Source organism: Lepidochelys olivacea (assembly GCF_965140295.1).
Source record: "Lepidochelys olivacea isolate rLepOli2 genome assembly, chromosome: 20".
NCBI classification, from domain to species: Eukaryota; Metazoa; Chordata; order Testudines; family Cheloniidae; genus Lepidochelys; species Lepidochelys olivacea.
Window position 1 is genome coordinate 6,058,871 of NC_140430.1, and position 130,546 is coordinate 6,189,416.

Below are 130,546 nucleotides of genomic sequence, written 5' to 3' on the forward strand. Positions count from 1 at the left end.
GGGGACATGTTGATTTTGACAAAATGTTCAATGGAAAAGCATTCAAATGAATTGTTTTGACTCTCGTTTCATGCTGGTAATGTTAAAAAGTTTCATTTGGACTTTACTGTTTTGTTTCATTTTGTTTGAACTTTTATGGTAGAATAATTTGAACTATATATTACAGTTTATATTTTACAGACACATATTTAATATTATACTATCATATTTTAACATTATCTGCACAAAACAATCTGATATCACCGGAAGACAACAGTTCAAAGTTTCAAATTAAAAGTTTTCAGAATTTCCACACTGAGAAAAATGTCAAAATGCCAACTTTCTGTTCTGATTCAGAGTGACAACAAATTTTGAAATGTCTGAATTTCCCCCGGAGGGGGAATTCCATTCTCCAACCAGCTCACACATTTTTTCATGCTTACACCAGGCATTGCCAACAAACATGGCCCAAATCTTAAGCCTGCACATGTGAGTGTGTTAGGGGCAAAAACCAGGAGATGGAGCATGTTTGCTGAGGAGATATATGGAACACCATGTGAGTCTAGTGGCTGGTGAACAAAGAATGTTTATGAGTTTTCTACTGCTCCAAACAAGTGCATTTGTTCCATTAGTTTAATCAGCAGAGGCTCATTCTTTAAGATGACCCCCTCCGCATTTTAGAGAGGTTTAAAATATAGATCATGTTGTGAAGCTAAATTTTGAAGTGAAAGCCAATTGCTGGCCTGGGCTGCAGCTCATGAAGATAGTGTCTGGGAAGATTTCCCTTTTTTCTAAACATCTACATTCCCATTTTGAAGCCAAAACTTCAAAGAATCAGCATGTCTTCTGCAGTTTCCACAGTATGCATCCGATGAAGTGAGCTGTAGCTCATGAAAGCTCATGCTCAAATAAATTGGTTAGTCTCTAAGGTACCACAAGTCCTCCTTTTCTTTTTGCGAATACAGACTAACACGGCTGTTACTCTGAAACCAAAAGAAGTGCAACTTGTAAAAAGCGTTACCCTATATTTCAGTAGAAAAGATAACTATGCTTCAAGAAAGGTCAATCTTAGAAACAGGCATTTGCAAATGGGAGCTCAGCCAAGAAATTCTTGCCTTCCTGCCTCTCCTATTCCATGAACAAGATCTAGCCCTGCTTCCCCTCCATCCCTACAGATACGAAGACGAAATCAACAGGCGCACAGCCGCAGAGAATGAGTTTGTGGTGCTCAAGAAGGTGAGCCGTGCTAAGATCAATTTCAATTTTCATAGTGTTTTCGGTATCGGAGGCTGAAATTTTCAAAGGTGCCTAAGAGAGCTTGGTGTTCAAATCCCATTGAAATGCCTCCTTGGCCCTACAAGGTTCAATTGTCCCACTAGGTCTTCCAAGGGGGCTGGAGGTAGCATCTTTTCCCCACTCCCACACCCCTGACACTACACTAGAGCTGGCCTGGACCTGACAGAAGGGTAAGGGAGAGATTGTGAGCAACCCCTATGTGAGCCCAGCTGGGTAAAAATGCACCCAAGGCTTTACACTCTCCCTATCTTTGGCCCAGAATGCTTCAGAGTTCTTCCCCTATAAGCTCTATGCACCCCTTAGGTGAGCTTTGCCCTTTAAAAGTCAGCAATGCAATGAAGTGTCTCTACCAACTTCCCCAGCCCACAAAGAGCCGGAAAAGCAGCTTGATCTTCACCCCTAGTCAATCCTTAGCTTCTTTTCTGCTCCAGCCAAGGCTGCTAGGCTGACGTTGTGACTCTGCTTGGTGTTTCTCAGGATGTCGACGCTGCCTATATGACCAAGATAGAGCTGGAGGCCAAGGTGGATGAGTTGATGGATGAGATCAACTTCCTCAGAATCCTCTACGATGCGGTATTGCTTCTTCTCTTGGCATCTTTGCTAGGAAATTAAATATGGCCTATGTTCATGAGCAGGCTTAATGTGGAAGGGAATCAAGACCACTACCACAGAAGGTGGTTTTGTCCATTGGATAGGGCATTGGTCTGGCAGTCGGTAGACCCTGGGTTCTGTTCCTAACTTTGCCACTTAGCCGTTGTGTGATCTTGGAGTCAAGTCATTTCATTGCTGTTTTGTCTACTTCTAGCATAAGGTCTTCAAGGCTAGGTCTATCTCATTCTGTGTTGATACGATGCCTGACCCAATGCAGCCCTTACCTCGGCTGAAGCCTCTATGTGCGACTGCAATATAAATAAAAACACATGCCTTTTTATCGTACGAGAGAATAATCTTTAGAATTTCTAAGTACATAACTACTGTATTACTTAGGGCTACTGCAGTGACTATGTACCACTCAGCTTTACCTTCTCAGACTGCTAGACTGTCAGACTTCACATCCCCTGATTGGTTTTGAATAATACCAATTCCCAGCGTGCTCCTGTCTCTGTGTTCGGCTTAAATAAAAACGCTAGAGTCCAGATTCTGATCTCAGCTACCCCTTTGTAAATCCAGAGTAACCTCATTGACTTCTGTGGAGTCACTCTGGATTGATACAGGTGTGGAGTCACTTTGGATTTACACAGATTTACACTGGAATCTGGACCTAAACTTCAAAAGATAGTGAACTCGTTTTTGATGTGCAACACCACTGTCAATCTAGAGCAGCTTCACTGGCCCAAATGGACTTTCTCCTGATTTGCACCTGTGTACATAGAAGGAGAATCACGTGCAGCATTTTCGGGACATTTCTGCTCTAAAGGTGACTCAGACGCTCATGTACTTCTGCAGGAACTGGCCCAGCTGAATGCCCAGGTGTCTGACACCTCCGTCATCCTGTCCATGGACAACAACCGAGACCTGGACCTCAGCAGCATCGTGAATGAAGTCAAAGCTCAGTACGAGGACATTGCTAACAGGAGCCGAGCTGAGGCTGAGTCATGGTATCAGAACAAGGTGAACGGATCTATAAACGGAGGACCCCGGATGCTTCTCTGGGTGTTCAGTTCTTTAAAAACAGTGCACAGAGCTATGCAGTTATTGCTGCCCCAATGGATGGCTGCTTCGGTAAAGTGCATGGCTGGGCATTAGGTTGTATATATGTGTATATATATATATATATTTTGCTCTTGTTTCGGAATATTAGTTCGAGGAGCTGCGAGCCACTGCTGGGAAACACGGCGATGACCTGCGGACCACAAAGGGAGAAATCTCAGAGCTCAACCGGCTGATCCAGAGGTTACGGGCTGAGACTGAGAATGCAAGGAGCCAGGTAGGAACGGCTACCACAGGGGTGGCCAATCCGAGCCAGAGAAGGAGCCAGAATTTACTAATGTACCTTGCCAAAGAGCCACAGTAACATGTCAGCAGCACATACACACCCCCCCCCCGCTCCCAGCGCCTCCTCCTAGCTCCCGACCCGCTGTTTCGTGGCGTGCAGGAGGCTCTGAGGGGGGGAGGCGCGAGGGCACGGCCGGCTCAGGGGAGGGCGTGGGAAGGGGTGGAGTGGGGGCAGGGCCCGTGGCAGAGCCAGGGGTGGAGCCGTGAGCACCCCCCGGCACACTGGAAAGTTGGCACTTGTAGCTCCAGCCCCGGAGTCGGGGCCTATATTAACCTCTGACGAGCCGCATGTGGCTCCGGAGCCACAGGTTGGCCACCCCTGGGCTATCACTGGAGACAGGAGAAGACAGAACTGCCTGCTCCTGTCGCCCAGTTTCCTGCCCTCCGCCCCACGCTATCAGCTGCAGTACAGTGTGCAGTACAGCCACACCAGCTGCACTCAGTAGAGGGCGACATGTCACACTTAAGTAGTTTCATTCCACCCAGCAGAGGGCAGTGGTGTGCATGCGTGCTCACCCATGTACATATCTGCCTTTTCTCCATAGAATCATAGAATCATAGAATATCAGGGTTGGAAGGGACCTCAGGAGGTCATCTAGTCCAACCCCCTGCTCAAAGCAGGACCAATCCCCAATTTATGCCACAAATCCCTAAATGGCCCCCGCAAGGATTGAACTCACAACCCTGGGTTTAGCAGGCCAATGCTCAAACCACTAAGCTATCCCTCCCCCCTTTCCCCCCATGGCACGAAATCATTCCTGCTAAGCCAGAGACTCACCCTTCACAATAGTTTGTACGCTGCAGAGATGGCCATAGCTCTAAACACTCCAACACAAGACTTATCAGCAGTACATATAAATCAGTCTCCACTCTCTGACTGTATCTTTTGCCTCAGTAGCATAGCCCAGATTAGTGGTGACGATGATGCAGCAAAGAGCTGCAATGAACATAAGAACATAAGAATGGCCCTACTAGGTCAGACCAAGGGTCCATCTAGCCCAGTATCCAGTCTACTGACAGTGGCCAATGCCAGGTGCCCCAGAGGGAATGAACAGAACATGTAATCACCAAGTGATCCATGCCCTGTCGCTCATTCCCAGCTTCTGGCAAACAGAGGCTACGGAAATGTACAGGCCAGTCACCCCGCCTGGTGCTAACAGCAGCAAAGGCAGATAGGAGTCAGCTCTCTGCCTGTGAATTCTGCACTGTTAAAGGAGAGAGGGAAAAAACAGAGAGAAATGACTGGTAATTAAAAGGAAGCCAACTCCCTTCCCCTGCAGTGCACCAATCTGCAGACGGCGATCGCAGACTCCGAGCAGCATGGTGAGCTGGCTCTTAAAGATGCCAGGATGAAGGTGGCTGATCTGGAGGATGCTCTCCAGAAGGCCAAGCAAGACATGACGCGCCAGCTGCGGGAGTACCAGGAGCTGATGAACGTCAAGCTGGCGCTGGATATCGAGATCGCCACCTACAGGAAGCTACTGGAGGGAGAGGAGAGCAGGTAGGTACAAGATCATGAGAGTGATCATAATGCTTCTGACTCACTGAGGTACAGCACTCTCCACTGACAGCTCTCAAAGCACTTTTCAATGGAGGGAGGGGAGTGTCTTTATTCCTATTCTACAGACAGGGAAACTGAGGCCCTGAGAGAGAATTGAGGTGTACACAGTGGTGAGTCTAATATAAATCCCTAGATAGATAGATAATAACGTATGCACATAGAGAGAGAGAGAAAGTTATATATGCAGATTGATATAGCAATTCAGGATAACAGATAGACAGATAGAGGAATGTGTATGGAGGATGGATGGATAGATAGATGTGTATGTATGGGGATAGCTAGATACTTCCTTTCCCAAGGTTACACAGCAAGCCAATGGCAGAGACAGAATAGAACCCAAGTCACTTTATTATTTGTATTGAAGTCGCACCCAGAGGTTCCAATCAGCGATCCAGAGCCCATTGGGCTAGGAGGTGGACAGTCCCTGCCCCCAAAGAGCTTACAAAGTCCTCACACAGGACAAGAGACAAGAGGTGGATACAACAAACATATGGAGGAGGGACCACAGGGAGCAGCATCTGCTGACTCTCAGTCCAGCCCACGGAGTGGCTAATCTTTTGCAAAATTACAATGACTCTGTTGGGGGCTGGTTTCCCTATTCAGGTAGGACGGATGGTACAGTGGTTAGTCTAGTCTACAATTTAGGAGAATCTGGTCTGGTTCCCTGCTTTACTGCACCCTTCTCCTGTGATGTTGAGCAATTCACTTCGGGCCAGATTTTTAAAGGCATTTAGGCTCCACGGACAGAAACAGACTAGCCTCCTAGGAAAACATGAAAACAGACTGTTTCGATGGACTAGATGAATATGACAGTCCATTCTGGCCTTTTAGTCAATGAGTCTTTGAAGATCTTAGCACTGCAAGGTGGCCGGAAAAAGCAGCTGTATTTACAGTATGTCGATCTTAAAAGCCGAACTCCTCCATGTGACTTTTACCTTCCTCTTGTCTGCCTTCCCCCGCAGGCTGAGCGGAGAGGGCGTCATCCCCGTCAGCTACTGTGAGTATCTCTCTCTTGTCCGGGGCAGTGTCTGGGCTTATGAAACCCGTGCTAGGCAAGTGCGGGTATTTGCTCCCTCTATGGCTGGCCCACATAAGCCATTAAAGGGTCTGCTCCTCTTGATAGTTACACGGTCTGGCCCCAGCTCATTTAGACAGGTACTGTCTCTTGATTTCAATGGAGTTTGGGTGCCTAGCTATCTCTGAGGCTCTGCAGTCTTTTATCTCCAGTGGTGGAGCCCACTCTTTTAGAGTCAGAGGTCCCAGGTTCAATACCCAATGCCGTCGGTAGGGTTGCCAACTTTGGTTGGATGAATTCCTGGAGGTTTCATCACATGATGTAGCCTTTAATTAGAGTGTCATCTTGAATTCTTGGAGACTCCGGGACAATCCTGGAGGCTTGGCAACCCTACCAGTAGGGCCAGTTAAGAGTCCATGTTTCACTAGAACCGAATATCTGATTCAACTGGGCATCTGACCAGGCTGTGGTTTTCTTGCAGCGGTGGTCAGCTCTAGTGCTGGAGTTGGTGGCGGAGCTGGTTTGGGAGGAGGATCTGGCGGCTTTAGCTCAGCAGGAGGCGGAGGAGGATTCAGCTATGGAGCTGGAAGTGGTCTCGGTGGCGGAGGGTTCAGCTTTGGAAGCGGAGTCAGCTTCGGAGGGGGCAGTGGCCTTGGCTACGGAGGTGGCAGCGGGCTGAGTGCCGGAGGAGGAAATTTCAGCACCGGAAGCGGGATAGGCGCTGGGGTGGGAACCAGCGTGGGCGTGAAAATTGTCTCCACAACCTCTTCCAGCAAAAAGACCATAAAAAGTTAAGCTTGAGGAATTCCCCACAACTCAAGTAATAGATATACACCCCCCCACACACATACCCTGCATAACTGCCTCTTGATACTAGCCCCTGCGGCAACAATCCATCACATTGCCAAGAAACCCCCGTAGCATCTTGAATTCCTTCAGCCACCCCTTTCATAATTCTAGTGTGAATGGCTGTTTCTTTGCCTCCTGGTATAGTAGTTCTTAAGCACTTGGGTCCTCATTCAGGAAAGCTGTTAAACGTGCTCAAGTTACGTGTGTGCTTGAGCATTTTCTAAAAGGGACCTAAACCTTTGTTTAAACGTTAAGTCTCTGCGTAAGTGAACAGGGACCTTTGTTGCATTCTGTGTGGCCTGAGAGGTTGTCAGCATTTTCAAACCTGGCACCCAAGCCTAAGAATCTAAGGGAGACATTTTCAAAAGAACCGAGTGGATTTAGGCACATGCGTCCAGTTGAAAGTCATTAGGACTCGTGCTGCTAAATCTCTTTAGTGCTTGAGAAGATCTCTCCCAAAATCTATATGTAGGTTCCTAAAATGAGTAGCCTACTCGTCACAGATGCTCGGCAGCTGCAACTGTTGTTGAAGTCAATGATGCTGTGAGCACTCGGCACTTCTGAAAATAAGGCCATATATTCAGACCCTGGATATTGATTAAGGAAGGGAATTAAAGTTGTGAAACTGACTTTAGATAACTGTGTTTGCAAATGTTGGCTACAGCCATGCGGATTAGATTTACAAATGGCTTATCAAATACTAATCCTCATGTTCTCTTATTGAAAGGAAAGTTTACCCCGTTGTGTTACATTTTCAAAACTAAACCAAAAGCAAACATGAGATTTACCATGCAGTTTACATGTAGTCTCACTAGGTGCCTAAAAACCTTTAAAAATCTGGCCCCAATTCGTACCTCCCATAAGTGCTTTTGAAAATTCCACCTGAGATCGCTGCACTGGAGTTTCCACAGTGTTGAAAGAGAAATACAAAGAGAAGGAGAGAAAGTGGATCTGTGTTTAAAAAAATACCTTTAAGAACAGTTAACTTTTCCAACAGGGCAATTTTAAGTCTGATTAATTTGATATTAAGAAAATTATAGTACAATTCCTAAAACACTTATGTGGAAAATTCAAGTAACATATACAGCAGATGAGAAGAATATCTTTGTCCAAGGGGGTTAGACTCTGATGTAAATTACATGGATGTAAATCTGGAAATATGTCCTTTGGTCTCGATAGAGTTATTCCGTATTTGTAATTGAAATTTGAATCTGGCCCAGAAGTACTCGATAATTTTATTTTATATTGCACTTCTTGTGAGTATAGTCATCAGTAGCAATGGTACCGCAAAAATCTCCAGAACTGTGTGTTTTAGCGAAAATTAATCTGAACAAACCACCTTCATGTGTACTATCCAGTTTATAAATACCAGGTTTGCCATGAAATTCCTTCATGTTATTTTTTGAGAATGCACCACTAAAAAAGGCTACAGATTTCTACACTTCTTCAATAATAATGACAAACAATAATTATACTCCCTTTTGACTGTTTGGTATGTGTCCAATAAAACTGGATTGTAATTTATGATGTGTTCCTGCCTATTTTTACCCAAGAGTTGAATTTATAGTACAGAATATTTCTGCACCATCTTTTACAGTAGAGGGATGTATTACTAAGAAGGAAAATGGGATTTTTTTCCCATGGCAAATGTTTAAGGTTTGTCAAAAACATGAACATTGAAAACCTGAAGATTGAGCTGACTTTCTTCTTCTTGTTGTTTTTAGCCAAATGTTTTCAGTTTTTGGCAACTGAAAGCCAAAACATTTCCTCCGAAAATGGAAACGTATTTGGCTGAAAACTGGAAAAACTTGGGTTTTGGGTTTCTGATCAAAAGTTGTCAAGGAAAGCAGATACTGTCTGTAAACGTTTTTATTTAGTTGAAAATGCATATTCCATCAAAATGTTTTGACCAGCTCTACTAACTAGCAAAAATAATTTTGCTGAAAGATTTCGGGGAAAGACTATTATGGCCTGATCACAGTGGTCTCTTCTGGCCTTAGAAACTATGGATCTACATTTCTATTTCTGCATTTCTTAAGGTGCAAGATCAGAAAGAGACATTCACTGCATTTTTTGGTAGCTTTGGGGGAAATAACTCGAATTCAAGTTGTGCGGCTGTGGGGTTCTTTTGCTGGAACAGAGCATAAAACACCTAGATGCATTGGTAGACGTGGAGGGTGGAATATTTTAGGGCAGTGGTTCTCCACCAGGGGTACACGTACCGCTGGAGGTACGCAGAGGTCCTCCAGGGGGTACATCCACTCATCTAGACGTTTGCCTAGTTTTACAACAGGCAACATAAAAAGCACTAGCAAAGTCCGTACAAACGACAATTGCATACAGAGAATGACTTGTTTATACTGCCCCATATACTATGCACTGAAATGTAATTACAATATATATATTCCAGTTGGTTTATTTTATAATTATATGATAAAAGTGAGAAAGGAAGCAATTTGTCAGTAACAGTGCTCTGTGACACTTCTGTATTTTTATGTCTGAATGTGGAAGCAAGTAGCTTTTAACTGAGGTGTAACGTGGGGGCACGTGAGACAAATCAGACTCGTGAAAGGGGAACAGTGGTCTGGAAAGGTTGAGAGACACTGTTCTAGGGAACCTAAAGCAAGCATTAATTCCCGATTTACGTAACTTCCGAATTTAGGGTTTTAAATGACAGCATTTTTAGAGTGCTTCATGTAGCAAGAAAACACATGATTGTAAAACTATTTTAGAAATGTTTCAGAGTAGCAGCCGTGTTAGTCTGTATTCGCAAAAAGAACAGGAGGACTTGTGGCACCTTAGAGACTAACAAATTTATTTGAGCATGAGCTTTCGTGAGCTACAGCTCACATCATGGGATGCATTCAGAAATGTTCACCTAGGATTTCTTCCTTGCACTTTTGTAATAACTGTTCACAGAGCGGATTGATGCTGTTGTGTTAGGCTTATCTTAAAGGAAGCTCAGGCCTTTATTTATTGATTTCCCCACCTAATTATAATTCTGACAATCACAGTTTCAATCCTAGTCCTTCTAAGTGGCGTAGCTTGAAGATGATGTGGATTAAGGATTGACTCGGTTTCGGTCTAACTTAAATCCAGTCATTACCAAAATCACAGGTGTCAGATGCTAATCTCAGTTACACCCATGGATATAAAATGTAACCCCATTATGATTTCACTAGTTGTTGTTGTTATTCCTACAACATGATATAGAGATCCTGGCTGAGCTCCAGGTTCCATTGTAACAGACCACACCCTAGAACCACATAATAAACAAGAAAGAGAGTAAACATAGGCACAAAGACAGAACACAAATGCCCAGGGTCACACAGCAGGTGAGTGGCAGAGTGAAGAATAAAACCTGTGTCTCCTGAATCCCAGTTTAATGCCCTAGTTATTAGCCCACAATACCTCTTAATGATCTGGTCCAGTGTCTCTCTGTCAATTGAGAAATGCCTTATATAGAGACATTGGGCCAAATTCATCCCTGATTTACACCAGTGCAAATACAGATTAACTCATTTGAAGTCAGGTTTCAGAGTAACAACCGTGTCAGTCTGTATTCGCAAAAAGAAAAGGAGTACTAGTGGCACCTTAGAGACTAACCAATTTATTTGAGCATAAGCTTTTGTGAGCTACTGCTCACTCCAGATTTAACTGATGGCAGAATCGGTCCAGTTTTCCGGTGAATACACAATGTTGCTAGAACGCATAAATGTTCAGAAACAGAAGACGACAAATTAACTCTGTGCACAGCCTCTTTGCAAAATAGGCTTCTTTGAGAATAAATCACCTTGACATACAACAACCGCGAAAGAAACCTGTATCCCAGCAGCACAAACAACCCCGCAGGGCTGGGAGACACTGGAATTCACTGTCTTTCCAGGAGAGCTTTCCTCTGAACACGAGAGCAAGATCTCAGACTGGGAGGAAATTCTACTGAACTAGAAACCTGATTTGGATGTTATAATGTTACAGAGAAAAAAACCCCAGTCATTTTGCTCAGCCCAGAAATCTGAAAAGTGTAAGAATCCCCGCTCAGCGTAGACAAAGTCTGAGATGTATTTGCATATAAAGGGGGTGCAGCATAAGACAAACAGGAAGGGAAAAGTTGCTGGGAGAAAGGCATGCCAGGATTCCAGTCTCAGCTGTCACTTCTTTGCCATATAGGACAGGGTAGGGCACAACTTTGATGGGCCTCAGTTTCTCCCACATGTAAAATGAAGATCACGATGGTGTACTTTGCAGAGGTGTTGCAAGGATTCATTGCAGTGGTTAACATGCCCCACCCTGGGAGGCGCAGTGCATTTTTATCTCCCTTTAAAGCTAACGGGAGCTGAGAACACATGGCCCCTTGCAGATTTGGGGGTAGATCCACCAGCTGGTGGCAATTGTCGTGACCAGCCGAGGAGCTGCCCTTGGGACTTTACATTTGCAAAGTGCTTTTGAGGGTTTAAAGTGCTATATAAATGCCAAGCAAATTCAATTTTCTTGCAAACTGAAATATAAACCCAGGGCTAAATTTTCATACCCAGGTGCCTGAAGTCAGTCCCCTAAAGCCAGATTTAGGCACCTAAATAAAACGACCTGATTTTCAGAGGTCTGACTTCAAGCTCCCATTGAAATCAGTGATTGGTGTCAGGCAGAGTGAGCTCTTGCATTTTTAAAAGGACCACCTAAGAAAACCTTACTTAGACTCTAAAATATTTTTGGACTGGAAGTATCTTTTTGTTCTATATATGTACAGAGCCTAGCACGCTGGGGTGCTGAGCCATGGATGTGCTGTTGGTACACAAACTATTAGTTTATTATTAATACTGGAATGCCATCAAACAATGACTAAAGCAAATAAACAAAAGGCATAAAACCAGCACAAGATATTTTCAAGTCTTTTTTTTTTTCCCTGCCAGAAGCCTAAAAGTATTAGGACCGATTCTTCTCTCCCTTAAAGAGGTGTCAGTGACTTCATTGACGTCAAACTAGACCTATTGCTCCTTGTTAGGATGTACCACACTTGATGTCTGATGCAAAAACAACACCACAGACAGAAATGGAAGTAGAAGCAACCAGCTGCCCTTCTGGATGACATCACTTCCTGCTGTGTGCCTCTGTTTCCCTAAATGTAAAAAGAGGATAATGATACTGCCCTCCTTTGTAAAGTGCTTTGTGAGCTATAAGCTTGGAAGGACTAGATTTTTATCAGTAAATGTCAGTAAAAGTCGACCTCACAGTACACACGCCAACCAACAAAATAATACTTTGATTGATAACCATCAGAATTCACAGACAGGCAGAGGAAGAAAAATGCAGCTTGAGAACTTATTAGAGTTTGATTTAATGATAGTTATGTTGCATATTTAACCATGATAACGTTTTAACTTTTTGAATCTCAATGTCATTAAAAAAATATTGTGTGTGTCCCCCCACACGCACTCTCTGACCTCCACACAACTTCCTGCAATTTCTAAAATGTAAATAGATAAAAATAAAAACATGCTTAAAATCCATAATTTTGTGCAACTGAACATTTAAAGTGAGAAACATTTTAAAAATGCCTAAAAATAGACATTGATATTGGTCAGATTTATATTAAAAAAATAGAAATCAAAGTCTGCCAAGCCTAGCTATAGAAAGGCCAGGTATTAATAGTATTATTATGAGGCAAACCGACACTTCTGATCTTTTAGTACCATGCCCTGGTAGCCTGATTTATGCAATCAGCCTCGCTCCTGATCATGCAGATGACAAAATGTGAGTAGAGGTTGACCCTCTGCAAAACAGCTGGACAATTCATGTTGGAAAGAAGGAGTGTACATTGCATTCTTTGCTCATGCAAACGTCCCACTGCTAGGTCAAACCCAACTCATGCTGGTGACTCAATTTACCTCAACAGGATTACTCAAGAGAGTAAAATGAGCAAGCTTTGGCCCTCAATCCATGGCAATATTGCCCAAGAGAGGACTTAGTAGACACTGCGCGACCTTTCCATGCCTTAGTGTCTCATGCCGCCAGTTGTTTTACATTTTGATACTCTTCGTAATGACCCAGTGAATGAACATTATTTGGTGGCAACATGCATACTTACACGTTCCAGTGTAGTCATTCATTCATTAAAATAAAAATGAACATTTTATACTTTTTAATTAAAACTTTTCATGAATACTCACACTGTGGTCCTGCTGGCATAACTTGGCATTGCTCCACTGGAATAAATGGGGCCAGATTCCCACCTGGTGTAAATGGAGGTAGCTCCATTGAAGTCAATAGATATACGCCAATTTACACTTGCTGAAAATGTGTCCCTTGCTGTTATGGGAAGGTATCTATTAATCTAAGACACTTTGGGCCTGATTCTCCTCTCCCTTTTACATCAGTATCGGTCCACTGAGGTCAGGAGACTCACAGCTTATGTCGATATCAATGAGAGGAGGATTGAAGTCTTGATATCGTCCATAAAGCCAATGCATGTTGGAATGGAATGCATGTTGCTATGGCAATGTCTGGACAGATCACATGGGAGCTGATGTCATTATCTTTGTCATAGATAACGTTACATTTATAAATGTAACCTCCAGATATGTAAGCAACCGAGCTCTTTCTAAACTCTACACTCCCGTGATTAGAGCACCCCCTTGCTACAACTCAGCCTTATCCCTACCATTGGAGGTTTAATTAAATGATTAATTTCCTGATTTCTTACCTGTTGAGCTTCAGTTGTTAATGACTCACATAACTGGCAATAAGTGGCAACAGGAATGCTGGGGGAACATACATTGTGCAAGCATCAGGTTTTCTGACTGCAATAAAAAAAATCTGTTTTAATTCAGATTCTTTCAAGTTCTCAGGCAAAGGAAACTAGTTTTGGAAAGTTACCAACAGAAAACAAGCTACGATACGATGACGATGCCCCTAAGCCTCTAATTCTGGATCCATTATCTGTGCTGGCTGCTCATGCACCTAACTCTGCAAAAATCCAGCTCAAGACAAGGTCTCAGCTGCCTGCTTTCGTTATGCAGAGCAGTATCCCATTGAAGTTAATGGAACTAACTGCATAGCGAAGTACCATTCAAGGCAGACATGGCTGGCAGAATCTGGTTTATGAGTAATTCCACTGGCCAAGATTTTCAAAAGATTTTCTTGTGATTTTCAGGGGTTTTCACAATTTGCGATACCTTCCAGGGGACCGCTTTTCAAGAAACTGCTCTCTGAGAATCAGAGCCCCCTTAAACTGGCTCAAGTAGGGCACCCAAAAGGCAAAGTGACCAAAATCACCAGAAACTTCTGAAAATCTTGACCAGTGCGGTAAGCGCAATGAGAGCATTAACCTGAGTGAGGAGGTGCAGCATTGGACCTAAAACCAGAACGCTGTGAATTCCACTAGCAAATGTCACTACTGTGCATTGATGACTGGAAACCTCCTGTTGAATATTGTAATGTTGCAGATCAGCAGGTGAAAAACAAGCACAACAAAAACACACCTTCACTCCTTTACTTTTAGGATTGACCCTGACTGAGAAGTCCAATAGAAATGAATAGGAAATGCTACCCTTTCTATACGTTTTTTTTAAAAAAAGATTCCTATAGAATTGAATAGATAATTCCATCCCTCCTGTATCATTTCATAGGGTGGCTCAAACAGACTGTAGACTTCTCCTTATGTACCAAATGCCATAAACCGTATCCTCCGCTGGTGTAGCTCCAATAACTTCAAGGCTGAAGAGTCTGTCTGACCCCATAAAAACAATGAGGAGTCCGGTGGTACCTTAAAGACCCTGTAGAATTTAAGTAATTTCTATAGACCCCTATTGATTTCATTCCAGTTCAAATCTACAGCGCTCTTCCTTAGGGAGCATTCGCATATGATAATGCTTCTTAATGTAGTATCAGGTTTCAGAGTAACAGCCGTGTTAGTCTGTATTCGCAAAAAGAAAAGGAGGACTTGTGGCACCTTAGAGAGTAACCAATTTATTTGAGCATGAGCTTTCGTGAGCTACAGCTCACTTCATCGGATGCATACTGTGGAAAGTGTAGAAAATCGTGTATAAAAAGATCTTCTACACTTTCCACAGTATGCATCCGATGAAGTGAGCTGTAGCTCACGAAAGCTCATGCTCAAATAAATTGGTTAGTCTCTTAGGTGCCACAAGTCCTCCTTTTCTTTTTCCTAATGTAGTATCGATTTTTTTTTTTTTTGGAATGAACGTGATGAACGTGGCTTCATCTTTGAAAGCCATTTCAACAGTCAATTGCAGCTCTGTTTGCCATAGCTAAAAAAAAAAAAAATGAATTAAAGCTAAAAAAGCTTAAAGCTAAGCCTTTCAAAATTGCCTCGAGGATTTGCACACCCAACTCCCACTACAATGATCAAGAGTTGGTCGTCTAAATTCCCAAGGAGCCTTTGAAAAATCTCTCTCTCACATACACACACATACACGCACACCAGTGCTGTAATAGCCGAAACTGGCATTATTGGTGTCTTTAGGTATGCAGATTTCTAAGCAGATTGTGTATCATGTCCTCTGCAATAAGAACATGCAGCCCCTTTGCAATGTAAGAACCATCCCCCAAGCCCTGCAAAGACTTTGAGCATGGAAGTAACTTTACCGGTTAAAGTCAATTGTATTGTTCACGTCAATAGAGCAGCTGGTGTGGTCGTTTACAGACGCTAGCTCTGTGATAGTGGATGATCCAGCGACTAGTCCTGACACACAGGAGTAGCCTCTTCATGCCAAATCTCATGAGTCAGAGTTTCAGAATCAGGCCTACAATCTTGTTTAATTAAAAAAACAACAACCCTGCTGTGCAAGGGCAAGTAAGTGCACTCCGTTACTTTCTTGCCCACAAACAATGCATTTTTCAGAGCCAGGCGGCTACCTAGGTGTGTTTGACAAGACAAGTCGCTGCAAGGTACGTCAAGCCCATGAATGCAGCGGCTCAGCTCTGCATCCCATGCCAAGTGCTCCGAGCGGATAAAAGAAGCGGCTCCCAGCTCTCACCTCAGAGGGGTTCCATCTCCTTCGCTCTCTGCTCTTCTCCCTGCAGCACAGCTTCTATTCCTGCACTTTGCTCCCCACTCGTTTCGTTCTCAATTGAACGAGCCACCATGAGTCGAATCTCCATGAGAAAATCAACGAGCGGGGGTGGAAGCAAGACCTTCAGCTCAGGTTCTGCTGGCTTAAGTGGAGGTTTTGGTGGCGGCGGTGGTGGTGGCAGAAGCAGCTTCAGCTCGGTCTCTGTCTCTCGGGTCGGAGGAGGAAGAGCTGGCAGCTTTGGAGGTGGTGGCGGTGGCGGTTTTGGAAGCAGAAGCCTATATAGCCTAGGTGGAAATAAAAGAGTTTCCTACAGTACCGTCAGCGGAGGTCTCCGGAGTGGATTTGGTGGTGGTGGATACAGTTTTGGTGGAGGAGCAGGCTCTGGCTTTGGTTTCGGTGTTGGAGCAGGCGGTGGTTTTGCTCTCGGTGGAGGTGGTGGGTATGGGTTGGGTGGTGCTGGCGGTGGCTATGGGTTGGGTGGCCCTGGGTTCGGTGGAAGGGGTGGCCCTGGGTTTCCCATTTGCCCACCCGCTGGCATCCACGAAGTGACCGTCAACCAGAGCCTCTTGGCGCCGCTCCACCTGGATATCGACCCGGAGGTCCAGAAAGTGAAAGTGCAGGAGAGGGAACAGATCAAGACCCTCAACAACAAATTTGCTGGCTTCATTGACAAGGTGAGCACCTGTCCTGAATCCACAGGCTGCAAAGTATCTTCTCTGGATTGTTCAGTGTCTTCAAGAAAAAAAATTGAATGCTATCCTTTTCCATGAGCATGCATTGCCTGGGCAATTTCTGTATTCACCATGGTTTATCCACAGGCAGTGGATTATTAGTATTAGGAGAAATCGCTGATTTAAAAACCAGGAATTTTTCTTAAATCTCCATTTCACGCTGCGGGGACAATAAACTGTTGTTTTTTAAAAATCCTTCTCAGCCTTTCACTTGATGATAAACTCTCCGCTAGTGTAATTCGGTGGAGCTCCATTGGATTCAATGGGGTTACATTGATTTGAAGTAGTTGTGAATCTGGGGCCAGATTTTCAAAGATATTTAGGCACCTAAAGATAGACCCCTAGTGGGCTTTACAAAAGTACCCAAGTAGGTAAGTGCCTAACCTGCTTAAGTTCTTTTGAAAATCCCGCTTGCATCTTTAGGTTCCTAAATGCCATTGGAAATCTGGCACCTGGTCCCAAAATGCCTATATGAAAAGTACCTGTCATATCCTCCCTACTCCCATCTCTCTCTCTCTCTTTCTCGCTCTCTGCCCTGAACTGAACAAATCAACTTTTTTCTCCTCAATGGTTTTGTGAATTGTTTGAATGGGTTTAAGCACCTGCCCGTGGGTTCTGTTTTTCCCCCAGGTCCGATTCTTGGAGCAACAGAACAAAGTATTGGAGACCAAATGGACTCTACTGCAGGAACAGGGCCAGACGACCATCAAACGGAGCCTGGAGCCTCTTTTTGACGCCTATATTAATAACCTCAGGAGGCAGCTAGATAACCTCTTGGGGGAGAGAGGAAGGCTGGATTCAGAACTGAGGAACATGCAAGACATGGTGGAGGATTTTAAGAACAAGTAAGAAAGTCTGCATTAAAATCTAGGCTATTGGCATGCATGAAAAACCAAGCCAGGCATTTCATACTGTACTGAGTATCAAAATGCCTTACATGGGCATCATGTGGCATTTGCTGCTACTCAAAGCAGATGCATACACTGAGCCAGATTCTGATCTCGGAGCATCTGGCTCTAGCTCCATTGAAGGTCAGTGGAATTACTCTAGCGTAACTGAGATCAGAATTTGACCCACTGATTTGTTAAAAATTAAACAGCAGAGGCTTTTAAAATTCATATTCACAAGTATAGTTGATGTGCAAAAATTTCAAAAGCACCGTAAGTGACTTAGAAGCTTAAGTCCCATTTTCAAAAAGTGACCTAGCACTTAGAACTAAGACCCATTGACTTCTGATTTTCAAAAGTGACAGGTACTTAGGTGCCTAAATCCTACTGGCTTTCAGTAGGACTTAGGCGCTTTTGAACATTTTACCCCATATCTAAAATGCCTTCTCTCCATCGCTGATATATACAAGACACTCTTAACCTTTGCATCCTATAAAGCATTAGGTAGCAAGACTGGCAAAGTGCCAATCTGAGAAAATTACACTTGAGGATCAGAAAAGTTTAAATAGATAGATGTGTTTTTAGGAATCTGCACATAATGTTGGCATGGTGGAATGGAATGAATTGGCTTCTAGTATTCATTTGTGTTTTTTGTATTTGTATCTTTCATTGGCTTTTTTAATGGTCCAAAATAATACAGTCTATTTTACTCATTATACTATGGTTTCTGGAGGATGGAAATACTGCATGGGAAATAGACTGTGTCTTATTTCAAATCCCTCTTCATTGCCTCTTTCATCTCATTCCCACGCCAAAATCGGATACAGAGTTGGCAAAAGCCTTCTGGAGACATCCAGATCACCTTTGCCGCAGCACGGTCAAGATAATGCTTCCTTTCTCCTATCTTTCCAAGATCCACCCTGCCTCTTTGATTTAGCCCTAAGCCATGAAGTTTCACAGAAGCATATTTTTAGCTTAACGAAGTGCTTTTGCAAAACTCCAGCTAAAAGATCTTGGAATAAATTGTACAGTTAGGTAGACAGGCTGATTTATGATGTATTTACAGGCATTTCCATGGCAGTTGCATCTAAAGCAATTAGTGACACTTGATAATGGGCCCTAATCCTGCAAAGATTTTAACCACATGCTTAACTTGATGCCTGGTGGGTAGCTCCACGGGTTTCAGCTGGGACTAATAAGAATGCAGAAAGTTAACCATGTGGGTAATTCTGTGCAGGTTTCAGGTGAGTAACCAACCAGTAGGTACCCTTACATCTGGGGCTAGATTTTAAGCAAGTGTGTCAGTTCTGATCTCTGTACTATTTTTCAAATGTAGACCCCTTCTTTCAGCAAGCCACAGCTAAAGAAAATTGGTGGTACTTATATGGCCCCAGGCTGCACAGCATCTGAGCAGCTCGCAGTTGTGAACGTATTTATCTTAACACCCCTTCACTAGCAGTGCTAGTGTCCTTCTTAAAGATGGGGAATGGAGGCATGGAGCCATGAAGGGTAACATTTTCCCAGTGCTTAAGTCACTTTAAAATGTATGATTCCATCAAAGTCCAAGGGAAGTTTGTAGCAGAGCAAGGATTTGAACTTAGGTTTCTGACCTCATGTGCCTGCACGCGACACACTGGACCATTTCCCTCTCAGGCAGTTGTAGGCGAAGTGCTACAATTAGCCACTTCACGATGTGGCTTCTGCTACCACCAGACCTGATACCACTAGCTAAGCTTGGAGACACAGTGGCGAGATTTTCATAGGCACAGGTTGCATCTAGGCACCCAACGCCCATTGATTTTCAGTGGGAGTTGGGCCCCTAACAGCTCTGGATTTAAAATCCTTCCCCCTCTCCCCATGGCCCCTATCGTTTGGAATAGGAGCGGCTTGCATCATAGAAATGTAGGACTGGAAGGGACCTTGAGAGATCTTCTAGTCCAGTCCCCTGCACTCAAGGCAGGGTCTGTGCCTTCTCCACTAGTCACTCAAGCTGATGGGTCCTGATCGAGCACTCTCTCTCAACAGATATGAAGATGAAATCAACCGGCGCACAGCTGCAGAGAATGACTTTGTAGTGCTCAAGAAGGTGAGTAGAGCAGCGTCGCTCATGGGCCTGAGTCCGAGAGGCGTGTGGTACCCGCAGAGTCCAACCAGCACCAGTGGGAGCTGTGGACCCCCCCCAGCCCCTGCTCGACTGGGACCTGTCTGGGAATTACAGCTCAAACTGGCATTGGAATGTTTAGCAATACATTGTGGACGAGGTCCTCAGCTGGAGTAAATTGGTATGGTGTCATTCACCTTGGAAATGAAACCCCTTCAGGGCTGAGAGGAAGAAAGCCTCTTCCCTACTGGCTGCATGCTCGTTACACGGAAAACAGTGGCTGGTGGCTATGCCTAGTGGTAAATCTAGTAGCCCCGCCCTTACCCTCTTGCACCCTAAACCTTTGCCACCCCCAAATCCAGGGTCTCCGGGGCTGAGAAGGGCTGGCACAAGGCACTTGGCACCAGCTACCCAGGAACTGCTCTAGGAACTGCAGTCAGAACTACCAGGATGTCCCTTTCCAGCCTGAGAGCTGGCTGCCCTACCCCCGTAACTCTCCTTGCTCACCCTCCTATCCCTCTGCCCACACCACACCCCTAACATCCCCGCACCGATTGGCACAACACTGCCCCTCCCGCACCAAGTGCTGCTCACCTAGGACCATCCCTGGCCACAAAAGAAGGGACCGGCCTTGCCCTTTAATCACACACTTTAAAAGCACTTGTACATCACGATAGAGTGACTTCTTAGGCAATAACACTCTGCTAAGGCTGATGACAGCGGACAGGTGGTTTTTTTGCTGTTGTCACCAGTGCCCTTTGGCTGACTCTGTAGCTCGTCAGGATGTCCGTGACCTTTGTCTTCTTTCCTTTAGGATGTAGATGGCTCCTACATGAACAAGGTCGAGTTGCAGGCGAAAGCAGACGCGCTGGCAGATGAAATTAATTTCCTGAGAGCTCTGTATGAAGCGGTAAGCAGCTGTCCCCCACTGTTTTAGAAACTTAGAGAGTTCCCCACCCTACTGCACCAGGCACTGATGCCAATCTATGGTATTTGTATGGTCCCCTTTAACATGGGACCTGGCACCTCATAGTCGTCAGTGTATTTATCAAAATTTTCAATGGTAAAATTTCCAAACATTTTTGTTGGTTTCATTCTGCTTTTCGAGTTCGGTTTTTGAAAAGCCCCAAAAAGGAATGTTGGTTTTAATTCAAATTAAATCAAAATGGAAAAAAAAAAACCCAAAAAACCTTGGTTTTATTAGAGGTTGAAATTGTCCACACCAAAAAAATCAAAACATTTTGAATGAAAAATTGTTGCTTAACATTGTTTATGACTACTTATTACCTGCATTATGGTAGCACCTAGGAGCCACAGTCACGGACCATGACCCCACTGCGCTAGGTGCAGTACAAATGCAGAACAAAAAGAGATCCCCTGCCCCAAAGAACTTGCAATCTAAGTATAAAACAAGAGGGGAAAGGCGGAGACTGACAGACAGACAGGGGAGCCCAAGGAAACAGAGAGACACAAGTAGTCAGCAGAATGGGCAGGGATCTCAGGGCACCAGCTGCCTCACGGGTGTCAGCTCTACAATGCAAATGACCCAGGCTTTGCATATCTTCTAGGAACTGAGCCAGATGCAGCAGCAGGTCTCCGACACCTCCGTCATCCTGTCTATGGACAACAACCGAAGCCTGGACCTGGACAGTATCATCAGGGAGGTCAAAGCGCAGTACGAGGAGATTGCCAACAGGAGCAGAGCTGAGGCGGAGTCTTGGTACCAGACCAAGGTGAGTAACCAGGATCATGAGTGGGACTGAAGGCCAATAATGTTCTGGGCTTTTTTTATTCCTCTTATTGCATTCAGTTCCTCACATAGCACCATGGTAGCCAATGGGAGCTTTATCCTTGACTCTGACGGGTACAGGATCACATTTTAGAATGATCAAGTTTGCCAGAAGCTGGGAGTAGAGGACAGGGGATGGATCACTCAATGATTGTCTGTTCTGTTCATTCCCTCTCAAGTACCTGCCATTGGCCACTGTCGGCAGACAGGATCCTGGGCTAGACAGACCTTTGGTCTGACCCAGTGCGGCCGTTCTTAAGTTACATCAGGAATGGATTTGGCTCATTGCACACAGTAATAACAATAGTAAATGACTCTGCAGAGATTTTCATCATTAGTTCTCAAAACACTTAACAGTGGTGGATAAGTATAGTTTTAAATATGGGGAAACTGAGGCAAGTACCGTTTAAGTGATTTGACACTGGTTGCCCAAAGAGTCAGTGGCAGAGCCAGCACTGGAAGCCAGGTCTCGTGACTCCCACATTACTGTTTTAACCACTAGGCCACAGTGTCTATAGTCCTTGGGGTGCAAGGCTGGGAATGCTTTCTTTATTGTAGTAATTACAAGTGTGTCTTTGCTCTAGACGCAACATTAAGAATAAGTGGAAACACATTTGGGTTCCAAGTCCTGTGATTACTAACGCTAGATGAACACACAAGGCCCAGCTGCATACATACACCTTTGCCCTGCTAGTGTCTGGAGGCTTCTGAAGTACAAGACATAGGGCTCCCAAGCTATTTAAATGGATACTATCCAGTTCCTCAAGCTGCAGTAAGTAATGGGTCGTGTTCTCCCTGCCCCGCACCCTTATGTCTGAATATTTAGTTTGAGGAGCTGCAGATCTCCGTCGGGCGGCACGGTGATGACCTGCGCAACACAAAGGTCGAAATTTCCGAGATCAACCGGGTGATCCACAGGCTGCGGAATGAAATCGACAATGTGAAGAAGCAGGTACGGTGGAGCATCTCGTGACCTGGGGCCAGCTAGTGGTTGGGCGTGAAGCACAGGCCGGGGGCAGGAGGGAGCGTGTGCGCTGAACAACGGTTCGGCTGATGGGTTCGGAGCAGGGAGGTGGTTGAGGGTCGTCTCGTTTTGTAAGAAATGGTGATGCCAGCCTGAAGGAAGTGTGCACGGGACGCTGTGCATTGCATACCAAGCACTCACACTTGCAAGGCCTCCATTACCGTGATAGCTCATGTCTCTCCCGAATCTCTAGCCACTGGCCCCTCCTTTCACTCAACTCTTCTAACTCTCAGTGGTAATTTTCTGGTGGTCCATGGAGCAGTTCTAGGCTAGTGCTCTAACCACTGGGCCATCCTTCCTCTTTCTTCCTCTATTAAAAACAGTAAAGCAGCTCTAGTTTACACCAGCTGAGGATCTGGCCACATCATGGCCAGGGGGACTCTACCCAAGATGCAATACACACTGCCGATAAGCTTGAGAACCACTGATATTGAGTACATATCTGTTTGCCCCGTACTTACACAAATTTGATTCACGTTAATGGAGGGGCTGCTGATTTACACCACTGTAAGTGAAAGGGGTCTCATGCCCATTCCATTCAGTGAAATTACTCCTGGTTTACTGTACTGTAAGCAAAAGAGGAATGACACCCAGTGGAGTTACTCCCAATTTACACTGGAGCATGCAAAAGAGAATCATACCCATTGACTTCAGTGCAGTGACTCCTGACTTACACTGTCACATGCGAAAGAGAATCGTATCCATTGACTTCAGTGGAGTGACTCCTGATTTGCATCTGTGCATGCGAAAGAGAATCATATCCATTGACTTCAGTGGAGTGACTCCTGATTTGCACAAAGGGGACTCATGCTAATGATTTCAGTGATCTGTTTATTACTCCAGGCTTACATGGGCTTACATGCCCAGAGTGAGCTTTCACTCTCACATTTGGTTACCCCATTAAATAATAACCACACTTCAATGTTCCCGGTTCACAGTGCGCCAACCTACAAGCGGCCATTACCGAGGCCGAGGAGCGCGGCGAACTGGCCCTCAAGGACGCCCGAGCAAAACTGGCTGAGCTGGAGGACGCCCTGCAGAAGGCCAAGTCAGACTTGGCCCGCCAGGTGCGGGAGTACCAGGAGCTGATGAACGTCAAGCTGGCCCTGGATATCGAGATCGCCACCTACAGGAAGCTGCTGGAAGGAGAAGAGAGCAGGTGGGTGCACGATGGAATGCCACCACAGCCCTGAGGCAAGTGAGCAGCCCAATTGCTCCCCTGAGCGCAGGATGCGAGATTGGAACCCTATAATTCCGGGTATGTCTACCCAGCAACGGCGACGTGTGACTGCAGAACCCGTGCTAGCCCTGACTGGGCAGTGACACAGGCTCCCCACGTGGGTACGCACCCAGGCTTGGACTCAAGCGGCTAGTCTGTACTGCTGTGGCTTTGCTGCTATTTTTAATGAGCTGGGCTGATCAAAGCTGCCTTGGGTATGTCTATCACACATGCAGCATTGACACCTCCCAACTGCAGCGTAGACATACACCCAACGAGGGACGGAACAAAGGCTAAATTTTCGTGTGAGCAAATAAGGTGCCTTCCTTCATGTTTGCCCAGCTCCTAGCACACTGCGAGTGGCACCGGAAATATGTCCCAGTAATTAGAAGAAGATAGGTAAAATGCCGCTGTAATTGGAGCAGAGATGGGATAAGGTGCTGCAAATGCAATCCCATGACTGTGAGTACTGTGAGCTAGATTAGATGAGACTGATGTGTGATGCTTGACTGATGTTCAGAGTTTAAAGATGGGAACCCTAGTGCTGGAAGCTTTCATAAGGCTGAAAATCTAGCTGACAAAACTATATGTGTGAGGTGGGCTGGTGACTAGTCCCTCCTTTTCCATTGTTTTCATCCGCACTCTAAATGTTTTACCTAAACATCTCATCCGGACATTGGGCAAATTTCAGCTGGCTCCAAAGCTGGCTGAACAACGGGAGAGGGAAAATTCACCAAAATTCAGAAAACTTCCAGTCTTCCCCCTTTCATTTTTCCATGGCCTTAGAAAAAGTTTTTCCCTGAAATTTCCAATCCGGTTGGCTCTAATAAGTAATGGAGCTGGAATTTTCAAAGGGAGTAGGTAAGGCCTTTTTGAAAATTCCAGCCTATGCTCCTAAATCAATTCAGACTCGAAATAAGGTGCAACTTACCTAGGGCCAGGGTAGATTCTCCACCGCTATAGGTCTTTAAGTCAAGACTGGGGGCCTTTCTAAAAGATATGTGCTGGCTCAACCAGGACTTATGGGTGCAGGAATCCCTACAGGAGATTCTCAGGCATGGGTTATCAGAGTAGATGAGCACAATGGTCCCTTCTGGCCTTAATGTCTGCAAATCTGTCTGTATCGGTCATTGGCTGCCTGTGAGTTGAGGGCGCCACTTACATCCTTTCCTTCCTGTCTCTCTCTTCCCTAACAGGCTGGCAGGAGAGGGAGTTGGACCCGTGAGCATCTGTAAGTGATTCGAACTCTGACCTATCATTGGCTTTTCCAAATGAAGGGGATGTCTGGGTTTGGTTTCCCTCTGGAAAGCACAGAGGTCTCAGCTGTTGTGCTTGTCGTTTTGCAGCGGTGGTCAGCTCCTCAACTGGATACAGCGCTGGAAGCAGCCTAGGAGGAGGATACGGAGGTGGGCTTTCCATGGGAGGTGCCGGAGGAGGTGGCAGCTACGGTCTCAGCATGGGAGGCGGAAGCGGATTCAGCATTGGCGGCGGTGGCGGTGGCGGATTTGGCTACGGAGGTGGGCTCGGCATCGGAGTGGGCAGCAGTTTCAGCTCTGGAAGCGGAAGAGGCCTGGGTGGAAGTCTGAGCTCCGGCGGGAAGAGCAGCTCCAGCGTGAAAATCGTATCCAAGACCACTTCCAGCAAAAAATCCATCAGATAAAGATGAGGCCCCCAGCGATCCCTGCATGAATGAAAACACGTTTCCTAACTACTGAAAGCAAGTGCAGCCCTTAGAAATCCATTGTGTAAATAGCTGAGCTAAGCCCCTCACTCATGTCCTTTCACCTTTTCCCCGTGGATTGGGTTCAGCCAGGATCTTACCATGGAAATCAGGAAGGTTGTTGGCCAAAGCATTGGTTGCAATCTGTTTCACATGTGGGGTTCTGACCAGCACAGAGGCCAGACCGTATTCCTGATTCGGCACGTGCTTTATCGTTAATTCCCATGGGAATCGTGAACTTAAAGATGAGCTGAAGCGCTTTGCTGAATCAGGACCTGTCTGATCACCACGCCCAGTTAAATCAATCACTCACAGCTGATGGGAAGGGGGATTTCCATTTTCATGCTGTGCAAACGTGCCTAGATATATGTTGCCTGAAATCCCTTTCCTGTTTGGGCGTGTTCATTTAATTCACAGTAAAAAGAAAATTTGTAGCGGCAGCCTCACGAAATTACAAACCGTCTGTTCTAGCCAAAGAAAATAGTTACACGACACTATAATACGGTAAGATCTGTGCCCCAACATGCGTTCTAAGATGCGGGTGTCCTCCTTGCAACCAAAAACTATCTTCAGCGCTGTCATTTTCATGTGTGATCCGGAGGAAAAGGTGATTGCTTTTTTGGTGTATAAACTGAAGCACTGATTTCTAATTCTTTGTCCTCATGGCTACCGCCCCTTGACTTTCGGGCGTATGGTACCGTATGTCCAATAAACAGCATGTGTCATTTTTAAACTGTCGTTTTCCTGTTTTTTCCTCCCCAAAATATTCTGAGGTGTATTATCATAGCATCAAGAGGACCCCAATTGAGAGCAGGTCTCCATAGTAGGAGCGTCGCCAGCAGATCGAGGGAAGTAATTATTCCCCTCTATTCGTCACTGGTGAGGCCACACTTGGAGTATTGCATCCAGTTTTGGTCCCCCCCCACTACAGAAAGGATGTGGACAATTTGGAGAGAGCCCAGCGGAGGGCAACGAAAATGATCAGGGGGCTGGGGCACATGACTTATGAGGAAAGGCTGAGGGAACTGGGCTTATTTAGTCTGCAGAAGAGAAGAGGGAGGCGGGATTTGATAGCAGCCTTCAATTACCTGAAGGGGGGTTCCAAAGAGGATGGAGCTTGGCTGTTCTCAGTGGTGGCAGATGACAGAACAAGAAGCAATGGTCTCAAATTGCAGTGGGGGAGGTCAAGGTTGAATATTAGGAAACACTATTTCACTAGGAGGGTGGTGAAGCACTGGAATGGGTTAGCTAGGGAGGTGGTGGAATCTCCATCCTTAGAGGTTTTTAAGGCCCGGCTTGACAAAGCCCTGGCTGGGATGATTTAGTGGGTGTTGGTCCTGCTTTGAGCAGGGGGTTGGACTAGATGACCTCCTGAGGTCTCTTCCAACCCTAATCTGCTATAATTCTATGAGCTCAGGCCTGCTGAATTTCAGGCCAGGACATTAACCAGAAAAAATCCTCCTTTTCCCCTGAAGCTGCACACATTTGAAGAAGTGGACAAAGAGGAGTGGGGCGGATAGCAGGCGCCAAATGTTTAGCAAGGTTTCATGCCTCAATGTTTATTGGCAGTGTCTAAACCATTATAACACCTCCCCCCCCCAAATCCTTATTTAATTGTGGAAATGCTGAAATACACCAATGAAACTCAGTGCGTTCAGAATAAGAATTTGTGGAATACAGTGGGAACAGGTGACATCCCCAAACTGGCCCTACCCTAGCAGACACATGCAATGGGTACTGTGGCTGGTCCTTCACAATGGGTACAACCCACCCCTTACCTTTCTGGAGTTTAACTTTATTTTTACTGAAGGCTGAGATTTTCAACTGGTCTTAGAGAAACTGGATTCCTACCCAGATCCCTCAGGTGGCTAGAAATCTCAGCTTAAAAACCTACAACATGGCTTCACAAATGTTTCTTTGTCCCCAAGCGCCCTCTAGTGGTGGCTTCTCAAGCTTTCGCTCTGCTCTTCCCTCTAGATCTCTCTTACCCCAGAAACACACTCCTCCTTTTAATGGTGCGAATGAGACCCACCCAGTCTGAGTACCAGGCTGAGCCAGTATAACAGCTCTGCAATCTGACTCCCAGTGACAACCAGAGAAGCAACAGAATTAGAAATGTTTGTTAGGAAGGAAACACTGTCCATATTTCATGAACATAACTGTATAAATGATCCATGGAGGGTAATTCAACCCTGTTGTCTGTGATCAGACACCATAGCCAACAACTTGGCTGTGGGACAGACCAAGGGGAAATTCCAACTCCACTAGGTATTGTTTACATTGCAATGGCAGGGTGCTTTCCAGCAGCATGGTTTCTAGGGCTTTGTTTTGTTAAGCGGAAGAAGAGAATTACCCTCCTTCCAGGAGAAATGAAGAGATGTTAGACTATTGATGAACTAAGTGTTGCAAGAGCATATGGTCTGCCTTAAGTTGGAACCAGATCTCTTAGTCCTGTCGGCACCCCTGATCAATTAAGGTGGGGAATTTCTAAAGGGGCCTCCAATGGAAGCTGGATGCTTAATAGCCTTTAGGTGTCTTTGGAAACCTCAGCTTACACACAGAACGATTCCCATGTAGCTTTTTGCTTCTTCAACCCACCGCTAAATAGCAGGGATACCAAAACTGAGGGGGGGGGGGCTCTTAGTGGAAATACCATGAAGGCTCCTTCCCCATGTAAACACATATGTGCTGGGATTGGGGGAGGTGACAATGGGACCCAGAGAGTCTGGAGCAGGTGCAATGGGGCCCAAAGGTGTTGGGTGTTGGGATGCAGGACCTGCCTGCCTCCCTCCTGCCCACTGAACCTCAGAATTTATCTTCACTCCCCTCCTATCCTCCCAAACCCTGGCCCCATTCACAGGGAGCTTTCACCCCGCCCCCAGCTAAATAGTCCTGTTCATAGAAAGGAGGCAACAGTACTCCACGATGTATTTAGATTCCTGCCTCTAGAGCCTTCAGTCCTATGCAGAGCTGGCTTAAGAGAACAAATCCACCTTAAACTGGATAGTGAAGACATCGGGTTTTGATGGCTCCTAATAGCCACAGAACATGGTTCTGGAGATGAATTAACAGTTCCCTAAACTCTACAGAGATGTTCTAGAGGAGCATTAACAAATGCTCCCACAAGAATCACCCCCTGTGACGCCCACTGGATCTGTGACGGACAGTCCACGGGCTCAGCTGTAATTGACACATTTGATCTCTTAAGGAAATACAGCCCCTTTTAAAAGTGGACCCAAGAGGAGTTTCCTTCCGGCTGAAATGCAGGTCAAACCCAGCCAAGAATCTCCTAGGGCTGAATTCTAGATGCTTAGGGCCTGATCCTTCATTGTCCTGCTCCTTGTGCAGTGATTTACAAAAGTGTGAAGTGAGTGTGATAACTGCAGTGAGACCCAGATTGCACACTTCCCTGCAGAGCCCCCTAGCCTGCAAACAAGACCAGGAAACCCCCGGAGGATTTAGAGAGCCGGGAACCAAGCTGGGAATCATTTCTAATTCTGTTATTTTTCTGGTTGTCACTGGGAGTCAGAAGCCGGGAATCAAGCCCATAGAGTCTAATACATTGTACACAGACTAGGATAATGGGAACACTCAGCTAATCACTATACTGGCTTCTAGATGCATAGATTCCAAGGCCAGAAGTCCCTGTGATCATCCAGTCTGACCTCCTGCATAACCCAAGCCAGAGAAATCCCCGCAAATAATTCTTAGAGCAGATCAACGGAGGTGGTTCAAAGGAGCCTCTGAAATATTACAATCTACAAAGGAGGAACTGAGACTGCAGATCTGCAGTATGGTGGCCATGAATAAAACCTGTGGTTCTGAAGAGGGGCAAAGAGACAGAGGCAAGTTACCCCACAGAAGGCTAAGTGCCAGCGAAGATTGCTGCCTCAGGAGAAGATGTCGTGGAGAGAGCAAGTCACACCTACACTTCAAAGCAATCTAAGAGCATGAGTGGCCTCCGGGTACCGCTGGCGGGCGGGGACATGCTAGCAAAGGAGTGGATCGCCCTGTTTCATGGTAACGCCCTGGTGGATTTCATCCCAGTTTGTTCCTTCAGGGAAGGAGGTTTTTTGGTCCTATGCCCCTCTGAGGTCATGTGCATCCTCCAGCTGCTCAGGAGCTTGTCACACAGCCCTCCCACGCCTAGGCAGTACCGATGGCTTGGAGACCTGGCCTCCTGCCATGATTGCCCCTGGCCAGGTCCCTACCACCTTTAAAGGGCTCTTCCCCAGTTAAAGGGAGCCCCCCAGGCTGTGTTCCCTTCTCTCTCTAATTGCTACAGGGAAAGCAGGAGGGGGCAATGTGTGTCTCGCTGCCCAAACCCAGCCCAACCCCTCTTCCATCTCCCTTCCAATCTATGCAGCCCTGACCCAACGGAGAACGCCCTTCAAGGCATGAGGCAGAGGGAGGTTGTACTGTGAAATTGTCTGACCTCCCTTTCCCTGCAGGAGGGGTAAGATCCATGCTTGGATGAACGGATTCGTACCTGGTTTTGGAGGCATGATCTGTCCTGGAGCAAGGGTGGCGTCTCACAGACAGACTTGATCGCTGAGCTTCTGTGATGCAAAGAAACAGAAGGCAAGACCGACACACACACTTGTATGGCAACTGTCAGTAGTTTAGCCATTGCCCCATCTCTGCTGTCGCTATGAAATTCCTAGGTGTGGCCTCTGACGGAGAGCTGCCTTAGACCAGTCATCTTTCCTTTGATCTTCTCTTGCATGTCTATTAAACTTTGCTTCATTTAAGACACTTTTGAAAGAAGCTGGGTTGGGAAATGACATTTTTCGAGAGGACATAAAAAAATAATTTTCCAGCCAAATCTGAAAAAAAAAAAAAGTTTAAATGAAGCAAAGCTTACTAGAAACGTTTTGTCATTTTCTTTGAAAACCCCCAAACTCCACATTGTTCGGCTTTGGAAATTTTTCTAGGAAAACTGAACTTCAAAAAGGAACTCGATAAGTTCATGGAGGATCGTTACATCAATGGCTATTAGCCAGGATGGGCAGGGATGGTGTCCCTAGCCTCTGTTTGCCAGAAGCTGGGAATGGGCGACAGGGGATGGATCACTTGATGATTACCTGGCATCAAGTGTTTTGTTCATTCCCTCTGGGGCACCTGGCACTGGCTACTGTTAGAAGACAGATACTGGGTTAGATGGACCATTGGTCTGACCCAGTATGGCCGTTCTTATGTTCTCATGAACTTGCTTTAGTAGAAATTTCCATTACATTGAAAAGGCATTTTCTATCCAAAAAATATTTAAATGGAACATTTTCAACCAGTTCTAATTCTTTCATCTTAGTCTGCTCCAGGGACAGTCACCCTGCTCTATTCTCAATGGCTAAGACAACAAATTTCTTCTCCGTGACAAAAAGGGGGAAGGACTCGAATAGTCCTTGATGCTAAGTAGTTGGTCCAAAATATTGCCCATCCCCAAAAGGTGCTTGCTCCAGCCAATGAGAAGCCATGAAAGACTAGTTGAATATTAGTGATGGGAATGGGGGCCCCAAGGTTACCAGTCAAAGTGGTCAGGGATTTTTTGACAAAACATATTTTATAGAAAAATGCTGATCTGGTGGAACCAAACCTTTTCACAGAAAAGCATTGGATTCAAATAATTAAAGATAGAATATGATACATTTATGAATGGGATTCGTGACAGGGTTTTCTACGATAGCAAGGGGCTGGGCTCAATGCTCCTGGAGGTCCTTTCCAGTCCTCCATTCTGCATTCCTCTGAATTTTCTCAGCTAAATTTTTTTTTGAAAAAACATTTCTACATCATCACAATGTTCCAGCTGGACATTTCTGAAATGGAAACTCAGCTGTTTGGTGGCATAGGAAGCTCCGGGAGGGACGTGGGAGGAGTGGGAACGTGGTGTGCTCAGGGGAGGAGGCGGGAAAGAGGCAGGGCTGCGGCAGGGATTTGGGGAAGGAGTCTGAATAGGGGCAGGGAGGGGACAGAGTTAGGGCGGGGACTTTGGGGAAGGCGTTGGAATGGGGGTCGGGGCAGGGGAGGAGTCTGGGTGGGGCCAGGGGCCGAGTGGGGGTCAAGCACACACCGGCGTGAGCAGAAGTCGGCACTTCTGCTCTGGTTTCACCCCTCCGCTGGGGCTGAGAGGCAGAAGTGGTGAAGAAACCAGCAGGCCAGCGCTGCTTCAACTTAGACTTCCCCCGTGTAAGAGGAATTCTCAGCCGGTGGGATCGGACCAGTCTCTGCTCCCTTTTCATGGATAGTTTGGGACTAAGGTTACATCTACACTTGGAGCTAGGGGTGAGATTCCCAGCTGGCACAGACATATTTGCTCTAGTTCTCATTGAGCTAGCAGGCTAAAAAAGTATGCTAGATGCCTGAGTATGTACCCAAGGGATCCAGGTGGGTTTGCTCTCAGGGCGGCTAGCCTGTGCGGCCGCTCCCTGCTACCGCAGCTACATTACTATCTTCGGCACACTAGCTCGATGAGAGCTGGCGTATGTGTACACAAGTGGGGAATCACACCCCTAGCTCCAAGTGTAGATGTAGCCACAGAGGTTGGAGCAGGCCAGGGGAGGGTGAGGAGAACCTCACCTCTAAGACCAGATGAGCTCACTGGCAAAACAGATATCTGCTTCTGAAAGGTGGATTCGTTCATGTGGTGTGCATAATAAATTTCTCCAGCCAGCTACTAAGAAACACAATGTTTCGACAACAGTCTAGGGTGGGGGCTGCATTGTCATGATCAGTCACCCCAAACCTGTGGCTGCGGCTCCTTGCACATTACTTTTGCCTTTTGTCTGTGGCTTCTTCTTGGAATTCCTTTCTGATGAGTGACAGCCACACCATCCCCGCCCTATGGTAAAAGCTGAATGGAAAGTTTCATTTATTTCCTTTTAAGTTGGTTAGAAGAGTTTTCTTTTGCAATAGACTCCACCCCAGCTAGTATGTTCTTTGGCTAGAAAGACATGTTGCAAAAGTAAAAGGGGGTAACCAGTGAGTTTTGAAGTGCAGCTTGGTATCGAGGGCTGTGATTTTCAAAGAAGTCTATGGGATTTCAGTAGGTGATTGACAGATGCATAGGTACAGGGGGACTGGATGCAGTCACAAACTACTTCGGGCTCCTTATTTTTCACTCATCAGGGGAGGAAACCATTTAAACCTGAGGTCTTGATTCTCCACTGTTGTGCTGTTTGTGTGGTCATTCACAGTTGTGCAAAGTGACTACAATGAGGGACCAATACGCTGTCAGCAGCATAAGTGAACAGAGAACTGATCTGGTATCATTCTATATCTATCAAGTGATGGGCGCTGTCTTTGCTGAAGCACTGGGGACCCTACAGAGCTAAAAGGATGAGCTGTTTCGCACACAAGCTGCTGTGATGATAGACTCATATCATAGAATCATAGAATCTCAGGGTTGGAAGAGACCTCAGGAGGTCAGCTGATCCAACTCCCAGCTCAAAGCAGGACCAACACCAACTTGATCCTGTGTGGATCAAGCAAAGAGGGGGATCTGTAACATGCTCACCAGTGGGTTACATCTGCACAGGTGCAACAGATGCCCCTCAGTGCAAGTCAGATGAGAATCCGGCCCAGAATATTGTCTGCAAATCAAATATCCTTTGGGCTTGATCCTGCATTCTCTTACTTATGGGACTATCCCTTACTCATGGTTTCTGGGACTATGAATAAGTCTACTCAGATGAGTAAAGGTTTGCAGGACTGGGCCTCAGAGCTGCAACGCCCGATTGAGCCACCTGCATTGCTATCCTGGCATACTCATTGGCGATATTAGTGCAAAGGCAAGTCTATGAGATAACCAACCAATATGAGGGCTTGTCTGCATGGAGACTCAGTGCACGGCAAATTAGGGTGTCAAACTACAGCGCACTAGCTTGCCATGCACTAACTGGCCGCATGGACCCTGCTACAGTGCACTAAAGTTCTGTTGTGTGCTTTGATCTACAGCTGCTTTCGGGATCTGGGCTAAAGGAATAACAGCTCTGGGGCCATGTCCTGCAATCGTCCTGGAACTCAAGGAGCCTGCTTCTCCTCTCACACCAGTTTTACATGGCTGTAACTCCACTGACTGCAACTGACTGGTACAAAGAGGCTGGAACAGGCCAGGGGAATGGGAGGGGAGACCCTATCTTAAAACGAGATTCACTCAATATCAAACAGGCATCTCCCTCTGAAAGGCGCACTTGTTCACATGCCCAGAAGCGCATCATGTGTAAATGTAAAAAGAATCAGGCGCCAGTGGGCTGCTCACATGAGTAAAGGTTGCAGAATCTGTCCCTTGCTTAACTTAAAAGTCCACTTTTATAGTATAAGAGGTGCAAAAAACGGACCTCATCCAGTGCACCAAACGCCCCAACGACAATGTGGGTGGAACGAGACAGTCGCTACACTCTCGAATGAACTCACACAGTAAAATGATAAAAGACAAAAACACCCTGTCACTGGTGGGTGACGACTTTTCACAAAGCGATCACTCCATATCTGACCTCTCAGTCCTCGTCCTCAAAGGAAGCCCGCCCAATACCTTCAAAAGACAAGCCTGGGAGCTGAAATTCAGGGTTCAAAAAAGAACTAGATAAGTTCATGGAGGATCGGTCCATCAATGGCTATTAGCCAGAATGGGCAAGGATGCTGTCCCTAGCCTCTGTTTGCCAGCAGCTGGGAATGGCGACAGGGGATGGATCACTTGATGATCACCTGTTCTGTTCATTCCCTCTGGGGCACCTGGCACTGGCCACTGTTGGAAGACAGGATACTGGGCTGGTGGACCATTGGTCTGACCCAGTGTGGATGTTCTTATGTTCATAATTCTGGTAAACACCAAAAATGATGGACTCAGTAGAAACCCTGGTTTTATGTCTCATTACAACAATTTGTAACCCACAAAGGCTTTTGTCTAGCACTTTTGTCAGTAAAATTTTTGTCAGTCACAAGTGTGAAAAAAAACAGGCTCACGAGGGGCAGTTCAGTTATGCTGGAGGGAGAGCTCTGTAAGGTCTGGAGTGTAGCTCTAGCCTAAGGGTATGGCTACACTTGCAGCGTTTTTGCACTCTACGTTTCATCGATGACAGGAAACCGGTGAAAGAAAAGCGCTGGTTTGTGTACTCACTTAATTCCTCCGGCGTCAGAGCGTGTTTGCACCAGCAGCACTTCCATCGCCGATAAGAGCAGGGTTGTAGGGCAGCTACCCCACAGTGCAGCTCTCTCGCTAGGTCTTGTGGAAAGAAGGGGATGAGCGGAAGGCATTCTGGGTCCCTGCTCAATGCCCCGTGGTGCACTGCTTCCTAGCCCAGCCGCCCCATTACTTCCTTGTTTCTTTCGTGGCATTTTTAAAAAAGAAAACCCTGCTGTCTGGCTGCTTTCCCCGCCACATCTACCAGCAAAGGAAAAGGGAGTTTCAAACTTCCTGGGGCTTACAGGGGGAGGAGCGGACATCCCTTTACCTGGCGTCAGAGCAGCGGAGATGCTGGGCAGAGTGGTCACTTTTGGAACTGTGGGATATCCTCCGAAGGCCAAAAGGTGTTTACACAGGTAGAACGTATCTTCACTTTCACAACAGCGCAAAAAGAACAGCGGAAAGAGCTGTATGCCTCTCGTGAAGGTGGTTTTCTTTTTGTGGTGAAACTTCTGTGTTTCACCGCAAAAAAGTCGTTAACAAGTGTAGACGCTCCCATGGTTTTAGTGCAAAAAAGGGACTTTTTGCGCTTTAAATGGCAAGTGTAGACATTGCCTTACTCTTTGCCCTATGACTGCAGAGCTGTTAATTGCCCAGTTCGTTTTGAATGGTTTCTTGCAACATATGTTAACTCCTTATACTTAACAGTCTGCTCCACCTTGTATTTAGCTGTGATTACCTTTCCCAGACCCAAAGAAGAGCTCTGTATAGCTCAAAACCTTGTCTCTTCCACCAACAGAAACTGGTCCAATAAAAGATATTACCTCACCCGCCTTGTCTCTCATAAAAAAAAAATTAAACATTTAGCATTTCATTTCATTTTTCAAATAATATTTCACGCAATAGGTTTCAGATAAACAAAGATGAACATACATCAATATAGAACACAAACTCTTTCTGGGACTACAGGTGTCCCCCCACTGCAAGTTAGTGGGAGATCAGGGTGTTCACTACCATTCAGGACTCATCCCTAATTGTTGCACAATCCCATTATTACAGTCTGCAGATACTTAGCCATGTTAACAATAGGACTGGAGGTTTCCCAGGGGTATGTGCTTGTGAGATCACTCTGCCTGTATAAACAGATTTGGCATGAATCATATACTTCTTGAATTAGCTGGAATGCACATACTGTCTAAAAACACTGCCCCCCGCCCCCCATGAATGTCAGCATGAAACTGGACAAAACCCAGATTAATTATTTTTTCAATTTACCAGCTGAATCCACTGTGAATCCAAAAGCAAAGCAGGTGGCTTGCAGGAAGAGGAGCCTGGAGCAAAAAGCTGAGAAAGAGGTTTTCCATTGCTAAACCTCCTTATCATGTGCACTGAAAATCTAGATTAAAAGAGCCAAAGAGAACTGGTAACAATTGACTACACCCAAGTATAAAATATCAGCAGGTCGCATTCTAGCAGCTGCCATAAATAATGTTGCAAACCGATTTCAGTTCCAACCCCCTTGTCTTCACAAAGCATTCACCGCCTTCCAAAATGAGCCCCTTTTTCGCTTTCTGCTGCATGGTGATGCCCCAGCTACATCCCAGAAAATGCCAATTAAAGGTCTTCAGTTGTTTTTTGAGATTAAAAATATCCCAATTAGGCAAAGCTACAGCAAAACTGGCTGCAGTTTGAATGGCAAAATTAGGAAAGGCGTTTGTCCTAATTAAGGACTAGTGTCTTTGATTGATTGCGTGGCGGAGTAATGGTTTTAATTTAACAGGGACATGACTAGTTGAAAATGGCCTATTAAACACACTCAATAGACGATTTCCTTAATTTTACAGGTATGGCAATGCAATACAGGTGCACTTAACACATAGGCATAGCTCGTTATGGCCCAACCCTGTAAAACGCTGAGCAGCCACAACTCCCATTAAAGTCAATGGAAGAGGAAGGTGCTTAGTCAACGCCATGCAAGTTCAAGCATCGGGGTGGCCAACCTGGGGCTCTTCAGAAGTTAACATGCGGCTCCTTGTCTAGGCCCCGACTCCGGGACTGGAGCTGCAGGCGCCAACTTTCCAGTGTGCCGAGGGGTGCTCACTGCTCAACCCCTGGCTCTGCCTCCACTACACCCCTTCCCACCCCCTCCTCTGAGCCTGCCATGCCCTTGCTTCTCCCCGCTCCCCGCCAGAGCCTCCTGCACGCCAGGAAACAGCTGATCGGGAGGTGCGGGGAGGGAGTGGGGGGGGCACTGATCGGCAGGGCTGCCGGTGGGTGAGAGGCGCAGGGAGCTGATGCGGGGTTGCTGACGTGATACTGTGGCTCTTTGGCAATGTACATTGGTAAATTCTGGCTCCTTCTCAGGCTCAGGTTGGCCACCCCGATCTATGTGTGTAGCACCTGGTTTAAAGGGTTTACAAATTCTTCTGGAAAACCCATCAGAGTTTATACCCTGTGCAATGAGAATAGCAGCAGATAAGAGAGTTTTCTGAGTTCCACAGAGCCAGCAAAGTGTCAAAGCAGCGTCAATTGCCAGGCGAGTTTCTCCTTCTTTGTTCCCGCTAAAGAAACGAAGACTGTACTATTTCAAAGCAAGCTAGGGGACATGTGCACCCGGTTTCCATTGATTTTAATGGCAGCTGTGGAAAATCTCAGCCTAAATACATATAAAATATCCCGAATGGAGTAACCAAGCTGCGAGATCAAAATGCAGTGTAGTTGTAGCCGTATGGGTCCCAGGATATTAGCGAGGCAAGGTGGGTGAGGTCATACATTACTTCACCTGCCTTGTCACTCAAAACTCAGGGCATTCAAGGCTGTCTCAGCAACATTATCTCAACCATTCTCCACTTATGGGCCCAGATGGGCGGCTAGTGCAAATCACCGTAGCTCCACTGACTTCAGGGAAGCTGCGCCAATTTTCCCCCGCTGAAGTTGTGACCCACTGATTTCAGCGGGGGCTACACTGATTTACACCAGTGGAGGGGTGTGGCCCATTGATGCCAGTGGTGCAACACCAGTTTACATCAGCTGGGATTCTGGCATGTGTAGTATTTTCTATTCCTTTTATTTCTTTATTTTTTGCACATCAGAGAAATAACATAATGCAGCGGCTCGCAACCTGGGATGGGTGCGGGGGGGGTGGGGATGTTATGACTCCCAGGGAGATGGCGAACACTTGTGTCAACGATTGACACCATCCTACTATTCTCATCCTCCTAAAAGGGAGAGAGCTCCTGGTTCAATCTTTGCTATACGGGAGGAAGTTCTTGCACTGTGACCCCATGGAAAGCATTGAGACATAGAGCCCCTTCGTGTATTATTCGTCTCTGTTTTGAACGCATACTATAAAATACACTGTAATGCTGGGTTACCATTGCTGGAGTGGCATTACCTTCTGGAATTCCCTGACTTCTTTTCAGTTGCTTGATTTAGCACCCCGAACATTGCACCAATGTTATCTACCTGCCAGTAGGGCTGGGGGTTTTCAATCCCATACAGTTTTCCCAGCTTTTGAAACATTTTCTCTTCCCAAAGCGAAACCAAAAAGCCCAAGTCCCAACAATGTTTGTGAACTGGGGGGGGGGGGCATTGGGGGGCAGGTTATCCATTCAGGTCCATTCATTTCATTTGAAAATTTTGAATCTTTTTGTTTTGATTTTTGACATTTTGTCCTTTTCTTTTGAGTAGACTTTAAGTGAAATTTGAAAGGAAACCTCCCCCTCCAGAAAACATTTATTTTCCACACTGTCCAAAAGGGCCATTTCCACACGTTGACCCTTTTTTAAAAAAATCCATTATTATAATTTTGACAAGTCAACAATGTTGGGGCACAAACCCTTTCGGTGACAAATTCTCCACCAGCGGTACCTGCCACGTCTACCCTTCCACCATATCCCTCGGTTTTATGGTTTTTATATATGGACACATTTTCAAAAGAGCTCAGCATTATGGGTACTCAGTCTTTTTGGAACTCTGGCTTTTATTTAGGCCGTCCGTGGGAATGAGCGCATTTGAAAATCTAGTTCCATGGTGCCAAGCACCAGGGTAACATGTAAGTCTCATGTAAAATGACAGGATTAAAAAATCTAGAACAGAACGTTTTATTCTCTCTCTCTCTGCTGCAGTGAATGGAGGAAATCCATTTTGCATATGGAACATATTGTTTATCTTATAAATAAATTTAAATCTTATAAATTTATCTTATAAAATGCTAGCTTTGTGCCTTGAATAATACAGGTGAAAACACCTTGCTTTTAAGGTAGAGACGGGAGTGCAGGGTCTAGGCTTAGAAATGGCAAAGCATAAGGGCTGAACCAGTAGTATTAGAGCAAGGCATGTCAGCAGTTTGCTCTCTGGGCCCCAAATGACTAGCACATGCCGTGAACTCTTTGACACTGCCTTTCTTGTTGCCTATGCAGAGGCCAAAAGGCGACAGTTATTTCCAAACAACAGGAATGTTGCTCAGAAATGCAACTATTCCATTGCACAGGGGCGTGTCGGTGAAGTGAGCTCACTGTACAGAACGCTGCAGGGCACACCAAGCCCAATTAATCAGGAAGATCATTCACATCAGGAAGCCAATCCCAGTTCCTCAAGCACATAAAAGAGGTCACCTCAGCCCTTGAAGAACAGAGGTTCATCCTTCTCTTCTGTGTTCTGTTCTCTTCTCCAGAAACCTCACTCCTTCCTTCCTTCCACTACTTCCATTTTACCCAGGCCAGCTATAATGTCTCGCCAATCCACTGTAAGGTGCCAGAGTGGGAAACTGGGCTTTAGTGCCTCTTCTGCCATCATCCCAAACAGCTGCCGCACCAGCTACAGCTCACATTCTGTATCCCGGGCCGGAGGTTGCGGCTCTGGTGCTGGAAGGGTTGTTGGTGGTGGCAATTGCTTTGGCAGCAGAAGCCTCTACAACGTGGGTGGATCTAAAAGAATCTCCATGGCTGGCAGCAGTGGTGGCTTTCTGTGTGGCGCTCCAGGCCCAGTTGGTTTTGCTGGCGGCGCTGGCTACGGATTCGGTTTCGGTGGTGGAATAGGCAGGGGCTATGGGTTAGCTGGAGCTGGGTTTGGTGGAGGAAGAGTTGGCCTCGGGTTCCCTGTTTACCCACCCGGCGGGATCCAAGAAGTGACCATCAACCAGAGCCTTCTAACACCTCTCAACTTGGAAGTCGACCCCACCATCCAGAGGGTGCGTAAAGAGGAGAAGGAGCAAATCAAGACTCTCAACAACCAATTCGCCTCCTTCATTGACAAGGTGAGCTATAAGATTTCATAGATATCTTGTCCTGATTGTTCAGTGGGGAGGAAAAACAATTGCATTTCCTTATCGGCATTGTCTGTTCATCCACAAACAGAGCCGGGGCGCGAATCTGGCATAACCCCACTCATTTGGGGCAGATCTATCAGTCCACGGCAGTTGATATCAGCATCTGGCCTGTAGAGGCTGTTACTGACTATCATCTCGTGTTGTTAATCAATGAGCTGTCAAATGGCCAATCACTGCCCATTTAAGCTATCAGGGAACCAGACCTCCAGACTTGAATTTTCCTATTAAGTTGGAAAGGTAACATTGAAACAATGCAATTACATGTAGGTGGTTCTTTTAAAGTCAAGGTATTTTGGGGACTTACTTACCTGACAGCATCCTGTTCATCTCTTTGTTGATTGCATCAGATTTGCCAGAACAAGCAGAAGAGGGCTATAACAACAACCTTTACGTTTTTGTTGACCAATCAGCATGCATCTGTGGTCAAAGCAAATGTTAAACTGTCTTGGGGGCCTTTTTGTACTCAGCCCAGGGAAGGGAAATAATAAATATTTTAGATTTATTTTCCACTTAAGGCATTAATTTTCCCCTGCCTTGTCCCATGTGTCATCATTTGCACCTATGCAAAATATGTGCAAAATGCAACTCATCTCTCCTGAGAATATAAGATTTCATAGCTATCTTGTCCTGATTGTTCGGTAGGCAGGAATATGGTATAAGGAACAGGGGAATCGGCTTCTAATTAGATTGCAATATGGGCAAGATCCTTGAAGTCAAATTTGCTACACCCATTTACACCAGCTGAGGATCTGGCCCTGACTATCTTCCTTGCGACTGCCAGTCTTGCTCACTAGTTCGTAAGAGCTCAGTGAGAGCGGAGGGCACTCAGCATCTCTCAGTAAATGCTCAGTACCTTGCAGAATTGGACCCTAAACATGCATGGGAATTAACCTGGATTAGGGTTACCAGATGGCAACTGTGAAAAAACGGGACGGGGGTGGGGGGTAATAAGCGCCTATATAAGAAAAAGTGCCAAAAAAACAGGACTGTCCCTTTAAAAATGGGACATCTGGTCATCCTAATCTGGATGATCCATATTATTGTAATACTTTTATGGAACCATTTAAGCATCTTCTGGATCCTTGTGATTTTCAGGTCCAATTCCTCGAGCAGCAAAATAGGGTGCTGGAAACCAAATGGAGCCTGCTGCAGGAACAGGAACAAAAAACCGTGAAAAACAACATTGAACCCCTCTTTGAAAATTACATTGGTAATCTCAGGAGGCAGCTGAACAACCTGATGAATGAGAGAGGAAGACTTGAAGGGGACCTGAACAACATGCAGAATGTGGTGGAGGATTTCAAGAACAAGTAAGTCCATCTCTCTAGCTGCTCCCCATCACCACAGGGTCAGGGATGCTTAAAAAAAAAAGTACATTTGCACTGCAATATCAATCCGATAAGGAAGGGACAAGACTAACAAATCACCAACTGCAAGTTCACTAGAGAGATACATCTTATAATGTGTGGATGCTATCACTTTCCCATGGTTAAATTGACAGGTAAAAATCTCTCTACAGAGTGAAGGGACAAGAGGCCCAGGTAAAAAAAGAAAAGGAGGACTTGTGGCACACTTGTGCTACAGCTCACAAAAGCTTATGCTCAAATAAATTGGTTAGTCTCTAAGGTGCCACAAGTCCTCCTTTTCTTTTTGCAAATACAGACTAACACGGCTGTTACTCTGAAACCAGGTAAAAAAGTATTTTGTGGATGACACATTAGGTGCAGAATCTACAAAGATTTATGAATGCAATTATTGGTCTGAGTAAAATAACTCACGTGAATTAGACTTCGGGAGACTGCATCCTGAAACTGTAAGGGAAGAAGCAGTGAGAAGGACTGACTGCCAGGAAGAGAGAAAGAGAACAGAAGGTTTTATCGAGAGCAGTAGTTCTCAGCCAGGGGTACATGTACTCCTGGGGGCATGCAGAGGTCTTCCAGGGGGGACATCAATTCATCTAAATATGTGCCTAGTTTCACACCAGGCTACATAAAAAGCACTAGCGAAGTCGGAACAAGCTAAAATTTCATACAGACAATGATTTGTTTATACCACTCTACATACCATACACTGAAATGTAAGTACAATATTTATATTTCAATCGATTTGTTTTATAATTATATAGGAAAAATGAGACAGTCATCAATTTTTCAGTACTACTGCGCTGGGACTCTTTTGTGGGTTTATGTCTGATTTTGTAAGCAAGTGGTTTTTAAGTGAGGTGAAACTTGGGGGTTCGCAAGACAAATCAGACTCCCGAAAGGGCTACAGTCATCTGGAAAGGTTGAGAGCCACCGATCTAGAGTACTTTTCTATAGACATCAGTTTGCACGTTTTAACTGGTTTAGCATAGACATGCGGATCATTGCCTGAGTTATCCTGAAAACTAACATTCATGCTTAGCACGCACACAAAATGCTCTTGGGGAAGTGTATTCTATCAGGCTGCAATTATCTCCATCAGTTACTTGCCTACACAAACATTCCCTCTGCCCCATTCCATTAGGTATGAAGATGAAATCAACAGGCGCACAACTGCCGAGAATGACTTTGTGACACTCAAGAAGGTTAGTGGTGTTTGTATAATGCAAGCGTTATTATTGTTTGTCTTTCAGCAACACCTAGAGATCATTGTGCTAGACGCTGTACAGACACAGAGAGAGAGGCAGACCTTTCCCCCAGAGAGCTTGCAATAGAGAAGACAGAAAAAGGGTGGGAGAAAGGGAGGATTATTAGCCCTATGGAACTTAGTCAGATCTGAGGGACTTGCCCACCATTACATAGGGAATCTGTGGCACACCTGGGAACTGAGCCTAGCTCTTCAAAGCATCAGTCCAATGCTTTAACCACAAAACCTCTCAGGTCAGCCATTCAGCCACAACACTATTAACAGCCATTAGAAAATCCTTTACATTTTTTCTCCTCTAGAAAATGAGTTTGGAGCCAATCATGTTGCCGGCCTGCTAATGAAAGTGCTTCGCTCATTGCAATCCATTACTGTCTTTCAGGATGTGGACAGTGCCTACATGAACAAGGTGGAGCTGGATGCCAAGGTGGACTCCCTGACTGATGAGATCAATTTCCTGAGAGCCCTGTACGAAATGGTAAGTGCTAGCAACCTGAGGTCTCTTTCAGTGGGTTTCAAATTAGTTTTCCCAGCGATGTGCAAAATTCTGAAGCTTTTTTTTTTGGCAATGACATGGTCTGTCTTGACCGTTCCTGACAGTTGTTTGAGTGACAGCCCCTTACCATAGGCTGGAGCCTCTGCTTATGGTACACAGTGAAAAGTTCAGTTGTCTACTCATGAGGAAAAGTCTCTTTGACTGACAGTTCACCCGAATATTGGCATGAATTGCAGGAACTGGCTCAGATGCAGCAGCAGGTCTCCAACACCTCCGTCATTCTGTCTATGGACAACAACCGAGACCTGGACCTGGATGGCATCATTGCTGAAGTCAAAGCGCAGTACGAGGAGATTGCTAACAGGAGCCGAGCTGAGGCTGAATCTTGGTACCAAACTAAGGTGAGTCACCATACAACAACAGAGGGTTGAGTTCCAATTAGCTGCACATTCGGCTGTCTACCACTATTGTTGTGCTTCTTGACTTGTGTCGCTGAGCATTCAGGGGTACCAATCAGGGGTGAAGTGGCGACTGATTGTGCACACACGTAATAGCATGCAACGCCTGCCCCCAAAGAGCATGGACTTTAACGTGATTTGTGTGTCCCTTTGTATATGGCAGTATGAAGAGCTGCAGGTTACTGCTGGCAGACACGGGGATGACCTCCGCAACACCAAGCATGAAATCTCAGAGCTGAACCGAGTCATCCAGAGACTGAGGAATGAAATTGACAATGTGAAAAGACAGGTAGGGCACTGCGGAAAACACAGGAGGGTATTTTGTGTGCGGGTGCTTCATTATGGCAGTACCAAGCCTTAGGCCAACCTAACTCCTAAGATGGATGCAAATGCAACCCCATTAATTTCTGCTGTACCAGGACTGAATGTGGCCCCTTTGGTCTCAAAGTAAAAATGTCACTAGGATTTGACCAGACTTTTCTGCTCATAAATAAAATGAATCAATAATATAGGGTCAGAACCTCAGTGTCAATGAAGTTGATGCACTTTACACCAGCTGGCAATCTGGACTTCAAAGGGTTAAGCTGCATGATACTATCCCTAATGTTTCCCCTGGAAATGATTGCAAACATGTTAGATTGAAACACAGAGAGCCAAATTTTCAGAGGTGTCCATCAGCCACGTTCTGCTAAAGTTAATGGAGCTAGGAAGATTTACACCAGTTGATGATCTGTCCCAAACTGTAGAAAAGCTGATGGGAAGAGATGAGATGCTCATAGATTATTCCAGCTTGATCTGCACCCAGGCTGGATCAGGCAACTGCATACTAGGAAGGCAGAACAGTTTGATGTTTCCTATGGATCGCTGTTCTTCTCTACCGTAGTGCGCCAACCTGCAAGCGGCCATTGCTGAGGCGGAGGAGCGCGGTGAACTGGCCCTCAAGGATGCCAAGGGCAAACTGGCTGAGCTGGAGGATGCCCTGCAGAAGGCCAAGGGAGATTTGGCACTTCAGCTGCGGGAGTACCAGGAGCTGATGAACGTCAAGCTGGCCCTGGATATCGAGATCGCCACCTACAGGAAGTTGCTGGAAGGAGAGGAGAGCAGGTGGGTGAAATGCAGCACATTCATGTCCGGATTTTAACAGATGCTGAGCGCCCAATTGTCCAACTGAGGTCAATGGGAACTCCAGGTGCTCAGCATTTCTGAAAACTCCCCCCTGGAGCAACTTGTCTTTATGCTGGAATCAATTTAAATGTTAACGAAAAACTTGGTCAAAAAGTTTTGAAATCTGGATGAAATATATTTGCGATTTTTTGGGGGAATATTTTATGAAATTAGTTTTCTCTTTGTCAGCCAGTGTGTAGAGAGGTTTTGATTATTTTGAAATGTCAAAAAAAAATTTAAAAAACCCTGAAGGCTGGTCAAAAGGCTTCTGTCAAAACTTTTTTGTTTAGTTGGAAAACTGGGGGTTTTGGCTAACTGAAAATTTTCCTAGAAAGTGTCTGCTTTCCACACAAAAATTCAACTACTTGAGGAAAAATTTCATGGACATTTTTCTGCTTATTTCAAGACTGTCTCTTGTCAGTGGACATCACCTGAATTCTTACTTTCCTCTCTTCTCTTCCCCAACAGGCTGTGTGGAGAAGGTGTTGGTGCAATGAATATCTGTAAGTCACTTGAATGCATATATTGTACAAACTTCCTTGCTTTAGACTCTGTAACAGTGCGGGACTCACCCAGCGGTGCCTCCTGCTGGTCCCTCAGGCAATTAGCTCTCCAGCCATTGGAGCGCCCTCTGCTGGTCGCCATCCCGCTCACCCCCGTGTCCCTCCTGGACCCTGGTGCCGTTTTACCAGGGGTGTTGCCCCCTTGCAATACCCCCACACGCTTCCTGGGTCTCCCCTCCCTGGGGAACCCCCACCCTCTATCCCCACCTTGCCTCAGCCTATGGGCTACTTCCAGTCACCATCTAGCCCCCTTTCACTGAGACCAACTGCAGTCTGTACAAGCCAGTCATCATAGGCAAGGGAGGTTTGGACCTGCTGCCTTCCTCTGCAACCCAGTACCTCTGTGGGGCCTTGAACAAAGGCATGCAGCCTGGGGAGTTGCTGGTCTGGAGCTCCGCAGCCCCTCTGGCCTTTCCCCAGCCCTGCCTCACTCTAGGTACCCTTAGGCTTCCCTGGCAGCTAGGCCCATCTCCCTCCTCAGCTAGAGGGAGACTGCCTGAGCGCCTGGTTCACAGCCCCTTTATACAGGCCAGCTGTGGCCTGGTTGAGGCGTGCCCCAGCTGTAGCTGCCTCCCCAATCAGCCAGCTTACTAGCTCTCAGCCCCAGCCCTCCCCAAGGGCTGTCTTTTGACCCTTTCAGGGCCGGAGCGGCTGACCACCCCGCTACAGTCTCCATTTGCCACTCGGTGGCCACCATTCCGTGAGATCTAAACACACGGTGCTTTCTTTTTGCAGCTGTGGTCACCTCAACTGTTGGTGGTGGGTCTGGAAACAGAAGTGGTGTCTGCATTGGAGGTGGAAGCGGTCTCGGCATTGGAGGTGGAAGCGGTCTCGGCATTGGAGGTGGAAGCGGTGTCTGCATTGGAGGTGGAAGTGGTCTCAGCATTGGAGGTGGAAGTGGTGTCTGCATTGGAGATGGAAGCGGTCTTGGCATGGGAGGTGGGCTCAGTGTTGGAGGAGGCAGCTTCAGCTCTGGAAGCGGAAGAGGCATCGGCGGGTTGAGCCTTGGAGGCGGAAGTGGCTCTAGCGTGAAATTTGTCTCAACTACCTCTTCCACCAGAAGAAGCTACAAAAGCTAAAGCTCAGAATTCAAAGTCCTCACTCCGCGAATGAAATATCTCCATGGTTTCCTGATGCTGACACATTACTGACCTACGAATGGGACCACCATAATGAATAAGAGCAACGTTTTCTAACCTTCACTTTAGAAACCAAGCTTAAAAAATGTTGGCCTATATCTAAATTTTCCAAACGTTGCCTTGAATCAGTTCTTTTTTCAATCTTGCTATCTATTATCTCTCACGTAGAAACCTATCACCTCTATCCAACAAGAAGAGAAAGTACATATTTCTCCAAACAGCAGGACATGTGTGCTTTCCTCAAAAACTTTGAATTTTTGAAAGCTGAAAAGATGATGTTTTTGACAAACCCAAACATTTCTGTTAATTTTCACCCAAAAGTTTTCAGCCAAACATGCCAAAATCTCCCCCCAAAATGCGGAAAATTTGGTTTTCCTCCAAAAATGTTCAGTTTAGGGGCTACCTTTTTTCCTGTGAAATATTGAATTTTTCTGGATAAAAAGATGTCCCCATTTTCTGAACATCTCTGGTGATTACATAGCCTCGACAAGTCCTCGTGCAACTAATAAAACCACCTTCCCTTTCTCATGTATTTTTCTTTTTCTCCATACCAAGGAGTAGCTCATGGATTTGGATATTTTTTACGCCAAAGCTCAGTTGTGTAAGTTTTAGAATGGCAAGAGAACCGTTATGTTAAGCACTTTCTGAATAATGTTAGAACCAAGCACCTGATTATTATTGCTTGTCCAGATCTAATGTACATTTCAAAATGAGGTCTCTGAGTCCATTACAGGACACAATGGACATGGCTCTCTCTCGCCATAGCTTGGACACCTATTTATGTTACCCAGGTTATTTCATTATTCAGTTGTACAAACAGTTCCTTGTCTAGAAATTTACAACACAATGTGCTTTAGCTCATCCAAATTGTATTGAGTTCTGTGTGCAACGGGTGTTCCCAACTTGTTCGGCATTTGCCACATTTGTATTTCACATTGCACATAATTCCCACTGTTTTATTTCCAATGGACTTAGAATTGAAAGTTATCTGGCCTTATGTTGTATATAAAATGTGTCGCACTATTGTTTGTTCTTTGGGCTCAGGAGCTCGTATTGTTGGAAACTTCTCGTCACTTTCCAGTGTTTGTCTAATAAAATGCATATGTAACTTATTCTGCTGTCCAGACCTTTAATTAATGTTTAAGGCAAGGGTGGCCAACCTGAGCCAGAATTTACCAATGTACATTGCCAAAGAGCCACAGTAACACATCAGCAGCCCCCCATCAGCTCCATCCCCCCGCTCCCAGCGCCTCCCAACCACCAGCAGCCCAGCTGATCAGTGCCCCCCACCCGTGCCTCCTGATCAGCTGGTTCGTGGCATGCATGAGGCTCTGGGATGGAGGGGAGGAGCGAGGGCATGGCAGACTCAGGGGCAGGAAGGGGTGGAGTGGGGACAGGGCCTATGGCAGAGCCAGGGGTTGAGCAGCGAGCACCCCCCGGCACATTGGAAACTTGGCACCTGCAGCTCCAGCCCCCGAGTCGGGGCCTAGACAAGGAGCCGCATGTTAACTTCTGAAGAGCCGCATGTGGCTCTGGAGCCCCAGGTTGGCCCCCCCTGGTTTAAGGGAAATGGACACACATTTGTAAGGCAGTTTGCTGAGGGGCATACACATCAGGGCCAAATTTTGCTCTCCATTTACACTCTGTGAAATTCCATTGACGCCAATGTTTTGTGTATAGCAACAGAGTCGTCTCCTTTTAATTACCTTGGGAGTCCTCTAGTGGCACTCACTGTGTTCTATGGTTTTGAAGCCACCTGAAGCCCGTTAACAAAGGACACCCCCCCCTCCCGCCGCAGTGGAGCAGCATGAATGTAACGGAGGGTGATTTCGTTCAAACCGTTGGGTGTGGAGGAAAACTAAGAATTGGACAGGAAAAAGAACTTTGAGTTCCTTTGGTGTGAAAGTGAGTTCCCAGCCCTGGAGGGCTTTGCTTGGTTTAGGTAAGATACAAATCTCTTTCAGCATTGGAGCTATATTGAGTGATCTCCAAATCCGTCCAGATGCTGGGTAAAATCTTGGCCTCATTGAAGTCAAGGGAATTTTGCTACTGACTTCTATTTGTTCAGGATTCCTCTCATTGGGTATTAAGTAGTTTGAAGCTGAAAGGCTTGATTTGCCAGGGAAGGGCGAGGTGTCAGGGTGGTAAAGATTTCTAATCTTTCTCTTCATTTCATCTTCTGCCAATGGAGCTTCCCTCCCAATTGGTTCTCACGGGTCTGAAAAAACTTAAGACCAGATTTTCAAATAACCAACTGTTTTCCTGAGGAATTTCAACTCAGCATGTCCACGCTCCAGTCCAGTTTCATGTTTTGGGTTTTGTTTTGGTTTTTTTTAGTGAATCAGATTCAAAATGTTTATTCTCTAGTGTTTTGCAAGTTTGGGTGAAGAATCAGGGTGAAGAATTTGGGTGAAGAATCAGAGCTCCCTGCTCTATCTGATTTACATTCACCCTGGTGCAAAGGCCCAGCAAAAAGCCCACGAGCAATTTAAATCCCCTTCATAATAGGTCTCGTGCTCTTCCTCTGTCAACGAGAATGGTCAGACAAAGAGAATTACCATCCTGCGGGAAATTCTGGCATTTCCATATTTGTTTTCATGCCCCAACAGTCCAAATGTAGGAACTTTTCATGGAACTAAAAGTTCTGAAAACGTTTCAATTTGAAAACGTTTCCATTCAATATTTTCAATAAAAACATTTAGTTTCCGGTCAGGTCAACATTAATCTCTGTGTCCACTTGAACCATTGTGGTGCCTCATGGGAGTTGTGGTTCCAAACCACTCATGCCCCCTTTCTCCTATATGGGCCTTGCTTGCTGGCCAGACTATATCTCTCATGAGGCACTACAGTCTTTCCCTGATGCTGAGCCATTTTGAAATTTTTTGACCAACCCACATTCTACCCTCTGTGAGCCTGAATCCCTCCCCTTTGTTTGAGGAGAAGAGTAAGAAGAAGAGTCTCCAACAGACGTTTCCCTCTCCCATGGGTTTTTCCACAGGGAGAGACATGATCTAGCCCTGAGACAGAAATAAGTGTCAGCCAACACAGGTTGGAAGAGCGGCTAGGGATGAATGGGAGGAACTGGCAATGGGAAACTTCCTTTATAATTTGGTGAGGACACAAAATGAAATGAGAAACCTACTCAGTGAGAAAACTGACTGGCACATGCAGTGCAAGAGAAAGGAGGCCCATGTGCTGTTAATTGCCAAATTCCAAAAGCTTGACTCCCTTGGGATAATTAACTCTGCTTTTATTCATTATTTTTAAAGGATGGGGAAAGGGACCTCGTGTCAAAAATAGCTATCTTAGTAAGATAACAATAACAACACCTAGTCCTTATGCAGTGCTTTTTCATCAATACACTGCAAAGCACTATGCAAAGGAGGTCAGGATCACCATCCCTATTTTTCAGATGGGGAAACTGAGGCACAGAAAGGCAGACAGTTGCCAAAAAGTCACGCAGTGGGCCAGAAATAGAACGGAGGTCCTCTGAGTCCCTGTCCAGGGTGCTATCTACCAGGCCATGTTGCAAAGACAAGGTAGTATACTTCTGGAGCTAAATTTATATCTCCGAGTTTAAAGTACATTTTAGCCTTAGATGTTTGGAATAGAAGAGGCTGATATTTTCAATCAGCTGGAGAAACTATCTGTCTAGTGTTTTACACTGCAATATTGCAGCGTCTGTCAACATCTCAGCGGTACACCACGCTTCATTGCTTCAGTTTTCAAAATAGTATCACCTTTATAGATTTTATGCTATGAGTAACACAGGGATATAAATCTAGTTGCCTCGTGCAAACAGATTTTATGGTTCACCCTATCGTGTAGATACAATAGCTGCAGGGGTTAGTAAAAATGTAATTCACTAACCTCATAGTAATTAGAAATGGAAAAGACCTATTAAAACACCAAGTTCAGCCTCTTGCAAAGGAAGAAGAGACTCCCCTGATGGAGACTGTGTGAGATGTTCATAGAATCCAAGATTTTAAAACTCAAAGGGAGCATTCTGGTCACCTAGGCGGCTCTCCTGCATAACGCAGGCCAGAGAATTTCACCCAGAAATTCGCGCATCAAGCCCATATTAAAACCCATATTAAAAACGGATATTACATCAGGGACACCCTAGCAAATCATGCTGGTCATGGGGACTGTCCTGGTTAAGGCCCTGATTCATTCAAACACTTAAATATGCACTTAAGTCCCTCAATAGGGCTTAAGCATATGCTTAAAGCTAAGCGTGTTAAGTGTTTTGCAGAATTGGGGCCTAAGAGAAGACACCATTTAAAGAGGTATATTGAATCCCCCAAATTTAAATGAAAATTACATGCTGGCCTGAATTAAAGGGCAAGAACTGAAATAACACTCTTTACTTCTCAGTTGTATTTCTTCTTTGTTTGGCACTGGAGGGCCAAACTCTGTTGCGACTTGAAGTCAAGGCCCAAACTCCAAGATTCAGCCCTTAACAAAAACGCAGGAACTCAGAATTTCCCACTTATTTAAAACCTAGTTAAATACCAGTTATTGGCTGGCAGCAGGGCTCAGTAAATTACACATTCCGCTTGGAGTCAGATGATCTAGGTTCTGTTCCCCAGCTCTGGCTGCGAGATTTTGGACAAGTTGCAAACTCTCTGTCCTTCATCGGGCCCCTCTGAAAAATAAGCATAACATCAGTGCCTCTTATCATTTCCCTTTTAAATATATTGATGCAAAATGCCAAGTATGACCAATTATTATTAACACTATCTGAACAGCTCACCATTAAGCCGAATGTATGACCATTCCCTCCTGGCATATCCACAGTCGTCATTATTTAGGATTATGAAGCTTTATGGACACCTAAACGAGCTAAATTGGTTCTCTGGGAGATTTCCCCAAAATATAGACATTCCAATGAAGTGCACCATAATTAAGAGGAGTTCATGTTACTACTAAGGAGAATTGAAGTGTGTGTGGGAAGCCACTGTCCTTGCTTCTGAAAAGGCTTAAGATGCCCTTTCACCTCAATGCACTAGGATATTTACTGGCATATTTGCCTTTATTGTACAAGGTCGTGAAAAGCTGTGCCCTAATAGTAGTTGGGGAACGGTTGTACAATATCATACCAAGAGATCTTATGAACAAAATTGTTGAGTGAAGTTCTACGGCCTGTGTTATGCAAGATGTCAGCCTAGATTATCATGGAATCATAGAATCATAGGACTGGAAGGGACCTCGAGAGGTTATCTAGTCCAGTCCCCTGCACTCAGGGCAGGACTAAATATTATCTAGACCATCCCTGACCGGCGTTTGTCTAACCTGCTCTTAAAAATCCCCAGTGATGGAGATTCCACAACCTCCCTTGGTAATTTATTCCAGTTCTTAACCACCCTGACAGGAAGTTTTTCCTAATGTCCAACCTAAACCGCCCTTGCTACAATTTAAGCCCATTGCTTCGTGTCCTATCTTCAGAGGTTAAGAAGAACAATTTTTCTCCTTCCTCTTTGTAACAACCTTTTATGTACTTGAAAACTGCTATCATGTCCCCTCTCAGTCTTCTCTTCTCCAAACAAACCCAATTTTTTCAATCTTCCCTCATAGGTCATGTTTTCGAGACCTTTCATCATTTTTGTTGCTCTTCTCTGAACTTCCTCCAATTTGTCCACATCTTTCCTGAAATGTGGTGCCCACAACTGGACACAATACTCCAGCTGAGGCCTAATCAGCATGGAGTAGAGCGGAAGAATTACTTTTCGTACCTTGCTTACAAGACTCCTCCTAATACAGCCCAGAATGATGTTTGCTTTTTTTGCAACAGTATTACACTGTTGATTCATAGTTAGCTTGTGATCCACTACTGCAGTTGTCCCTTTGGCCCTTAAAATATCCGAAGCTACAAGCTGTTGAATTCACTGGAGTTGCTTCAGATTTATACCCAAGTGTAAACAGGGTCAGAATCTGAACATTATGAACAACTCGTCTTTCAAAACTTAAGAACACCATTCATCTGACCCTACTCAGGCACGACACATTTTGACTTCATGGTGGTAGCGATGCCTAAGGACTGGACAAGGACGGTGATCCCTGGAAGCAGAAGGGTGGCAAAGCCGGTCCGTTCTGAAGCAAAAAATGCTAATGGTGCTGTCTCAGCAGCTACAACTTTCCTACTTAATTCCCCTCAGCTTGGAAAATGAAAGGCTGTTTGTGCAAAGTTAAAAGCAAACCCTGAGGGAGCCTTTGGAAAAAAAAAATTAATAATCTCTGTGGTGAAAAGTACAGGTTGGAAAATTCTGGTTAGCTTATGAGTTTATAGGTTGCGAGGATATTATGTTCCAGGTCAGCCCAGTGATTAGCGGGTTGGGAAAGATGGGCCACTGCCAGGCATACCAAACTGATTCATTCAGCCAAATGATCTGAGATCTTCTGTGACCAAGCCCAGCTCTTCAAACAGATAAAAAGGGGGAACACTCCAGACCCGAGCGCAGAGCACAGAAGGATCTCTCTCCTCCTTTGCATCTCATCCCAACAGCTCCTCACGCCTTGCGATTGGAAGCCATGGCTCAGAAAACCGTCAGCATTAGGTCAGGTGGAGCCACTAGGAATTTTAGTGCCTCCTCTGCCGTTATCCCAGGTAGCCGAACCAGCTTCAGCTCCATTTCTGTTTCCCGGGGAGGTAGCGGAGGTCTGGGACGGGTCAGTGCTGGTGGTTTCGGCAGCAGGAGCTTCCATGGTCTAGGTGGAAGCAACAGAATTTCCGTTAGCGGAGGCTATCACGCTGTTAGATCTGGATATGGTTATGGATTAGGTTACGGTGGGGCTGGGTATAGGATTGGTGGAGCTGAATATGGGTTCGGTGGTGGATTCGCACCCGGAGCTGGTGGCATCCATGAAGTCACTGTCAACCAGAACCTCCTGGCGCCCCTCAACCTGGAGATCGACCCCACCATCCAGAAGGTGCGGAAGGAGGAGAAGGAGCAGATCAAGACCCTCAACAATAAATTTGCCTCCTTCATCGACAAGGTAAGGCATGATCAGCTTCATCCATGAAGCCTATCCCTGGCATGCATGCCACTGGCTAGTCAAGATGTGTTAAATGTTCTATGATTCATATTGTTCTCCATTATGAGTGACAAAATCTTCACAGTCAGTTCATATCTGGGTTTTCACTCTGCACCCTGGTCAGATCCAGGGCGTTAGTTCCATCTGCTACAATGATACAGTCCAGCCACGAAATATGGATTTCAATCCTTCATCATCCCGTCTCTCAGAGTTCTGTAACATTTGCATATGAAGTGCAAGATTCCTGATGTTTTTTACTTGCACAATTAGCTGGGGAAAAGACTTTTGTTCTTGAAAACAGACAAGTTAAAATAGCGTTACCCTCTTTGTGAAAGTAGGCAAGGAGATTTTGTGCCATGGCTGGTCAATTTCCATTATGCATTTGCATGAGCAGCTCTCTGAGCCTGTTTTCTTGCCAAAAAAAAAAAAATAGATTGTCTAACAATTTGCATAAGAGTATTGGTTGAACATGAAGTTTAAAACAAATTGTAGTGCCTCTCTTTTAAGTCCCACCTCAAATAACATCTGGTTATCACTTATTAAGCACCCAACAATGTGAATAAGATGTAAAGGAAGATATGGTCTCAGTCCCAAGAGCTTAAAATGTAAAATGTTTGCTGATGCTACAGTGTTGTTGTCGCTGTGTCGGTCCCAGGATATTACCTCACCCACCTTGTCTCTCTGCTGGCACCAGAATATACACGCGTTTATCTAGACAGATGGAAGCAATTGACTATTAGCCCCCGTTTTTCTGACTTGTGTGGTTGTGTATTAGATGTACATGCCCATTTAAAGCCATAATGCACGTAAGACAAAGTCCCGGACCAGGAGACCTTCACATCTAGTTCATAAGAAGTGCGGCTGAGGTGTTGTCTTTTTCCTGGTAAGTTGATGAGGCTACTTCAAATGCTTCAGTATTTTGTCTGATGGGATTTAGGTCCGGTTCCTGGAGCAGCAGAATAAGGTGCTGGAGACCAAATGGTGCCTGTTGCAGGAGCAAAAAACCACGAAAAGTAATATTGAACCCATGTTTGAGGCTTACATCAATAACTTGAGGAGGCAACTAGAAGCTCTTGGAGGTGAAAGGCTTCAGCTGGATGGAGAGCTGAAGAACATGCAGAACACAGTAGAAGATTTCAGGATCAGGTAAGCAAAACTGGAAGGAATTCTATTCTGCTACGCAATGCTCTGCTATTGTACTCAAATTCTTATGCCATACCCATCGGTGTAGTACTGGAAAACGAAGGCCAGGTCTGCACTACAAACTTACATCGGCATCAGTACGTCATTCAGGGGCGTGAAAATCCATCCCTGAGCGATGTAGTTATACCGACCTAATCCCCGGTGTGGACAGCGCTATGTCAACAGGAGAGCTTCTCCCGTCCACACAGCTACCACCTCTTGCAGAGGTGGATTATCCATGCAGACGGGAGAAGCCCGACACACCTGCCCTGGAGCAGCTACACTGCTGCAGTGCTGTACATGAAGACAAGCCAAGAGGAAATAAAATGACACAATGTGCAGAACTGCGTATTCATGCACCCTGACTGTTATACCCTCAGCAGGTCAGTGGCAAAACTCTCACCGATTTCAATGGGGCAGGGTTTTTTCCCTGACTTTCAGAAGTCCCCAAAATTCCAGTTTAGGGACCCAATGCAGAAAAGCACTTAAGAACATGCTTGAAGTTAAGCTCTCTTTCTGAATCATGATGCTTTTCTGAATCAGGGACTGAGAGCGTGTTGTTATGAAGTCTGCTGGGGTCAATGCAGGAATTCCTGTGTGAAATTCTATGGTTTGTGTGACTCAGAAAGTTTAACTTAATCATCACCATGATCCCTTCAAGCCTTGAAATCTATGACTCTTGGGATCTGTTTCCAGGGATGGACCGCACAGCCCCAAGGGTTCACTCTGGCCTCAAGCACGCTCAGTGCTTCTGCTGAACCCAGCTGCCCTCACGCCCCCCGTATCGGCAGGCACGGGTTGTCTCTGAGGAAAGCACGTGCATAAGTGCTCTGCTGAACAGGGATGAATTGGAGCCGCTGTCCTGAAATTATCCCCCAGAATCTCTAATTGGCTAATGGGAAAAGCCTGTGGCTTGTTTCATGGCTGTACATGGAGGCGGGGAGTTGAAAGGAGCATGGGAGATGCTTGCTCTCCTTGTCGATTTTATTTTAGTGGGTTTTGGGGGGGGCGTTGTTCCGTTGACTTTTTAAACAAATTTGTCCCACAACAAGAAATACATACTCAGTTTGGCTTTTACAGAAATAGGCACACGCTGAATGAATTTTCCCTCTGTAGCAGCTAAGATACATACAAACCTATGCAGGCTGCCACTTTGTTCCATCATAACGCCTCTAATGGCTGTTGTATTCCCGAGGCGGAGGTGTCTGAAATCTTTCCTTCCATGAAGAGTCAGGCCGGCCTGACTTGTTTTATTAGCTGCACAAAATCTCTCTTTAAATTGTAGCCCTTAATCTCCCCCTCAATGAATTAATTTATGATGGGCTGGGCAGCAGTCTGTGTTTAGTGTTAGCCTTTATACTCCCGCAAGTGCTCAGTGGTATCGCTATGTACTACCAAGCAGGAGAGTCAAATCCTGGACTCAGACTCTGGATTCTTCATGTACCAGAAACAAGCACTGGGCCAGAGTCTGCCCTCAGACCCCCTGCATTTGCGGCTCCACTGAAGTCAACAGGACGAAAGGCATCAGTGCAGAATCCAGCCCCTACTGACTAACGCAGGTGTGGCACGGATGAGCTCAACCAGGTCTCCTCCCACCCCTTCCAGCCTGAGAAAAGTTACAGGGATTACAAGACTTCTTTCATGCAGGATGGAAAATTAGAGGAGGATAAAACATGCCTTTAATGAAGGCTTGTAGGTTCTCTGATGACATCCTTCCATTGTCTGGCCCCGGGGTACCGTATTTGTAACTAGACTGGTCACATATGCCTGCCACAATACAGGCAGAAGATACACAACATCATCCTGCTGCTCCTTCTGATGTCCAAGGAGGCCTGTGCCCAGCTGGTAAATGGTCTATCAGAACAGGCTCTGTCAATTTCCTTGATAGCCACTGTAAATATCTTGGCCATTAGTAGCAACAGCCCAGGGTATGCAAGGAAAACCACATGGCAAGGGCTCGGAGAGTGCAGGTAATGGCTACTAAACAGTTATACTTACACCAGCCGTAACAAGGCTCCTGTCTACCCTTCTTCCTGCCCAGGTACGAAGATGAGATCAGCAAGCGCACGGCTGCAGAGAATGAGTTTGTGGTGCTCAAGAAGGCAAGTGATCTCGATAAAAAAGGAACAGGGGACTTAATTTTTAAAAAAAGAATTGTTTGTATTTGTTTTACACTTTCAAGCCTGAGAGATCAAAGGGCGCAGCTCTCCCCCCAATCCTCGCTGGAACCCTTCTTGTAGGTAGAGCTGGCGGACCGGTCTGCCTCTCCTTCTGCCATCCAGCCAGGATAATGATGGGCCTCTGGATCAGCCAGCAGCACCAGAACTTCCTCTCCTAGGGCCTGGCCCAAAGCCCAGGGGACCAGCTCCCAAGGGACACTGAGTCAGCCCCAGCTGTTAACCTCTACCCTGGCTGTTCTGCCACTTCTCAGGTTGACACTACTCTCATCTCTCCATGCATATTTAGAGCATTTACCCACTCCCATCCAGCCTGCCATGCGCTCCCCATCTTACACAGCCCCTGCCCAGCAATAGCTAGAAGTTAGCCCAGGAGCTGGGAGACCCAGCTTCAATTCCCTGCTCTGTTGCTTGGGTAAGTCCCCTAGGCCCAAATGTGCAAAAGGAGTAAGGTGTCTTAGGACCAGTTTGGGGACGACAAAACTCCCACCGAGCCCCGTAGGTGCCGAAACTCACTCTGCGCCGAAACGTTTGCCGTGAAAGTTAACAGATGTTCACTCCCGCTGGCCGCCTATCTCCCGCCTAAGACCCAGAGCAATTCACAGTTCATTACCAAATAGCTGGGAAGGGAGACCTCCCTCCTAGCTTTTAGCCCACTGGTTAAGGGATGTGGGAGATCCCCAGTTCAGGTCCTCTCTCATCTGAGGGGGAGAAGTGATTTGAAGAGGGAACTGCTGCCTCTGAGGTGAGTGCCATAACCACTGAGTTACAGGATATTCTGACCTAGGACTCCCTTACTCTCTCCTGGTGAAGCTCTTGCACACTGGATTAAATAATTAGAGTCATGGGAGCAGGGCAACTGGCTCCTGGGGCACTCACCTCCCAGGTGAGTCCTCTACCCAGCAGGCTAGAGTCATCTACCTTGCAATTTATACCTGTGCTGGGGGAGAGGGGGGCAGATGGGATGTGGCGTGTACGTACTCTAAGAGCCGCCAAAAGTAGGATGCAGTGTAAATACACCTTCAAAGAGTCAGCCGGGGCAGAGTCATCTGAGCACCACAATGGCTAACTCCTTTTGTGCCTTCAGGCCTTAGTGGCTCTGTGCCTCAATTTTCCAGCTGTGAAATGGGTATAGTGCTTCCCCATCTCATAGGGACACTGTGAGGATAACTCCATTCAAAGACTGCGAGGTGCTCCGTAACCTTGGTAACGGTGGCCATGTAAGTCCCTTAGGTCCTGAACAATCCAGGGGGCAATAGACAAAGGTGTGTAAGGAAGTTCAGTGCCCAGTGCCCATGGGATTTGGGTGTCTAACGCCCTCAGATTGCTTTGGAAATTCCATTCAATAGCTACAGGGATGATCATGGGGGAAAGAGACTGTTTAGAGCCACTCTACATTTTGTCCACCGAAAGCTTTTTCATCCAAAAACCACAGAGATCAGATAGCCCATACATCTGGGTTGTTCTCCGGCAGCTTGTGTTTGGCCATGCTGGCCCTCATAGGGGAACACAGCTGTGCAGTGTTTGGCTAGACAGTCTCTGTTCCTATGTTTTCAGGATGTGGACATTGCCTACATGAACAAGGTGGAGCTGGAGGCTAAAGTGGATGCCCTAACTGACGAGATCAACTTCCTGAGAGCTCTCTATGAAGCAGTAAGGACCATTCTAATTTTCCCAAGTCTCCTGGGGCAAACCTAATGCCATTTTTCACCCCACCCACCCCAGAAGCCAACTTTACATCAGAGAGAATCAAACCACTCAGAGATACATGCTCATAGCCATGCATGGAGTTTACAGGGCTGTGGTTCCCTTTATGTTGGTGTTTTACCATGCAACGTTTCTGTGAAGAAGGCTCAAAACAGGAGAGGAGGAGAGATCCAGATCCCAAAATGTCATTTTTCTTTGATTTCCAGGAATTAGCTCATTTGCAGTCACAAATCTCAGACACGTCTGTCGTCCTTTCAATGGACAACAGCCGAAATCTGAACCTGGACGGCATCATCGCAGAGGTCAAAGCTCAGTACGAGGATATTGCTAACAGGAGCCGAACTGAGGCGGAGTCTTGGTACCAAACCAAGGTGAGTGGCACTGGAGTTCTGAGAGTTTGAACTAGGATATTCATCACTAGGTTTGGTGGAGAGAAGTTCGTCAAACCAGTTTTCTGTGGAAAAGTGTCGTTCCAACCAAAGCGAAAATTTCCGCAGAATTGTTATCGATCCAGACAACATTTTAAAAAAAGAATTGGAGGGGAAAGTTTCAACATTATCAGAACACGTTTTGCTTTTGAAATGACTTGTTGTTTCAAATTTATTTCATTTTATTTCTTTAAAAATAATTTTAAAAGGGGTCAAAATGGAAACAAAACATTGAATTCATCGAAGCTGAACCGAAACACAATTTGCGGGGAGGGGGGAGAATTTCAGTTTATGAAAATTTTTGAAATTTTGACTCTTTGCCCCAATTCAGGACAATTTTGTTGTGGTTGTTTTTTATCTCAAAAGTTTTTGCAGGATGGAAAAGTACGCCCCAAGAACAGACCTAGAGTTTCACATGGGGTTGTACACATGAAGGCTATCCCATACTGCCTTTCATACCGTCACCGTTATACTGATATTTTCAGTATGCTAACTTGATCAGAGCTAGAGCAGGTATGTCTACCTGAGCTGGAAACTACACCCCCCGTGTAGATACACCCTTAGAAATGCATTTCACCTCCTTGCCATATGGACCTTGAATTTCTTACTGAGGCAGGGGAACAGTGAAATGCGTTATAGTTTCTAAGCAAGACTGAATTTTAGGATATGTCTACATTTGGGTCTGGGTTGTGATTCCCAGCTCATGTAGACATACTAACCCACCTCGAACCTGTTGGTCCATATTCGGGGCAGCTAGCCCGTGCCACCGTTGCCACTGCCCATGTGATCACAACTACACTCTTATTTTTAGCACACCAGCTCAAGGAGAGCTAGCGCAAGTATGTCTATGCAAGATGGGAATCACACCCCTAGCTCTAAGCATCAATGTAGCTACCCACAAAGGAAGAGGTGGAAGAAATCAGTTCCCTTTAATAGTTTCCCGTGGCTCACTGTGATCCCCTATGTTGCCCATTTCACCCTCCTCTCCATGTCTGACTGTGTCACCTCTATCCCACCCCTCCCTTCTATCACAGTATGAGGAGCTGCAGCTGACCGCTGGCAAACATGGGGTCGACCTGCACAACACCAAGATCGAGCTCTCTGAGATGAACCGCATGATTCAGAGGCTCCACTCTGAAATTGACAATGTGAAGAAGCAGGCAAGTTACATGCTGGGACGTGGGCGAAGGGGAAGGAGGGATCTCAGAATTTCAGGACTGGAAACCCCCTAGGAATTCAGGACTGCCTTAGCAGCAGCTCCATGCTACCAAAAGTATGAGAGGCAATGGCTGGAGCATGCTGTACTCCAGCAATAACGGGCAGTGTGGAGAGATGGGTTCAAATCCTGGCTCTGCCACTGGCCTGCGGATGACCTTGGGCAAGTCACGTCACCTTTCTGCTTCACTTTCCCCTTCTGTAAAACGGAGATAACTACACTGAGCTCCTGTTGTAAAGAACTTTGAGAACTACTGAGAAAAAGCACAATATAAGAGGTAGGGATTATTATGATGATGGTGCCGAGAGGGCTGAATAAGTTACACAGCCCTGAGGTTGTTTTAGGGGGCAGGGGCTGGAGGGGGTGTCAAGCTTAGAGATCTAGGGAGTGCAGAGGTGGCTTAAAGGCACCAAATGGAGATCTGGGCCAATCTCTATAACCCTGAGTTTCATATTGAGTCAAGAAATACATACAGACTCCCCCCCGACTTACACAATCGTTCCGTTCTGGAAAGCCTTGCATGACTCAAATTTTGCATAAGTCGGAAACCTATACCCGTACATTGTGCAAAAATTTACGCAACTCGAAAATCCTATTTCTGGCTTATAGAACTTTTTCCGTAAGTGCAAATTTGTGTAAGACAGGTCTTGCGTAACCCGGGGAGTGTCTGTACACACAGTTCAGTGATACGGGCCACAAGCTTGCAACCTTTCTGCTAGCATCCTTGCCACCCCTGATTGGTCCCACTGAAATGCTCAGTCTAGTAGATTGCAAATGCACATGCGCTCCCAATGGGATTCATTCATCATACTCATTTCCTGCCTTCGCAGTGCGCCAATCTGCAGACAGCCATTGCCGATGCTGAGCAGCGTGGCGAACTAGCCCTTAAAGATGCCCAGGCAAAACTAGCTGAGCTGGAGGAAGCCCTGCAGAAGGCCAAGGCAGACATGGCGCGCCAGCTGCGGGAGTACCAGGAGCTGATGAACGTCAAGCTGGCGCTGGATATCGAGATCGCCACCTACAGGAAGCTGCTGGAAGGAGAGGAGAGCAGGTGGGTGGGCTATACATTAGAGCTGGCTGAAAAAAATACCTTAAAACAGTTCTGGACAAAAAATGGCTTCTCGGTTTAAATTGTTGCAAAAAAAAAAAAATAAAAAATCAGTTTTTGTCAAAAAAACCCCCAAAGTCCAAAAATTTCAATTGCCGAAAAGGAAATATTTTCACATTCCCACTGAAAACTCCAAAAATATTCAGCCAGGGGGAGGGGTTGAGGGGAGGAAGATTGATCTGGGGGTGAAGTAAGCGAAAGCTTGAAGAGTTTCAAAGACATTTTTTAATAAAATGGGAAAAGGGTTCGTTTTAGTTGAATTTTGTGCAGTGAAAAAGAAATACACAGAAATTGGAGTTATTAAGGCCTGTGAATATGGGACACAATTCGATGCTCAGAGGATGAAATTGAATCCAGATCAGATGGCCAAAAATATTACATGTGCACCACTTAAGAGACTCAGGGTATGTCTACACAGCAACTAGGCACCTGTGGCTGGCCCATGCCAGTTGACTCAGGCTCATGGGGCTCGGGCTGTGGGACTGTTTTGTTGCTGTGTAGACATCTGGGTTCAGGCTGAAGCCCGGGCTTTAGGACCCTGCGAGGTGGGAGGCAATGAAACAGCCCCGCAGCCCAAGCCCCGTGAACCCAAGTCAGCTGGCCTGGGCTGGCCACAAGTTTTTCTTTGCTATGTAGACGTACCCTTAGGTGTTACATAGGTCTTTTGCACTGGCCTTCTGCCCAGTGGTGAATTTCAGGGACAGATCTTCCACTGATGTAAACGTTGGTATCACTCCACTGACATTGACAGGGCTAGGCTAGTGTAAATCAGCTGAGGTTCGGGTCCTAAAACTGTATTTCAAATTTCAAACATAGAACGTATTGATCTTCCTACAAGTTAATGGGTATTGTTTCAATTTCGCATCTGAACTTCACCAAGGAAGACTGGTCTTACTGTAGTGCTAAATGTTTTAGCCTTCTAAATTACTCAGTACCACAATCCTGGGCGGCAAATTGCTTATAACAATCATAACAACACCTTCCTTTTTTTCCCCCTCTAACAGGCTAGCTGGAGAAGGTGTTGGTGCAGTGAACATCTGTAAGTATTCTGGCTCCCAAATGCTAGATGCTCAATGAGATGACAACTCAAAGAGAGTCATTATTCCTAGGAAGAGCTAGGGTTTGCTGATACTGCAGAGCAACTGAAATACAAAGGGATAGCGATCAATTGTTCTCCATGTCCACTGAAAGTAGGACAAGAATTAACGGGCTTAATTTACAGCAAGAGAGATTGAGGTTAGACATTAGGAAAAACTTTCTGATTATAAGGGTAGTTAAGCTCTGGAATAGCTTTCCAAGGGAGGATGTGGAACCCCCGTCATTGGAAGTTTTGAAGAACAAGTTGGACAAACCCCTGTCAGGGATGGTCTGGGGTTTCTTTGGTCCTGCCTCAGCGCGGGGGGCTGGACTTGATAACCTCTCGAGGTCCCTTCCCGCCCTACATATTTATGATGCTATATGAGGCTGCAATAAATTATGGTAGTAGATATCAGAGGGGTAACCGTGTTAGAATTCACAAAAACAAATTGTTTTTGTGAATTCGTTGTTTTTGTGGATACCCCTCTGATACTTAGTACCATGCAAGGTAGCAGATATGTAATGCATTTGGGGTTTTGAAGCTCTGTATGGCACAGTTGAGACAGCAGTACCCCGAATATTTCTCTTAGGTCAGATCTTGAACATGAGAACGTCTCATCATGTATTTGGGATGCAAATCACCCTTGTGAAAAGGGGCAAGCACAAGGCATGTGAACCTCCTAAATCCCACAAAAGTGGCGCAGAGTCTCTGTGTGTCGGAGTCTGAACAATAGTGATTTCCACCCTTGGGCCTATGGAAGGCAGTGAGAATACTCGTGTGAGAAAGGGCTATTGTCAGTGGAATGGAATGCAAGGGTCTTGCCCCGAGAGCACCTTTTGTGACCAGAAAGACATCAACAAACCAACAAGAATCCAGAATTAAACCCAAGGTCTGGAGGGTAAAGATTGAAAGACCTAAATGGGTCCTATTCTGCTCTCAGTGACAGCGGGAGTAACGCCATTGAGGTTGGCAAAGTCATAAAATCAGTATAAATGGGAAGAATTGGGGCCGTACTACATAGTTTGGCCCAATAAATGATAAGGAGAAAAAGCATATGGGTCCATCTCTGAGAGACAGGTACTTGTAGACCAGGAAAGGAGAAGGGTTAAATTAAATGAGCAAAGGGGAAACTTTAAGGGAAGCCAAAATTAGGCAGCCTGATTTCAATGGGATTTAGTAACCTGCCCCCTGCAGGGGAAGAATAGAAACTCTGCATGAGTATTAGGCAACTGCATGGTGATGAAATATACTAGACAGCAGGAGGATCTCCAAGGGACCTGGTGGAAACCGTTTGAATCTCCAGGTTCAGCCATTTGAAACAAAAGGTTTGCCTTTCCTTCTGTGACTGGCAGGCTGCTGCTCCGTGCCATCTAAACCTCTGCTTTCTTCCGCTTCACAGCTGTGGTCAGCTCGGCCGGTGGAAGCAGCTATGGCGCTGGGGGTGGGCTGGGCCTGGGGGTCGGGCTGGGAAATGCGGCTGGACTCGGCTACGGCATTGGAGGAAGCAGCTTCAGCGCCAGCAGCGGGAGAGGTCTGATGGGAGGATTCGGAGCTGGAGGGGGAAGCAGCTCCAGCATGAAGATCGTCTCGAAAACCACCTCGACCAAAAAGAGCATCCGCAGCTAAAGCACCAACCAAGCCCGCAATTCACCCCAGCCTGAAGAGAAGAAATATGACACGGCCTCCTTGTGGCAGCACAGCCCAAACCATCTCCAAGGCACAGGCTTGCAGGGGAGGAAAAGCTCCCAGTAAATACCATTTAAAAGCTGCATGAATCACCTTCCCATTAGGTGAGGCATTTATTGGCTTAAGGAAGACAAGCCTTTTCTCCACCCCGCTTAACTCGCAGGCGTAGCGCATCAAACCCCAGCCGGCGCCTTAACGGCTTCATGCGAATCCTGAATGAATAATTGGCCCTGCTGGTTAACGAGTTCCGGGGCGGCAGAACTTGGCTCATCGAAATTAACAGATTTTGATCTTCTCGCTGCTCTTGCTTGGATCAGTGTAAATCCGGAGTAACGCCAAATCCAGATTTACACCAGCGTAACCGAGAGCTGAAGCTGGCCCTATGCATGGCTACATGTAAATGTTTTTTCTCTAAATAAACATCAGGCTTGCCTAGTGAGTCATGTTCCCATCTTTGTGTTCCACATTAGTCAACTAACAGAGGCCTCTCTCTCCCCCTAGTGCTTGGGAGGTGCAATATCTCTCACCAGCGGGTTTGGCGAACAGGTGTGTTACATCCAATAAGAGGCGGCCTTAATATTTCTGAATTCATCTTGGTCCTACCATATCCCCTTTCTCTCTGGGGTATTTTTCTCACACTACCTGCGTCATATAATATAGTCTTCGTTGCCACTGGTTCGTCTTCTATACTAGACTACCGCTTGCTTAATAGTCAGTGGATTCGCTACTCAGACCCTCGTAACTCACGCCTATATCCAATGGGGCATTAGCACCCACATAGCCACAGGTTTCTAGATCCTGTGCAAACCTTACAATTGAACCAAGCTCCTCTCTGTCAGCCAGGAGAGCACGAACATGAAGTAGAGATAACACAAGATCTATGGCTTATATGTGCACAGTAACAAATACACAGAAACGAAAGGGTGAACATTATGCTTTGGTGACCGTTACGAGCCGTATCACATGTAAAAAATGTCTGTATCTCATTGCCTGTGTTCTTCGCTTGTGTTTTTATCTGGGGGAGCCGAGGGGGGGGGAGGTTCCGAGCTTTTATGTACCACGATCCCCATTACCACAGTTCCTATTACTTTATGCTTGTGTTGAAGTATCCTGATTTCATGAAACTTCTTCAGTAAACTGCAATCAACCTATCTGTCTGCAATGTGGCCTTATGGTCTGTTATGCAATTTACTCAAAAGCCTAACTTTATAACACGTTTTATAAGACTGGCCCTATGCACAGATGGAATTATTCATTACTTCCCATATTTTCCTCCTAGTTATTGCAGTCTGAGAGACAGAGTTAAGTCGAAGGTAGCATTTAAAATATTTGGTGGGAATTTTCCCTCTCTGCATATGCTGCCTTGTCTACTTCTCAATTCAAGGCCACGCAGCTGTTTGCTTTTTTCTTTTCGATTTTTTTTTAACGTGCCATTAAATTCACATTGAGCACTTTTAGTGATGATCATCTTTGCTCCCTGGCTGTGTTCAGCTTCATGAATGTTCTGATCTGCATAAGAGTTAATTACCCAGAAGGACACCTTCAATAGTTTGCCTTCTAGCAGAAGAGGAAGGGGTCCTGCAGGAGTCCCTAAAATCCCAGCTGCAACAATGAAGGTCCTGATTCTGATCTCACATTAGTTTTACACCAGTCTATCTCCATTGACTTCAACAGAGTTATTCCTGAGGCAAATCAGTGTCATGTATCAGTGTCACTCCACTGACTTTCATGGAGTCACTCTTGGTTCACATACGTGTAAATGGGCTATGACTTCACTGGAGTTACTCCTGATTTACATTAGTGAGTTCAGTAGCAGGACTCGCTACCTGTACACAAATGCGAAACGTGGGTTGTGTGGTTAACACAGAGAGCAAAATCAAACGATGTTACAGTGTGGTCTGGGGACTATGGTGTGACAACACGATCCCTGCCTTGATATAAATGTCTATGTAGATGGTCCCTATTTGGGTTCACTCATTTGTGAAAGAGAGGAAATGAGAGCACACAAGAAAAATGGAAGGAAGCAGGAGCAATGTGGGAAAATGACAAATAAGAAAGAAATAGGGATGAAGCGAGAGAAAACAGTTGCAGAACCCCCAGCCCTCCCTGCCGCCCAGCCCCTGACTGGGGAAAAAGGGGGGGAATGAAAATATTGGGGGCCCATTTTAAACACTGTATAAGTGAGACAAAAGAAGCCTGATCTCTTGTTCCTATGTCCCACATGGACTGATCTGAAAATAATTAATTAGAGCTGAGCAGAGGATGGAAATTCCATTTCAGGGAGAATTTCGAGATTTCAAAATTTGTCTTTGATTCAATTAGGAATGAAACTGGAACATTTCTAAATTTGCCACTAAAGCAAAATTGTGGGGGAAAACCCTGGATCAATCAAAAGGTTTCCGCCTTTTAATTTTATATCATAATACAGAGTGCAAAAAGTTTTAAATTTCAAAATGCGAAAGTCACTTAAAAACTAAAAAATCAAAACATGTCCCTTTGTAAATGTCAAAATGGAACATTTCAATATTGTCTCCAGAGCCCAGGATCTGGAATATTTTATCACTTTGGAGAGATTCAATCTAGTTTCCAAACTTTACCACTGAACAGAGCAAATCGGAAAACCTCCCAACATTGGGAAAACATGACTCTAGATCTGACCCCTAAATCCCAGCTCTATAGCTTGTGTTGAGAGGTAAAGTCCACATAACATTTTCCTCTTTAAGGCTCAAATCCGGAGATCTGTACTCTGTGTCAGCCTGTGCTTTATCACTGCATGGGTACACCATGTGGAACAAGGAGGCTTCCACACCACCCATCGCACAGCTTCCAGACACAGCTCCTGTACCTGAGCACAGGGACTGCTCCCTGCTAACGCCCCCATAAGGGGTAGGCAAGGGGAGAACGGAGGTGGGACCAAATTTCTGTCCCTATCCTCACTAGCCAATGGAGCTTCAGGCCAAGATGGGCAAACTCATGCTGACGGGTGGCATCCTAGCGTGCCATCATGATGCCAAGTCTGCTAAGAACAGAGCTCACAAGTTTGTGTTGGTTCAGCAGACTTGAACAAGGCTGGTTCACACAAGCTGATTAGCCTGAGCTCTTTCCATGTCTACAGTTATAAACCTGAAAAAGAAAGAAAGAAAGAAAGAAAGAAAGAAAGAAAGAAAGAAAGAAAGAAAGAAAGAAAGAAAGAAAGAAAGAAAGTTAATTTCATGTCTTTAGTTTTACAGCAGATGCCAACAGACTAATACGTGTCTCAGATGTTTCTCAGTATCTTGGGTCCAAACCTGAGAGATGCTGAGCTCTCACGATTCCTGTTGGGCTAAATCACCAGAGATGTTAATCACATGTACCTCCCATTCAACCTCAGCCAGCAAAGGTGCTGAGTAGGAAGGTGTGGAACAGTTCCCTAGTTTGTGCACGTCAGTTTCAGGAGTCAAAACTGTGACCCTGCCTGCCAATAATTGAGACCTCCTGTGAATGTCAGAAGAATCAGGCCAGGGTTGAACCAGCAGCTGCAGATACATAAAAGCCTGAGACTTCCATGGCCAGATCCTCAGCAGGTGTGAATCACTGAAGTCAATGGAGATTTTTCACCTGCTGATAATCCAGCACAGTCGATACTGAAACAAAGACCCAACACAAAAAGATCTGTCCATTTTACTTGTGAAGACTTGACCAAACTTTCTTGTTCTCTCACGCTCTTAAATTCAGATCTCAGTGCAGACAAGCCATCCCAAGCACAAGGATGATTCAACATTAATGTTACAAAGGTTTGTTTAAAGAAATCCATGAGAAAGCAAATTATGGACCCAATTCTCCTCTCACACACCCCAGGTTTACCCTGGTGTATTCCCTCTGGGCCTGAATTTGCTCTCTTATACTAATGTAAACGGTGAACAGCTCCACAGATTCCAAGGGAGTTACAGCTGTATAAAACCAGCGCAAAGGAGAGGACAATCGGGCCTACTGGTGGAGTTACACCAGATTTACTCTCATCTAATTGAGATCAGAATCGGACCATATGATCAAATCACCAGAGTGTCCCCAAGCCTGTGCGGGCAACTTAATAAACAAGATACTTTTTTTCCCACAAGACAATTACTCCTTTCCTAATTCGCTGTATGCTAAGCCCATCAAAAGATGGTTTTTGCTTCTCTTTAATCCCTATTATAAAAAAAGGGAGTTTTACAAGCACAGTTTTTATAGAGCTGGGATTCCCTGCAATGAAACTAGACCGTCTCCTATAACTTATGATAGGTGTGTTTAAGTATAGCTCAAGTTGCTGCTCAGCAAAATGTGCAGTGGGGCTAACACCCCAAGCTCATAAACCTCATCATTATCCAGCCAAGGCCTGTTCTCCTAACAGATAAAAAGGTGAAAGCATCAGTTCTGATTTCAGAGGGATCCACGCTTGGCTACTTTTCACTCTGCTGCCCTGCTCAAGCATTTCTTAACTTCGCCATCTGCCTTCATTCCTCCTCTAATCAGCTACAATGTCTTGCCGATCCTATCACATTAGCTCTGGAGGCGGTGGTGTCCGGAATTTCAGTTCTTGCTCGGCTCTCATACCAAGAAGCATGAAGCAATACAGTTTCAGCACTGTCTCATCTCGGGGAGGCGGTGGCGTGGGCTATAGAGGGCTAGGATACTTTGGCAGCAGAAGTCTCAGCGGCGTAGCCTCTGGCAAACCCAGAATGGCTGTTGGTAGCTGTCATTCTGCAAGATATGGGTATGGGAATGCTGATCTTGCATATGGCTACGGCGGTGCTGGCTTTGGCTACAAAGTGGGTGGGATCGGTGGGCCTTGTCCACCCACTATCACAAATGTCCAAGTCAACCCGCTCCTGCTCCAACCTCTCAACCTGGAGATCGACCCCAATGTTCAGTCGGTGAAATACCAGGAGAAGGAGCAGATCAAGTGCCTCAACAACAAATTTGCTTCTTTCATTGACCAGGTGAGATGGGCGATCGCAATCTTCACTAGCGGTTCACCATGGGAATGTCAGACACAACTCGCACAGACACTTCAGAGATGAAGCCTGAGATTTTCTATAGTTTTTAGAGGTTCAAAATGTCTAAGGGATTTGGAGTTCCCAAATAGCCTAAAATTACAGTGAAGGTCTGATTCTCATTCACCCTAAGGCCACTTTATGGCACTCCAGCAGTGCAAAAGGGCCTTAATGGGGGGTATAAATACACTATCAGAGTGGGGTAAAGTGGTTTTAATGTAAATGAGAATCAGGCTCCAAGTTTCTAATGTTATATTCAGAGAGCTCCTTGTTTTCCTCCCACGCCAGCATAAGTGCTGATTTCAGTGGAGTTACTTCTGATTTACATGGGTGTGAGAGACTGTCTAGGATCTGCACTGTTTCAACCATAAATAGTATAAACCAGAGGAACGCTTCGCTTTCTCTGTAACTGATTGATCCATTTCTCATGTATACCAGTATGTTTCTGAATAACCTCATTATAAAGAGATGAGATCAGAATTTTACATTTCTGTTATCTCCATTCTTCTGAAAATACATGTATGACTTGTGTCTTTTGTTTCTAATTTTGCCGATTCTGGGGAATCCCTTCTGGCAGTAGAGATTTCATAGATTATAAAGCCAGAAGGGACCACTGTGATCATCTAGCCTGACCTCTGTACAATCCAAGCCATAGGACTTCCCTGAATTAATTCCTTGTTTGAACTATTGCTCCTATTTGTTACAAGTCTAATGCATTGATACGTTTTGAAAGCTTCAAAAGTGAACTTTCTTCCTCTTGGGATTCAGGTCCGATTCCTGGAGCAGGAGAACAAGGTGCTGGAGACCAAATGGAGCCTTTTGCGGGAACAAAAACTCTACCGGAATAACATGGAGCCCATGTTTGAAGCTTATATCAGTAACTTGAAGAGGCAGCTGGAGAACCTGGGATGTGACCGAGCTAATCTGGAGACAGAACTGAACAACATGCAGGACATTTTGGAGGATTACAAGAGAAAGTAAGTGTGAAAAGATGCAGTTTAATAATAGGTTGTTAAACAAAATGTCTCCAAACATGTACATAGCTGCATGCATTGTTGACTCACCACTATTCAAGAGGGTGGAGAAGCTTCTAATTATAGGTAGGCAGTTTCAGATATATCTTGACTAACTAAATAACTGCCCGGCTTTTCAAAGATGCTGAGTGCTCAAAAATCATAAGAACATCAGAATGGCCACACTTGGTCAAACCAATGGTCCATCTAGCCCAGTATCCTGTCTTCCAACAGTGGCTGGTACCAGATGCTTCAGAGGGAAAGAACAGACCAGGGTAATTATTGAGTGATCCATTCCATCATCCAGTGCCAGCTCCTGGCAGTCAGAGATTTAGGGACACTCAGAGCATGGCGTTGTGTCCCTGACCATCTTGGTTAATAGCCGTTGATGGACCTATCCTCCGTCAACTTAGCTAATTCTTTTTTGAACTCTGTTATACTTTTGGCGTTCACAACATCCCCTGGCAATGAGTTCCACAGGTTGACTGTGTGAGGAAGTACTTCCTTTTGTTTGTTTTTGTTTGCCTATTAATTTCACTGGGTGACCATAGGTTCTTGTGTTATGGGAAGGGGTAAATAACTCCTCCTTATTCACTTTCTCCTCACCATTCATGATTTTATACACCTCTTCATAACCCCACTTAGTAAGCTAAAAAGTCCCAGTCCTTTTAGTCCCTTCTCATATAGAAGCTGTTCCATACCCCTAATCATTTTTGTTGCTCTTCTCCATACTTTTTCCAATTTTAATATATCTTTTTTGAGACCTGGCAACCAGAACAGAACACAGTATTCAAGGTGTGGGAATACCATGGATTTATATATTGGCATTATGATATTCTCTGTTTTATTATCTATCCCTCATCACTACTGATCTTGGCCTTGGGTGCTACCTCTAGGCAGCCAAGTTTGTAAATGTGTTATTTATTCCACAAATATACTATAGCTACAGCATAGGGTTGCCAATTTTGGTTGGACATATTCCTGGAGGTTTCATCACATGACATAATCTTTAATTAAAGATTAATCTTCAATTCCTGAAGACTCCAGGACAATCCTGGGAGGTTGGCAACCCTACTACAGCTCCTGGTACAATGTAATCTTTCTCCATAGGCCTGCTGGGTGCTACTGGGATATAAGTAATAAATAATAATATACTAGGACATTATCACTTTGGGAGAGCTATACATTACACCAGTTATGGGTTTACACTATTCATTAAATAATCTGCTTGAAGAGAACTTTACAACATTTTAGTTAAGTAGAGCTCTTGGCAGATACTGTGAATGTGAATACGTACAACCAGGCTTGGAAGGATTCGATTTTTATCAGTAAACGTCAGTAAATGTCAATTTCACCATATACACACGAACAGATGAAAAAATATTCCCCTCGATTTACAGGTTGGCAAAGTAAGAGAAATGCTGCTTGAGACCTCATTAGAGGTTGATTTAATTATATTTATTTTGTGCCTTTTGACTTGTGATGGTGACAATTTCTTTCTAGTGATTATAAATCTTTACGGTTTTGAACCACAACATCTACTGTCATGAAATAATTTCTGTCTGACCCCCGCCCCATTCTCTGAGCCCCCCGCATAATTTCCTGCAACTGTGAAAATGTAAATAGATAACAATAAAAAAAACTGCTTAAAACCTATAATGGTGCACAATTGTGAATATTTAAGTCAATACAAATTTCAAAATATCCTCAAATAAATGTCAACATTCTCTGTTGAAATGACAAAAATATCAAATTCTGAAAACATATAGCTCATACAACATATGGTACATCAACTGACTGAGTGTACAGTTGTTCTGGAATTCCAAAATGCACCACAATTTTTGTTCCTTGGCAGGGGAGTGTGTGTGAGATCCATATTTTTTTCTCAGCTGAACAGTTAAACAAAAAATAATCCTCTATTCCCCATCAGGTATGAAGAGGAATGCAATCGTCGAACCTGTGCCGAGAACGAGTTTGTAGTACTTAAGAAGGTGAGCAACGCGCAGATAGGCTACAACCTTATCAAACACCTGCTGCCCAGATGTTAATAGAACGCTGATGGGATATAGTGATTTTAAACTCATCTGAAGGAAAAATAATGCAAAGTTCATACTTACATAAATAGAACAGGCTGAAATTATTTGAAATGCCAACCACTTTTTCCTGAAAAATGTAAAAAAAAAAATCACTTTATTTTGCCATTTTAACCACTTGAAATAATAATTTGTGAAATGATGGTTAGAGGTGAAAAAATTCCAACATACATATGTGACGTTAGAGACGAATATTTTTAAAGATATTTAGGCACTAATATTTAGGCAGTAATATTTTTAAAGATATTTGGGTATTGCTCCCATGAAACTCACCTAGATGCTTTTGAAAATCCCACTAGGCATCTATCTGTATCTCCAGGTATCTAAATACATTTGTAAATCTAGCCTTTGGTCTCACTGAAAGTCAGCAGGATTTAGATTTCTAAGTGCCTGAGTTACTTTTGAAAATGACGCATGTGCTTCTAAATCACTCAAGTGTTTTGAAAATATTATCCTGTGGTCTTTGTCCATTAGAGCTTTTGAGGATGCGTGCTTCCTGGAAACTCTAATTCCTCTTATCAGAGACATTTAGGGCCAGATTTTCCAAAGTACTCAGAACTAGACTTGTATGAATAACAGAATTGTTGATTCATTGGCAATTCTGAAAACTCCAATGGGAGTTAGATGCCCTTTGAGCCTTTTAAAATCTCCCAGTAGCCACCTAGCCTTACCCTGGTTTGGTCCTTCTGGCTGTTGATACAACAGACCATTAGGCTGGTCTATGGAGATGACCTATTTATCTTCCTTTCTCCTGTATATTAATTATTTTGCATGTGAAACTATAAAGATGGAAAGAATGAAATAATATGGAAAAATTAAACTGCTTAGAAGTGACAATCCAGGTGATGAAGTTATTAACCCAATTTTGTTCTAGCATTAACAGAAATGTCTTATAATCAATTAGAAGTGCTTTCACTGTATTTCTGATTCTCTGCAGGATGTGGACTGCGCTTACATGAACAAGGCAGAACTAGACGTCAAAGTGAAATCCCTCATAGATGAGATCACCTTCCTGAGACACGTGTATGAAGAGGTAATTACATTTCCTACTCCAGTCAGGCTTTTATGAGGAGAAGAATACAATGAATGCTGGTATTTTCCAAAGGGCTTTATGGGAGTTAACCTCCCCAACTCCCGCTGGCGAAATTCATGAGGTGTTTGGTGCCAGACTCCTTTAGTCTAAGAATCAGAGAGTTTGCAGCCAGAAGGGACCACCAGGTCATCTAGTGGGACCTCCTATGTAACACAGGCCACTAAACTCTACCCAGCTTCCCCTGTATTGAGCCCAATAATCTGGATAAGGCTAAAGTATTACAGACCTGAGGAGACTAAACTACTGTGTGCCACAAGCAGGGGACAGCAGGGACCAAGATGCACCAGTGCCTGAGACCCCTTCAATGGCAGAGAATTGAAATTTGGAAATCCCTTTTAAAACCCCTACCTGAAGCGAATAATAACGCCTGGTGGCAGATGATCTGTTAGAGGAAGGAAAGAGACAAAGGCCTGGTTGGTGTAAATGGGCACATTTGAATGTGCCCATTTACCTCAGAGGAGGATCTGGCCCTGTTAGTCAGATGAATCCATATCGAGCCGAAGGGACTAGTTCCATGGCGCGATCCTCGGTAAGACCCACAGGCCCAGATCCTCAAAGGTATTTTGGTGCCTAACTCTGATTGAAATCAATGGGAATTAGGTGCCTAGCTACCTTTGAAGATCAAGGCCTTAAGGCCTGATTTTCATTTACACTCTGGTCTTTCTTACACCTTTCTTACACCACTCTGGCAGTGTAAAGGGGCCTGACAGTAATTTACCGTGGGGCGACATTTGCACTTGGTTTAAGGCCTCTTTCCACTGCTAAGCCCTTAGGGCCAGTTTTTTCTTTCACTTGCTCTGTGCTGACACCAGCTTAGCTCTACTGATTTCAGAGGGCTCCTTCTTTGTGAAAGACGAAGATGTCTGCCTCAGGCCTGGTCTATGCTTTAAAATTTGGGTTGCCATAGCTACAGTGTTCAGGGATGTGAAAATCCAGACCCCTGCCACCACAGCCTGGTACAGAAGAAAACTTCCACCAACCTAGCTCCCATCACACCAGCCAGAGGAGTTCCCACAGTGACACACAGACTTACATTTTGGGCTTACAGGGACATAGCTACAGTGCTGTAGCGCCCACCATATAGACATGGCCTCAACCAACCTTGCTGGAAAAAGAGATTAATGGACACATTTAACTGAAAACCAGGTGCATTCCAATCAAAAATCCCTCTCCTCCATTTTGGATTAAATGTGAATCTGCAAAATATGTAGGAAGTATCTTGTTACCTGTGAACAGAGGACCAAAGCCAGGAAAGCACCTAGAAGCAAATGATTGATGAATGTAATGTCTCCTGCAGGAAATTGCTTACCTCCAAGCGTCCATTTTGGACACCTCCATTATTGTGCAAATGGACAACAGCCGAGGACTGAACATGGATGACATCATCGCTGATGTCAAAGCTCAGTACGAGGACATCGCCAACAGGAGCCGAGCTGAGGCAGAGTCCTGGTACCAGTGCAAGGTGAGAAAGAGATTATGGATGGCTCTGACACTGATCTCATCAAAGAAATAGTTCAATCCACATGAATGAGAGCGCATACAGACAGGACACTTTCCGTAATTCAAGAGATGCATGAAATGACAGACAGGCTATGTCTACACTACTGTGGTAAGTCGACCTACGCTACGCAACTCCAGCTACGTGAATAACATAGTTGGAGTCGACGTACCTTAGGTTGAGTTACCGCATAAGCTTTCGTGGGTGAATACCCACTTTGTGGGATGCATGTGACGATGCATGTGACATGCATGTTAATAATACCAACTTCTTCTATAGCATATCATTTTCTTTGATATATCTCAAAGTGTTTTACAAAAGGGGTCAGTAGCATTACCCCATTTGACAGATGGGGAAATAAAGGCACAGAGAAGGAAGGGACTTGCCCAAGGTCACCCAAAGCAGTGGCAGAGCCAAAAATTGAACCCTGTTTTTCTGAGGCCCAGCCCAGTGCCTGCTCCATAGGCCAGTCTTGGCTAGACAAGAATGCTATGAAACATGTTTTCACAATCTGTGTTGCACCTTCAGCCATTACCCACATAGAGGACAATAGTCTCCTACAGCTGACCTCTTAAGGAGCTCCTCTTTCAGCTTAAGTAGTAGAGATCTGTGCTTTAGTGCTCAAGATATAGCATTCAAACTCTGCCAGAGACCCATGAGTAGCTCCTCATAGTTACACTGCAGCTTTTGGTACTTTGTTATTGGTCTGTTTATTATAATTGCATCTTCTCTCTCACCTAAGTATGAGGAGCTGAAGGTAACCGCTAGCAAACACTGCGACAACCTGCACAGCACAAGGAATGAGATTATGGAGCTGAACCGGGTGATTCAGAGACTGCATGGAGAACTTGAAAATGTTAAAGCCCAGGTGAGTGTGACACACTGGCATAGTGTGTATAATGTATCAATAACAACACACAAATGCTATTTTTAGGATCCAGTGCTACGTGATAACTAAAAACTGTCCCATTATAACAGCTCAGCAGTAAAAAAAAATCTTAATTAAAAATTAGGTTGCACCCCTTGACCGTTCTGAAGAACTGCTGGTGCCTAGACTAGTGACCAAGCCATGAGAGGGTAATAGTTTACTACTGCTACCAGCTAACAGAGTTACTCCTTAACTCAAGCGGTAGAGGCCTGTATTGTGAAGGTGACACACTCAGCAGAAGTCTAAAGTTAAGCAAAAAGAGTTAACAGTTTTGGATGTATAACCAACTCGAAAGAAAGAAAAAGAAAGAAAGAAAGAAAGAAAGAAAGAAAGAAAGAAAGAAAGAAAGAAAGAAAGAAAGAAAGAAAGAAAGAAAGAAAGAAAGAAAGAAAGAAAGACACTAGCAGAATCAATGGTTGGGTTTTTCAAAGCCCATTCAAATTAGTGAGTTGTGCGCCTAAATCTTCTAGTCAGCTTTGAAACTCTCAACCAGTGGCCCTATCTCTGGTAAGCCGTTTATAAAGCAAAACAAGATAACTAGAATAGCTGGTCTGTCACCAGAGGCCCATATCATGGCAGCTAGTCTGTAAGATCTAAATCTAGGGACTCAGTGCCCCAGGCTGTGTGCTGGGTACCTCAATGGGAAGGCATCCTCCATCCCTCAGATGGCAAAGTGGTCGTGAATTGACTCCAAGGAGCATACCTCAGCCTGATCAGTTTTTCAGACCGAATCCAAAATGTGAGCATTCAATTTATAACAAATGAGAGGCTATCAGAAAAAGAGTCTCTTAAAGTGAGTCACACGGAGTGCATTTATCTCCTGCCTCTGCAGCGATGCAAACTGGAAGGAGCCATAGCAGAAGCCGAGGAACAGGGAGAGATGGCTCTCAAAGATGCCAAGTGTAAACTGGCCGACCTGGAGGCTGCACTAACAAAAGCCAAGCAGGACCTGGCTTGCCAGCTGCGGGAGTACCAGGAGCTGATGAACGTCAAGCTGGCCTTGGATATCGAGATCGCCACCTACAGGAAGCTGCTGGAAGGAGAGGAGAGCAGGTGGGTTCATAGCACAATCCTGCAAATCACTGCTCAGGGAAGAATAACGATTAATTTAAAATGCCCATCAAAACAGAGGGTCCAATCCTGCAACCCTTTCTTCAAGTTATAGTCCATGTACTTGCAAGTCAGCTCATTGCAAACAGTGGGGGAAATTATCAGAAGCACATAACTGATGTAGAAGTAAAGCTGAGTGAAATTCAGCTGAAACGTTTTTACAATGAAAAAATGCAGATGCAGGTCAATTGAAGCATTTTATGAATTCATGCTGAATTCACCCAATTATTGCTGAATTCACTGAATTATTACACTTAAAAACCCCCCATGGACCAAAAATAAAAAGTCTCATTTTGGTTCCTTTTAAACGAAAGGGTTTGATTTTTTTTTCCATCTGAAATGACTTTTCACTTCAAAATTTAGTTCACTTTCATTAAAACAAACTTTAAAAAAATTAGAACAGAACAAGACAAATGAAACTAAAGATGAATGAGACATTTTGTTCAACCTAAAAGGATTTTTTCCCCTGATATATATATATATTTTTTGGTACTCTGAAAAATTTTGTTTCAGGTAGACCCAAAATATTTTTGTTTCTTCAGTTCGGTCATTGTCTCAGAAAATCAGTTATTTGCACAGCTCTACTTACGATATTAAATCCCTTTTGAAGTCGATAGCACTTAGGGTGACCAGATGTCCCAATTTTATAGGCACTCTCCCGATATTTGTGGGTTTTTCTTATATAGGCACCTATTACCCATGATCCCCTGCCCTGATTTTTCACACTTGCTCTCTGGTCACCTTAATAGCACTTAGGAGCCCAATGCACCTATGCACTTTTGATAAATTTACCCAATAGGTCTACTGGAATGAGTAAGTACTGCCCATGTGCAGGATCGGGGCCTATCGGAAAAAAAATTAACAATGTTTGTGTGTATTGGACAGTCAAATCACATATTTCCAAACCACAGTCCGAGTCTGCTGCGAACATCACCTGATCTCAAGGCTTACAGCTAATTAATTATATAGGTAATGATAATAAGCAGGTAGCTAAAACATAAGAACATAAGAATGGCTAGACTGGGTCAGACCAAAGGTCCATCTAGCCCAGTATCCTGTCTTCTGACAGTGGCCAGTGTCACATGCTTCAGAGGGAATGAACAGAACAGGTCATCATCAAGTGATCCATCCCCTGTCGCCCAATTCCCAGCTTCTGGCAAACCCTGTTTCTTACATTTTAAACCTTTCTTCATTTTCCCCTTCTAATAGGTTGTGTGGAGAAGGTGTCTGCCCTGTCAATATTTGTAAGTACCAGGAGTGTTCTCCTTCTTAGAAGTCCTATGTGATTCATCTTTTACAGCAAAAGTCATAACCTGAGCTGCAATCACTTGCCTTTTTTATTTGCAGCTGTGTGCAGATCCCAAGGTGGGGTTGTGTGTGACGGCGACCCCTGTTTCGGAGGCAACTATTCTTCCAGCAGCAGAACGCTACTCAAAACGGGAGGTGTTCTTAGCAGCGGAGGTCTATGCGACGCTAGAAGTGGAAGAAGCATCGTCACAAACTTGGGAGACGTATGCGCACCGTGCAGTCCTACCGGCGGGTACAGCACTAGCAGCGGAAGGAGTTCTAATGTCAAATGCGTATCAACTACCAGCTCCTACAGAACAAAATATTAAAGGAGAACTTTAGAAAGTCCTCCCTTCACTGCCTAGTGACAGCAATACCTGCTACCAGCACTAACGTCATTAGGGGATTTTAAAAATTACAGCCCATTCTACATTGCTTGCTACATGAAGCATCTTTAATTTCTGGAGTAGCTACTGTTACGAGGCAGCTGCCTGACCTTTAGTTTTACAAAGCTGCTCTTCTGAAATTTTCCTTTTCCTCCTGGGTTACTGAGGTCTAGCTTGTCTGGCATTATAACACCATGTGATTAGGGTATATTGTTAGGGCGCTGTATGTACTAAGGAATCGAATCATTTGTGAAGATATGTGGCTCAAAAGGAGGTCTCAGTGATAGAGGGAAATTCAGAGTCTCACTGTTCAATGCCTTTCCTCAAACGAGTATGAACCAAATACGAAAATGAAGATCTATCATTTTGCAGCTCCTACAGTGTATTCCATATTATTAGCTAACTGCACCAGTTCACCACGACACGATGGTTTGCAAAGAGCAAACCACTGATGTGCAGATAGTATCTTGTTCATAATTTCCTGCCACCATGCCTGTTTTGTTCCATTTTTCTTTGTTTTATTCCATTTTTCCAATAAACTGACACAGCAGATCAACACTTGCAGTCGGGTGATTTCCAGTTTTGAAGTTTTAATTAGGCATTTAATTAGGCAACAAGGCACGTCTCCTTATCGAGACACTTAAAAAAAATTCAGTTCTAATGAGTGAATTGCTCCCAGACTCACTGGCCTTTGGAAAATGTATGGGTAATCTTCTAATAGCGGTAAGAAAAGATGGAAAACCCATCAGGTGCTGAGAAGCACATTGATAGCACCTTGAGAAGTGCCAGATAAATACAGAGAGATCCCTACAAAGATAGAGAGATAGATCGTGAACAATAAAATCAACCAGAGACAGCAAATGTGAAACTGGATCCAGTATACAGCAGTGAATAAAAATGATAAATACAGTTGTTCTAAGAGAGGGACTCTCAAATATTTCACCATCATCCCCCATTTTTATCCAAGCAAATGGCCTCTGGCAACCTCCATCCCATGTGCTGATCACATTCCTAGAGATCAGCAACTAATGAAATACGAGAATACTTGAAATACAGGCAGTTGTAGTAATTGACTTACTGTGACATGTCCCAGTGACCTTGTTTCTGCACACAGATGGCGTATCCAGTCAGGCAAAGGCTGAGCCAAATTGCAGTGCAGTGGCCTGCCAGTCCCCCAAGTGTGGCGGGGGTCCCCAAAGGCGAAGGGTGTTCAAGGGAGGAGGGGCACTCAAGACAAGGGAGGGGGGCAAGAGTTCCAGGGAGAGCAGGTTGAAGGGGCCTAGGGAAGTTGGCTGGGGAGAGTGGGACTCCCATCGGACTCCTGTTCCCCCAGTTCTGAAAGGGACAAGGGGAAGATGATGGGGAAATAAAATTAAGGGAACAGGCACTAAAGGGGAGGCAGGCCGGCAGGCAAAGGAGTCCCAGCGTCCCTCATTGCACCACCTCAGTCAGTCACCCCTGGAGCCCTCCATCCTGCCCCCTCGCGTCCCTGCCAGCAAGGTCTCAACGCCTGCAGCTCTGGCCGATACCTCTTCTGCTAGGAGTTCCCTACTGGCTAGGAATCAGCAGGGGGAGCACTGGAAATGCCCCAGTGCCAGATTCACAGCAATCCCCCCCCCCCACGCAGTGGTGGGAAAGAGTCACTGCAGGGCACACCATAGTCTGTCCACAGGTGATCTGGCAATTACAGGCCAGTGTGCCTAACTTCAGTACCAGGCAAATTGGTTGAAACGATAGCAAAGAACAGAACTGTCAGACACCTAGATGAACATGATATGTTGGGGCAGAGTCAAGACCGCTTTTGTCAAAGCTCGAGGTGGAGGGTCCCGGTCAGCCCCGGCGAGAAAGCTGGACTCAAGGAAGACCACAAGAGGCCCAAGGCAGCGAAGAGGCGGGGAGCCTGTTGGGGCTGCCATGAACCAGGCCACATTAAGAGGCACAGCCCTCTCACGGGAAGAGAGGGGCCGCAGAAGGAGGTGCCTGGGGGCCTGGAAGGGTCAAAAATGAACAGGGTCGATGCCGCAGTGATAATGGCACATTGGCCGTCAGGCCACCACCGGGAGGGGGTGGAGGCAGTGACGGGGACGGAGGGGACCCAGCGGGAGGTCGGGACCCAGACCATCACCGGGCAGGTCTCAGACAAGGGAACCGGAACAGAGTGGGCCCAGCAAGAGGCCGGGACCTGGGTGATCATGGAGCAGGCCACAAAATGGACCCAGACCCTAAAGGTGGAGGGTCTGGGGGATGCTGACCTGCGTGCGAAGCTGGAGGCAGTGGAGCAGGCCCACCGAAAGGCGGAGACAAACCCCCGGGAAATGGCCAAAGGATGGGAGGCGGCAGAAAAGAAGCAGGCTGCCCTGGAGGTACAGCTTCGGGGAGCCCAAGGGAGGAGTCCCCCCCTCCAGGGGTGGGGATTTTGAGGGGAGGGGTGTAGTGGGGCAGTTACCCCGCTCCTGGGGGAAAAGGTAGGCTGATTGGGGAAGCGGCCACAGCTGTGTCCACACCCAATCAGGCCACAGCTGGCCCTGATATAAGGGTTCAGGGAGGAACTGGGTCAGTCTCATTCCAGCTTTGGAGTGAGAAGGACCTGGCTGCCCGGGCGCTCAGGGTACCTGAAGCAGAGCGGTACTCAAAGTGTCACAGCTAAATACAAGGTGGAACTGATTATTCAGCATAAATAATTAACATATTCTAAGGGACTAGTCAAGGTGAAGTGGCCCATTAACACCTCCGCGATCACAGGACAAAAAAGGGGGGAAGGTGGTTAGTGGATTACAGATTGTTGTAATAAGATGTAAATGTCTGTATTAAGATCAGGTTTCAGAGTAACAGCCATGTTAGTCTGTACTCGCAAAAAGAAAAGGAGTACTTGTGGCACCTTAGAGACTAACCAGTTTATTTGAGCATAAGCTTTCGTGAGCTACAGCTCACTTCATCGGATGAAGTGAGCTGTTGCTCACGAAAGCTTATGCTCAAATAAATTGGTTAGTCTCTAAGGTGCCACAAGAACTCCTTTTCTTTTTGTATTAAGATCATGATTTTTCGTGTCTCGCAAAATTATGAATTTAAGCTCCCAAGTTCATCTTTTGAGGATGTTGTGCAGGTTTCCTTTGAGGACAAGGACTGAAAGGTTAGCTATGGAGTGATCAGTCTGTGAAAGTGTTTGCCCATACGTGACACAGTGTTCCTCTCTCTTAACATTTTCCTGCGTGAGTTCATGCAAGAGTGTGGTGACGGTCTGTTTCAGGCTGGAAAGGTCTGACCCCTAGTGGTTATAATGAATGGCTACAGTGCGTGCTGAAATGAACATGGGGAATGTAGGGTAGCAGGACTGAAGGCAGGGTTGGCAGCCTCCTTAGTAAAAGCTAATCAAATTAAATAGTATTACATTATTTCCAGCTGATATGTATATTATCTGTCCGGAGTCTACATGTGGCTACCAAGCTTTGAGATGCTCCTCCAGGGGCATTTGTTGCCCTGGGAGGTGTTGGGCATGACTGAAAAAGGGGGGATTGAGGAGGGTTGGGTGTGTTTGAGGAATATTGGGTGTCCTGGGGCAGGGCACGGGGTGGGGTGTGCCTGAGGAGAGTTATGAGTCCCCCATGGAGTGTGAGGTACACCGGACGGGGTATTGATTCCCTTAGGGAGTAGTGGCTGGCTGTGTTCAAAGGGGTGTTGAGTCTCCTGGGTGTTGGTTGGGGGGCTATTGGGGGAGAGTTGAGGGGGTGGAGTCCTCTGGGGGGTGTTGGCTGTGTCTGATAGGGTATTATGTCCCTGGGGTGGGTCTAGGGTGTCAGGTGTATGAGATGTCTAAGGGGGTGTTGTGTCCCCTGAGGAGAGCAGGTTGTGTCCCCTAGGAAGGGAGGGTACCCAAGGCGGTGTTGTGTCCCCTGGGGAGGGAGGGTTCCTGAGAGGGTGTTGTGTCCCCTAGGAAGGGAGGGTCTCTGAGGGGGGTGCTGATTTCCCTGGGGAGGGTGGTTGGCTGTGTCCCCTTGGGAATGTTCAAGACCCCTTCACGAGGCTGTATGAGCAGGAGTCTGGGCAGGGAGGGGATGGGACTGCTGGGTATGTGGGGTGGAGTCTGAGAAGCCTGTAGAAATCTAGGGAAGGAAGAGTCACCGTCTCCTCACCTCCTTCCCTGTAGCTCTGTTGCTCCTTCAAGCCAGCAAAGGGAGCAGCAAGAGGGGAAGCTGAGAGGCCTGGTCTCCACATTGGCTGCATGCAGCAGCCCACCTGGATGCTTGTAATTCCAGTGCCATTTTTGCTAAACAGGTGCCCTGAATGAGGCCTATTCCTCACATAAGCACCCTCGAGTTCCCAGCTGCTATTCTGGTCTAGGTTATACCTGGCAACAAAGCGGCGAATGAGCGGGACAGCAAGAACCAGGCACCTGGCTAAAAAAATAGATGTCCTTCAGAAAGGCAGTGGTGATCCAGTGGATAGAGTGCTAGATTTGGGTCTGGACCCCTGCGATCTGTTCCCAGCTCTGCCACTGGCCTGCTGTATGATCTTGGACACTTCACTTCTCTGTGTTTTTGCATCCCTTCCTTCACCTTGCCTGATTAGGCTATCAGTGCTACAGAGCAAGGCCCATAGCCTATTATGTGTTTCTACCAAGCCTACCAAAATACAGTCCTGATCCGGACAGGGGCCTTTAAATCAGCGTTGCTAGTTCTAAAGATTTGATTGTGAATCTTGGAATAGTTTGTTTTTTCTTAAAGCTCCCAACTCCTAGAATCAAATGATTATATGAGAATCTTGGCTTTTCCTTAAACAAAAACAAAGCAAAAATCAAGTTTCTAGCCCACGTGGTTGCTTGGAAAGCTTGACAATGTGACCTCAGTGCACCCTACTGTTGCAAACAACCCGGCAGGGAAACAAAAAGAACCCCACGTTTATTATTATTTTTAAACTCATGATTTTTAAGCCAATCAAATGGTTTTGGGGGAGCCAGACACCTTGAACATTTTGGGTTGGCAACACTGCATAATACAAATAATAATCTTGCGCCTGGCGATAAGTCACAAAAGGAAATATTTCTTCACACAACACACAGTCAACCCGTGGAACTCTTTGCCAGAGGAAGTTGTGAAGGCCAAGACTATAACAGGGTTCAAAAAAGAACTAGATAAGTTCATGGAGGACAGGTCCATCAATGGCTATTTGCCAGGATGGGCAGGGATGGTGTACCTAGCCTCTGTTTGCCATAAGCTGGGAATGGGTGACAGGGGATGGATCACTTGATGATGACCTGTTCTGTTCATTCCCTCTGGGGCACCTGGCATTGGCCACTGTTGGAAGACAGGATACTGGGCTAGATGGACCTTTGGTCTGACCCGGTATGACCATTCTTATGATCTTAAGTAGAGCTCAGGGAAAATTTTCAACCAAAACTTTTTTTCTGGTGAAAAACGCAGATTCAGCCACACCGGAAACGTTTTGCAAATTGCCCATTGTTTTGCATGTGATACACTTTTCTTCCAACCACGAACGGAATGGATGTTTGCTGCAATGATGGCACTTCATAAATTCAAATAGCAGCCTCACGTAGGCAAGGGTTCATCTATTCTTAACTTTTCTATTGGTAAATGATACCTGCCATTTGGCCAGGTCAACCAGAACCTGGAGGCTGATTTCGCACAATGAAGCCTTATTGTAAACACCGTGTGGGAGGAATCTTTCCTATGAATTCTCAGCCTCATTTAACTCTGCATTTTTCATGCTTTGTTGGTAGAGGTATAAAGAAGCAGGCCGGGTGCCACAGCGCTATAATAACATCGCCATGCCAAGCAGATTAAATACACCCCACCGTATCCAGCAATTATGAGGCTATAGAACAGTAAGGCCTTGGGGCCATGCTGTGTGTGGTAGAAGAGTCCCTGGATTATTTCCATGTGGCAGCTACAGAAACGGGACTTTGGGAAGGGTCACGTCTAAAGCTAGGTCTTTGTGCACCCAACATCTCTCTGAACCATAATCCACCAATAAGCCACCTGAGAACAGGCCCTTGCCAGTGTCAGGAATGTATCAGCCTTGCCCTGCTCCCGTGGCCTGCAAAGGGAGCAGTTTCTCATTTTCTGGGCTAGACTGAGTCTCTTATGCCACACCCCTGCCTACAGTCACACTGCCCCAGAAGAAGCACTGGGTGGCGGAGTGTATTTCAGGCATTGTCTCTCCTGGAATTGCCTCCTCCCCATGGGGAGTGAACAATCTTTAAGGATAAGTAGATTGCTCTCCAGGGTTGTCCAGCCGTGTGTGGATGGGTCTGGTCCCACCTCCTTTTTGGCCCCTTTCCAGCATCTTGCTCGCCACAGGAGGAAGCAGGAACGTACACGTACAGTGCACCCAGGAACGTACAGTGCACCCAGACACAGGAAGTTGCGCGACCGTCGTTGCGTACAACAAAGTTTTTTTCCATCTCTTGCAAAAAGTTTCGACAAAAACGTTTTCTCCGTTTTTGCCAACATTTTTCTACAAAACTTATTTCAGGAGTTTGTCAAAAAAACTAAAAACACCCAGTATGCAATTTTTGTTTTGGTTTTTGGTTGGCTGGTCGGTGTGTTTTCAGCAACTGAACGCCTACAACTTTCAGCCAGGCACACAAAAACAAGAACTCATCACCTCTCCGGATCAGGCCTATACTGAGTAGTTAACGTGCACATGGGAAAGCTGCTCTCTATTAGAGCTGGGGGAATGACCAATTTTTCAGTTCTGTGGCAATTCTGAAAAATTGGGGCAGGGGGGAAGCATTTTGAGTTGACCCAATAATAAATTTTTTCAAACCTTTTGGTGAATCAAAAAGTTGGGGAGAAACCCTGTGTGGGGTCTGTCTCAGTTGGCTGGAACCAAAATGTTTCATTTAGATTTCAAGCTTTTAAAAATATATCATTTACCATCCTTTATATCACTCTCAGGGCTATAGTTTAGTTTGAGAATAACCGTGCCTAGTTCTTATATAGCCGCTTTTATCTATCCATCTCAGAGTGCTTTACAAAAGCACTTTATCAAGATCCATAGTTTGCAGATGAAGAAACTGAGATTCGCTGAGGTGAAGTGACTTGCCAGCTGGCCAGTGTTAGAGCCAATAATAACACATGTGTCTCCTGAGTCCCAGTCTAGTGCTCCATCCACTATACAACACTGCCTCCCCTAGTCAGTGACTATGAATCCAGTGCTCTAATACTCCAGGGACAAGTGTTGTACCAATAAAATAAAAACCAGCAGGATCTTATTAAAGGGAAAAAGGCAAAATACCACATTTATTGTGAATACAGAAAGAATCATAGTAAGCAGTTAGTTATAGTTATAACATTCCATTCAATCTCAAATTTATTCTCACATTCATTCATACAAACATACACACACACACACACACAGGTTCTGCAAGGTTGTTATCATAGTTACCAGCCTTAGAGTTGCTCATGCCAAGCCACTGGCCAGGTGGTCTGGACATGAGGAGGGAGCAGGGCCTTGTCAGATGCTCATCTGATGCTCCTGGAAGTTGGTTTGCAGAATCAGACCCCAAAGTTCTCACTTTTTAGAGTCTATTTTTATAGGAATTTCTTCCTATGGCAGTCTATGGGAATTGCTTCATCATGCTGTTGCTGAATCAATCAGCAGATAGCACATTCCTGACGGCTCCAAGATGTTATCTTGTTCTTTGGTTCTCCCATTCTTGAGGCTGTTGGGTGGATTCCAGTCTGCCCTCCGGGGGGTCCTCTGGTTATTTCCACTTGACGCCTTCTTCAGCCGATGGACACTGGATTCTTAGGCTGGCACCTCCCTGATCATTCAGTTATTATCCACACCAAGCATCCATCCACATACATCCTCTATCTCTATTTTAATCACAATTGTTAATACAACAAAAGGGCGGGGAGTCTCTGGGTGCTGTTTCTGTTGTTCGAGTATTGCTTTGAGTCTCTTTCTCTGTGAATTGCTTTGAGAACAGACTCTGTCTAGGATGTACTAACACAATTAGCAGCTTGCAAGTTTCACACATAGAGGGAGAGAAACAGCACCAAAACCCAAGAGACCTCTTAATTAGTAATACCCTGGAATTTAAACTCTGGGGAATCAAACTCATTTGTGATTTTAATACAGAACTTCTTTAATATGATCCAACACAAGGATGCTATAAAGGGAGCCCAAATAGATAATAAGACATGCCATTTTTTAGAAGCTCCCAGGCTTTCCTGCCCCCAACCTCAGTATGCAGAATTCCACAGGCAAGAAAACCAACTGTGATTGCAAATGACTACAATGGGTTAACTTTATTAAAGGCATGATGCACACTCCCATATCACAAACTCAGGAAACTTCAACCGCAGCTACATTGCAGAGAAGATATGGTTGATAATGCAACACAAAATTCTTTGCAGGGATTTTTGTTTTGTCTCTCATACAGTCACAACAACAACAACAAATGTGAATGGGGTAATTAGTTATTTCCATGAGACATTTAAACCTAAAGACCTGTCTTGACTGGCATAGCCAGTTATTGTAATGAAATAAGAACACACCTAGCCCAGTATCCTGTCTGCAACAGTGATCAGTACCAGAGCTTCAGGGGGAGTGTACAGAACAGACGTGGACAGATCCACCTCTTTCTTTTTCCCCTCCCAGCTTCTGGCAGTCAGAGGTTTAGGATTGCCTCAAGCATGGAATTGCATCCCTGACCATCTTGGCTAAAAGCCATGGATGGACCTATCCTCCGTTAACTTCTTTAGCTCTTTGTTGAACCCAGTTACACTTTTGGCCATCACAACATCTCCTGGCAACAAGTTCCACAGGTTTCAGAGTAACAGCCGTGTTAGTCTGTATTCGCAAAAAGAAAAGGAGGACTTGTGGCACCTTAGAGACTAACCAATTTATTTGAGCATGAGCTTTCATGAGCTACAGCTCACTTCATCGGATGCATACCGTGGAAACTGCAGAAGACATTATATACACACAGAGACCATGAAACAATACCTCCTCCCACCCCACTGTCCTGCTGGTAATAGCTTATCTAAAGTGATCAAGTTGGGCCATTTCCAGCACAAATCCAGGTTTTCTCACCCTCCACCGCCCCACACACAAACTCACTCTCCTGCTGGTAATAGCCCATCCAAAGTGACCACTCTCTTCACAATGTGTATGATAATCAAGGTGGGCCATTTCCTGCACAAATCCAGGTTCTCTCACTCCCTCATCCCCCTCCAAAAACCACACACACAAACTCACTCTCCTGCTGGTAATAGCTTATCCAAAGTGACCACTCTCCCTACAATGTGCAGGATAATTGTGCATTGGGTGAAAAACTATTTGCTCTTGTTTGCGTTAAACCTTCTGCCAATTCATTTCACTGGGTGATCCTGAGTTTTTGTATTATGGGAAGGGGCAAAAAACACGCCCCTACTCACTTTTCCCGCACCATTCATGATTTTATAGTCTATCATATCCCCCCTCTTAAACAAGGGCAGAGCATGATCTTCCTTAGCTCTGGCAGAGACCTCAGAATCAAGGAAACAATTCTCACTCCTCGGGGCCAGTTTTTTAATACTTTCTAATGCTTTGGTGGAGGCATTGTGGTATTGTATTGGTGTCAATGAGATCAATACCAGCCCTATTACTATCTTAAGCATCTGAACCCAAAGATAGAATAAGTATAGCACTGATAGTAACCTAAAGATATCTGAGCAATTTCTAGCCGCACTCCGGCTTCTTTTATGGCAATCAGGGACAGTCAAGTAGGTCTCTGTTCTTCATTACAATTCCCAACCCATAAGCTTTTTATTCATTCTTTCTTACACTGCAGCCACAAAGCCCTCTGGGCCAAATGACATCACCCATATTGTAGCAAAACCACAAAAGAACTGGGAAGACAAGGCATTCGCTGTATAAACTACAGGGTAACAAAAGAGGAAGAGCGTGGGAAAAATCTGCATCGGAAAGCGACGACAACTAGACTTTTAGTGGCAGATCCTCAGCTGGAGTAAGTAGCACACCTCCTCTGAAGTTAATAAAGTGACATCGATTTATACCAGCTGATGGGTTGGGTGCTTGGATGAAAATGAATTCAGTCAGACTTAGGAAAATCAAGCGTATCTCTGCTGAAGTCAACAGACTAGCACTTTGTGTGTGAGAGGAATCTGAAGCCCTCCTTGGGCCAGAATTTCAGCCGGTATAAATGTGTATAACTCCACTGAAGCCAATGCTATGCTGATTTACACCAGAAGTGTATCTGGTCCATTGTCTGCTGCATGTGATATTAAAGGTGTATGGAGCAAGATCCCAGTGTTTGCGACTTATGTCATCATTTACAATTAAGCAAAGGAGTTGCAGAGTGTCAAACACCACCTGTCTGATTGACAGCACTTTGCACCCATATAAATGACAATACAAGCTTCAAGAGTCCCTAAATATTTCTACCATAGATAAACTCTTTGGGCTTGGTTCTCCTCTCACTTGCCTCACTTTTATGTCTATACAATTCCAGAGGCTTTTATGGAGTCGCTCCTGATTTGCACCAGTGTAAGTGAGAACAGAATGTAGTAACCATATTGCTTACATTTTGTGGTGAAACAAATTAATTCCCACTCTCTGCATGCTTTTAAAAGAAGATTGTCAATGCAGTTTGTACTGAAATAACAAAGTAAACTCTTATGGGCCATGGCACCATGTATTCTCTTGGAATGGTGGAAATAAACGGAAGCTATTTATTTTTGATCCAGCATACCAGATTGAAAAAAGAGTGGCCAGAAGAGAGGCCCAAGGCTGAAGAATGTACTGCAAAATTTAAAGTAATTTTTTGGCCATTTAGTTTTGGGCAATTTTATGCCCTTCAAACTTCACTGTGTGTGCGTGAATTTCTGCATTCTAAAAAGCCAAATTTAAATGTCTGCATTTTTTTCTGTAGAAAGAAAGAAAGAAAGAAAGAAAGAAAGAAAGAAAGAAAGAAAGAAAGAAAGAAGCCAACTTCTTTTTTTAACAAAACATTTTTGGATTCTTAACTAAGAGCTGGGGTTTTCAAAACAGCCTAGGGGGTTTAGGTGCCCAAATCCTATTCAGAGGGAGTTCAGCACCTTATTCGCTTGGGCTCATTTGAAAAATCCCAGCAGAAATTTAGAAAAACTTGATGTTCAAATGGTTTTGCCTTTGGGTGGGTGAAATTCACCTTCATGCAAAGAGCCAGACAAAGGGCTATAGTAGGACTTAAGTCACGTGTAGGCATTATCCTGCCCTCTGCACAGCGGTGAATTTCACCCTAGATCCTGCTCTTGGTGGCAAAGCTCAATGGGGCAAAGTCAAGCCCTGGGCTGTCTGCGGTGGGGTCATGCACTGTGATGTATCTTACTGGCATTTCATTCATCACTGCACAATTTTGCAACCAGTTTGGCTGTCAGGAGACAATAAAACCTTTGTCTTTCTATGCCATTTATTTATTTTTGTACTCATATTCCGGCAGTGATGAGCTTGGTGTTTGGAGCTTAGTTCCTGTCACTTCTTCTTCTGAAAGAGGTCGTCCTCAGAGAGTACGCTTTCATACCACCAGGGCTCCCTCCGGAGGAAAAGGAGAGTCCCCCGCTGCCCATTCCGCTTCCCAGGCCAGTTCCTCCTCCAAAGCCATACCCACTCGCGCTGCTGTATCCGCCTCCAGCACTAGAATTGACCACAGCTATGGTGCAAAAACAAAACCATCATAAATGCCTGGGTTTGCAGATCCACTCCAGTCAGGAGAGCACAATGCAATTGCAGCTGTGCCCAGCTGGTGCAGAGGGCCTGATTCTCCATCGCCCTGCACCTTGTGTCATGATTCACCCCAGTTCAAAGAGACTGCCAAGTGTACAAAGCAGCCATTTTGTGTGTACTTTGCACTGATTTTGCACTGGTGTAAATCACAACAAAGGGTGCAGAACAATGAAGAATCAGGCCAAGATGGTGTCATGGGAACAGGAGCATGACCTGGCAACGAGGCCCCAGTCCTGCATTAAGAAGCACTTCTGCCCACCCCTGTACCCATGCAGACTCCCATTCACAATGGGACTCCCACAAGGAAGCAGGAGTCTGCACTAGTGTATCTCATTGCAGGATCAGGGTCTAAGGGTGGCCAGTGCATGGCAAATGGTGCATTTTTGGTGCTAGCTAGAGCTGTGTGGCAACTGGATTTTTCCTTTTCACAGGAAATTCCATGCATCCAAAAAAACATTCTGTTCCAGAATAGAATGAAAAACAAATTTGAAATTTTAGTTGAAATAATTTTTAAAAACAACTGTTTCAGATTGATCGAAACGTTTCTTTTCAGTTTTGGTTTTTGAAAAAGAATTAACTTGCATATTATCAAATAAAAGAAATTAAGCGAAAAGTCTTTTTGAAATGTACAATTGGAACGCTCCATTCAGATTTTTTAAATGACATTTCATTGAAATCGACACATTTCTGCAAAACCCTTTGGTTTCAACAAAATGGCATTTTCCGATGGAGAAATGTTCAGTCAGAAAATTTCTGACCAGGTTTAGTGCTAACATCGCACAGACAGAACATCTGGTGGATGAGTATTTTTGACTTCAATGGGATTATTGATGTACTTAAATTTAAGCATGGGCTAAAGTGATTTGCTGGGGCTAGAATATTCAAAATAAATAAATACATGAATAACCATTATGGAAAAATCCTGTCAAATTTGATAGAAAGTTATCCGTTTTCATACACACTCTCATATTAAGCTGCTGTTTATAAAGGGTTCAATAAATGATCAATAGGTACTAGAAGCATGTCACATGCGGCAGCTCTGGCGCTGGGGTTCAGGAAGGTTTGTACGTGGGGCAGCTACCATGGCTGCGCTCGTGATTTTAAAGCCCTAACTCAAGTGAGCGTTGGCGTGAGTATGGCTACTCAAGCTGGGAATCACACCCCTAGCTCCTAGCCATGTCAATGAGAATCAGGCTCTGTAGGTTTGGAGGGCGCGTGAAAGGTCTATAGCAGGGGTGGGGATCCTACAGCTGGCGGGCCGGATCCGGCCTGCTGCTTCATTTCATACCGCCCGGGGCAAGTCTCTGTGCCGTGGGCCGGAAGCCCCGAGCCTCGGCACTCCCCGGCCCGTGGAGCTGGAGCTGTGAGCGCTGGCTCACCAGAAGTCCGGTCGGCTCTGCGCAGTGACCAGCAGCGACCGGCAGGTCCCTGCAGCCCCTAGGAGCAGGGGCAATCAGGGAAGCTCCACGCGCTGCCCCCGCCCCCTGTGCCGGCTTCGCAGCTCCCATTGGCCGGGGGAACCACAGCCAATGGGAGCTCCGGGAGCAGCGCCTGCAGGTACGGGCAGCACGCGCCGCGCAGAGCCTCCTGGCCCCTCTGCCTGGGGGCCGGACATGGCGGCCGCTTCTGGGAGCAGCGCAGAGCCAGGGCAGGCAGGAAGCCTGCCTTAGTCCCGCTGCGCAGCTGACTGGGAGCCACCTGAGGTAAGCGCCACTCAAACAGAGCCCACACCCTGAACCCCCTGCCCCAGGTCAGAACCCACTCCCCCACCCACACCCCTGCCCCAGCCCTGAGCCACCTCCCACACCCAAACTCCCTCCCAGAGCCCACACCCCAACCCTCCTCCCGCACCCCAACCCCCTGACCCAGCCCTGAGCCACCTCCCGCACTCCAAACCACTTGGCCCCAGCCCGGAGACCACTCCTGCACCCTAGACCCCTCATCCCCAGCCCCACACCCGCACCCCCAGCTGGAGCCCTCACCACCTCCTGCACCCCAAACCCCTGCCCCAGCTTGGAGCCCCCTCCTGCACCCTGAACCCCTCATTTATGGCCCCACCCCGGAGCCTAGGGAAGCCCTGAACCTTTCCCCCTCCTCTCCCCCGTGGGGCTTTGTGTGGCCCATGACTGATTTTTTCGGTGGGTCAGTGGCCCTTGATAGAAGAAAGGTTCCCCACCCCTGGTCTATAGGATACCATTGGGGTCTTCCTCATTCATTTTCTCTAGGGATCCAATAAAATAAAATCAATGGCCTGTGAACTCTGAAGCACGTTTTCTCCAACCTTTCTAGGGAAGGAATTAATTGTAAAGCCAACTCACAGATGCTGACACTGCCAACGTGGTCCCCAGCCAACCTGTGGAGGGAGGAAAACAAAGGCAAGAAAGAAGAAGTTTGGTTAGACTTCTCATCAGATATGGTACCCAGAGGCTTTTGGCTTTGAAGACCAGCACAATGGGAATGTATTATGATTGCTATTATAAATAATGAATATGAGACAGCTGTATCATCAGGTACTTTGTCCTTTACTAACAAACGTGCTTCATCCCTTCAAGACATGCATTGTTAATGGCACGTCCGACTCTGACAGGAGCTGATGGGGTAAATCTGGTTGGAAATTTTCCATCTACATGAGTTATTTTTAATAGAAAACCATTTTGTTGTTTTTTTTTTTGTTGACAAAATGGGTGTTTCCATGGAAAATGTCACTTTGGTCAAAACAATTTTGGAATTTGGGTTCAAAAAATGAAAATTTTCCCATGCCCAATAATCTGTTTCTACACTGAATTTTTTTTTGCCAGCAAGAGAAAACAGAACATGCTTTGAGCAGGGGGTGGGACTAGATGACCTCCTGAGGTCCCTTCCAACCCTGAGATTCTACGATTCTATGATTTATTTAAAAAAATGAAATGTTTCGAAGAAAAATCCCATCAAAACTAAAAAAAAAAAATTCATTTTCATTGAAATATTTCACCGGGGAAAAAATCAGCTCGAAACGGGATTTTTGCCATTGATGTCCATCAGAACGCAGCAGGGCACTGAAATCTGTTCTGGGCTCGCGTGGGACTGATGTGGTGCATTCGCTTTTCCCTGCCTCTGGGGTTAACTTTTCTCCCACCTCCACGAATATTCCCAATCAACAGACACACCGTTGCATTAATGCCCCAATTCAGAGAGGAGCTGAGAACTTGCCTCTCCCATTGATGATGACGGTCATTGAATCCCATCTCTCAGGATCAGGTCCTGTAAGTCATTTACCTTTATGGAGCAGTTTTAAAGCCCTGAATCCTGCTCCAGTTAAGACAGTGGTAAAACTCGTTGACATCAAAGGAAGTAGGACTGAGCCCCGGATACAGCAAATGATGTCTCATGGGAAACTGTGAACAACACTGGATCTGATTCCTCACTGCCTGGTGCCTGTCACCATTCACCCCCACGTGCAAAACCGGTGTAATGCCCCCGATCTGATGTGGGAGCATCACACCTCTTCTTTGCACAGGTGTAAATAACCATTCAAAGTGTAGGACAACGGAGAAATGGGTCCTTCTTTCTAGAAACGATTTTGCGTGCTGCGCACACCATGGGTCAGACCCTCTGGGGTAAATTGGCCTAGTTCTGATGAACTATGCCAATGATTTTAGGCCTGTATATTGCACCCACCTGCTCTCTTCTCCCTCCAGCAGCTTTCTGTAGGTGGCGATCTCGATATCCAGGGCCAGCTTGACGTTCATCAGATCTTGGTACTCCCGCAGCTGGCGGGCCATGTCCTGCTTGGCTTTATTCAGGGCAGCCTCCAGCTCCTCCTGTTTTGCCATGGCGTCTTTGATGGCCCTCTCGCCACGTTCCTCGGCCTCAGCAATGGCTGCCTCCAGCTTGGCACGCTACAAGTGCACAACACGGGACTTCAGTGTGTGTTTCAGCCCCTTGGTGTGGTATTTCTGTTCTACTATCTAGCTATGCCCTCTATGGTATCCATCCATCCCTCTATGCCATCTACGGTATTCATCCATGCATGACATCTATAGTAACCATCCATCCCTCTATGCCATCTATGGTATTCATCCATCCATCTTTGTACTGGATGGACAGACACACAAATAGCTAGACCTATCCATCTATCTATCCATCCATCTATCTGTTGATGACATCTTTGTATCAGAGAGAGATATACACAGAGAGAGATGGACTATCTATCTATTTATCTATGTATCTAATCTAGGCATTCCCAATGCACAATGAGTTAGTTGACTTCTTCTTAGAAGTCACTCCAGCTGGAGCTGCCATTCTAGATTGGACCTTGGGTCCATCTATGGTAGTTGGGCAATGAGCAAGACCTGACCTTCCAGAGGAGGACAAAAGACTCCCAGTGCAATCTGCCTGTCTACAGATGGATTGTATTTCTAGTGCACCCTTTACTGTAGGATCAACATTACATACATCTGTAGAATAATACAACTGTTGGGATGGAAGGCTTGGTTTTAAACTGCCATTCATTATTCAAAAGCAGCTTTACTGGCTCACACTATTTGCTTATGAATGTGTGTTCCAGCCACCCTGCCCTGAAACCAAATAAACACCGCTGAGTGATTTACAATAGCTTATCTCCCCACTTTTTGTGCACTCTGGTTATTCATTGCAAATATCCATGCCTTGCAGGCAGTGAGCCATCAACTTTGCAGGAGTTTTAAACATCCCTTTGATGCACTGATTAAAGCGGCAGGATAAAGTGAAGAAAAACCCCAGCCTGGCTGAATGAGCAGATTGTGTGCACATCTGGCTCTTCCCTGATACAGAAAGGGAGTGGAGAAGTTAGGTGGATGGATCATAGAAGTCAGAGATGGCAAAGAATTGAAGTGTCATGTCCCTCTCCGTAACCCATGCAGGATTGCTCCCTATTGCACTGAAATTAAAAACCCTGGATGGCTCGTGGCAGCTGACTTGGGCTTGTGGGTCTCAGGCTGTGGGGCTGTAAAACTGCATTGTAGACCTTGGGGTAGAGTGGCCATTTGTCCCGTTTTGGCTGGGACAGTCCCTTTGTGGCAAAGGTGGGCATTTGTCAAAAAAGTGGGGAGTGAAAGAACATGCGGGGGGTGAGTGGGGATGCCAGCCCCGTGCAGAGTGGGAGGCAGGGCTCAGGCAGGGGGCAGACAGGGCTTAAGCAAACAGCTACGCCAGCCCCAGCCTTGCGTGGGGGGCAGGCAGGGCTCGGGGGACCAGCGATGCCAGCCCTGCATGGGGGGGCTCGGGCGAGCAGCTCAGGACAACCCTGTGTGGGGGGAGGCAGGGGAAGGTCTCAGGCTAGCCCCACACAGTGTCTCTTTTTCCCTTTGGGAAATATGGTCACCCTACATTGAGGCTCAGGTTGGAGCCTGGGATCTGAGATCCTCCCCCATCGCGGAACCCACCTTGAATTGTCCCTTAGAGTACATACTAACTACCTATGCTAAACAATGTGTTCCACCTTGAATTTAGCTGTAACGCTCAAAGTTCTTTTCCCAGACCTGAAGAAGAGCTCTGTGTTGTTTCTCTCACCAACAGAAGTTGGTCCAATAAAAGATATTATCTCCCCTGCATTGTCTCGCTATTAACCTGTGTGTCAAGCGCATCTGCTGCAGTGCTTCATGGGAGTTGTAGTCCCATGTTCCTCATGGCCCCATTCTTTTTTATGGGCCCGGCTCGCCAGTCAGACTCCATCCTCCATGATGCACTGGAGTGCCTCGCTGTGGCTGAGCCATCATGACATAGAGCCAGGAATAGAAACCACGTTTCCCGACTCCTACAATAGTGCCCTATCCACTAGACCATGACTGTAATGGAAGTACTCCCAGAGTAAAGCACTGGCCAGTGGAAGTCATGGTGGCAGTACTGGGATCAATATAACAACGGACACCTGGACATGTTGCCTTCCCTCGCAAGATCTTCCTCTTCTGACATTATAACTGCAGCTTTCTCCAAGTGCTTTTAATAGGCACTGACCTTAAGACCTCTTACTGTATTTATGAACCTTCTTTCTATTAAACTCATGACTCAACACACTCTGGAAGAAGCAGCAGGAAAACCAGGCCAACGCCTCACCTGGCTTTTCACGTTGTCAATTTCAGCCTGCAGTCTGTGGATCATGCGGTTAATCTCCGTGATCTCGGTCTTGGTGTTGCGCAGTTCATCACCGTGTTTCCCCGCAGTGGCCTGCAGCGTCTCAAACTGTGGTACACAACAACAGCTCCGTAAAGGACAGTCATCATGGTAGCTCTCAATGGCCCCTCACAGACTAGCCTCTCCAGACACATATTAAATAGCAGAAACTCCGAGTTCCCCTATTTCCATCATCGCTCACCTTGGTTTGGTACCAGGACTCAGCTTCCATTCGGCTCTTGTTGGCCATTTCCTCGTACTGCGCTTTGACCTCAGCGATGATGCTGTCCATATCCAGGTTTCGGCTGTTGTCCATCGTGAGGACCACAGAGGTGTCAGAGACCTGTGCCTGCAGCTCACGAAGTTCCTGTGAATTACATTAAACACATTATAATCTCAATTGGCTAATTTTCTATCTCAGCTGAGCTTCAGGGTTGCCAACTTTCTATTTGCAGAAAATCGAATACCCTTGCCCCGCTCCCTGCCCCACTCCTTTTCCAAGGCCACGCGCCCCTGCTCACGCCATGTCCCTCCCTCTGTCGCTCGCTCTCCCCCACCCTCACTCACTCACTCATTTTCATCGGGCTGGGGGAGGTGTTTGGGGTGCGGGGGGTGGCGAGTGGTGGTGAGGGCTATGGGTATGGGCTCTAGGGTGGGGCTGGGGATGAGGGGTTTGAGGTGCAAGAGAGGGCGCTGGGCTGAGGCAGGGGGTTGGGGTATGGGAGGGGGTATGGGATCTAGGCTGGGGGGTGTGGGCTTTGGGGTGGGCCATAAATGAGGGGTTCAGAGTGCAGGAGGGGGATCCAGGATGGGGCAGGGGGTTGGGGTGTGGGGGGGTAAGGGCTCCAGCTGCAGGTACAGGCTCTGGGGTGGGACCAGGGGTTTGGGGTGCAGGAGAGGGCTCCAGGCTGAGGCAGGGGGTTGGGGTGTGGGAGGGGGTATGGCCTATGGTCTGGGGGGTGCAGGCTCTGGGGTGGGGCATAAATGAGGGGTTCAGGGTGCAGGAGAGAGATCCGGGCTGGAACAGGGGGTTGGGGTGTGGGGGGAGTGAAAGTTCTGGCTGGGGGTGTGGGCTCTGGGGTGGGGCCGGGGTTTGAGGTGCAAGAAGGGGCTCTGGGCTGGGGAAGGGGGCTGGGGAGCAGGATGGGATGCGGGCTCTGAGCGGTGCTTACCTCAGGGGGCTCCTGGGAAGCTGCCAGCATCTCCCTCCGGCTCCTAAGCGGAGGCACGACCACGTGTCTCTCTGCACTGCCTGCACCTGCAGGCACCGCCCCCTCAGCTCCCACTGTCCAGGGTTCCTGGCCAATGGAAGCAGCTGAGCTGGTGCTGGGGGCGGGGGCAGCGCACAGAGCCCCCGTGGCCATCCCTCTGCCTAGGAGCCAGAGGGAGATGCCGGCAGCTTTCCGGGAGTCACACAGGAGCTTGACTTTTAACGTCAGTGGTGCTGACCCGCAGCTGCCAGGGTCTCTGGGTTCCAAAACCAGACACCTGACAACCCTAGCTGAACTGTTTGATCTCTCTCTTCTGTTCTAAGGTGTTACTTGTAGAAACCAATTAAGATCAGAAAAGAGAAGCAAAGGAAAGGAAAGGAGATAAGAAGAAACTTGTCAAATAAATCATTAGCCAGGAAGGAATCCAACTAAGTGTCGCAATACAGTAGCTGCCAAAACAGATCATTCTGATGCTGCAAGGTGAAGAAAAAAAGCAGAGATGTACCTGACACCTGTATCCAAACTCACCCAAAGTTTAAGGGGGGTCAAGGAGCTTTGCCCCTCTGTAGAGAAAGGAGCCCAGCTGTGATGTGAAGGGCCAGATCCAAATTCATTCAAAGTTTGGATCCAGAGTTTTGGATCAGGCCCAACTTTACTACAAAGTTAGGGCCAGATTCTACCACTCTTAGCCAAGGATGTAAAGAGACTATCTCGCCATCTGAGCAAGCCAGGTTTAAAGTAAGAGGGCAGGGAGGGATAAATTAGAGATGGCTGCTCCTACTCTCCCTAGCAAAGGCAGGTGAGAGCTCCTGCAGTGGGGTGACCACCCCACACGGGACTGAAAGGGTTAAGGTGGCGAGGCAGGCCAATGAACTCCAGAGGCTGGAGGAAGAGCCAGGAGCAGGGAACTAATTGGAAGCAGGTTCAGCTGGGCAGGAACAGGTGGGGCCTGTAGAAAGCCAGGTAGCTGGCAAAAGTTGAGGAGTGCTGGGAAAGGCTGCAGGAAGGCAGGCAGCAGTCACTCCCTGGGAAGCAGGAGAAGGTTTGGAGCTGGTACACCCAGAGAGAGAAGGGGAACCAGGTGTGGTAGGAAGCAGTCTAGGGAAGGAGCAGTGAGGACGGAGACAGGAAAGCCCAGAATGGCTGAGCTGTGGGGGGTCCCTGGACTGGAACCTGGAATTGAGGGCAGGCCTGGATTCCCCTGCCAGCCACTGAGGGAGTGAATGGGAAGACTGCCTAGGACGGCTGGACAGGAAAGACTGGAAGGGGGAAAGTGCTGAGTGATCTAGCCGGAAGGAAGAAGACGCTGTGGTTCCTGGAGTGAGAGTGTGGCTGCAGACCAGAGGGAGAAGCGGAGCAATGGCATGCAAATTGCAGAAGGGGCGTCAACCTCAAGAGCTAATCCCCAGAGTGACCAGGAGGAGGCGCCAGACCAGAGGGGAGTGGTGCCCTCTGTGACAATTTGGTGGAGAACGCAGGCACATGGTTGCTCCTGCTACAAGGGGAGGTTGAGAGACTGTGGTGGACTGTGAAAGACTGTATAAGGCAGTTACCCTGATGCAAGGGGAGCAGGACAGACTATAATAGAGACACTTGAGGCAAAGTGGCAATGGAGCCGCAGTGCGCGGAAGCTTTCTTTGCAGAAGGCATTTAGACCCTCCCAGGAAGGACTCCAGAATCCCCCCACCCCCTGCAGAAGTTGGGGGGATGACAAACAGCAGGGATGGATCCAGGCCCTGCTGCAGCAGGTGCTGGAGAACCAGCAGAGACAGTGGGAGACACGTTGGTATGTGCAGAATTATTTGGCACAGCTGGCCAAACTGCAGCAGGCTCTAGTTATAAGCTCCTGCAGGAAGAAATTAGTAGAGGCCTCAGGGAGCAAGATAGGAAGGAAGATATCAGAGCTAGGAGGCTGGAGGCCTGGGCACCAGGAGTGTTACGCCTGTGAGTGAGGAGAACACCAGAAAAGGGAATGCCCCTGCTAGGATGGGGAAGAGAGGAAAGCCCCAAAGAGTGCGTCCTGTGGGGAGAACAGGAAAAGGAGGGGCATGTTTTGCCTGTGGTCAGTGGGAGCACCTTTGGAGGAGATGCCCATACATGAGCTGTGAGGTGAAGGCAAGCCCAGGGGAAGGGGCTGCGCAAGAGAAGGCCAAAAGGAAGCCTTGCTGACAAGGCAAAGAAAAGGGTTTGCTTTGGGTGCCATGAGGCTGGCCATGTAAAAAGGCATTGCCCACTTAAGAGAGGGTGTGGTAGCAAAGGGGAAGTATGGGTCCCAGTGAGGCAGGAAAAAAGGGGTTATGAGATAGAACAATTGGGACAGAGAGGGCCCAGGTGAACGTAGGAACGACCACAGAAGGGCAGCAGACTACGGTGGGGACTCAGACCCTGATGGAAAGGGTATTGGAGGCTTTCCAATCGGAACTGGAGGGAGACCCAAGGTGGAGTCTTCAGGCATCATGACCAGGACTCAGTGAACTTCTTTTGCCACCAGAAAATCAATATTAATTTTTTTTTAGCTTGCACCACTTGCATCTTCTGCAGTAAACTCGCTTCAGAAGGAAACCTGTGATCCCCTGGCTCCCGAGTCTGTTTAAATACAAAGCTCACATGGAACAAAGAGCCGGATTTGCTAAACGGTGATTTGAGTCGTCTATGCAAATTACGATCAACCAGGGGGCCTACACGTGTTGCCACAGGAAGAGCTCTATTGTCAACTGTCCAGGACCCAAAGGGAAAATTTCGAAGTGGGGTATAAATTAAGGCTAGTTGAAAATTTTCCACTGAAACTTAAAATTGGATTTTTGACTAAGCAAAATAAAATTTTGTGAGAAGTGTCTGCTTTCCAGGGCAAATTTCAATTTTTGGCCAGAAAATGGAAAGTCTGAAAACGAAAATATTTTGATGATTAAATGCCACGGTGGTGCCTCATGAGTAATTGAAGTGCCTTGTGCCCCCATTCTCCTGTATAGACCAGGGTCCCCAGTTGGACTTCATCTTCCATAGTGCACCACTGCTTTGTGAGTGCCGTACTACACTGCTTTCCCCTACCGTAAGGAAGGACTGTGGTGCATCATGGGAGACGTAGTCTGACTAGGGAGTCTGGTCTATAGAAGAGAATGAGGTCCTGGAAGTACAACTCACAGGAGGCACAAGGATGGCATTTCATAATCAAAATATGTGGAGTTTTTGCCAAAATATTTTGTCTAAAACACACACACACACATGCGTTTTCCAATCAGCTCTATTAGAAATGCAGTCACAAAATAAATTCACAACACTAGAGTTCTTCTTCAGCTCTTGTGTCTTTCATCACGGATGACAAGAAATCATTGCATGAGATCACAGGGACTGCAAACTTCATTTGATCTGTTTTACCCTCAAGCTGTTGCTTGGGTGGCCATGGGCTGTATTTTATGACACCGGGGGACTGGGACAAATATAGCACTTTAGGGCTTCATTTTTGAGCATCACTGAACAGATCCTCACAGTCTGAACCTCTTGCTCATATGCATAGGACCTGATTCTCCTCCTTACAAAAGTATAACTCTATAATCTTTCCGGAAGCTATTCCTGATTCTCACTTGTTTAAGTGAGAGAAAAATCAAGGTCTATCCATCCAACCATCCATAATATTTACATACCATAGCCACAAATCACGAAGCATCTCCTTGGAAACGTCAATCACTGATGGAGTTACACATCATCAGTCTGTCTATGATAGAGGGAAAGGGCACTTACTGCTTCGTAGAGAGACCTCAGGAAGTTGATCTCATCGGTCAAGGCATCTACCTTGGCCTCCAGCTCCACCTTGTTCATGTAGGAAGCATCGACATCCTGAAGAATAATCAAGACACCAAGTTTGGCTTCTGTGGAGGTCAGGGGTGCTCACTGTGTCTGAAAATCAGGGTGTTTATTCAGGTTCCCAGATAAGGATTCGGGTGTTGCCTACGTCCAGGGCTAGTCTATACTAGAAACATTACCGCGCCTCCGCCCCTTTGAAACTCAACTTCTGCGATTTCGTTCAAAGATCGTGCCACTCACCTTTTTGAGAACGACAAACTCATTCTCTGCTGTCGTGCGCTTGTTGATTTCATCTTCATACCTGATGGGAGGAAAGGAAGCGGCGTGCGTGAGAGTGAAAGCTGGTCAGGAGTTTTTAGACAAAACATTTTCTCGTCGTAAAACGCCCGTTTGTGGAAACGGACACTGTCGGTTTGGATAAATCTCCCGATTTGAGAAATGGGTTTTTTTTTTTCATTTTGAAATTGTACAAACAGGACTGTTTTACATTTTAGACACAAAGCTTCGTTTTTCGGTTCCAAGTGACTTTTTTGTTTTGAACTTTCACTTCATTTTCTTGACCTTAAAAATAGCCTTAAAAATGTTAAAACGTTGAAATTGAAACACAACATTTCAGTTGGGCCCAATCTGATCTTTTCCCAGATTATCAGTTTACACATATCTGGGGGATTTTGACTTTTTGTTTTGATATGGGGTGGGGAAAAAGTCAAATCTCAGAAACTCTCATGGAATGGGAAAGCACCCACCTCTAGCTAGACCCCAGCCAAAAATTCACAATGAATAACTTAGCTGATCAATTTAACCTCTTGATCCATTTGAGAATCATCTCCAGTCAGCGTATGATTTCCCACGATGTGTTTGTCATTTGAAATTGTTTGCTGCAGGTTCTGCAGAGTGCTATTTAAAGTGGGGGGGGGCACATAGATTTGCCCCCTCCCTCATCTTACCCTCCTTTTCCCTTCTTAGGGCTCCCCCGAGCCGCCTGAGCTCCCAGCCTATGAGCAGCCCCTACACTCACACCCTCCAAATTTAAGAAAATAATCCTTAGTCCTAGATCCTCAGCTGGTGTAAATCAGTAATGGTACTACTCCTATTTACATCAGCTGAGGGCCTGACCCTTGGTCTGCCCAAACAGCTCATTGCAAGTGTCTAATATTTGAAATTCATGCTGTGTTATTTGTCTTTGATTGGACACATAAGTCACATGCTATTGTTTAGGCTGCCTGTTTGGATGAGCGGTAACTCATGGAATCAGATTCCTGGTGCAAAGAGTCACAACTTCCTCCCCAGGATACCCACCAAAAGCGAATGCTGGTCCAAAAAGGGTGTGAACAGTTACAGCAAATTCATTCAAACATCTTCCAAACTTGTCTGGCAGTATTTCCTCCTCCTCGTTATCATTGCTATTGTTATGCATATCTTTATACCAGGATTTCAAAGCATTTTGCAGGCATTGATTAAGCCTCAATATACCAGTAGAAGGTAAGCAAGTCTAATTAGCCCCTTTCACAAATGGGGAAACTGAGTCACAGAGAGGCTATGGCTCAAATTTTCCAGTGCTCTCTAATTTGGGCTACATCAGTTTCTGGTTATCCATTTTTATCACGAGCTGTTTGTACTACAGTTGCATCTAGGAGCCCGGGTGACGGACCAGGACCCCATTATGCAACGCACTGTACAATCACAGAGCAAAAAGACCCATCTTTAGATGCAATGGGCTAGATCCTTTACATCCTTCCACAGTCTTAACTGGAGCCACACTAATTTACACCCCCAAGGATCTGGCTCATAAACCCTGATTTTTAAGAATGCTGAACATTCATAACTCCAGCTGAAATTAACAGGCACTATCGGAGCCCAGCGGCACCTCTGAAATGCAGGCCTGCACGTAAGTCACTTGCCCAAGTGAATCCACAGCAGAGTGGAAAATGCAACCTGGAACAACCTGAAACCCAGTACAACAGCCCCTGAAATCCCCAGCACAGCAACTCCGTGTTTTTCATTCTAGCTGAGCAGAGCTGTCTGTGAGATACTATTGTTGGGATCATAATAGCTGCTCTGTTTGCTTACACGGCTGCTGCACAGCTGGTACGAAACCTGTTGCTTTCCAAAGTGCTTTGAGGAACCTTGAGTTCAACAGGCACCCTATAGGCTGCAGTTCTGGTTTATGTTGCCTGCAGCAGAACGGTGCGTTGCATATACAGAGTCAGGTCTTCAGCTCGTAAAACTCAATGCGACGTTGCATATACAGAGACAGGTCTTCAGCTCGTAAAACTCAATGTGACTCCATTGAAATCAATGGAGCTGCACGAATTTATAGGAGCTGAGGATCTGGCATTCGTGAGCAAATTGCATACCCTGACATTGACACTGGCATGCTCTGCACACAGAACCTGTAGTATGGAGAGAAAGGGAATGAAATAAGTGAACAGATGTCAAAGGAGTTACCTGCCTCACCCCAAATAAGGGTATGTCTTCGGTGCACGTAGGTCTGAGCCCAAGCCCCTTCCATCCCCATACAAATCGTTCTGACTTGGGTCAGCAAGCATCCCGGTCCCAGAACCTTGCTTGGCCAGAGGGTCAGAGGCCGAGTCCCGCTCAGTGGATGGGTCCAAGCCCTGTCATTTTGCAGTGTGGATGCAGCTCAAGCACAGACCCGAGTCAGAAGGACTGAGTCGTACACTATGAATGTATTAGCACAGCTGGGAGACCCGGGTCCAGCAATTGTAAGCCCCAGTTTACAATGCAGTGTGGATGGTCAAGCGCAGACGTGGAAACACCAAGTCCACAAGTCTGGGTCCCACAGACCCGGGTTTACAATGCAGTCTTGGCATGCCCGTTATCGGTGTCAATCCAGGTACCAAATTCAGTATGACTCGCACCTGATCGGATGTAAAGTGGTGTAAATCAGGAGCAACTCCACTGATGTTACTAGTGTAAAACTGATATGAGTGAGAGAAGAATCACAACCATCTTGATTAGCTTCATGCTTCAAAATGCTTAGGGCCCGATTCTTATTTACACTTTGACCCTTTTTTACACTGCTCTGCCTTTGTAAAGGGGCCTTGCAGTGGGGGTTAATTACAGGCACACTCAATTTAAGACCCCTTCACCTTGCCAGAGCTTTGAAGTCCCTGTGCTTGATTCTCTACTGCCTTTGCACCTGGGCAGGCATTTACACCCACTTTGCTCGGCACCAGAGAAGCTACACTTACGCCAGCTGAGGATCCTGGGCTGAGGAATGGAAGCTTTTTAAACCCTCTTCGCACAGGTGTAAAGCACTGCTCCATAGGTGAGATATTAATAACCCAAGCAATGGGGGACATCCATTAGGCAGGAGATAATGCAGCCCCCAACAGTCTTTGTTTTGTTTCATCTACACGCCTCTCAGCTGCACCTGTGCAGGGATTACCGGTTATTGACTTTTCTCCTGACACTCCCTGGGGTTTATCTGCGCTATTTACAGTTCCTGTCTGCTCCAGTTTGCCAACTCAGATGGGCGCGGCCTGGGATGAAAGGAGTGAGGAGTGGTTTGAGTTGGACTTTCCCAAAGGAGTTGGTTAAGATTGAGAAGCCCCTTGTTAGATCACAAGTCATTTCCCCCCCCATTGTTTCCATGGGTCTATGTCAACGACAGGTAGGCAGCATTATGAATCATAGGGACCTACACTATAGGTAGCGTTGCCTACTGAATAGTTTTAGCACTGAAAGTGGCAGTGTGGACACAGCTTTGGGAGACCTGTCTCTGCCACTGGCCTGCTGAGTGACCTTAAGCAAGTCATTTCACTGCCCTGTGCCTCAGTTTCCCCACCGGTAAAAGCGTTGTAAAGTGCATTGAGACCTACTGACAAACTGTGCTGTATAAGAGCTAGGTGTTATTATCTTTAATAGCTGTGATATATGTAATTTAGCATTTTATACGATGATGTTGTGACATTACCAAAGCAGAACATGGTGATGTTTTCAGGAAGAACTATTTTGAAAGCGCCATTCCACACACAAAAAATTGAAAAAATTCCTTTTGTCTGTTACAATTCAGAACCAAAACACATTCTGAAATGTCAGCATTTCCCCCCGGGAGTGGAAATGCTGTTTCCCAGCCGTCTCTAGTACAAAGTCTCTGTTTGCAAACAAAGCTTTCTCCCTGGCTGCAATCGATCTGTCTTTCCTTCTGGAGAGGGTTTCCGTTCCCTCTTCCGATACTGTAACTGTAAGTCAGCCAAAGGTCAGCCACTGACTACAGGGTTGGAAATCTCTTCTGAATGAGCCATCTAAATTGCCTTAGCACATACAGATCACGTCCCTTAGAAGTTTAGATAGATTCTACAGAACTGTGTTGCTAGAAGCTGGCAGACCCTGGTCATCGGTGGGCGGGATCGAACCTGGGACCTCAGTGCATGAGCCTCTACTGCATGAACTAAAAGCTATTTGGGGACACACACAAACACACCCCCATATGGCCCTTAACTAAGGTTGTAGAGCAGACTCATTAATATAACACACACACACACACACACACACACACACGTCTCGGTGCAACCAGATGGGACAGAACACCACACCAAGCAATAGCAAGCAATTACTGTGCTGGCGTGTAAGCTATTTTCTGCAGGGGGTCATAGTCCCCTGCCTTAAAAAGGATCCCCCATTGAAGAGCCTGAGCCACCTTTGCAAGGATGTCAGACAGCTCTCCTGGGCTCAGCATACCGTTAGACAACTAGATGATACATTACTTGTTCCTGAAATCCTCCACAAGATCCTGCATGTTCTTCAACTCGCCCTCCAGGCGCCCTTTGTCATTCAGCCACCCGTCGAGCTGCCTCCGCAGGTTGTTGATGTAGGCCTCAAACATGGGAGCAATGTTGCTGCGGGTGGTCTTTTGGTCCTGCAGGAGGCTCCATTTGGTCTCCAGTATTTTGTTTTGCTGCTCCAGGAAGCGGACCTGCAAGCCAGGAGGGGAACCAGACCTTGTTAGCGAGCCAGCTATAACGGCACAAAGCTAGGAGAATAGTCTATCACTGCAAGGACATGCATGTTGTATGAGATGTGGGGGAAGGGAAAGGCATCTGAACTATTCAGGGAGAGAGTTTGAGATTCTGAAACGAGATAACACCCCAGATTTCTTACTACTGGTTCACTAGGCAAATGCAGCTTTTTCTTGTTAGAGAGGGACAGATTTGGCTTCCCCTGGGAATCTGCCTAATGACTTTGAGGGTAACTGGATCATAGAGCTGAACGCCCGTCACCCTTCGAGGGGATTTAAAAATTCCCAGCCTGGATTCCCATCCAAATTTTACAAATGGGTCAGTTGCCCAACTGGGGTAAAACAGCGGAGCTAAATGGGTGTCAATTAACTTCAGTAGAGCCACACCGATTTACAGCAAGCCTTGAGAACAGGTCAACTCAAAGCCCCAGATCCAAGCACTGCCTTGAATTTGGTGGCGTTGGATTGGCACCCAGATCTGACCTTTTGGGGCTTCTGAAATCTCTGGGATTTTTACAGCGTAGCCTAGGTTCCCTGAATGGCCCCAGCTTAATCAACAGGGAGCAAGCACCAAGGCCTTCACTGAAGCAAAAATTGTTGTGGAAGTCAACATGAGTAAGAATTCAATAAGGGCTACAGGATAATTTTACCATCCATCTTTAGAACTACGGGGCCTGATCCAAAGTCTAGGGAAAGTCCCCCGCTGGTTTCACTGGGGTTTGGATCATCTCCTGAGTTGCCACCCGTTCCTGCATCTCACCTTGTCGATGAAGGAGGCGAATTTGTTGTTGAGGGTCTTGATCTGCTCCTTCTCCTCTTTACGGACCATCTGGAGGGTGGGGTCGATCTGCACGTTGAGGGGCGTCAGGAGGCTCTGGTTGATGGTCACCTCTTGGATGCTGGCAGGTGTGAACCCACCACCGGCTCCTGCGCCAAACCCAGTGCCCAGCCCATATCCAGAGTGGACGCTGTAGGAGCTGCCTCCTCCAGCGCCCAGCGAAATCCTCTTGTTGGCAGAGCCTAGGCTATAGAGACTGGAGCTGCCAAAGCCACCTGCCCTTCCCAAGCTGGCACCCCCGCCCAAGGCACGGGTCGAGGAGACAGTGCTGACTCGGACCTGTCTAAAGCCCCCTGGGGGAGCAGCCGAGCGAGAACTGAAACTTACAGCCCTCGACATGGTTACTGGGCTGGGTTCTGTCCTTCCCCTCCCGAGAAAACTCAGGCAGGCTACAGGGGAGATCAGGAGAGATCAAGTGCGTCCCTCTGAGCCTCCCTCTCCTTTTATCCGTTAGAAGAGCAGGGCTTGGTTTGAGGGCAGAGAAAGGATCATTTTACGGAGGGGTGGGTGTGTCTGGCAGCTGTCCTACCTCTTTCAATCTGCTGAAGGCGGACCGTTGACATAGTATCTCTGCTCTCCTCTCACAGATGTTAGCAGAGGGTTCTTTTACTCCTGAACCTTCCTTTGTTTCCTTGCGGCTTAGAGAGAACTTTCACAGCCTCGAGACATTGGCATTATTTTGGATATTTCCTCTAGGTTCACACAAGCAAAAATAAAAGGCAGCCATCCCTTAGCAGTAATTTCAAACATAGGGGGACCTGATTCTCATTTACACAAAGCCCCTTTACACTGCTCTGGCTCTGCACAGGAGCCTTAAAAAGGAGCAAATGCACGTGACGTTGCCAGGGCTGTTCTCCATGACACAGCCAGAATGGGGGGAAGGGGCCTTTTGAGAATCAAGCCCAGACAATCTGACATAAATCAAGAAATCTATAACAACCACCTTACTTCCTCCACAAGAAACAATACAGTAGAACCTCAGAGTTACAAACACCTTGATAACGGAAGTTGTTCAGAACTCTGAAATATTCGTAACTCTGAACAAAACATTAGGGTGGTTCTTTCAAACGTTTACAGCTGAATATTGACTTAATACAGCTTTGAGACTTTATTATGCAGGAAAAAATGCCACTTTCCCTTGATATTTATTAGTTTACATTTAACACGGTACGGTCCCGTATTTGTGTTTGTTTTTGCTTGTTTTTCTCTGCTGCTGCCTGATTGTGCATTTCTGGTTCCAAATGCGGGGTGTGGTTGACTGGTCAGTTCCTAACTCTGGTGTTTGTAATGCTCAGGTTCTACTGTATATGGCAGATCCCAGTTAAACTTCACAGAGCAGGAGAAATAAGGAAAGGCTCTCAGTGAGCGCTCCTCTGAACGGAGCTGCAGCCTATATTATAGACGAGCCACGCAGTGTGCCTGGCATCTTTCCGTTTCTTCTGACTTGTTTCCCTTCTTGATCTAAAATAAAAGCCAGCTGAGCCTGGAAGTGCGTGTTTTGCACTCTGGGCAAGGAAATGTGCACCTGTGTAGCTCTGTGGTCAAAACAAGGAAGGTCAGCTCCTGGGGTAATCCATCTGACTCCCGCACAGAAGGATGCACAAAGTAAAAATATTTTTGAAAGCCTCTCCCACTTCTGAATGTCTGCAACAAGAAAGCGTATATCCCTGCTAGGCTCTTTAAGCCCTGCCCTGATATTTGAAAATCGTGCATGGATATTTAACCCCCTGTGCTCTTCTGCAGGGCAGAATGGGGTGGGGGGGGGGGCGAGGGGGAGGCAGAGAATGATGGTACAATGTTCTGGCTAAATCACTTTCAAAATATTTGCCCTCCCCTGCGTGGGCAAAGTGGCAGGCAGCTGGAGTGGATCTCAGCCGTTCCAAGCAGGATCCTCTATGTTAACCATGTAGGAGAAATAGCCATGAACTTTATTGACTGACAAACACATTGGATCTGCTGCTTTCTTTCTTTGCACCAGTGCTCAGGTTGGATTCAGTTAACACATGCTAGCAAAGCCCAGCCCCAGCATAACCTTTTGCCTAGCATACAACTGGCTCTTGGTTTTTAGCTGATTGAGCTTGACCGTTGACTTCTTTGTATTGTCATTTACATGAGTGCAAAATGGGGATAAAATGCAGCCAAGAAAATCTGGGTGTGTTTCACATTCAGTTTGCACAAAGAGAAAAGGACAACATAAATTGCAAGGCAGGAGGGAATCAGACCCATTAAAAGGTAACCTTGATCTCAGTTAAATCCATATAAATCCAGACTTACGCTAATGAAGCCAATGGTCCGCCCTAATTCAGATGGCACTTATACCAGTTCTAACCCACGGTAACTCTATTTATCACAGTGGACTTAGTCCTGATTTACATCAGCAAGAGAGAAGAATCAGGTCCATTAAAAACCAGTTTCTACTCTCATTTACACTCAAATAACTTCACTGATTTCAACCAAGTTAACTCCGGATTTAGACCAGGGAAAGTGAGAGCAGGGTTTGGCTCTGCATGTTTTCTCTGGCAGTCCCAGCAGATTAGAAGCAAAGTTTCTTTTTGTTGTTGTGGACACCATGGTAACTCTGCATAGTTTTGCACCTGGATGGACTAATGAATACTTACAAATCAATGTGAATGGCCCTTAGTGACTCTGCAACAAGACACAGTATGAACCTGTTAAACACCTTCCCTTTGGGAAGCAAAAGCGTTGGAGTTCTGGATAGAGCTGGGGCAACATCTCCCCAAAAAGTCAAAATGTTTCATTTCACCTTTTTTCAAAACAAAAAGTTTGGACTTTTTGATTCAAACTGAATTTTCGTTTTGAATTTGATTTAAATTTTGTTTTTAAAACATTTTTAAAGGTGGTGGTGGAGAACCTTCCAAATGAAACAATGTTGCATTTGACCGGAAACAAAAAACCCCCACCTTTTTCGGTTTGCTGAAATTTTCAAAAAATGTTCGTTTCAGATCGACGCAAAACTATTTCCCCTGATTTTATGGTTCAGCCATAAATGGTTCAGTTATTTGAACAGCCCAGGTTCAGGTTGTTTGTTTCCAAGCTTAATCTTTCTCTTTGTTGAGTCACGCCACCCATCCGATGCAAGTCTGAGAGCAGTCCCTTTTCTGCGTGCACACAGAGGAAGAAATGGAATGAGTCATAACAGAGAAAATACAAAGTAAATACGAAGTCCTTATATAAACACATGGGCATGCACAAGGAGGTGCGGCCTCATTTCTGCAGGTCCTTGCACAGCAAGAGCTAGCTGCTGCACTCTGGTGTCTAAACACAACCCTCTGCATTAAGCAGCAGTGAATCTAGCCCCGTGTGAACCTGAGTTGTTAATGTCGAGAGTGGGGGGCAGGAAAGAGAGGCTGCGTTGGCAGGAAACGGACATGATTCTCATCATGAAAACAAGGTGCTTATGTACCACAGATTCGTAAATTTTCATAGAATCGTAGAACTGGAAGGGACCTCGAGAGGTCATCTAATCCAGTCCCCTGCACTCAAGGCAGGACTAAGTATTATCTAGACCATCCCTGACAGGTGTTCGTCCAACCTGCTCTTAAACATCCCCAATGATGGAGATTCCACAACCTTCCTAGGCAATTTAGTCCAGTGCTTAGCCACCCTGACAGTTAGGAAGATTTTCCTAATGTCCAACCTAAACCGCCCTTGCTGCAATTTAAGCCCATTTTACAGCCAGACGGGACCATTAGGTCATCTAATCTGGCCTCTTGTATAGCGTAGGCCATAGAAGTTCAGCCAGCTACCCCTCCATTGAGCCCAGTAATTTACGTTTAGGTTTGGCAGAAATAAATTTCTATTTTTTCTTCATTTCGGTGGATAATATTGATTCTTATTTTTAAGCATTTTTCACAGCTGCACAAAATTATGGGGTTTAAGCAATTTTTTTTATTGATTTAAATTTTCACCATTTCGGGACATGATAGGAGGCTCGGACAATAGGAGGGGTCAGACGACAATTATTTCATGACAGGCGACACTGAGATTCGGAAAGTGAAAGCGTTATCGCCGTTGAAACACCGATTGCCAACGTCAGGTGCAAATAGCCTTTGATCAAACTTTAATACGTTCTCAAGCAGCATTTCTCGTATTTTGCCTATCTGTGAGTTTTGATTATTCCCAGTGGAACTGTCTTTTGATCAGTTTCCGTGTGCTGCGGTGAAATCAGCATTTACCTGCAACCCTTTGCAGTGTAGACATACCCAGAATGGCCTGGGTAGGATGATGATCCCTTCCCCAAATGGTGCATCTGAGCAGTATCTGGCTAGTGATTAAACACAGGCATGGGTTAGAGTTTGCCCTCCTATGGAGGTTCCCCGGTGCCCCCGTTAGTAGGCTGTGCTGGTGAATATGGAGCTGAGGAAGAGCAGTCATAAGTGTGTCTGATGACGGAGCCAGGAGGAAAGAGAAGATCCGCACTGCAGACCCAATTGTAAAGCAGCAAGCTCTGCAGTAACTTGACCCCGGCCAGCCTCCGCGTGACTGAGAATCTCTTGCAGAAGCGCTGGTTGTGCAGGTTAAGCCTGCTCGGGGCGGAGGCTGGGGGCTGTTTTGATCCACAAATTCTCCATGATTGTCAGTAAGTGAGAAACTTGTTTGGGTCAGTTCCATCTTCTCTTGGTCACCTTGAAATAGGCACCTCTCCCTCCTCTGCCTCTTGCATCTAGCAGCCTCGCAGTTGTGTACATCAAGACAGCGTACTTTAAAAGAGAGACCAGCATTACATCACCACCTTGTCATTGAGGGCCTGATCCAGGCAAAGAACTGACTCCTTTTGAATTCAGTGGGAGTTGGCTCAGATCAGAACACACTGGGGCTTGAACCAGGGACCCCCAGAGATTAAAAAAAAAAAAAATGGCTTACTACAGTTTGAGCAAATCCAGGCTCTGCAGAGTGGGCATATGTAACAGACCCTCATTGCACCATGACTTCAGTTACTACAAACATCAACAGAGCACACCATAGGGTTCTTGTGGCTCCATTCATTCAAAGAACACTTCAGAGGCAGCTTTCTTCTCTTGTGTTTGATTCGTAGATTGCCTCTGGATTTGCAACTGCATACAGTTCTGATGCAGACTGGGTACACAAGACACCACCCATGCTCTCTCCTGGAAACTTTGTTTTTTCTCATTTGCCATCTTTTAGATCCCATCCATATGGCCAGAATTCTTATGTTTTGAGCAAACCTTACACTTTCAATACAGATGGCTTCTATTTTAGAGTAAGAAAAATAATAAAGAAGAGATTAAAGTCTGTGGGAGAGAGCACAGTGTGTTTGCCTCTGCAACAGGCTGCAGTGGAGCTGTGCACAAAATGGTCCCTATCTCCGGCAGACTCTTAGGGCTTGTCTACATGGGGACGCTCAGGAAAATTAATCCAAATTAACTAAAGGTGTGAATTTAAAGTGGAATATGTAGAGCACATTAAACTCCTTTGTGGACAGTCTTACTCTGAATAAAAGTGGCTTTAATTCAGGTTAGCTGAATTCATTTTCTAAGCAACGATTTGAATCATAGAATCATAGAATATCAGGGTTGGAAGGGACCTCAGGCGGTCATAGAGTCCAACCCCCTGCTCAAAGCAGGACCGATCCCCAATTAAATCATCCCAGCCAGGGCTTTGTCAAGCCTGACCTTAAAAACTTCTAAGGAAGGAGATTCTACCACCTCCCTAGGTAACGCATTCCAGTGTTTCACCACCCTCCTAGTGAAAAAGTTTTTCCTAATATCCAACCTAAGCCTCCCCCACTGCAACTTGAGACCATTACTCCTTGCCCTGTCCTCTTCTACCACTGAGAATAGTCTAGAACCATCCTCTCTGGAACCACCTCTCAGGTAGTTGAAAGCAGCTATCAAATCCCCCCTCATTCTTCTCTTCTGCAGACTAAACAATCCCAGTTCCCTCATCCTCTCCTCATAAGTCATGTGTTCCAGACCCCTAATCATTTTTGTTGCCCTTCTCTGGACTCTCTCCAATTTATCCACATCCTTCTTGTAGTGTGGGGCCCAAAACTGGACACAGTACTCCAGATGAGGCCTCACCAATGTCGAATAGAGGGGAACGATCACGTCCCTCGATCTGCTGCCAATGCCCCTACTTATACATCCCAAAATGCCATTGGCCTTCTTGGCTACAAGGACACACTGCTGACTCATATCCAGCTTCTCGTCCACTGTCACCCCTAGGTCCTTTTCCGCAGAACTGCTGCCTAGCCATTCGGTCCCTAGTCTGTAGCTGTCCATTGGGTTCTTCCGTCCTAAGTGCAGGACCCTGCACTTATCCTTATTGAACCTCATCAGATTTCTTTTGGCCCAATCCTCCAATTTGTCTAGGTCCCTCTGTATCCTATCCCTGCCCTCCAAGCGTATCTACCGCTCCTCCCAGTTTAGTATCATCCGCAAATTTGCTGAGAGTGCAATCCACACCATCCTCCAGATCATTTATGAAGATATTGAACAAAACCGGCCCCAGGACCGACCCCTGGGGCACTTCACTTGACACCGGCTGCCAACTAGACATGGAGCCATTGATCACTACCCGTTGAGCCCGACAATCTAGCCAACTTTCTACCCACCTTATAGTGCATTCATCCAGCCCATACTTCTTTAACTTGCTGACAAGAATACTGTGGGAGACCGTGTCAAAAGCTTTGCTAAAGTCAAGAAACAATACATCCACTGCTTTCCCTTCATCCACAGAACCAGTAATCTCATCATAGAAGGCGATTAGATTAGTCAGGCATGACTTTCCCTTGGTGAATCCATGCTGACTGTTCCTGATCACTTTCCTCTCATGTAAGTGCTTCAGAATTGATTCTTTGAGGACCTGCTCCATGATTTTTCCAGGGACTGAGGTGAGGCTGACTGGCCTGTAGTTCCCAGGATCCTCCTTCTTCCCTTTTTTAAAGATTGGCACTACATTAGCCTTTTTCCAGTCATCTGGGACTTCCCCCATTCGCCACGAGTTTTCAAAGATAATGGCCAATGGCTCTGCAATCACAGCCGCCAATTCCTTTAGCACTCTTGGATGCAACTCGTCCGGCCCCATGGACTTGTGCACGTCCAGCTTTTCTAAATAGTCCCGAACCACCTCTTTCTCCACAGAGGGCTGGCCATCTATTCCCCATGTTGTGATGCCCAGCGCAGCAGTCTGGGAGCTGACCTTGTTAGTGAAGACAGAGGCAAAAAAAGCATTGAGTACATTAGCTTTTTCCACATCCTCTGTCACTAGGTTGCCTCCCTCATTCATTAAGGGGCCCACACTTTCCTTGGCTTTCTTCTTGTTGCCAACATACCTGAAGAAACCCTTCTTGTTACTCTTGACATCTCTCGCTAGCTGCAGCTCCAGGTGCGATTTGGCCTTCCTGATTTCATTCCTACATGCCCGAGCAATATTTTTATACTCTTCCCTGGTCATATGTCCAACCTTCCACTTCTTGTAAGCTTCTTTTTTATGTTTAAGATCCGCTAGGATTTCACCGTTAAGCCAAGCTGGTTGCCTGCCATATTTACTATTCTTTCGACACATCGGGATGGTTTGTCCCTGTCACCTCAACAGGGATTCCTTGAAATACAGCCAGCTCTCCTGGACTCCTTTCCCCTTCATGTTAGTGCCCCAGGGGATCCTACCCATCCATTCCCTGAGGGAGTCGAAGTCTGCTTTCCTGAAGTCCAGGATCCGTATCCTGCTGCTTACCTTTCTTCCCTGTGTCAGGATCCTGAACTCAACCAACTCATGGTCACTGCCTCCCAGATTCCCATCCACTTTTGCTTCCCCCACTAATTCTACCCGGTTTGTGAGCAGCAGGTCAAGAAAAGCTCCCCCCAGTTGGCTCCTCTAGCACTTGCACCAGGAAATTGTCCCCTACGCTTTCCAAAAACTTCCTGGATTGTCTATGCACCGCTGTATTGCTCTCCCAGCAGATATTAGGAAAATTAAAGTCACCCATGAGAACCAGGGCGTGCGATCTAGTAGCTTCTGCGAGCTGCCGGAAGAAAGCCTCATCCACCTCATCCCCCTGGTCCGGTGGTCTATAGCAGACTCCCACCACTACATCACTCTTGATGCTCACACTTCTAAACTTAATCCAGAGACACTCATGTTTTTCTGCAGTTTCGTACCGGAGCTCTGAGCAGTCATACTGCTCCCTTACATTTGGCCGCATGGGTCTGAGTATCCACTGCTCTGCACTTTGTGATGCTATTTACAGCTGTGTAAAGGGAGGGGTGATGTGCCACCTGATCGCGGGTGCCAATGACACCACCTTACAGTGGAAAATTAGGCTGTGTGAGTGGGATGAGAAGGGGGCCAGTAATAATACATAAGGAGTTTTAATATACCAACACCCAGGCCTTTCCTTAACGAAAGACAAAACATGTAATTAATCACAGCCTTCCCAAAGGCGTCTGAAAATAGGCGCTAATCATGACATGGCTAACACAAGCAGCTCCCCTCCTGGTATTACCCACAATCCCTGTGTACAATAAACGACCCAACAGCAAATGACTCAGGGCATGTCTACACTGCAGTGTAAACCCAGGATTTGAACTCAAACCTAATCCCCCCTACCATCTACACACAAATCACGCTAACCTAGGGCTCGGATCTGGGGTGCAGAGTCTGAGCCTGAGTCAAGCCGGGATGCAGGCTTCAAACCCTGTTGCTTTGCAGTGTAGACACAGCCTCGCTGGACTCATGCTTTGGGAGTCCACCATGAGTACCCCACAAGCCGACTTCCTTTGTCCTCTGGTTGGTTGAGTTTTCCCACATTGCACCATGAGCCAAGGGCTAGAGAGGCCATGTTTTGGGAGGGCGCTAGGAAGTCTGGGATTGGGGTGGTTGGATTTAGGCCCACATAATGCAGTGTAGATGCTGCAGTCCCAGGTTGGGACTCAGAATGCAACAATTCCTTCGAGGTTTTTAAGGCCTGGCTTGAGAAAGCCCTGGCTGGGATTATTTAGTTGGGGTTGGTCCTGCTTTGAGCAGAGGGTTGGACTAGATGACCTCCTGAGGTCTCTTCCAACCCTGATCTTCTATGATTCTATAAATTCCTAACCTAGGTTTACAAATGAGTGTAGACACTCAAGCCCTAGTGTAACAAACCCAGGGCCTGCTAACTCGAGTTCTACTAACCCAGGGCTTTCATGGCAATGTAGACATACCTTCAGGGGCCGATGGCCTTCTTGCCCTGGGGGGATGCTACAGATGGGTTATGGGGAACAGCTGCAACAGCTCATCTGCAACTGTCTGCACTACAGTTTGAACAGGCGCATGCAGTGATGGGGCCAGATCCATGCAAGGGGGCACAGACTCTCTGCGAGGTCTACGCCACAGCATGCTGGAAATAGATTTTAAGGCCAGAAGTGACCATTGGATCACCAGTGGTCTCCAACCTTTTCACACCCAACATCACTTTTTGAATGTAAGGGCAACCCAGGATCTACCCCACCTCTTCCCTGAGGCCCCGCCCCTTCCCCAAAGCCCTGCCCCACTCACTCCATCCCCACCTCTCTCTGTCGCTCGCTCTCCCCCACCCTCACTCACTTTCACCAGGCTTTGGTAGGGGGTTGGGATTTGGGAGGGGTTGTGGGCTCTGGGCTGGGCAAGGGGTTCGCGGTGTGGGAGGGGGCTCTAGGCTGAGCCTGGGGCAGGGGGTTGGGGTGCGGGGGGGGGGAGAGGCGCAAGCTCTGGGAGGGAGTTTGGGTGCAGCAGGGGGCTCCAGGCTGGGGCAGGGGGTTGGGGTGCAGGAGGGGGTACAGGGTGCTGGCTCTGGGAATGGGGTCAGGGATGAGGGTTGGGGTGAGTCCTCCCACCACTTACCTCTGGCGGCTCCCGGTTGGTGGTGGAGCGTGGCTGCTGCTAAGTTAGGCTCCCTGCCTACCCCGGCCCCACACCACTCCCAGAAGGGGCCGACGTGCCCCTGCGGCCCCTGGACGGGACGGGGGGCACGTGGCTCCGTCTGCTGCCATCTCTGCAAAGCACCACCCCCGCAGCTCCCATTGGCCGGGAACGGGGAGCTGTGGCCAATGGGAGCTGAGGGGTGGTGCTTGCAGAGATGGCAGCACACATAGCCACTTGCCCCCTGCCCCATCCAGGGGACTCAGGGGCATGTCAGCCCCTTCTGGGAGTGGTGTGGGGCCGGGGTAGGCAGGGAGCCTGACTTAGCAGCAGCCCCACTGCACCACCAGAGATCGCGATCAACTGGGAGATCCTCTAGGATCTCCCAGTCGATTGTGATTGACCGGTTGGTGACCACTGAGTCAGTCTGACCTCTTGTGAATCACAGGTCACAAAATTTCACCCCTGTGTTGAGCCCAGTAACTTGTGTTTGGCTACAGCGTCTCTTCCAGAAAGGCCTCCGGTCTGGCTCTGAAGTAATGTGCAATTGTGCAAGTCCAGATACGTCCTGTAGAATACACCTGCACAGCTGGGTGGATGCCAGGGTGCGTAGAGCATAAAGTGTTTATATAAACAGTGTAATATGATTGCATGTATACAGTGGCGCATGGGTGAGGTAGGAGAGTCATCCAATTGGGGCACACGACTAGCCAGCAGATCACGATACTGTGTGACCTCGGGCAAGTACCTCCCTGCCTCGGTTTCCCCCTTCTGTAGAATGGGCATCGTGAAACGAGGAAGCTCAGGAGGCTTCATCCATTAAAGTTTCTGGGATTCCTGGCTATTACACTGAACAACGCCACAGCAAAGCCTCTAAATAAACAAGGAGCGTCTCAATGACACAACGCCAGTGGGCGTTAGGCACCCAAGTGCTACTGGTGCCTTTGAAAATGTCACCCTACGAAGCTACCAGTGAATATTGTCTCTGGGCCAGATCCTCACCGGCTGTTTATACCTTGTGTTGTGGCTGCTGCCTCGGTAACTGTTTGTCCGGTATGTGCAGATGAACGGTGCAGCTGAATGGTGCTCACTGAAGTGACTCATTAAGGAGTCCACCTTGGGACCCAGCAAGGTGCTGCATGTCGCAAGATCCTTAAACATCTGTTTGTAAGCAGTGAGTTTTCCCTTCCTGGGTTTTCCTTCCTTTTTGTGAGTGACTCTCTTGGGTGTAACTAATTATATATTTCCTTCTGTGTCCTACACCTTTAAATCTCCATGAAGGGTGCAGAGACAGGCAGTCATTTTGAGTTCATTTCAGTGCAGACCATCTCCTGGAAGACTTTACCATAGGTTCCCCTAGCGATTTAGGGTTCCTCTATTTTTGGATGCCTAACACAAGACACCTTAAAGGGCCTTCCTTTTTTGCCAACCCCAAACATTCAAAAATCATGAGTCAGGTCTCCAGAAAACACAAGACGGGCTTAAAAATATGGGGTTTTCTTTTTCAAATGAAAGCTGCGATTTTTCATGCAATATCATGATTCCGGCAGCTGAAGCTTTAAGAAAAATGCTAAAAATCACAAGACTTGTGATGAGGTCTTGAAAGTTGGGCACCCTTGGTTTGGTGCTTTCTGAAAATCAGGTGTCTCGAGAAGAGAGCTGAAAATTCAAGGCACCCAAAAATTACTAGTCTTTCTGAAAATAAAGATCTTTAATTATTGACGTCAGTGGATCTACGGCAAATTACACCAGTTGGGAATCTGACCCACTGTCTTCAGTGAATCCATGTTGATTTATACCAGCTGAGGGTCCAGCCCAATGCATATATGTTTTAATTAATTAATCAGATTGCATAATGTGCCAGATCCAAAGCTGGTCTAAATTGGCATTGCTCCATTGAAGTCAAGAAAGTAACACTGCTTTACACCAGCTGAGGATAATTGCATTTCTATGGTACTTTATGGGCGTGATACAACACTGTGTTACTCTAGTGTTACTCCAGGCTCAGTTGAAATGAATGGAGTTACACCAGGATAAATACGAAGCTAACACAATAGGTAACCAGAACCAATCTGCCTTATCTTCATCTGGTGTAAACGGGTGTAGCTCCACTGAACTCAATGGCGCTGTGCCAGTTTACACCAATTGACCCCGCACGTTTAAAGCAGTGTAAAGGCATTTGAAACTTGAGTTTCAAAAAGACTTAGCCCCCAACATGTGGGACACTTTAGAGAATCTCATAGACCTTAAGGTCAGAAGGGACCATCATGATCATCTACTCTGACTTCCTGTGTATCACAGGCCACAGAACCTCACCCACCCACGCCTGGAATAGACCCCTCACCTCTGGCTGAGTTACTGAAGTCCTCAAATCATGGTTTAAAGACTTCAAGTTACAGAGACTCCACCATTTACAGTAGTGTTTGTGTTTGTACAGTGCCTGGCACATCGGTGTCCTGGTCCAGGATTTAGCCCCTTAGGAGGTCCAACAGCAATAGGAATGATAACTATAACCATTCTGCTGCCTAAACGGGAGCTGAGCTCTCCTGAAAATCTCGGCCCAATTGTGAGCGCCGAGATCTTTTGCAGATCAAAACCGTCAACGCAAATTTTTTGCTTAAAAGTCTGAAGGAATGTTCATGGGCAAGTTGCAGGGGGAAGGGAGAGACAATTTGCTGCGTTTGCCCTGGTAACTCAGCACCGAGGATGCCTTAGCTGGAGTCCTGAGTCCAGTTCTTGGCACTGCTCTTTAGGAACGATGTAGACAAATTGGAGAGACTCCAGAGCAGAGCCACAAAAATGGTGAAAGGTTTAGAAAACCTGACCCGTGAGGAAAGGTTAAAAAAAACTGGGCAAGTTTAGTCTTGAGAAGAGAAAACTGAGACGGGACCTGATAACAGCCTTCAAATATTTCAAGGGTTGTTATACAGCAGACAGTGATCAATTATTCCATAGGCTCAACACTCACCAGCCACCTGCCGATCAGCTGTCCGACGGTGGGCTGGAGGTGCTTGGTAGAGGGGACGGAGCTGGGATGGGAAGAGGTGGAGCGAGGGTGGGACCTTGGGCGAAGGGCGAAGTAGGGGCGGAGCGGGGGGGCGAAGCACCCATAAAGAAGTAGTGGACTTAATCTGCAGCAAGGGAAATGTAAGTTAGATATTAGGGAAAACTTTCCAACTGTACCAGTAGTTAAGTCCTAGAACAGGTTTCCAAGGGAGGTTATGTAATCCCTGTCATTGGAGATTTTGAAGAATAGGTTGGCTGTCGGGGTGATCTAGGTATGCTTGGTCCTGCCTCAGTGCAGGGGACTGGACTGGACGACCTCTCAAGGTCCCTTCCAGCCCTGCATTTCTATGATTCTAGGATATTATCTAAGAAAGGAGACTTTTTCAAAGCAGGAAGGAATGAGGCAAAATTCCTTCATACTGCTCCGTTCCCAGCCTGCATCCTTGTATCAAATTGAAGGGCTGATGTTGGCAGCAGCGTAGGGTGGATTTGATCTCTGACAGGCACAGGGTTAATAATGACAATCTTTCTTACACCAATGTCATCAGGAATTCAGTTACTCCAACCATGTCTATGGGGGTTATGTGAGTGTGAGAACAGTGTAAGATCACAATCAGGTCCTTGAGTGTGCGGGGCCCAATTTTCCACTGCACCTGGTGTTAGTCATTCCGACCTGGGCAAAGTGTTCGTGCTTTCCACAGGGGTAAGCGACGGCAGGAGATCCTATGTGTGCATGGAGGTGTTAACACCATCAAAATTGCCCTGGAAGAACCAGATTCACCAGCGCTGCCTAGGGTGTGAAACACCAGCATGGAATTTGGCCCTGGGAATTAAAACTAGGATGAATCAGATTATGTATCACAAACAAAGAGGATTAAATACTCTCCTGAGAGCTTTTGTTTGGAATTTTCTCTTTCTCTCTCTCTCTCTCAGACACACACATGTAAACTCTACAAGCAAGAAGATAATTCCTCTGTCCCCCTCAAGGGGAAGTGCACTGACTCAGAGCAAAAGTTACTGCCTGGTGTAAACTTGTGCAATGCGCTACAGGGCATGCGATTTGCTGCCAAAGTTTCCCATCCAGACCAACTAGGACAGCAGGTGCACTGTTCCAAAACAAAAAGAAAAGGAGGACTTGTGGCACCTTAGAGACTAAGAAATTTATTTGAGCATGAGCTTTCGTGAGCTACAGCTCACTTCACGAAAGCTTATGCTCAAATAAATTTCTTAGTCTCTAAGGTGCCACAAGTCCTCCTTTTCTTTTTGCGGATACAGACTAACACGGCTGCTCCTCTGAAACCTGTTCCAAAACAGGTGACACTAGGAGTTAGTTGCCCAAACAGCATTAGCTCATGCCTACAGCACCACTGACAAGAACCCATTAAACGCTTGACCTCAACACTGACCAACAGATAGTGCGCGAGTTGCATAACCCAACCAGCTCTGCAGCTGGCTGGGTTGTATCATTTACAAGGTGGTTCACAGCTTTGGGAGGCATCTAACCCCTGCTTCGCGCTCATTCTGAGCAGCTGCTATCAATGGAACACGGTAGCGGAGAATCAGGTCCAACGAAAGTACCTCAGCCGTAAGTGGCAGGAAATCAGGCCCTTTGCCTTATAAAATATCTTTTTAAAAATCAAATTTTTGACTGTTTGAACTTTCAGATATTTGAAATGTTGGATTTTCTAATTTGTGACTTTTGTAATGTTCAAAAATTTCAGTTTTTATCCCCCCCACCCCTTTTCCCCCTTTTTCTCTTCCTTTTTTGCCGCTGAGTGCCATGAAATGAATAATTTCTGGGGTCCTTTCTCCTCAATCACTTTTCCCACTCTGTACCTTTCTTAGACTTCACCAATTTGGAAAACGTTACCGAGTGGAGAATAACAGAATTTCATTTTTCCTGGTGCGTGGAAAAAGGAAAAGGTGGTGTGTGTGGGGGGGGGGGGGGGCGACAAAACAAAACGGGGCTTCATTCGTGTGGTTACATTCTGTGGTAAAAAGTGGGGGGGGAGACCTGAAAACTGAAGTGAAACAAATTTCAATTCGAAGCAAAACTAAACGGAACATTCGGTTTCACAGCGTCCCGCTGAAAAATTTAGTTGAAAACCTTTTCCTATGAAAAATTCCACACTCGACAAACCTTTATTTTTCATCATTTTCAAGTAATGGCTCTAGCTAGCCACTCTGTCTAGTGTCTTCCTCCCTCTTTATGACTCCTCCTTCCTCTGATTTCTCTTTCCAACACAAGGCTCCCTTCTTAGCCCTGCTCGGGCTCAGCATATCGCTACAGTTGTTTTCCAGTACCACCCTGGAACAAAACTGCCCTTTACCAGAAAATAAGGAGGTGGTTGTTTTGTTTTGTTTTGTTTTGAAACAAAGGTTGCAGGGCATTCTAACCTCACGATCCATCTAGTGCAAGCAGGTACGCAATTGTATAAATACCCACGTTGCTTCATAAACCGCTAGCTTTGAAATGTTTGCAGCGCCCACTGTAACAGAATACACCATGACTGATGCCATAAACAATGAGTTAATGAGACATAATATAAAACCACAGGGCATCGTTAAAAAAGATGATGCAACAAAGCAAGCCAGATCCTAATCTCATTTACAGCGGTGTAATATGGTGTACTGTAACTGCATTGAATTACTTTATTGTGGATTGGATTATATTTAGCAGCATATGTCAGAGCACTTTGCAAAGACAGGTATGTATCACTTATGCCCAATGGGGAAACTAAGGCACTAAACAGCCATTTCACTTGCTCAAAGTAACACAACAGGGAATAACAGTAATACCTAGCTCTTATATAGCACTTTTCATCAGGAGATCTCAAGCCACTTAACAATCTTTAATATTTTTAGCCTCACAACACCCCTACCAGGTAGAGAAGTATTATCCAAAATTTACAGCTAGGGAACTGAGGGGCTACATACAACCCACAGGGCTGAGAACAAAAACCAAGATTTTGGGGGTCCCATGGTAGCATGTTAGCCACAGAACCATGCAGTTTCCCTGTGCATAAGGGTAACTGAAAGTTCACACTAGGCAGCAGGTTTAAAACAAACAAAAGGAAGTATGTCTTCACACAATGCACAGTCAACCTGTGGAACTCTTTGCCGGAGGATGTTGTGAAGGCCAAGCTAAAAAACAGGGATAAAAAAAGAACTAGATAAATTCATGGAGGATAGGTCCATCAATGACTATTAGCCAGGATGGGCAGGGATGGTGTCCCTAGCCTCTGTTTGCCAGAAGCTGGGAATGGGCAACAGGGGATGGATCCTTGATGATTTACCTGTTCTGTTCATTCCCTCTGGGGCACCTGGCATTGGCCACTGTCGGAAGACAGGATATTGGGCTAAATGGACCTTTGGTCTGACCCAGTATGGCTGTTCTTACGTTCTTACATTATGTTCTAATTTGGCTGTGTTTTTTGTTATTGCTGTGTTCGTGACATGCAAACAGATGTTAGATAAGAACACAAACAATTCTTTGTCGAAGATTGCAACATTAACCCTACTTTATGTCTTCAAATCCGGAATGTAGATTCGTAGATACTAAGGTCAGAAGAGACCATTACGATCATCTAGTCTGACCTCCTGCACAATGCAGGCCACCGAATCTCACCCACCCACTCCTGCGATAAACCTCTCACCTATGTCTGAGCTATTGAATGTAAACACACAAGACCCGAAAACAGAGAGAGAAAAAGCAGGCTGCTCACTAATTCAACTCAGACAGCTCACCCGGCCTTATTCAAGGCTGGCTCTTAGAAGGTTGGCTGTGATAGATGACCCAGAGCTCATGCATCCCTATGGAGCCCACATAGCCTACAAGCAGTCAAGAAAAGAACCCTGATTGTTTAAAGTAATAGCACACAATTTGAATATGGTTTTCAATGCACCACAGTTATTACTGAAGTTGTCTATCCTGGCCTATGTTCACCACTGCTGAAACTCCGTTGAGGTCACTGATGTTAAATCAGGGTCGAAGCTGGCCCAGGATAGAAGGGAATTATCCACAATTACGCCTAATTTGGAACCATTTGTACACTGCAGGTTTGAAAGACCTCAAACAGTATCAGCTTCTTGTTACGCTTGGATGAGGAGAGACTGAAAACCAAAAAAGGAACAGAGAGGGAGAGAAATAAAAAGAAACCAACCAATGCCAGGTTTGAAAACAGAGCCGAGAGCAGCACGGAGTAAAACACACAGAGAGATTTCCCTGGGTAGCTAAGCCCTTAGTCTGATGCAGTTAATGTGGCCTGGTGGATATTAAATTAGGACTAAGAAGAGCTGGGCTCCTTGTGTTGTGCCTCAGTTTCCCCATCTGTAAAATGCAGATAATGATACAGCCCTCCTCTGTCAAGGACTTTGAGAGCTACTGATGATCAGGGCTATGTAAGAGCCAGGTATTCTCATCTCACCCAACATTGCACTGGAGCAGCTCATGAGATTTTAGCATTGCCGAGTTGGAAATTAGCCCCTGGGGTGCCTTGAACTTCCTCATTCCAGCCTAAGCATAAGCCAGAAGCTGATGTGAACTTTGCCTTTTGGATAAGTGAGTCTGTCTGTGTCCCTCTGTTGCCTCTTGTCTTATACTTAGATTGGAAGCTCTTTGAGGTAGGCACCTAACATAATGGGGACCTCCTGGTCCATAACTACTGGTAGGCAGTGTGATTTAGTGGTTAGAGCACTGGGTTGGGATTCAGGAGACCTGCGTTCTATTCCCAGCTCTGCTACTATCCTACTAGTTGACCTTGAGCAAGTTACTTCACCTCCCCATGCCTCAGTTTCCCTGTCTATAAAATGCAGATAATGAGACTGACTTCCTTTGTAAAGTGCTTCATGATCTACTGGTGAAAGTGTTATGCAAGAGGGAGCTACTATTATTGTCACTGCAATACAACTAATAAATACATCATTAAAAAAAAATAACAGCATGCAAGAGCAAGCTAAGCCACACAAGCCAAAGTCAGGCTTGTACCTGCCCCTAACCCCAACACCCGTCCACACACAAAACCCTCTCTCCTGAGCTCACAGTCACAAACTTGTGATGGTCAGAAGTGCAAAGAAGCAGACGCTGAACCAAAGGCAGGGTGGCATGTGGAGACCAGAGAGGCATATTCAGGGAGCTGGCACAGACACTGTGTTTACACTAGAGAACTGAACCAGCTTCAGGTGAACCCATTTAAACACAAATGGGCTGAAATTTTCCAAGTGGTTTAATGGATTTAGACACACAGCCCTCTTAATTTCAGTTTGCATCTAAAGCTCTTAGGTGGCTTGACAATCTCAGTGACATGCCTCAATACGTCCACAATAGCAATGCTGAACTGGTTTGAGTTTTGCCTCATAGGCGTTATTCTAAGGGTCTAACTCTGCAGTGAAGATAACTTGGGTGATCGGCACCTGGGTCTACCAAGCGCAGGTCTGAGCCACCACACTGGAAAGCCCTCTCCATAGTAATGTGTCCTCACTGGTGCCGTGCTACATGGGGGTGTGTCCCCCTTGGACTTTCCAGGGTTATGTCCCATGGGTCCTTGGAGCGTCTTGTGGGAAGGCATTGGAGGGTTATCAGCATCAGAGTGATTTAGCCTTCACTGCAAAGTGGTTTAAGTGGGCAGGATACCAGAGCAACAGAAGAACGAGTCTCTAACCCACCCCCCAGCCAGGCCAGCTAGCCCAAGTTGAAAGCACCACTAAACTGGGGAGAGAGGGTTTTGTGTGTGGCCAGGTGTTGGGGTTAGGGGCAGGTACAAGCCTGAGTTAACTTGGCAGTGAAGACAGACCCTAAACCATTTCAGCTGCAGTGCTTTCTGGATACCTATCCCACAATTCTCAGCACAGCTCCAAGAAGCAGTGCATTTTGGGAGATTTTTGCAAGACCACCAGTGCAGCAGTGACTAGGACAAGTTGACCTGTTTTAGCTTATCTGCGTCCACACTGGTACTAAACAAGTTTGGACTGAGCCAGTTTAACTTTGAACCAATTTAACCGCTATTCTAGGTAGCTATTGGACCAGCATTTGTGTGTGCGTGTGAATACAAAGCGTTCCATCACAGTCTGAGCCTTTAACTGGGATTTTTAAAAGAGACCAAAGGAGTTAGGCACGCAAATCCCATTAAAAGTCAAATAACTCCTTTGAAATTCTTTTAGAGTAGACCAGAACAACAAGACAGGGAGTAGAAATGGGTGTGGAATACGTTTCCCGCCCCCCCCCCCCCAATCCTGTTTTGCATTGGGACTAAACTGATACCACTCAAAGTTCTTTGTGAAAAAATAAGGGAGTGCCCCACAGCCCTGATAGTCAATGGGCCGGTAGTTAGGGTGCTCACCTTGTAGACTGGTGACTCCGGTTCAATGCCTTGCTCTCCCTAATTCAGACCAGACACTTCAGTCTGTTAGAGCGCTGATTGCAGGGGAGTGACCTAACCACTGGGGTGTGGGTCTCTCTGGATCTGAGCAGAAAAATTCCATCCTGAACCTGATAAACTGCTCCTGGCTAACATGACTTTTGATTTCGATGAACTGGCATTTTCAGATGAAAAATGGTTTAGTCGGAAAATTTGCAACCAGAGCCAGCGGGGGGGTCGTTCCAGAGGTGCTGGGGAGTGTGGGAGTTTCTCTCTGCCTTCCCCTGCAGGGCAGAGGGAAAGAGACCTGGTGTCCACCAAGGAAGGCGGGCAGGAGAACAGGAAGAGACAAATGATTCTGTCACCACTTAATTGATGTTGTTGTTACTTATTATTTAGTGCCTGAAATTCCCAGGAGCTTACGTGGGCAGTGAATGGGTTGAAATCATCCTTGTGTGTGAAATTGGAAGTATCGTGCTGGCCTGTCCCGTCCTGCCTTTTACAACTCTGTAAAATTCTCTTTGGGTGATGTCTTTATTTATTTATTTTTAGCATCGCTGTTAGATTTGGCAGCAGAAATCTGGGTGAGAGGGGAAAGGAAGGAAGGGGGCAGTGGGGTGCTAGGAGGAGTGGTGGGGTGGGGATGGATTTGGGGGAGCAGATAACAAAGGGAAGAGAGAAAGGAAGAATGAACTGAGACAGAAAGGGGGAAGGACCAGGAATAAATGAGAAAAAAGAGGGAATAGATGAATAAATAACAGGGGAGCAGAATAGTGTTGGAAGAGAGCTGGGATGGGGAAGGAGCCAGGGAAGAAAACTGGAGCAGTGGGACCCAGACTGGGACCCTTTTTTTTCCATACAGAGCAACCCCTACTCCGATGCTCCCCAGCCCCAGCTTGCTGAGGTCAGGCCAGATTCCCCCTCCCATTTAGCAATATGGGAAGCAATATGCAACCCGCCGGACACCCGTATGTGAGCTTCCAGGTTGAGAACCCTTGGACTAGAGCAGCGGTTTTCAAACTTTAGCAACCCGAGGACCCCCGTTTTGATTTTAAAATGTTCACGGACCCACACCCCCCACCCCACTCAGCCCCAGGCACCGCACCCACTCCATCCCTTCCCCCAAGGACCCACCTCTTCCCACCCCTGCTCCAACCCTGCCCCTCCTTTTCCCCACCTCTTTCCGCCCCCCTCCCCCAAGCGTACCCCCTCCCCGCTCCTCCCCCTCCCTGCCAGCGCCTCCTGCACACCGCTGAACAGCTGTTCCCCAGCGTGCAGGAGGCGCTGGTAGGGCGGGGGAGGAGCTGAGGTAGGAAAGGGGAGGAGTTGATCAGTGGGGCCCGCAGGGGTCCATGGTCCCCAGTTTGAGAAATGCTGTACTAGAGGGATAAGCTGAACAGAATGACAGAAGGGAAAGGAGAGAACTAAGACAGGAAGGCTAGTTAAAGCACTAGCCTGGGAGTTGGGAAACCCAGCATCCATTCCCTGCTCTGCCACAGATTTTCTATGTGACCTTGGGCTAGTCACTTAGGCCCTGATCCTGGGAGGTTTTTAGCCTTCTAGCGTCCATTTAGTTTCGCTAGGAGTTAGCAGCCTAACTATCTCGGAGGCTCTGGGCCTTAATCTCTCTCTGCCTCAGTTCCCCACCTGTAAAAGGAGGCTAATAGCACTTGTGAGAATTAAAGATTATGAGGTGCCCAGATACTCCAGGGAAGGGGGCCAGATAAGTAACAGCGTGACAGCATCCAAAGAGCAGGACTGGACAAAGACCCAAATAGAGGAAAGAGAAAGGAACTGCTCCCCTGGTATTTACACAGCTGAAAATCAGGAATGAGGCCGGGGGAGTTATTCCTGTTTTATGCTGCTGTGAGGGAGAGCTGAATAAAGGGATTGATTGTCTCACATACTTGGAAAGGTGGGGTTGAAAAAAGTAGCCCAGCCAGACTTCCCCCAGGCTTCCCTTCTGGGACCTTCCCCCTCACCCCCTCGAGGAGTCCCAGAGCCCAGGCTCCGGCCCGAGCCCGAAGGTCTACACAGCAATTAAACAGCCCCATAGCCCAAGCCCCACGAGCCTGAGTCAGCTGACATGGGCCAGCCCTGTGTAGACAGGTCCTTAGGGAGAGAATTGGCCTCCAAAGCACACCAGTGTTTGCTTTTGCACACACCCGTGCAGCCTTCTCCAATACAGTGGGGTCTCAGGGGTGTTAGTGAGGATACAGCTTGGACCTCTGTCCTTATTATGGTGGCGTCTGCCATCTCTGGGAGGGAGAGCTAAACACTTACACAGCCCAAGTCAGGGCTTAACCCACAGGAACAATTTGAGCTTTACATGAGACCTCCCCGGGGGGAGAGGGAGGGTCGGTTGTCCCACATCTGCCCGCTGGGGGGTTCTAAACCTTCCTCTGCGCCTCCCGGCCCCCACCTGTGTCACAGACAGGCTACTGCATGGCATGGACCTGGGTCTGATCCCAGTGCCCTATCCACCACCCATCCTAGTCGCATTTGCCCGCCCCGAGATAGATCTGTGATATCGAGCCATTCCCGTATGCCTGCGTTGATTAACCTCCTGCTGTCCCACTTCACATACGCCTCACAGGCCTGAACTGGTTTCAATGAACCCTGTTGACCCAGGCCATTATAAAGCCAAGACTACAATAGCATTCAAAAAAGAACTAGATACATTCATGGAGGATAGGTCCATCGATGGCTATTAGCCAGGATGTGCAGGGATGGTGTCCCTAGCCTCTGTTTGCCAGAATCAGGGAATGGGAGCCAGGGGATGGATCACTTGATGATGACCTGCTCTGTTCATAACCTCTGGGGCACCTGGCATTGGCCATTGTTGGAAGACAGGATACTGGGCTAGATGGACCTTTGGTCTGACCCAGTCTGGCCGTTCTTATGTTATGTTCATGCCCATTCCCCTCTCTGGGTCTCCCATTCCTCTCTTGCCTGCCCTTTGTTGTTCAGACTCCATGGGGCAGGGCTGGCTTCTTTATTTGTGACACGCAGGGAACCTGCCTATAGCCCAATAAACAGCGTTGAATGAACTAAGAAATAACCCCACTAGGCAGGAGAAACCTGTGTCAATAACCGGAGGAGGTCAGTTTTGGGGTGGTGTGGGTGAATCACGGCAAGGTTTCTAGGAAACCCGTGGTTCGTCTGAACTAGCTGGATTGTCACGTCTTGCAGTGACACAGGGGCTGGGTTTTTGTTTGTCAACCTTCCCCCACCCCCGACTCCACGGCCCAGAAAGTGCCAAGTGTTATAGACGGGAACTGCAGATTGCAGCCTTCAGAGACCAGCCCATTTTCACTTGCTCCAAATACCTTGCCCAGGCAGGTATTTTCAATTGCTCCAAATACCACCGGCTGGAAGGGAAGGAACACCCTGAGACAGAACGGCTGCCTCTCCCAGAGGGCAGGGGAGAGACACAAACACAAAGCAGGATTCATGCTGGTGGCACTCAGGGTACCCGCTCCCTCCATCCCTGCAGTAAGATCACACAGTGATGCCAATTCCTGCTGCGGGCTTCCCAGCGGCAGTGCCATGCCAATGCCGGGTCAGACTGGCAGGCGCTTCCCCATAGCAGTGCCCTGGCTGGATGCTCCCCGTATCAGCCTTGCAAATAGCTCCACCAGAGAGGACACCAGCGGTGTGAGCTCTCCTACAGCAGTGCCGTCTCTTAAAGGGCCAGACTGGGCCCCCTCTTACACAGCCATATAGGGCAGAGTGAAGGGAGGAAGGAGCCTGTACCTTGCAGTTCCTGCTCAGAACAGCACTCCCTGCCCAAGCTGGAGAGAAGAGGCCCTTACCAAATTGCATCTCCTCCCTCCGACCCCCTGTTTGCCCCACATGAAGCTGGGAGGGGGTCGGGGGGTGGACAGAGCTCACAGGTGCTGCAGAGGGAAACAGGGGGTAGCAGAGCATTCTGGCACTCCTTAAAGGGCTATACCTCTCTGCCCGGCGCAACCAGAGAGCTCTAGGGGACGTGTCTACTCTGCAGCTGGAAGTGAGCCTTCCGGCCTGAGCAGACACAGCCGCTAGCGGGGTTCAAGCTAGCGTGCTAAAAATAGGGCGGACACAGCAGCTCGAGATGGAGCGCGGGGTCTGAAGCCCGCCTGCCCCCTTCGGCTCGGGAGCCCAAGCCGCAGTGTCCACACGTGCTGTTTTTAGGACACGGGCTCGAGCATTCTAATGCAAGTCCATTCACCCAGGCTGGGCAGGGTCCAAGGCCCCCATCATCATTGTGATCACCTAGGCTGACCTCCTGTATAACACAGGCCCGAGAACTTCCCTAAAATAATTCCTTTTGAACTAGAGCAAAGCTTGTAAAAAACAAACAAACTCCAGTCTTGATTTAAAAATTGTCAGTGAGGGAGAATCCACCATGATGTCTTGGCAAAATGTTCCAGTAGTTAATTCTCCTCACCAATATTGATGCTCTCGCTATAATTAAACCATGAATGAGCAGCCCACAATGCAGGCTGGGTAATCTTGCCT

At 46.4% G+C, this 130,546-nt stretch overlaps 6 protein-coding genes and 1 long non-coding RNA gene across 7 annotated transcripts in view; 5 read left to right on the plus strand and 2 right to left on the minus strand.

Annotated features, from left to right (window-relative positions):
• LOC311510782 (keratin, type II cytoskeletal cochleal-like) overlaps window positions 1–8,168 on the plus strand; it is a 15,533-nt gene extending 7,365 nt beyond the window's left edge. The window contains exons 4-10 of the mRNA XM_084610759.1: window positions 1,155–1,215; window positions 1,753–1,848; window positions 2,722–2,886; window positions 3,077–3,202; window positions 4,551–4,771; window positions 5,794–5,828; window positions 6,328–8,168. Coding sequence (XP_084466885.1) covers window positions 1,155–1,215; window positions 1,753–1,848; window positions 2,722–2,886; window positions 3,077–3,202; window positions 4,551–4,771; window positions 5,794–5,828; window positions 6,328–6,641 — 1,018 coding nt within the window. The 3' untranslated portion in view covers window positions 6,642–8,168. The remainder of the gene's footprint in view (window positions 1–1,154; window positions 1,216–1,752; window positions 1,849–2,721; window positions 2,887–3,076; window positions 3,203–4,550; window positions 4,772–5,793; window positions 5,829–6,327) is intronic.
• Window positions 8,169–12,865: 4,697 nt separating this feature from the next.
• Window positions 12,866–15,609, minus strand: LOC311510804. Its single transcript, XR_014709141.1, has 3 exons — window positions 15,300–15,609; window positions 13,396–13,492; window positions 12,866–12,925 (listed from the first exon to the last, which is right to left on the minus strand). It is a non-coding gene; the product is annotated as an uncharacterized lncRNA (long non-coding RNA).
• A 67-nt stretch (window positions 15,610–15,676) lies between these two features.
• LOC311510783 (keratin, type II cytoskeletal 5-like) lies at window positions 15,677–25,931 on the plus strand. The gene is made up of 9 exons (XM_084610760.1): window positions 15,677–16,401; window positions 17,089–17,303; window positions 19,371–19,431; window positions 20,261–20,356; window positions 21,015–21,179; window positions 22,062–22,187; window positions 23,198–23,418; window positions 24,675–24,709; window positions 24,825–25,931. The coding sequence occupies exons 1-9, from the start codon at window positions 15,799–15,801 to the stop codon at window positions 25,136–25,138; spliced, it is 1,836 nt and encodes a 611-aa protein (XP_084466886.1). The 5' UTR covers window positions 15,677–15,798; the 3' UTR covers window positions 25,139–25,931.
• Window positions 25,932–38,962: 13,031 nt separating this feature from the next.
• LOC311510786 (keratin, type II cytoskeletal 75-like) lies at window positions 38,963–47,202 on the plus strand. The gene is made up of 9 exons (XM_084610765.1): window positions 38,963–39,573; window positions 40,741–40,955; window positions 42,151–42,211; window positions 42,653–42,748; window positions 43,003–43,167; window positions 43,388–43,513; window positions 44,108–44,328; window positions 44,857–44,891; window positions 45,687–47,202. The coding sequence occupies exons 1-9, from the start codon at window positions 39,046–39,048 to the stop codon at window positions 46,028–46,030; spliced, it is 1,791 nt and encodes a 596-aa protein (XP_084466891.1). The 5' UTR covers window positions 38,963–39,045; the 3' UTR covers window positions 46,031–47,202.
• A 5,362-nt stretch (window positions 47,203–52,564) lies between these two features.
• Window positions 52,565–64,127, plus strand: LOC311510794 (keratin, type II cytoskeletal cochleal-like). The gene is made up of 9 exons (XM_084610783.1): window positions 52,565–53,086; window positions 54,063–54,271; window positions 56,349–56,409; window positions 58,042–58,137; window positions 58,398–58,562; window positions 59,654–59,779; window positions 60,666–60,886; window positions 61,948–61,982; window positions 63,421–64,127. The coding sequence occupies exons 1-9, from the start codon at window positions 52,622–52,624 to the stop codon at window positions 63,645–63,647; spliced, it is 1,605 nt and encodes a 534-aa protein (XP_084466909.1). The 5' UTR covers window positions 52,565–52,621; the 3' UTR covers window positions 63,648–64,127.
• Window positions 64,128–68,203: 4,076 nt separating this feature from the next.
• On the plus strand, window positions 68,204–78,375 carry LOC311510792 (keratin, type II cytoskeletal cochleal-like; the record flags this gene model as incomplete). The annotated part of the gene is made up of 9 exons (XM_084610780.1): window positions 68,204–68,665; window positions 69,488–69,696; window positions 71,663–71,723; window positions 72,763–72,858; window positions 74,216–74,380; window positions 75,159–75,284; window positions 76,177–76,397; window positions 77,664–77,698; window positions 77,802–78,375. 9 exons carry the CDS (start codon window positions 68,204–68,206, stop codon window positions 78,068–78,070), a joined length of 1,644 nt encoding a protein of 547 aa, XP_084466906.1. The 3' UTR covers window positions 78,071–78,375.
• Window positions 78,376–86,374: 7,999 nt separating this feature from the next.
• Window positions 86,375–107,284, minus strand: LOC311510261 (keratin, type II cytoskeletal cochleal-like). The gene is made up of 9 exons (XM_084609790.1): window positions 106,746–107,284; window positions 105,735–105,943; window positions 101,242–101,302; window positions 100,939–101,034; window positions 96,192–96,356; window positions 95,933–96,058; window positions 93,518–93,738; window positions 92,179–92,213; window positions 86,375–89,786 (listed from the first exon to the last, which is right to left on the minus strand). Exons 1-9 carry the CDS (start codon window positions 107,160–107,162, stop codon window positions 89,599–89,601), a joined length of 1,518 nt encoding a protein of 505 aa, XP_084465916.1. The 5' UTR covers window positions 107,163–107,284; the 3' UTR covers window positions 86,375–89,598.
• Window positions 107,285–130,546: the final 23,262 nt, after the last annotated feature.

Coding starts and splice junctions, on each gene's coding strand:
- LOC311510786 (XM_084610765.1), top strand. CDS start 39,046: ATGTCTCGCCAATCCACTGTAAGGTGCCAGAGTGGGAAACTGGGCTTT. Junction 40,956..42,150: donor GTGGAGGATTTCAAGAACAA/GTAAGTCCATCT, acceptor CCATTCCATTAG/GTATGAAGATGAAATCAACA. Junction 43,168..43,387: donor AATCTTGGTACCAAACTAAG/GTGAGTCACCAT, acceptor TGTATATGGCAG/TATGAAGAGCTGCAGGTTAC.
- LOC311510783 (XM_084610760.1), top strand. CDS start 15,799: ATGAGTCGAATCTCCATGAGAAAATCAACGAGCGGGGGTGGAAGCAAG. Junction 17,304..19,370: donor GTGGAGGATTTTAAGAACAA/GTAAGAAAGTCT, acceptor CTCTCTCAACAG/ATATGAAGATGAAATCAACC. Junction 21,180..22,061: donor AGTCTTGGTACCAGACCAAG/GTGAGTAACCAG, acceptor CTGAATATTTAG/TTTGAGGAGCTGCAGATCTC.
- LOC311510794 (XM_084610783.1), top strand. CDS start 52,622: ATGGCTCAGAAAACCGTCAGCATTAGGTCAGGTGGAGCCACTAGGAAT. Junction 58,563..59,653: donor AGTCTTGGTACCAAACCAAG/GTGAGTGGCACT, acceptor CTTCTATCACAG/TATGAGGAGCTGCAGCTGAC. Junction 61,983..63,420: donor TGTTGGTGCAGTGAACATCT/GTAAGTATTCTG, acceptor TCCGCTTCACAG/CTGTGGTCAGCTCGGCCGGT.
- LOC311510261 (XM_084609790.1), bottom strand. CDS start 107,162: ATGTCGAGGGCTGTAAGTTTCAGTTCTCGCTCGGCTGCTCCCCCAGGG. Junction 105,944..106,745: donor TCGCCTCCTTCATCGACAAG/GTGAGATGCAGG, acceptor CCTGGCTTGCAG/GTCCGCTTCCTGGAGCAGCA. Junction 101,035..101,241: donor AGTTTGTCGTTCTCAAAAAG/GTGAGTGGCACG, acceptor ATTATTCTTCAG/GATGTCGATGCTTCCTACAT.